Source organism: Anas platyrhynchos, chromosome 2, assembly GCF_047663525.1.
Source record: "Anas platyrhynchos isolate ZD024472 breed Pekin duck chromosome 2, IASCAAS_PekinDuck_T2T, whole genome shotgun sequence".
Lineage (NCBI taxonomy): Eukaryota > Metazoa > Chordata > Aves > Anseriformes > Anatidae > Anas > Anas platyrhynchos.
Genome location: NC_092588.1, coordinates 23,129,365 through 23,273,543, shown reverse-complemented (window position 1 = coordinate 23,273,543; position 144,179 = coordinate 23,129,365). Strand labels below are relative to the sequence as shown.

Below are 144,179 nucleotides of genomic sequence, written 5' to 3'. Positions count from 1 at the left end.
GAAGCATCAACCCTTGGACAAGCATGCTCTGGTACAGGTCTAGGGAAAACCCAGACACAGTCAGGGCACCTGGGGTGGAAATGCAGAGCAGCTGAGCTCTGCCAAGTCCCTTAGGCTTTCCCTCGCAGCTCTTTCAAATAAAGAGGCCTGAAAGTGTGGTTATTGGGCAACCCCAATAAACTGAGTAACCCAAGTTTGGGGCTGATAGATGCTTCTGAAAGGGTGCCTCATCCTGCTGCCTCATCCTGCTGCTATGAACATCAACATCATGCAAGTCCCTAGAGCTTAGCCACTACAATGATCCTATTGCTCTTCATATTTTCATTTTTGGTAGGAACATTTTGTTGTCTTTTCTTCTTTGTCTTGCCAAGAAAGAGCACACCAACTGTAACAAACCAGGCAGGTCCTCACTCAGCTTGCTCCCATTGCCCAAGTAAAAGGCAATCACCAGCTACTGCTGTTCCCAGCTCTGCTCTCCTAAACCTTCCTTGCATAAGGCATAAATGCCACTTTATATTTGAGGTTTGGCAATAGTGTTAGTATTTCCTGTCAGGGAAAAAAAAAGAAGCAGCATGCTCCCACAGCTCCCAAATCTGTCATGTTTTGAAATGAGAGCTCACCTCTGGAAAGACAACTGCCTCCACTGGTGTTCAAGTGCAAACTTCACAACATGTTAACACAGAAAAAATACAATCATTCTGTTCCAAAACGGGATAGTTGGTGCTTCACTCACTGGGCCATTGAGTATTGTGGGCAAGTGAGAAATCCCTCAGGTTTTGGAGGAATCCCTGTGACTGCAGCTCATGTAGGTGTGCTTGAGGTCAATTGTGGCTGCTAAAAATGCTGTTAATGCTGATACATAATGTAATTGTGATGATAAAAATTACCCAGTGTTTGTCTGTCTTCAATCTACACCTACCTGGTGACCTTGCTGCTACCCTAGCACAGCTTGGCTTTAGTTTTGGTGGTGGAAGGGACTGTTCTGTCCCAGGCCAGGGGGAGAGCTGGAGGCAGCTCTGGTCTGGAGTTTCTAATTGCAGCCCAGTGCCAGCAGCCCTCCATAGCTCCTCATCACAATGGTACAGATGGTTTTGCTAAGCTATTTCCTTTTTCCTTTTTCACTTCTGTAAAACTGCTAAATCATTAACATGTTAATGATTTTGTAAATTGGCAAGCACGTTTTAATTGAATTTGCTCCTCAAGTGGATGTGGAGAAGGGGAGCAGCATTAGAGCAGTTAGGAATGGGAGAAGTCTATTAGATCTTGCTTTTCCCTCTGGGACACTCACTAAATATAAAATTGGATTCCACTTGCCAGTAGATTGGTGGCCATAGAGAAGAAGTGGTTTTGAGAAGACAGTTGTTTTCACTTGCCTTCAGAGGCCACTAATTTATTTTTATTTTTTTTATTATTTTTTTTAAGTGGAGATCTAAGACACCCTCTGGACAAATTCGGGGGGAGTCAGTGGTAGGTAAAAAAAAAATGATCTCCACATCTGATGGTCCTGGAGGCCTCTGTCTGGGAACTGTTGGCCTTGTGCCCCTGGTCCTTTCAAGAGCAGGCAGTGGTGGTCTCCTCTCCATGGCAATGAGGCTTGAAACTGAATTAGGGCTGAGCTGGGGCATAGGTCTCAGAGCAGCAGTTGTCCCCTGCTCTGCAGCTCCGGGCTTTGGTGGGAGGCTTGGTGTGTGCTCCTATGTCCTGGCTTTGAGATGTCCCTGTCCTCATGGCCTCCCCACGTGGCTGGCCTGAGTGCTGAGCTGATGGAAAGGAGCTGACAATTTACTTTATGATTTTCATGAGCAACTATTAATCATCCTATTTCTCCTCATTCTGTTATTTTCAGAGACTCAAAAGGAGCATTAAACAAATAATAAACTTATGACTAAGGAGGATTAGAGTCAAATGCTCAAACAAAGGACAGCAGGGACTTAAGCAAAATTATATTTTCCATTTGTCTTTCTACACCAAACCCCAGGGCAACAATCTCAGACTGCACATTTTGTAACTTTAAAGGCGCCTCAGCAGTTTTATTTCATCTCAAGCATGGTGGAAGCAAAACTTGTGAAAAGGGACCCAGACAAAGCTATTGAAGTTCAGTTCAATCACGTGCTTTGGAGGAAAGTTGTGTGATACAAAAAGAAACGTTCTCAAAATCATCCAAAAAGGGACTCAGGAGTCCAACACCATGCTGGGGACCTGTCCTTTACAGCTGTTTTGGAGCTTTTGGAAATGTTAACCATCCAATTTTGTGTGCATATTTCTCTATCACTCAGGACTAGGAGATGTTAAAGGAAAAGTGAGAAGATTGTCTTCACAAAGCTCTCCCAAAGATGATCTCAGACTCAGAAGCAGGAAGTAGCCAGGGATATACCTTTCACCTAGAGAGGAGGAAGGTATCATCCCAAGCTGAAGCCTCCAGGCTGCCTGCAAGCATGTGCTTTCTGCAAAAGTCCACCTGAACCTTATTCTCAAAGGAATTCAGCTGCTATCAGAAATGCCACACCAGCCCAGGAAGGACATTCCTAAATAATCAATTTTTTAAGAACTTCCTGCTTCATCAATTTATTGGTGGTGGATTGATATAATAACATGCCTGCATAGCTGAAGAGCTTTCAATTACCATAATATATGCCAACAGAAAGAGTGAAAACTATGAATTGTATGTGGGAAGGCTGAACTGGGATGAGTCAACAATGAGTTGACAAAATGGGAGTTTGTAACAGGGATTCACACACCTCTGTTTACTACTGCTGGGTCTGCTTGTTGCCATTCCTCACACCACCCCTGTCTTTTCCTTGCATGTTCCTGCCTGGCCAAGAGAAGTTCAAGGGCAACTGCTTAATGGTACAAAAGGGAATGAAGGAAGTGGAGAAGGAGTTTGAATGTGGTTGATCCTGCCAAAAGGATGAGCTCCATTCTGGAAACAAAAAAGGTGCAGAGTCACCAGCCAAAGGAAGAGATGGAGGAGATGTCTTCTTCATCCTTTTGGCATACAGGCTGGCTTAATGCTTTCCTGCCTTCCTTTGCATAATGGCACCGGAAACCTATAATGTATTTATTGCCATTGGAAGTGCTGAGCCTGAGCACTGGGGATGTGTGGGACAATGGGGACACCACGGAGCTGAAGCTGTGAATGCTGACACTGAATGAGTTGCCAAAGCTTGCCATGAATAATGTAAGAATAGCTCCAACCCTTTTCCTGCCCGAGCGGGTAGGTTTGAATGAATTCAGTGCTAATGTGCTCTCTGACAGCATATGCTGCCAACTGTATTTTCATGGGGTATAGTGGGAAAACTTAAAATCAGCCATCAGAGCTAAACTGCTCCCCATTTCTCTGCAAGATTGTTACTGCTGAGCATAAATATGCATATGATAAAAATGGTCATTTTTTTTCTGGGCAGAATGACTGTAGGTAGCTTACAATCAGTGCTGGATGCTGATAGTGCAGTGAGAACTTTCCCTGCATCTCCCCTGCTGGCATCTCCCAATAGAAACTGCATTCAAACCCACTTTTGCAAACAAATTGCTGTCGCTCTGTGAGCAGCACTTTTGCTGGTGCTTTCAGAGCGTGCTGTGCCATGCTGTCATCTCTGTGGAAATATACAGAAAGGGGCTGGTGTGCCTTTATCACACTCCGCCCTTTTTCACTGGAAAGAAGTGGAAAGTGGAGAAAAAATATGGAGAAATCAAGATTAAGGAAGGTACTCCAGGTGTCATGGTTTGGCAGAACAGTGCTTTGGGTAATTGATGTCTCTAGAATTGGCCAGCTGCTCCCAGACCAGAGGAATATCATTCTGGCCATGCAGGGGGTCAGCTGTATTCATGCAGTGAAATCCAGGCATGCTGCTTTCAGGGGGGCATACAATGAAGGATTAGCACTGGAGGGAAGAAGTGGTGCTGATCCTCATGGGAAGCTCCCATTTCTCAGTGTTTTCCAGACAGATTGAAGAGGGTTGGACAGAATTCAGTTCCTTGCTCTTCTTGATGGCTGAGCATTATTGTAAAACCTGATTGGTTCATACAGTTCAAACCAAATCAAGGTTGGAGTGGTGTATTTATTTATTAATGGTACATAATGAACTGGAAATCACTGAACCACACGTTCAGGACTGGTATGAGCAGTACAACAGATAACCACAGTGCCAGCCACTGATAAGGTGCAACTACATGCAACAACAAATTTCCAACCCTCCTTCTGCAACTGATCGCAACACGCCCTAGGTACACACAAAGACCTGTGATGGCGGAGGTAACGTCACTTTTTGGCATGACATCTTGCAGACTGATTTCCTAGCTAGCACAGTACACCACAAAGAAGACCCAGGACCACTTTAGGTTCGGATTCTTGAACATTGCACTAGAAGTGGAAAGGTTGAATAAATGACCTGCCAAGGAAAACTTCAAGGGCTGCTTCATGCACTTGCAATAACTCCTCCAGGCCTTGAAGGGGAAGCCCCCTCCTCTTTGTTCTTGTGTTTTTTGTTGTTGTTTTGGCCCTACTCTTAAAGCAGGTGCTCCCTCCCAGAGAAACGTGTTACACCAACCCACTGCTGAAGTTTAAAAAGCGTCTATGTCTGCCTGACCCTCCAACCCCATTACTGCAATATGACAACTTGGAAGGGGTTTGCTCATCAAGAAGACAGCGCAGGGCAGTAGACAGTCATGTGTCAGAACGTGCTGTGACACTTTTGCTGTGTGTTGGTATAACAGGCTTCTGGGAAATCACCTTTTTAATGATCTGTAACAGGCTTAGGAAAGCATCGGGTTTCTCTGAGGGGGTGAAGAAGCAAAGAGCTCTGACCTGCACACAAAGTCAAGAACATTGCTGTTTGAGAGACTATGAACTGATCTGACCCACATAAATAAAATACCTTTCATCATTCATATGTCATCTTTAGGGATCCCTCCTTTCTGCTAATAAGTGTGTTTTCAGATGCTGAGTTACGGATTACCAACTTTTAAGCTCTGAAACCAAGATATATTTTAACAGGTTTTAAGCTGTGATATTTGATTCTTCAGGGGGCCCAGAGTCAGAAAGTCAAACAAACCGGAGCACAGTTCTTTCTGCGGAGACCTTGGGTTGTGGTTAATGGAAACAGCAGAGCTTGCAATACGTACGTACTGCCCTGGCCAAATTCTACATTTTGTTAACGTCGGTGGTGATGGGGAAAAATCATCTGATCTCCAGAAAGCTTCAGCTCTTCTCTGCTTTTGGAAACACTCGCAGAAGTTATCATAGTACTATTAAGTATCAAGGTCTCAGTCTTATTCCTTAAATGAAGAATAAGAGCACAGTGAATTTTGGAACAAAACTAAATTTTACAGCACATGAACTCATGTTGGAATAAGAGCTTGGATAAACATCCCCTTTTCCATGAGCTCTGTCATTTTTCAGAAGGGAGAAGGGACAATAAATGCTGTCTACTTCTTTATGCAGACCACGTTTTATGAGAACAGGTAATTCATTAAATTTAATTTTAAATTTGTAGTTCATTAAATCCTAGTTCTACTCACAAGAAGGCAGGGGAGAGAAAACTCATTTTGTTTGTCTTTTCACTTCAGCTCCCGTGGGCTAATTGCATTGGAGAGTCTGAAGTAATTCAAGTATTACCAGGAGCACAGTGGGTGAAGAGCATCGTATTTCACAGACAAGAAGGAAGAAATTCACCCTAGGCTTGAGCCTTGAGGATGGAAAACCAGGAGAAACACACAGTAGCCGTTCCACTGCAAACACCCTGACATTTCAGTGCCATGATAGATGTTACAGCTTTTATAAATAGATACCAAAACTGAAAACGTCTTTCCTTGTGTGAAGAGTACTTGTTCTCTAATTCAAACAAACTAAAACAAACACAAAACATGTTTCAATGGAAAGCTAAGTCAGCAGTGCTATTAAGCTGTTTGGGATTTGCACCTAGCCCTAGCCTGGGATTTAAGTGAATAATGTGGTCCAAAGGAGTTGTTAATCTGAAGTAAAAATGTGTGAAAATGAAACATTGCATTACTTTTTAAGGAAAAGGCCATGTATTATAAAAGATCTGTTGACACTTATTTGAATACTTTTCTCAAAATATCCTGGAAGAAATTGGCTGTCCTAGTGTCTAAAACAAGCAGTGTCTTAGTATCAGATGTTGTTGGATTTATAATAAAACCAAGTTTTAATAATATAATGAAAATAACAACTTTTAAAGCATAACACTTGCTGCTTGCTTTTTATTCCACATGGAGCAACAAAATCACATTTAACATACCTCCTGCTTGGAAGCCAGTATTGCTGACTGTCCTAAAAGATAATCAGATTGTGTGATTAAAAATCTCATGCCTTGTTTCTGCACCAAAACTTGATCAGGAACTGTATTTAGTCAAACTTTCTAACATCTCAACAAGTCAATAGCTGTCTAATCAGAAACACTTTATAAAAAAAGTATGTAGTTCAGGTCACCTTTGTGGTCTTCCGTGGAATAAAAATTGAGACTTCCAGGTGATGTTAAACATACATCACTGCAGCTGAGTTTATTGGCAAGTAGCAAAAGCTTTTGAAATGTTTTGTCTGTATCAAATACAATTTATGTGACCTCTTCAGGATGAAGTTGGCCCTGACCCCAAATCTTATCTGAGCTTTTCTGAAGCCTTTACCTTCAGGCTTAAGCTTCTTTCAGGTCTTCCTCATAGTTCTTCCTAGGACAGCTAACATCTGTCTGTATTAGTTCTATACATCTTCTATAGACTGAAATGTTGCCAAGCAAGAAAAATAACCCTGCTTTATCACTCTTGCTTCCCTTCACTATGAGGCCCTTGAGTGATGCTTGGCTTCTGGTTGAGAAGAAAGAAGCTCAAAATGCGTTTATGAGGCATGTGGAAGGATGCTCTTGTGACTGCTCAGTCTGCTGACGTTAGTCTTGCTAAACAGGCATCTTAATGCATAGACGTGAACCCTGGAAATTATGGGTCTGGTATTCATTCCAAAATTCAAACTGGAACTTCTAACAAAAGGATTTCTAGTATGGACTCATTTCAAGGTGGGCAGGCTGATGAGTGTAAATAGCTTAATGGTACACGGCTGATCAATGGCCAAACAAACACACAGTGGTCTTTGTATTTACAAGGAAAACTCAGCACTCTACCTTCTGATTGCATGAAGAGCAGCCCTACACCTCAGCATCACACTATGTAATCACACACCTCACCCAAGGGAAGAGCTGACAGAGGGCTGAATCTCTCAATGATCCAAATGTCCTAATTCTCAAATGCTCCAAATATCTTCCTTCCTCCAGGGCTTCGCTAATACTAGGATTTGTTTGCAAACAGAATCCTAGTAATAAGCCTCACCACCAAATTCTATTTGCAGTGAAGCAAATATCTGTATAAAATGCAAAGAACTAAACAAAACGTAAAATAGAATAAAACTTATTTCAGAAGTTAAAAATAGCTACTTTACAGGGTTCAGACTTATCCAGTGATGTAAATCAATTTAATTTAGTAGGATTATGTAACAGTAATCTAGACTAATACACTACAGTGATAATACTTACCAAACCCTTAATCTTCTGTTAATTTTCCTGATTTGTATTCATGTAATTTTGTATTTTTGTTAGCTATTTCTGGTATACTGTCTATGTAGTATATCAGCTTTCTATGTAGTACATCCATTTTCTGTTGAGCTAGCTACTTATTTCTGCAGAACACAACAGCAATAAAGATAGATAGTGACATATTTGTCTAAATCTTGAAAACCAAAATGTGTCATTCAGAGCAAAGAAAAACCTCAGTTTATGGCCTTTCCTTATTAAAAACCATCAAAGTGTTAGCTTTATTGATGTTTTCCCCAGAAAGAGAACAGTTTGAAAGGGCACATCTGGAAAGCTCGGTGATGTTCAGTGACAGCAGGTTCTCAAGGGATTCCCTGTGAAGAAGCGGTGCCCACGCTGGGATCATCCTGCCAACATCCACCACTTTGCTACAAAACCTGTGTGGCATTTCCAGGAACGGCAAATTGCATGTGTCCACCTGAGTGTTCGTGCCCCACATCAGTGACTAAAGGAAATGAACATTTGCTGTTATCCAACCTAACTGAAGGAGTTGTTCAAAGGAGCCCGTGGGTTCTGCCCAGGCTGAAAGGTAGCCGATGAAGTAGCTGGACATGGTGGCTGAGCAAGAGGAGGAATAATGTGCTCTCCCCAAGGGATGTGAGCACCACTGTAACCCGCACAGAAAGCTGTGATAGGATTTTAGAAAAGTGATATTTCTTTTGATTAAGAGCAGAATCAGAGAGTTTAGAGACTACAGAGGGACTGAACAGACTTGATTTTTGTCTGTTTCAGTTATGAAGAACAGCTTAATCAAGTGTCATGGGTAAAGCTGACAGGGATCCAAGACTCCTGCAGTTATAAACCTGACTCCACCTCTGAGCTGGGCAACTCAGGCAGACTCTTGACTCTGCCAGATAATCTCAAGGTTGAAGTAGGAGCAGCAATATAGACAGGACTTGGACAAATGTATTCACAGTGATTAAGCAGCCCATCATTTGCATTCCCTCGTGTGTCCTTTGGCAGCTATTTGCTCTGGAGTCTGTCAGTGGAGATGAGATGAGGTGAGACCCGTCAGCAGCTTCTAGATGCTATCGGTGACAGTGAGGCCTAACCCAACCCACATCAGGGTTGAAGAGTACTCAGCGAGGTGGTGATGGACTCCAGAGCAAGCTTGCACTTCCCTGGCTGGCACACAGCTTGATCATCACTGCCATCCCTTTCTCCCCGGGTCAGTGCTGCCTTCGAGACATCATCCTAGAGATACCATACAGGAGAGGGCCCTCCCTTGTCGGGTTTGACCCCTCCAGGCATTTTCTCAGTCCTAAATAGCAGTCTGTGCTACTTGGTCAGGCTTTGATTCTGCACTGATACGGGCAATAAGCCGCAGAAGAGTTGCTCTGCAGTTGTAATCTTTCCTCTCTTATCTTCTCCCAGAAAAAAAATAATTTGCAAATCTTTGCTCAGCTGATTTCCCCAAACTTACCTCAGTCTTATCTGTATTGAGTCAATACATAACCATGCAAAAATCTAAACAGAAAGCCGCCTTCTTTGCTGTGTAATTTGAGGAAGGGGAAAGGAGGGTTAATAGGTAATTTGCAGGACCCAGATTGGAGGGCAAATCAATTCTTGGTAGAACTCCATGGTTCAGCAGCCATGGATGAGATCTGACTTGTGACAGGCAAAAATGGTGATAAAGCTGAAAAGCCAGCAGGAGGCAAGTGATGGGTTTCAAGGCACAAGGGGAAATCAGCATCCAGTTGCTAGGTGATACACATCAAGCAGGCCACGCTTTCTTCTGAAGGGATGAACATGTTTGTTTTTTTTTTCTTTGTTTTGTTTTAACAAATATGATTACTTCTAGCAAATCACAGTACATGCACGTACACACAGCCCTTTCTGCTCTTGTGCTTCTCCTGGCTGACGGATTGATATTTTTTTTATAACCCAAGCTTCTCTTTCTGAGCTGTTCTCTACAGTTAATGAAATCTAAGTGATACCCTTGTAGTGGCTGAAGAGGAAGTTTTGTGTCAGCGACGGAGACAAGTCCACAAAGTTAGTCCAAATCTTCCCACTCAGCCAGGCTCTGAAGAAGCCTCCGTGCTTTCTCTCTCAAGAATACCCAGTAATAGCAATTTGGTAGGAGCTGTAGCTGACCTGGCTTTCTTCCTGTTGCTGGAAATCAGAGCCAACCTTCAGCACAGTGTAGATATATTTACACTTTGTCTACATGCTTCTACTTCCCTCAGTTGCAGGTAGGATAGAACATCAGTCCTGCATTTTTTGAGTTGATACCAATAGGCGAAGTTAAGTTAAAACCCAAATATTTCACCAACTGTTGGTTTAACTTAAAATATCCAAAATTTACTCTTTTATTCAAAGTATTGTCTTAACTGTGGGGCTGCTCAACATTAATTAGTGTAGTTGTAATAATTCAAAACTTCTGATAGGAAGAGAGGATTATGAACAAAAACACAGCTCCAGTTTCTTATCAGCATGCTTGGCTTTCTTTGTGTGGTCGCAGTACACAGCGCAGTGTATCTGTCTCTTCCCAAGGGTGTGCTTTAGGAGATAATGTCTGTGAGGGCTGTTTTTGGCAGAAAACTCCAGACGTCTCCTCGATTTGCCTGGGAATTAACCCAGAACTGAAGCAAGCCTAGGCTCTTCCTGAAAAGGAGATGTCTTCCTTCATCTCTCATATGGTTATCCATTTTTTCAGGCTTCCTTGGTTGCGTAGTGCTTATTATAATCTAAGTCTCACTAACCAAGTCTGTCTAGGTCCCACCAGCCCCATAAAATGAGCCTAAAATTCATCCACCGAGTTGGTTTAGGTGTGCTGTGCCCCCTGGCTCCATGAAGAGCCTGGGAGAGCTGGGTGCTTGCAGGCTCACCACGGCCACCAACATGCTGTGTGAGGCTACACAATGTCTTTCTGGCTTGGCTCATGTTGACTTGTGTGCCTTTGTCCATACCAACACAGTGCCCGCTTTCCCCATCATAAATAGTTCTAAATCTGCGTTTCCCTTTGTTCTCTTGCTTTAAATTCCTTAAGGAATGGGGCACTGAGCCCTTTATAAAGAGGCAGCCCACTGCAAGGTTCAGAAGATGGCAGTGCCACGCTTGTATCCAGCAATTCATGTGATTTTCCTCCCAGGTCAGGCAACAGGGATTTCAGCAGAGGCTCGCTGGCACCTTCTTGAGATTTAATCCAAAAGCACTATTTGACTTTTTAAACTACCAAATGTGATTATCTCTCCTTACTAAAAGGCAGTTTTCTCTGTTCATGCTCATAGTTTAATGCGGAAAATGTGACATGACAAAGAGCAGTAATATGCCAAGAGCTCTCCTCAGGACAGAATACAGCTTAAAATTCCTTTTATGTTTTTTGAAAGTTAGAGTGTGCCTTGATATTTCTATGATATTGAACCTACTTCTGGCTTTTTGTTCTGGAGCCCATCCCTGTAAATAGCCTCCTTCTGTTTCAGGTTAAGGTTCACAGCGTCACTGGAAACATCCTGATAATAGGGTACAGCACCATCCATCAGGGCTGAAAAGCATTGTGTCACTCCTCATGCAGCAGCTGTGGCAAACCCTGCTGTGAAAGTGCATGTTTGCCAAGGACATGCAAGCATCCACACAGTGTGACCACATGGGACATCAGCTCATGGGGCTGTGGGTGCTGTGGAGTTTGAGTCAGCAGCTTGGATGGCTGCTGGATTTCCCAAGTTTTACCTTCAGGGCCAGCAGCAAGTCTGAAGGATAAAGCCTGGTGAAGGGCAGAGGTATCAGGAAAGGGAATGATGGATGGTCCCACAAGCTGCTGTGGCCACCATGACCAATGGTTGTCACACAGAGCAAGTGATCAGCAGATCTGGACAACTTGTTGCAACCATTCCACTTGGTTTACTTTAACAAATCCTGGTTCTTGTTAATGTGATCCTCTCCTGCATCTGCCCCCATGCCCCAGACCACAGCCAGCTGCCCAAAGAACTTCAGGGACAGCAAAATTGGGCCCAGGCAGTGCACACACCACCGTGAAACAACAGAGCACCCCACATCCACTGAGGAGGATGCACAGCCTGCGTGATGTTTGATTGCCCATACCCCAGGGGATCAGCAAGGAAAACTCTCTTCATAGGAAAGAGACTGTGTTAGAGGCTTAAGGGGGCATTTTCACAAAAGAAAGCTTATTTAAACGGCTTTCACCATAGAAAAATGACAGGTATATTTTCAGTACCCTTTCTTGTCTGATAGCATCTTTTCTCCCTGCAGTCCTCTGGCTCATATAGGCTGTGTCTGTTCTGAACAGAGCCACCTGGGGACCATTTGGTAGCCCTGTGGCACAAGTGAGCTTGCCCCCCTCTGCCCCGTGACAGGGAGATTTTGGCAGTGGTCCTTGGCACACACCATCCCCTTGAGTCATGGCTGGGCAGGATCCAGAAAAGTGCTCATTGGCATGGCCAAAACTAGTGCTGGGGAACGTGCTTGGAGTTTAACAGTAGGGGAGACAATGGGAGAATGCCCAGCCCAGGCTCTCCACCTGTTTTATGTGTTAATTTAAGTACAGCCACACCAACCAGCTCTGTCCTTCATTGCATCTGCCATGGCTTCCAGATAGAGATGGCTGGAATTTCTTTCAGAGATGTTTTTTCTAAAAAATATATCCTGCATATTCCACCACCACCACCACCACGTTTAATTTTGAACACAATAGTTTAATTTTGAACATTTACATCATTGGGCATTTCTACTAGCTTAGGAAAAAAAAAAAAAAAAAAAAGATGAAGCCCCTGTAGCTGAAGTATTTTTTCCCCATTTTGAATTCATTCTTAACTTTCTGAAGAAAAAGAGATGCTTCATTTGACATTTTCGCTTCACATTTCTACTGAGAGAATCTGTTTTCTGAGTAGCTTTAGTTGTGTTTTTTCTTTTTTTCTTTTTTTTTTCTTCCTGAGGAATTGTCAGATATAACTTACAACTTACATTAAACTCTCATCTTCAACAGACGTGATATAAGCTCCTTTAGCTGTGAAAATGGAATTGGTTTTGCCTGAATTACAAATATATTAAAAACACTTCTCCATTGCCTGTGAATCAAATACTTTATTTCCTATTCAAGCAAAAAATATCCCACTCACATCACACAAGCAGGGCTGGGATAGCAGTATCATTATTTAGACTTGAGATCACCAAATGGGATCAATTTTAAGTAGTCAGTGTCAGGAGCTGATAACTCCAGGAGCTACTGAAACTGCTTCTAACAACTTACAAATTCAGAATTTTTATTGTTTTTTATGCAAAAAGGTATGTGACTGTTTCAGCTCAAAGACTTCTTTCCCTGAAAGTCCTGTCTATAGCAAAACCAACAAACCTTTAGTGTGAATTGTGTATGCCTTAGGTTACCTTGTTCTTAGTCTGTGCTTTTCTATTTCCACTCCAGCTGAAGCCATAATCAATGGTTGTAGGGACCAAGACTTTCATTAGCATAAATTAGACTGGCATATTGCTTTGTTGTCTGTTTTATTTTGTTTTGTTTTGTTTAATTTTATTTTATTGTATTTGTCAACATATTGACAAACTTTTCCTCAATTCTTTTTTCCGCTAATGAGCTCAGAGCAGCAGGAAAAAAACAACAAAAGCAAAAACAAACAATAACAACAGAGGAACAAAAAAAAAAAAAAAAAAAAAAAAAAAGGATTATGGACACCAGCCACAGTCCTGGCACTCACACATACTCCAGGATCTAGAATTGCCAATCTATCAAGGCCAGCAATGTTTTAACCATCTACTGTGCTGGAACCAGCTTCACCCTCCTGTAATTCCCTCTACCCCAGTGTAATTACTCCAGGGATACATTTGGCTCCTTATGCTATGTGCAAAACAAGCTGGCTGGGTTCTAACGTGTACAGACTCTGGAAAAAATAATAATCACAGAATCACAGTACCCTCAGGTGGATCCCATCCGGCCCCATCGACTTGTGCACATCCAAGTGCCGTAGCAGGTCACCAACCAGTCCTTCACAGATAGTGAGGGCCACCTCCCGCTCCCCATCCCCTTCCACCAGCTCAGGGTACTGGGTATCCAGAGAATAACCGTTATTGCCGCTAAAGACTGAGGTGAAGAAGGCATTGAGCACCTCCACCTTTTCCTCATCTCTTGTAACTAAGTTTCCCCCCGCATCCAGTAAAGGATGGAGATTCTCCTTAGTCCTCCTTTTTGTGTTGATGTATTTATAAAAACGTGTTTTGTTATCTTTAACGGCAGTAGCCAGATTGAGCTCCAGATGAGCTTTGGCCTTCCTAATTTTGTCCCTGCACTGCCTCGCAACATCCTTATAGTCCTCCCTAGTGGCCTGTCCACTTTTCCGAAGATTATAAACCCTCTTTTTTCTCCTTATCTCAAGCCACAATTCTCTGTTGAGCCAGGCTGGTCTTCTTCCCCGCCAGCTCGTCTTTGGGCACATGGGGACAGACTGTTCCTGCGCCATTAAGATTTCCCTCTTGAAGAGTGCCCAGCCTTCCTGGACTCCTCTGCCCTTCAGAACCGCCTCCCAAGGGACTCCACCAACCAGTGTCCTGAGTAGCACAAAGTCAGCCCTCTGGAAGTCCAATACAGCGGTTTTACTGGTCCCCTTCCTGGCCTCGCCAAGAATAGTGAACTCCACCATTTCGTGGTCACTCTGCCCAAGACAGTTTCCGACCACCACATCCTCCACCAGTCCTTCTCTGTTTGTGAAGAGAAGGTCTAGCAGGGCGCCACCCCTGGTAGGTTCACTAATCAGCTGCGTCAGGAAGCTATCTTCCACGCTCTCCAGAAACCTCCTAGACTGCTTTCTCTGGGCTGCGTTGTGCTTCCAGGATATGTCAGGGAAGTTGAAGTCCCCCACAAGAACAAGCGCTGAAGATTTTGCAATTCTGTCAGCTGCCTGTAGAACTCCTCATCCGTCTCCTCATCCTGGTTCGGCGGTCTATAGCAGACCCCGACCAGGACACTAGCCTTGTTGTCCCTGCCGATCCTAACCCAAAGGGACTCGATCTTGTCATTCCTAGCCTCGAGTTCTACAACCTCGAAAGACTCTAATATAGAGAGCCACACCACCACCCCTTCCATGCTGCCTGTCCCTTCTGAAGAGCCTATAGCCAGGCATCGCAGCACTCCAGTCATGAGACTGGTCCCACCACGTCTCTGTGATGGCAACCAAGTCGTAGCCTGCCTGCTGCACGATGGCTTCCAGCTCCTCCTGTTTGTTACCCATGCTGCGTGCATTGGTGTAGATGCACTTCAGTTGGGCCATTGCCCTATCTCCCGGCCTTGCCATTGTTCCCCCTGGCACAGCCCCAACAATCCTTGCTTCAGCCCCATCCCCCTTCTTACCTAGTTTAAAGCCCTCTCAATGAACCCTGCCAGCACCTGGCCCAGGATCCTTTTTCCCCTAAAAGATAGGGACCCGTCTGCGGCCATCAGGCCAGGTGCTGAGTAAAGTGCCCCATGGTCGAAAAAAACAAGATTTCTGCATTGGCACCAGCCCCAGAGCCACGTGTTTAACAGGTGGGCTTTCCGTGTCCTCTCTGTACCCCTCCCTGCCACCGTAGGGATAGACGAAGACACCACCTGCACCCCTGCTCCATCCACTAATGGTCTCAGTCCCCTAAAGTCCCGTTTAATGGTCTTCAGGCTTCTCTCTTCAATGTCATCACTACCTGCCTGGACTATCAAGAGAGGATAATAGTCGGAGGGGCGAACCAGGTTGGGAAGCTTCCTGGCAACGTCCCTGACCCTGGCCCCAGGGAGGCAGCAGACCTTCCCTACGGGTAGGGTCAGGCCAACAAATAGGTCCCTCTGTTCCCCTAAGAAGAGAGTCTCCCACAACAATAACCCTCCTGTCTTTCTTGATGGAGGCAGTCCTGAGGCGTGGAGTTGACTTCCTCACCCTAGACATCCTCCTGGGTAGACTTTCTACCTCTTCCTCACCCACCGGTCTCTCGAGCTCCAGGGCCTCAAACCTGTTGCGTAAGGGCACCTGGGAAGGCGGGGCTGGAAGGGGAAGGCATCGCCTGCGATGTCGAGCAGGGACCTGTTTCCATTCCTCCTCAAATAATAATTAAAAAAAAAAGACCTTGGAGGAAGATGACCTATATTGTAGCAGCTACTCTGGCTCAGGAAAAATACAAGAATTTATCAAAAGTAATGAGTTTATTCAAGATTACTGTATCCTAACATTCTAGAATGAGAATTACCTAATTATTTTTAAAATAACACCACTGATTTATGGAAAAGTCCATGTGGCCTCTAAGAGTATAGTTCCGTTCTGGATGGGGGAGAGAGGATGTAGCTATAAGGCCAACACATGCAATTAAAAAAGAAAAATTACAAAAACATGCTTTCAGGAAGGGGAAGGAGTGCTTCTGTGCACGGGACATTTGAGATATAAGGCAATAAAAGGGAAATTAAGAGTCTACCGCAGCAGAGGCACCGCTCCCCCACTTGCCCAAGAGGAAAGGGCAGGTTTCCTGAGACAGACACCAAACAGGCTAAAAGAGACCTCATGAATGGTCTGTGGTCTAGGGGACATTTTCCTGCTGGAAATGCACATCTCTCTGCCCAAGGGTACCAGACAGCATTTCCCCTGCAGCAGAGCAGGCAGTGCTGACATCCCAGAAGGTCTGCGAAAAGGCAGTGGCATTGCTGGGCAGCTTGGGCTTACTGAAATCTCTGCTTGGTGGGGTTTTTAAAGCCTCTCTCTTTTCCCTGCTGGCATCAGAAGGGTCCTTCTCTACGGACAATGCTGACACAGGTTCCCCAATAAGCCAAGGTATTCAGGGATATGTTAGCTGGATGCAGCCTCCTGGAAGAGCAGGAGTTATGGGTACCTTCAACCCACCACGCCAGTATCTCTGACCCAACCCATCTGCAGGCAGATTTTCAGCTGCTGGGGCTCTTATTCATGCCTGTAGCACTATATTGCAGAGCTGAACCCAGCCAGGGGCCAAGGCTCTCGTGGTTTAATGTAATGAGACATTACCCTTTTGGCTACAGCAGAGAGATGACCTTGAATGATAGCAGGAGTGCTGATCCACAGAGCGGTTATGTACAGTACTGAATCAGATTAACATTTACTTGTATTGGGTTGTTTGGTAAGGATCTATCTGTCCCCTTTCCAAAAGGGAGCTGTAATGGCCTGGGTGATTTTCTAAAGAACACGCAAAGTGATAAACCCAGAGATGGAGCAGGATGCTTGCAGAAAACCTGCCGCCCCAGAGACCGTGTACTTATCTTTCACATCCGCTGAAAGCAGGCTTCAAAGCTTTTGGTGGGTTAGCTGTATTGCAAAGACAGCGGACTCAGTCTGCAACATACAATTCATGGTATAAAACTGCCAGCCTGATGAAGAACTGACATCTTGGTCATGAATAGCAATTATTGTGCTGAATTATTTAGGTTAAAAAAACCTTCATCCTGACTCTATCTCTTAAGTTTTGTGTTTTTTTTTGTTGTTTTTTTTGTTTGTTTGTTTGTTTGTTTGTTTGTTTTTTCTCAAGGCTTGGAAAGACCAGTCATTGTGTTGTGCTGCTTGTAATGTGATGCGGTCTACCATTGTATGCAGCGATATATCAGTGTGAAAGGACACCCAGATAGCTGCTGTCCATTAGCAGTAAGAGGCCACATAGAGCTGTCCCATAAGTGATACTTCCATTTCCCACGGGAATAGAGCAGGCAGTTTGATAAGCTGTCCTGCAAAGCACCCTAACGCTTTCAGACAACAAGGAAAGGACATGTTTAATTTTTTTGCAGCAATTTCGTGATCTCAGGAAGCGATAGCCAGAGCGAGCAGAGGTGATGGGGAGCTTTAATCCCACTGCTGTGTAAACAGTGCAGGGACATGCTATGAGGAGCTCTGGTAGTCACTGCCACCGTCGGGGTGGCACCAGGGTGCGTTGGTTTGGAAGTGATGACACCACATTTGAGTTAAGGACACAGTGGAGACCTCCAGGAGGTCACTGTGCAAGCCAATGGCTGCCTGAAAATGGCACCTTCAAGGAAACTTTCTGCCCAGACCTCTGTGTCTGCCCAGCAGGAACATCTGGATTTGCTTCTTCATGTCTCGTGAGTTAGGCGCTGCTCAAAAGGCTCTTGATGCTGCTGCAGGATTTTTTAAATCAAAAAACATGTGTGGGATCAGACAAAACTGCCTGTGCCTCTGTCCTGCATTTGGTCTCGTACGATCAGTAGTGGCTCGGCCCTTTGCTTTTTTTCCCTCTGCCTTGTACCTTGTCTCTCTTACATACCCTTTGAGTGATGGCAATTTTCTGCTACATTCTAGTACCAAATTTGCTACCCAAGAGTTTTGTGACAGGAAGATCTGAAGATGAAAATCTCACATTTTTAAAGTGAGATTTCTAAAATCTCACATTTCCATTTTTAAAAATTATAAAAACATATCATATGATTTTATTTTTTTAAAACCATATTCCAGCAGCTCTTGACAGGACTGCTGCAGTTCGTGTGAATTTTTATTCTGTTGCCTACCTTATTGCCTAAACGAATGGTAAACAGAACACAGAGAAATGAATGACCTGAGGAAGACAGATTTCTGTGCTGCAGGAAGGACACACATACCCCTCCTTTACTCTCATGCTCTTGTGAGAGTGGGATGGACATGAAGAGAGGACAGACTTGGAGCTGTTTCTTCTTGCCACATGACATGGGTCACATACTGCTTTCCTCTAACATGAAGCAAGGAAGATCATTAGCTTAGGGAAAACACTCTGCCAACCCATTTTCCTGCATTTCCTCCTGTTTCCATGCAAGACTCCTAGTTTTATTTTCATTTTTCCTGCCTTTCCTACCACTTCAGTTTCAAAGGGGGAACATACACATCCTGCTGGCTCTGAGATGTAAATGACAGGCTGGTGGCTCACACAGAACACAGGGCAGCAAAGGTACTGCAGTAGCAGAGAAACCCCTACACTTCTGGGTGATCAAATATTTTCACAATTAAACTCAAGCTAGGCAACATTTTGCTCTCACAGAGCCATTTATTTCTCCCACACTGCCTTTAACAGCCTTTGGTCTCTTCAGCTTTTCACGTGTGACTCCGACTCTCTCCAAACAATTGCTGACACCTGCTTCAACAACAGGATCTCCTGGGCCACCTAAAGACTTAAAGCTCGCTAACCCTGCAGCAAATTCAGATTCTTGGCTTGAAGGTAGTGCTAAATGCAAGTGAAGGAGCCCAGTTGTAACTGAGGTGCCGCAGCCTCGCTGGCTCTGTTCCTATCACACCACAGTCTTGCAGATCTCCTTTCAGAGCATGCTTGCCTCTCCCCTCATACTTCACATTTAAAGCAAACCCAGAGGTTTGTTGTTACAGCGTGATAGGGATATTTTCTCAGGCATAAAAGTCAAATGGAAAATAGCATTGGTGGGTCCTTCCAGTGCAGGGAAATTCAAAGGCACACTTAAAATAACTTCTGCAGTTTATTCTAGCCTCTGTGGTCATTTCTGTGGGTTTTTAGAAGAATGCATGAGCGTCCATAGGACTTGCAGCATCATGCCAGAGCTTGAAATGGAGCACATCGAGCTCTTCAGAGAATCCATCCCAGGAGAGGGTGTTTAATGTCCAGCCTGCTTCTGTCGGGCTTCAGTGTCTTTATGGCTCTGTTTACAAAAGAGCGAAATCCCCAGCCTCCAATTTGAATGCCACTAGTCATTTGTAACCTTAGAAAGCACAGAGCAGCAAAACATGAAATTTGCTCCTTTTTCATTTCCACTCCGCCACCCCCCTCTTCCTCTCTCCTTTGAAATGCACTCACCGCTTGCCAGTATGGTACAGCCTGTTAACTGGCTGCCACTCTGATTTTTCACAAGTTTGCCACGTCGCAGTGACAAGACCATGTCGGGGCCCAGATGCTTCAGAGTAAATAAATAGCACATCTGGGATTTGGAAATGGGCCGCCGCTATATTGTGGAAAAAGCTGGGGTGGAATCACATCCAAAGAATACACAGCTGGAAACCGTTAAGTCTGGAAGGAAAGAGAGAGAGAAAAAAAAAAAAAAAAAAAAGGAGGCGAAAACTCAGGGATTACTACCGCTTGAGATCTTGTGCATTATAATTGCTGAGAAACAGAAACTCAGTTTACACAGCAGTTAAATTAATGGCATTCCTGAAAAATTGATAGTTTATAATAATTGACCTCAAGGAACATAAAGGCAGCACAGGGTGGGAGGCTCGACTCCTCGCTGTCTGGCTCTCCCTGGCGTGTTTGGGAACATCGCAGCTCTGTGGATCCGGGAACGAGCTGGTGGGAGCGTGGTGCTGCTGGAGGGAAGCGAGTGCCCCACGGAGCCGTGCTGCTGAGCATCGCTGCCTCCCAGCCCTGAGCATCCCGCGGCTCTCAGGCTGTGCCCGAAGGCAGGGGACCGCCACCGGGATGGGGATGGTCGCGCTCCCCACATCGCAGCCACAGCCGGAGGAGCAGCGTCCCGTGGATGATTCACGAGGGTGAATCAGCAGCCGCTGCTCCCACCCACTCCCCGAGCCAAAACCGTGCGCTGCTTCCACCAAGGGCAAGGTAAAACCAGGACAGGGGAAGCAAGGAGGAACCCGAAATAGAACGAAACTCTATCTCTGGGCTTCTTTTTTTTGTTGTTGGACAAGCTTCCTCACATTAGAAAAAAAAAAAAAAAAGCCAAAGAAACAAAGCCCTCAGACAGTAAAGCAACTGTTAGCAATTATTTTAAGCACTGCTCCAAGGGAGGCACACATCATGCAGAAAAGCTCCTACGTCTCATGTGGGCACCAGTCCTAGTGTAGAGCTGCCGATGGAGCGCCAGGCGCTGCCACTGCCCCCATGCTCAGAGTGCCTCTTCCTCCAGTAACTCTTTAATAGCTCTGAGTGATGCTGTTTTCCTCGGATGATATAACCACTGACTGCAGCTCAGAGCCAGCCAGGCTATGGCACCAGATATCCTCTGTCCAAAGACAATGCAGCAGCATCTGCTTGTGCAATAGGTTCATCGCACATCAGAGAGGGGAAAATATTTTTTCACTTACTTTTGTCCTCTCTCGTCTGCCAGGCTCCCTCTCCCTGATAGGCATTAACACACATTTGTCATTGCATAAATTTAAAATGTGCTAACAGAGCAAAACCCAAATTCTAAATCAAAATAATCCCACTTGGGCAGCTTTGGGTCTGTATCCTATGCATAAAATAAGGTTAATCTGCAGTGGAGGTAGGTGGTGCTACAGATGCTTCACTGTAGTCTTGTATGTTTAAGAAGCCCTTTATTTTGCCAGGACAGATGTCATTTCATTTTCTTCATGCCTCACAATGAGGCTTGAGTATTTCCTAGCATTTATTTTATTTACCCTAACATAGTTTCTGTGTTATGGTTAAGAAGTAGGATATTTTGGCAAAACCCTTGAAAGTCTTTAGGCAGATGAACCTAAAAACTGTCTCTAAATGATTCTGGTGCTGCAGTTGTAGGGGTATGAAGTGAAAAGCCCCATGTTTGGTGCCTCTGTCCCTAACATGGAGCACAGGAGGGATGGACACTGAAATGTGAGTGTGCAGCCTGCAGGGCATGGTGCTGCCCATGGCTGGCTATGGAGGATTTGGGGATCAGGCAAGTCCTCAGTGCTGCCCCTTCCATGGGTAAACACCTGAGTCGGTAGAGGGGTTGCCTTCCAACTGAGGATGATAAAATTGGTTTTCCTGTCTCCAGGAATTTCCCCTTCCCACTCAGACTATCATGCCAGCCACTGAGGCAGTCCCCTTGAACACACCCTCACCTGCATTTCTGCTGTGCCCTCATTTATCCCTTACTTAACCCTAAACCCTTATTACATTAAGGTTAGGCTGAAGGCAAATGCTGGGCTGCATGCACAGAGAAGAAACCAAAAGCCCGAGGCTAAGAGCGTGATATTTTGGGAGAGCCAGAGTTAGATCAAGCAGACTTTGTTGTGTGTGCCCATGTCAGAAAACCAGAAGTGTTTGCTCACTCTGCCACAGCGTGCTCTGTGTTTCATCTGCGTACTGCAGTTACACTTTTACTATAGTTATGTCTTGAAGCCCCAGGGAGGATTGGACATGAGCTGCTCTACAGGCTTAGCGGGTTATATGCCAGGTTATTGGGTTCAGTTGTGTTATTAAAAATTAACTGAAAGAAATCGCATGGCCTGGGCAACGCAGGAAATACATACCATAAAACAAATCTGCAGGAATTTCTGAGGCTGCGTTAATCCAAACTAAACAAACTATCCCACAGAAGTCTGGAGGCTCCCCAGCCACTCAGTGTCCTCTCCCCCCAAAAGCTCTTTTGAAAGTGACCCTGTTCACCTCCCCCAAAAAAGGCCTGGAGAGCCCACTCTCAGGAGCGGATGCAGATGTACAACTGCAGCAGGACCATGCCTTCCATGCCATGTGTGCACAGCTCTGTACTGCTACTACAGGCCATAGGAGAGAAGGGCCTGGTTGTCACTGGTTAGCACCATCACAGCCCCACTGCACCCACTGACATGCACGATCCCCTCACACTCACCCTGCAGCTGTGAGGCCTTAGCTCCTCCCTGCACACGCAGGTTTGTTGAAGACCCCTTTGAGGGGCCTACAAACTGAGTCTTCTCCAAGTTGTCTGAAGAAGGCCTCGTCTACTTCTTCCTCATCAGGTGGTCTGTAGCAGACCCACCACACTCACCCACACTGGTCTGCCTTCCAATCCAGCCCCATGAGCGCCCAGCAGGTCACTGTCCCAGCTGCTGGTCAGTGGCCCAAGCCCTGCTGTCAGAGAAGAGGAGCTTGCTCACACCGTGTCCTGGTTCAGTGCCAAGCACCCAGAACATTTCTTGTCCTACAGATCCTGCAATGTCAGCTCCTCGGACTGGGAAGATCAGCCCACAAGGTGCCCTCTCTGCAGCCCGGAGGAGACCAGCCTAAAGATGAGCACCATAGGAGCTTGGGGTCCAAGCAATAGCTGGATCAAGGGCACAGTGGAAGGGAACATGTTGTCGCAGAGAGCACCAGGCATGCTTCAGACATGAATGGAGTTTGTATGGACCAGATGAGTGCTAGAAATGCCCATGGCTGCAAAAGGTCATGTAGAGCAGCTGTGGCACACTGTGTGCTCCGAAGTATCTGCTCTGTCACAGGGTCCTAACCTTGACTGTTGTGTACGGCAGTTCACAAAAGATCTCAGCAGGATTCAGTGCTGTCATCACAAAAGCCAAGACTGGTTTTGATTTGCCAAGCAATTAATTTTAGCAAGTGGAACTTTCTCTTCAATCAAATCCTAAATATTTTTGTGTAAAATACTCCTAGACATTAGAAGACTCGGTTATTTTTACTCTGCGAATCCCTACACAGTGATAGTAAAAATAGTCTTACTTAATATAGATTAGTATAAACAAATAAATAAAAGCTCAGAAACAAACAACAACAACAACAAAATGTGACTTTGATAGTGCTAGAATCATCTCAGAGCCACCTAGAAAAGTCAGGGCTGGTTTTGCACTGGTCATGCATCTTCCAGATGCTGAGTGTTTGCAGTGGTGGGTCACATTGACACACTGCATGGGCTTCACATTGACACGTTGCATTCATCTCTCATTCATCTCGCAAGCTGAGCTATTACTTTCTAATGAACATTTAGGTTTTAGAGCACTGTTTTCAGCTAGTTAAACTATTGGAGAAGAGTAAAAAGCTGAAGTCCCTCTGAAACGTGCCAGTGCCACTCAGTCTGAATTTGTTTGTGCTTATTTGAAAATATGCTTTTGGCCCATCTGGCTTTGTTTGTTTGTTTCTTTCTTGGGTTTTAATTGTTGTTGTTGCTGCCCGTTTGTTGCTTTTTAAGGATGATGTGGCTTTAGAATTAGTACAAAATGGAAAATTTTATGTCAAGCATTTCATTATGCTTTCAGTTTAATCTGTTAAAGATGGCATTGATACCCTGATTGTTTTTATTAAAAAGGGAGAGGCCCCTATTTCTAAATTTCTCTAGAATTCTATTTTGTTTATTTACAAAGTCCATTATAATAATGAGGGCTGAGCAGACTCTCAAAGTATCATTCTCTTTTTAAAGCATATTGTTTTTCATTTTAAATCAGGTAGATAAGAAAGAAATGAGGGATCAGCAGAGCGCTCAGGCTGTTGCCCACGCTACAGGAGCTGCTGAGAGTCTCTGGGTTGGTGCAGGACAAGATGGGTTCTTCACAGGCTGATAGCGTCCTGCAAATGTGCAGACTTGCAGAATCAGAGCACGTGTCAGAAGCACTGAGCATTTCAGACCCACAGCTTTGGGAAGATTTTCGCATGACCGTTTTGACAGGTCATGTCAATCTGTCTCTCTGGCACACTCAAACAGGCAGGACTATGTCTGTCCCCAGAGGTTGACCAGACATTCTCTTGGCCAAATAAAATGGTCATCCTTGCCAGGTTTCGAGTGCATCATACGGCTGTATTATTCCCATCCACAGTCCCCTATTCATTAGCATATGCTGAGTGCCAGTGTTAATTACTTTCTCATCCCATGTCTGTGTGGTGGGAGAGCTCATCCCTCACTGCGTGGTGGTCTGCAGCTTTTGTCTGGGTTTCTACCAGGGTGTTTTTTCTTTTTTGGTTTGGGGAATATTAATTTCCCAGAGAGGATCTCTTAGCTTCTTGTAAAGCCTTGCAAGGTTGTGTAGGTCAGGATAGTACAAGAGTTTCCTCAGTAGGGTAATTAATTTCTGTATTTAGGATTAATCTTTTCTCTTGTTACTCTCATGTCCCTTTTTTCTACTATTAGACTTCTGAAAGTGTCTTATCAACACAAGACTCTTATTAGCTTTGTATGTAAATTTACAGTGATATATCTGTACCTGTATCTTCTACTAATCTATTATATTTAATTCTCACCTTGCCTTTTGTAGCTTTTACTGTACATTTTTCCCCTGTTGACAGCCTAACCCTACTACTTGAACTGAATCAAAACAGAGTATTTGGGGGGAGGATTGGTAAAGCTGATGGAAGTTTTTGCTTATGTTACCAAATTTTCTGGTTTTGCTTAATCTTTTAACTCAGGTTAATTTCTTTTCATATTTCATAATACAAACTGAAAAGTTTCATTAGAAAAACAGATGTGTTAAACATTATAGCAGTTCCAAAAGTAAACATTTCATGTCAAAATGGTTCTGCATTGACAGCTTTATTCCCTACTCAATTCTTCTTGACCTAAAAACCTTTCACCAAACTCAACCCAAGATCACAGTCACTGTAAGTTCCATTGATATTCTATTTTTAGTATATTCACCAGTAATTAATAAATAAATAAATATATATATATATATATATGTTCCGTCTCTGTTTCACACATCTTGCATTCAGACACTCTTTTCCTGTAAGCTTTTTTCTGCATCCGCTGGTCTTAATTCCTTGGCAGGTGTTAGAAACCTTTATTCCAATGCTGAAATCTTGCACTGAGCCCATGATGTTTGCCCACCAAGTATTCAGCGTACTGCTCGTTGTGACTAGCACTGTTTTTCGTGTACATTTCTCAGAGTGCTAACCAAAACAAATGGAATACTAGACAAAAGCACTGCCATGAAAGAGCAGAAAAAATAGCTCATACAAGTCTCCCATTCTGCATGGGACCAAAATTGTGTTTTAAGCAGTAACTGGCTGTTGGTTCAGCAGGCAGCTCTCCATCACCACCAGAACACTGGCAGGCACGTCTTGAACACCATTTCCATTCCTTCTGATGTTTCTTTTCAAAGGGAATACTTGTCTCTGGGCATTGTATTTTATTTACTGTGTCTTAACTGTCTTCTTTTTAATGTTATTGGTCCATGCTTACTTTACTTCAAAAAACATCTTTTTTGATCTTCCTTTTTTTTTTTTTTTTTTTTTTTTTTTTTTTAGTAAGATATTCCGATCTGAACTGGAATGGACAACCTTATGCAGTTATATATCAGTGATACACTTTTCGAAAGCTACTGATGAGAAAGTGGTTAAGAAAATATTTCTGGAGGCTACAGGATTCCTTTCAAGAGAAGAAGAGTCCTTTCTTCTTCATAAAAACTAGAAAAAGCAGAGAAGAAAGAAGGAAAATATTCTCTTTCTTGCTAAGCCAAACATATATAGATAGGTATTAAAATATATCTGGCTGATATTAAAATATATTTGACTATTCCACTGAGTGGAAGAGGGGAGACATAACCCCCATATCTAAAAAGGTAAAAAAAGGAAGACAGGGAACTACAGACCAGTCGGTCTCACCTCTGTGCCCAGAAAAATAACGGAGCAAATCCTCCTGGAAACTGTGCTAGAGCTTATGGAAAATAAGAAAGCGATTGGTGACAGCCAGCATGGCTTCACTAAGGGCAGATCGTGCCTGACGAATCTGATGGCCTTCTACGATGGGGTTACAGCATTGGTGGGTAGGGGAAAAGCGACTGACATCATTTACCTTGACTTGTGCAAAGCACTTGACACTGTCCCCCATGATATCCTCATCTCTAAAGAGACATGGATGTGATGGATGGACCACTCTGTGGTAAGGAACTGGCTGGATGGTCGCACTCCAAGAGTTGCGATCAGCAGCTCAGTGTCCAGGTGGAGATCAGTGACAAGTGGTGTTCCTCTGGGGTCAGTATTGGGACTGGCAATATCTAACATGTGTGTTGGTGTCCATTCACCCCAGTACACCCCCAGAAAGTTTGCTGATGACACCAAGCTGTGTGGTGAGGTTGACACGCTGGAGGGAAGGGATGCTATCCAGAGGGACCTGGGCAGGCCTGAGAGGTGGGCCTGTGTGGATCTCACAGAGGGCAGATTTAGATTAGGCATTAGGAAGAAATTCCTCACTCTGAGGGTGGTGAGGCCCTGGCACAGGCTGCCCAGAGAAGCTGTGGATGCCCCATCCCTGGAGGTGCTCAAGGCCAGGCTGGATGGGGCTTTGGGCAACCTGGGCTGGGGGGAGGTGTCCCTGCCCATGGCAGGGGGCTGGGACTGGGTGGGCTTTAAGGTCCCTTCCAACCCAAACCATCCTGTGGTTCTTTGATGCTATGATACTTTTCAAAGATTTCTCTACTCTTGGAAAAGTGTCTAGTAAAAACATTTTCCCAAGTTGGTGTCCTTTCAAGATGTATTGAATCCTCTGTGTTATAACTCCCTGTCTGAAGGACAAACCAGCTATGTGTTGAGATGCAAACTCAGTCACCAGGCTCTCATTTCCATATCGGGCGGTGACAATACCTTATTTTCCTCTCCCTGATACACTGATAAATAGTCAAGATAAACAGAATTATATTCTGGAGAGTCATTGCCTGACAAAAAACACAGTGTTTTGGATCCCAAACCACTCCCTACTTAAATCCTTTCTCCCCTTTTAATTTATCTGTATCCTCAAGCCCTGAAAATTTAATTAAAATACTTCGGTACTCTGAACCTTTCACTGGTTTTCCTGTACCACAGAAGGGGATGCTGGGTGTTTAAAGAAATACTGGTCTGCCTTACCACAGGTAGTGATATTAACTGAAAACAATGAATAATATATTTATTGAAAATGTAGACTTTTTTTTTCCTCTGTTGCTAGTATTAATTAATATATTTACCTCCCAACACCTTATAAAAAATAATGTATAATAGGCTGTATGAGCACCAGTCTTCTTTTCCTCTTGCAAAGACTGGCAGTATGGGCCAGGGTAGTTACGTGCACTTCTGCCATCCTCGCCAGTTACCTCCCCAGGGTCCCCTGAAACCATGGTCACATTATGGGAGTAGGAGAGGATTCCCACAATGCTTACATAGCAGAAATTGTGCATCTGATGAGCACAAATTTCAGTCTCTGCAGAGCAAGATCAGTTCAAGTTTACAAACAGAGATTTGAGTCACTGAATAAGAAAAACATCACAGTCAAAAGTATCTTGAAATGCATTTTTTCTTCCGCCCACTAGTTTTCTTGTTCCTCGGCACAAGGGCTAGGTAGAATTCAGTCATTCAGTGGGTGATGCCGGGCAGGAGCCACGCATCCATCTGTCCATGGCTTCACAGCTTGCTGTGGAAATGTCTCCTTTCAAGGCACACCTTCCCCAAATCAAGCTACCCTTCCCACACAATGCACCAAGGCATTCTGGCTGCAAGGAAAAGCCTTCAGAACATGTACTGATACACAGCAATGTGCCACACCCCACAGGGATTCTAAAACAATAACTTCCAGACTTGGGAACTGCCTTATAGTGTCATGAGACTTTAGGTCAAAGAGCTTCATTGAGATCATGACTAAGATCTTACTGGAAAAGGAAAACAATGTGAGAGGCAAAAATTAATATGACAAAAAGAAATTCTAGGAGTTGCCCTAAGGTAATTGCACATTGTCATAGTTAAATCATTAAAAGCTATTCTTGCTATAGCTTGCTTTACTGAAATAGTGAAATGCACACTCATGCACAACCTTGTATTTTTATAGCATTTTGAATCTTTTTCCTGCAGTCAGAGATAGCTATAAAAAAAAATGTAATGAGTAAGAAGCTATTCCCAAACCATTCAGCCTGTCATTCATGAAGTTACTTGTACACTTTCAGCCAAGAAAGAAGCTACATCCTGCTCTGCCAGATCAAAAAGTCTAGAGCTTTCAAAGTAAGGGAAGATGGGAGTTGGCATATAGGACATTTGATTTCTCACCTGTAAAACACTGTTGCTATTACTAAATTGGTTACTCATAAGATTGAAATAGGGGGTTTTGACAGGTCGACTTTCTTACATAGCTTTCTGCTTTTCTGGAGATGGAAGCATAAGCAGACTTAATCTGCATTTGTTACAAAGAAAAGCATTTATGCTTGTCAGAAAAGTCAGAGAAAAGAAGACCTGAAGAAATATTGAAGTTGTAAAAAGGTTTGATCAACTGAAATAAGATGATAAACTCTTCAGTCTGATGAGAAGTCTGGAAAAGCAAGAGACTCAGTCTAAAAACTAGGAAATTAAGAGTGAAAGGGGAATTCAGGCACAGCTATTTCAATCAAAAAGTAATAAGCATGTGGAATAAATTATTGCTAGGTGAAGCTATTGAAGCAAATAACAGTAATGAATTTAAAAGACAGCTAGACATCTTTATGGAGAGAGCAGAAACTTCACATTTTTCCTACTTACATACTTTGGGTTAGATCCAATAAAGGACTTAGGTGTATAAAGAGGGACTTAGGATGACTTTAACTGCTTAAATGCAGAAATACACTCAAAAAAAAAAAAAAAAAAAAAAAAGAACAGCTGACTCCTGCAGATGCTGGAAGCACACAGGTTATGCACCCCTTCCCCCATCTGACCCCCCCAAATACAGTAGTAGCAGCTGCTGCTTTAACTTTACAAATATGAGAAGCATAGCACCAGTAGCAACAGTGATTTGATAATAACAGCGGGGAAGTGGAGGACCCTGCTACTTTTCTGCTGTGGAGGACTGAAATCTCCATGTCCCATGCAGTAGGAAAGGGTGAGTCCCCTTTCCTGAGGGAGTTTAATTTTGCAGAAGGGCATTTCAGGCTTACTGAATCAGAAAAGAAAGAAAAAAATAATAAAAAAAATGTGAGGGTTGGATGAGTACATCCCACTGCCTGGAAAGATGGGGGAAATCCCAAGAACTGGTTGCTCTTTCCCAGGACTGTTGCTGTTGTTTGTATCACACTGCCTTTTTATTATTGGTGAATAGCCTTGATGGCTACAAAATTCTTATTATGATTCTGGGGCACTCCTACCATGGCTTATAAAAGACTTTTATTGGACTTGCAGGCCTTAGAAAAACACTCATTTCTGTATTTGCTGAGCAGCTTGAAGCTGCCAGGGGAGGGCACCACTGGAAGCCCACGAGGTAGTTATGGTTCCCGATCTGGAAGGCATGAGTCAACTGGGCAACGTAAGCCTCAGATCATAAATACATGCTGAGCTCTGACTAACATTTACACAAGCCAAAGAGAGGCCGTGGGCCCAAATTCAGAAACTTTCGGGACATTTCAAGCTGTCTGCAAGATGTCCCCTTCCCTCTCCCCAGCTTCCCACCCACCTAAATTACGATCATATGTTATCGGAGTGACTCCGACCCGGCTACAAAGAGAAACCATGTTGTTTCTCACTCAGGCTGAATCACGCACTGCTGAGCTGTTGGGATGGGTGATCCTTGGGGTGCTGCCTGCAGGGGAGATGTGCTGTGTTCAGGGACTGGGGGCTTCAGGCAGCCCCGAGGAGGTGGCACCCCCATTGTGCCAGGTCAGAGCTTCCTAAGGACTTGCTGTAACTCACACTGTGCCCTGTAATCTCTGCAAACCCACACAACTAGTGCACAACCGGGGCTATTTTTGCAAACCATCCCATCTGCCAAGGGAGTTAAACCTCTCTAAGGTTTGCACTGATTTACACCCCTTCCCCTCTTGCTTTAACACCCTAAAAAAGAAAATCCACCTTGACAAGATTTGAGCTGATAAGGAAGTATCCTGTTAAAATTTGTAGTGATAAGCACACCGCACTGATTTTCTGAATTAACTCCCTGCACAGCCCAAACAAAACGTGCTCAGTGATATAATTATACTGTGCATGGATCGCTGGTAAAACTTTCTTTACAGCTGGTTTGGGGGTGACAAGTGAAGGGAAAAATGTTGGGGGGGTTATGCTGGAGTTGGGAAGGTGACTTGGTTACTTGGATGTAGACCTAGGGATGGCCTGATTGAAGGAAAAGGCGGAGGCTGTCACGAAGCAAAGGGACTGGTCTTGAAAAGCAGATGGGCAAGCATTCCTGACAAACCGTGAAACACGGCAGGCTACAATTTTTAAAGCAAGAGGGCAGTTATAATTTACAGGAAAGGTGAGAAATTACTTCTGAAACAGCCAATTTTTTTCCCCTTAAAGAATTTGTTTTGCTCCTGTATCTGCATTTCTGTGGAGGTGCAGCAAGTGGTTGCGCAAGTGAAGATCATGGGTTAAGCTGAGAATGAAGAGGCAAAAGTCTGCTCCTATCTAATCCTGTCTCTGAGACTGATTCAGGCTTTGACCTTGAGAACATCACTTAACCTCAAAGGAATAACTTGCAGATTCATTAGCTGGTCCTGGAGGAGTGCTTTGAAGATGAAAAGGGCTTTATAAGTGGCAAATATTATTATGTGTTCTGGGACCTGGAAATTTTCAATGTTTGTATATATAATCATTTTTACAGAGGATTTGCTACATAAAAGAAACCATAAATTTTGCTGGAAATTGCAAGATTGCAGATAAGCACTGTGTTTTCCAGCTGAAAGGATTTTTCATTGAAATGGTTCTCTTCCCTTCCATAAACCCTTTACAACACGAGCCAGGATGACCACTTTGCTCAGCTGTTTGCCTGTGTTTTTTTTTCTAAGAGGACCAACTGCCTGGTTCAATGAGAGCAAGACCAAGGAAGCCATTTACGGGGATGATGCTCTTGAGCTCCTCGGCGTGGGCTCATCTCCAGCCGTGGGTTGGATGGGCTGTTCCCTCCCCAGTGCATGAGGAGCAGAGACCCTGTGCAAGAGGAAGGCAGACCCACAGTTGGTAAAGCTTTAGCACCCTGTTGGCAGCAGAAAAGAAAGCGAGAGCACAGATACACTGACTGCAAAGAGGTGGTTTGCTCCGTAGGCTTCAAAGGAAGATTTTGCATTACTGTCATGTTAGGATTTCTCCTTTGAATCAGCTTTCAAAGAAGGCGGCAGCTGCACAGAGCTGTTCCACGTCCTGTACTATAAGATAGATTTTGATACATTTATGAACAGGATTAGGTGGCATGATGCCTTCGACAAGATGGGATTGAACTGCAGTCCAGGAGGTCCCTCACCTTCACGTGTCCCATCTTGCCATGCACAACTGAATCTGTGATAGTGCTATTGACAGCAGCAGCATGAAGCTTGTGTGCTGATGAAAGGGAAGAATTATCCCGAAAGGGCTGGCTCTTTAGGGGTATCCCAGCCCTGCAGAGAGCTGCCAGAAGCGTGGTATTGATCACCCAGCTGAGCCCACATCACGCTGCCAAGGAAGACTGCAGTGCTCTCAGAGGCAGAACTTCTTTGCACAGCTTTTAGGAGATCTGTCAAAGACAAGACGGCTTCTTGCCCATGCAGTGTTATCAAATTTTTATTAGTGTTGATACAGCACACATCATACATACAGGTTGTATATGAATGCACAATGGGCATGAGCTTGCAACTTCCATGTCAATCAATTTCAGGCATGTTATCCCCTTAATCTGGATGAAATTGGCTGACTCAAATCCTACAGTCTCCACTTAATCAAATTGCTTATTGAAATCAATGGAGATTCTGCCTGAGCCAGCACTGCCACTTTGTCCTATTGCCTCTGCAATGGCCATGCACATTTGTATATGTGAAACAGAGACGGGTGTAGTGTAAAGATGTACACTGCTTTAGAAATCATACAGAGACCCTTAAGGGATAAATATAACTGAAACTGGTTGTCCTGAAGGTGAGGGCACTGAACATCAGCTCTCGATGAGACCTTTTCACTTTTTTTTTTTTTTTTTTTTGCTTGGCTGACAGTATTTAATTTGCTATCAGCTTCAGAAAACAGTGATTTTGGGATCATGCTGGAAATGCAAAGCTGCCAATAAGACAAATTAGAGATCCCTGAAGTCACAAAGCAGGTCAGAAATGTGAAGGTACCAAGCTTTAAGCCTTTTCCTCTGGAATAACCACAGTGACCTGAATATCCCCTAAGGGAATACAGTGCTGTGGGGGAAAATGAAGGTGGAAGACATTACCCTTCAACCACGTCTTGGTCTTCACATGGAAAACCAGTCACTTCACTGCAGCAAGGAGGTTGGTTTAATCCTATCCCCTAACATGAAGAAATCTCCAGCAGATCAGACCATGTGTTTAATGCTCAAGTATGAATATTAAGCAAGACTGAATTCCTGGACAAAATGGAAAAAAAAAAAGTCTGGAAACTCCTCCTGAAGTTGTCCTGCCCTCTCTCATCTCACGGAGTTTTCTCACTGGCCAGCACCTGGGATAACATCTGAGTGCAAAAGTGTCTTCTGCTCCCCTTGCTATCTGGAAGTAAGACGTGCTTGTTTCACAGTAGGCAGAATTACTGGCACCAGTATGAGTGCTTGGACTCTGTACATACTATTTTCCCATTCTCACTCCTCAAATATCCCCAGTCACTCTGCTGCAGGATGCTCTGAGCAGGTGCCTGCTCCTCGCTTGCACAGCACCCACCACGGTGGGGCTCTGCCTCTCACCAAGGGATACATCTTACTGAGTGAAACCCACTGAGACACTCACAGCAGCTCTGCAGTTACCTCAGCTTACCACTAAATGAAAGGGAATTTGTTGGAGAATCACATTGTGAACAGCAGGATGCAGGAGTAATCCAGCATCTGGCACAAGCAAGCATTAATTACCTGATCTGGTTGGAGAGAGAACCGAAGCATGGAGAACATTTAATTACCCGCACTATCTTTAGCATGTCCAGAGTATTTTTGTACTTCCTATTACCTCTGTAGCAGAGATTTCATTTTTTCCACGTAAAAGATTTTAATTACATAAAATGCTCAATTAGAACGTTAATTTCCATTTAAAACAATAAATACACCATTCAAATCACTGACTCGCTCTTAATTTCTCTAACAGGCCTTTCAAACTTTTCAATAGATGCTCCCAGTTCTCTTCCCATTAACAGAGTCTGTGGGGATCCTGAGCATCAGACTTATTATGGCCGCTCTCTGCAGCTTTATTTAAAGGAGAGAAATCTGGATCCTGTGCCAGGCCGTCCTTCCCTCAGCTTCCCCCTCCAATATCTGTCCTGCAGACAGCCTGGAGGACAGCCAGACTACTGGTTGGAAAGGTCTGTGCTATAGGAACTGATTTTGGCAGCCAGTAATTGGACATGTTGCAGTGAAGTTTGTGTTACAGCAAATCTGGTTTCAGAGGAAACCATATTGCCACAGGCACCGGACAAAGGTGGGATTGTACGAATCCCTCCCAGCCCTGAGGCCCTCTCCCCTCACAGCAGTGTAAGGGATGCCTCCTGCTGCTCCCTCTCACCAGCATCCGTGCCCACCAGAGGAAAAGCCTAAAGATGACAGCCTGCTCTGAAACTGATGCTATAGGTCTCTTTGAAAATTGTGTAGTAGAAAATAATGAACGAGGAGAAAGAATGGAGGACAGCCATCAGAGGTTCCTATTGAGGAGAAAAGGACACCTTTTGGTTTCCCTGGTTCCCACAGTGGTTCCTGCCTTTGGGATCTGGTCCAGGAGACCTCTCCACATTATTTCTTAGTGTGGGATCAAAAGTACTACTATCAGGAGGGTTTGGGGCAGAAGATGGGGCAGGAGGGACCCTGGGGACTCCCAGCCTGGAGAGGGGTGCAGGGAGGGAGAGGGGCCAGGGGGGTTGTGCTTGTGAGTGTGCTTGGAGGTTGAGGCTACAGCTCCTTCTCATGGGATAGAGAAATCTCTCCATTTTCCTGAGAGGGGACTGAAGCTAAATGACTTGGTGAGAGGATCCAGCATCCACTGGCATATTTTTTAAATAGAAAGCTGTGGTTTGACCACACAGATGTTGGCTTTCTTCAGCAGACCTGGAATTTTGATTTTTCAAGGCTGTTCTCGGTCTCCCAGTCTCTGACATTTTTGGCTGAAAATTTTAATTGGAAAAAAAAAAAAAAAAAGTCATTGAAAACCCTTCTTCCACCATCTTCCTTCCAGCTCTCGCAGGGTGGCTATAGTCACTCTGGAAATCTGTGGCCATGCTGGAACAACATCCCAGATTAATGTCCTCTTCCATGACTTGCTCCAGCAGGAGCAGAAACCTATCGCTGAGCTCCAGCAGAAAGAAGAGCCCCAGCACTTTGTGCCTGTCCATACAACATCATGCAACACCAGGCCCAGAAACCTGACCAAGCACTGAGCCATCTTGCAGAGGTTCTTTGGGCAATGCTGCCCTTTTAACAGCACCTTTGTCTTGGCTTCAGGTATCCCACCCGTCTGCAGGGCTGATTAGCTTGGGCAGAGGCTTATCAAAGGCATGAAACCTTGCATTATGCTATTGCAAACCTCCTGCTACTGCTCAGAGATCAGCAGACATCAATCTGTTTGGGGATGAAATTATAAATAAGCAGATAAACAGTACATGAATAAAACAAAGTGAAAGCAACTGGCATATCACAGAAGTACGTGACAAGTGGCACTCTTTCCCATGGATGATTGAAAATGGGAAAAAGAAAAATGAGAGGTGAAGATGAAGTACAAATGAATGAGCAAACTAGTGGGAAAAGAAAAAAAAAAAGAAAAAAGAAACCAGATGAGGTTATTTCAAACTAGACATTAGGCAAGCTAAAGAGGTGACTGCAGTAGGATAAAACTTTTCCTTGATGCAATATCACTGCCTACCCAGGATTTGCATCAGGGACTGGCATGGCCCTCTTATTTAATTACATGCTGATACACCATCATGAGACCTCATGGGAAATCTTGCAAGGTCTTGTGACAGGTATTAAATTAGTATTTGCCTTCACCATAAATATAATCTGATCAAAAAACACTTCATGTGTGCAAGGAAGCCAAGTCTGAAAAAGAATGAGCCAGCTGTAAAAAGAAATAGCATCTATAAAAACACCCATTGTGGAAGAGAAGTTGCAGATGATCAGATCATTTTCTTTCCCTTTTTTTTTTTCTTTTTTTTCTTTTTTTTTCTTTGAATATGCAGCACAGAAGGAGTCATGTGCACCATTTCAGATGTAGACAATCCCTACACTGTGCACAGTCGGAGTGAAATGGGGCTACTGTTCCCCAGCTATGCTAAATGTGACCTGCCACCCAAAGAAGTCAGTGATGTTGTCCATCAAGGACTGAAGTGAGGACCAGCCAGCCAGATGTTTCCACCTCCTCCCCTGTACCTGTGCTAGGGTCTGCACAGCTGAAGCATATCTATCTCAGAGCACATCTTCTTTCTCAAGAGTTTCTGTAGTGGGATCAGTTCCCAGAGCTCTCTGCATGAAGGCAAGGCAAGGCCAGGCATGGCAAGGCATGGCAAGGCAAGGCCAGGCATGGCAAGGCATGGCAAGGTGGCCGGGGTTGCTCAAGGCTGTGCATTTTCAGAGCTGCAGACAAACACGTCCAAGTCCAGCCCTGAGTCCTAATGAGATCCCTCTCAACGCCCTCACCTCTGCAGAGGTAAAAAGCCAGGACACAGAGGAGCGTGTGCTCTGTGGTGATGTTACTGGTGAATCCCATGAGTAGTAGCAGAAGGACAGATAATATTTCCCTTTAGATGCTTCTCTTCATTTTCATCATTTTCTGGAAGGTTAATATTGGACAAATGTCTGAACATGTAGCTGTTTGTTCAAACTACACATTCAGCCCTTTCAAGGTTTTCTCATTTTTGGGGGGATAGAATTTACATAGCTTCACCAAGAACAAATGCATACAAATGCATATAAAGGTTCTGGTAAGCTTCTGTTAAGGTCTGGCCAGTTTTTGCCAGGAGGGGAGTCAAGCTTTTCCACTGAGTGATCAGTGAATCAAAGCAACACTGTTTTGTTGCTGTTGTTTTGTTTGTGTGGTGTTTTTTTTTTCTCTGATGCATCATATGACTTAATAAATGCATTCATTTTTTATTGGAACTGTTTGCAAACAGAAGAAAAATAAACAGGAAGAAAAATAAACAGGAAAAAATGGACTGTTAAAAGTCAGTGACCTTGAAAAATAGATGGTAAATACTTTTAAGACAGAAAAGAAAGGAGCAGTACTGAAAACTTTATTAAACAAGCAGTGTCATACTCTAACATCTAGCTTCTTTAAACTAGCCTGCCATTTTTATTGCATTTCACATTGTGATGATTCTTCTCATGCTGTATTTGTTATGGAGGAAGTTTAATTAGATTTCCTAAAGACAGTGATTACGTTCCCTCTCTCGGTGGTACCAGAAGCTGTACCCTGTGAGAAACAAGTTCCTTATGACCTCCTACACCATGCAACCCTCACATTGCTTCCAGATGGAACAAGAAGTGAGGGCTCCAAGAATTGGGTAAAAGTTTGGAAGAAAGCTAAGTGTTTCTCTTCTCTGCATTTACAGCAACAACACAATTTTTTTTTTCCAGGATTTTGTCCTTTCAAAATACAATGTTGCCCATAACCCCCATTTTCTTATAAATTGGAGAGGAGACACCAGAAATCTAGGATGATTGCTGTGTCTGGTAAAAGAAGTGTCCTACAGCAGCTCAGTCGCTCCAATGAAATGTAAATAAGGTGTTTTTATTGATAGCACGTATGTTGCCTTTGTGTTATAAATCACTGCACTGGGACCGACTGCCCTGATTTGGAATTCTGTGGGCAAGAGTCTGAGCTGCAAGTCCAGAATAACTGATGGGATGCAGAAAACATCTTTCCCTTAAATCAACTTAATATCTACATACTCCTTGAGTTAATGCTGACGTTTGACACATCTTTGAGAAACCTCTGGGCTTTTCTAAATTCCTTTCAGTTTTGTATGATCCCAGAGGTCATGCCAGGCAGAGGATCTCTGAGGTGTGGGGACATCCAGGTCATGCTTCTTCTCTCCAGCATGGGAATGAGGAAGGGCACAGTTCAAAGCTCCCAAGCTTTGCACAGCACCTGGAAATCTCTCTGCCACGACTTTGCTTTCAAATACAGATCTCAACATACACATCTCATGTTCTCTCTTCTAGGATGAAGGACACCACAAGGACAAACAAAGGGCAGCCAGATGCCAGATTCCTGGTGTTTGTCCTCCAAGAATTATAGGTGTTGTTTTTTTTTTTTTCTCTGTTACGTGACGCTTGAGGTGTGGCTTAGCTAATACTACAAATAGTATTGCAATGATCCTATTGGAAACAGGAAGCTGAATTCACTTTCAGTAGCATGTGTCAGCTTCTTCATGAGCTGTGCTGCATGGTTTATCTCCCACTGCACAGAGAGGGACATGTTTGGCTACTTGGGAAAGGGAAGTTGAACCAGGGAGAAGTGTTTTAGAAGGAAATGAAGACTTCATTGTTCAGTTTTAAGACATGACCAAGCACTTCAGAAAGTATTGACCACAGCTCCGTGCAGTTCTCAAGACAAGGTGATGGGCCAGCAGACCACCACTGTTGGGAAAGAGAAGCTGTCTTTGTGAAGAGGTCCAAGTTGATCAGAGCATGTACCACATGCCTCCCCTCTCCTTACTGCAGGTCTGTACAATCACCCCAGAGCTGTCCCCAAAGCTGCTTCCACGCCTGCACACACCAGGTAAGGTCTCAGCATGGGGCATACGGTGTCCCCCAGAGCCCGGGATGCTACACACCAAAAATGCAGACTTAGCGAGGAAGGAGTCAGATGAAAAGTACATTCATGTGATGTCTTTCGTGGCTCTCACAGGTGTTTTCTTGGCTGTGAGTGTGAGGAAACATGTGGGAGGTAAGGTAGTGTCCAGGGAACTTTCTTCATTCCTGAAAAAAGACACCAGACAAACAATTTGGTAGTCTTTTTAAACGGTCTTTCATACTTGTTTCCTGCATTTTGCCTTTGAAATTAATTTTCCTGATACAGTTCTCATTGCCGTGGTTTGTGTACTCACTTATGGCTTTGCCATCTGCAAACAGTTTTGCTATCCAAATCTTTCTACACCTTTTGGCCACACATACTCTCATTGCATAAGCAGTAATTTGCTCTATGCTTTTTGAGGCCTTGACCTGTTATTAATAGCTTTGTTTTATAAGTGCAACTTAAAAATCAGGACATTCTTTGTGTGCTTACTCACCACACAGGCTCCTAGCCCTCAGATCCTTGCACAGGAAAAATGCCAGTGAGTTTGGAAGTGTCATTTTCTTTAACAAAACATGTAGATGGATCTTTCAGTATCTCTGCTTTGAGAGGGGTTTGCTTTGAAACCCTTGATATATATTAAGACAGGATTGAAATCTGCTATGCTGTTTTCAAGCTCTGCAAATATATTGTATATTCAAGTAATTAAATACTTATTTTTTAATTTTTTTATTTTTTTTATTTTTTAGTTTGAGAGGGAATATAAAGATAGAATATTAAAATTTTAGATATGATTTTTAGCTTTTTTTTTTTTTGGAGAAGAAGAATTAAGAAGCTGACAAAGAAATTTCTAGGGCAATAAGTCATTGTAAATTATGTGTGTGAGCATTAGCACTGCTGACAGAGTGCAACATGTATGTCCTCGTCTCATGTCATGTGTCAGATTAGGACTGCACCCTCTCTGCTCTGTGCATGCTAAGGGTTAATCAGGAAAGGCAAAAATCTATCTAGGCTAATTGAAAAAGAAGCAAGAAGATTAATGACCAATGACATCCATCAAAAGAGAGAATACACTGTTGAATAATTAAATTAAGAGTATCCATAATGCCATTAATTATAAAAAACACTGAACAAATTCAGCTTTGAAAAATTGCTTTGGCAAATGACATGACTACTTTTTGTAATAATACATGCTACAAAATAGTATATTCTAGAAAAATTGCTATCAAACATAGCAATACACACATTGTATGAATTTCACTCCCACCCAGAAGACCTCCGAAAGGTCAGTGTGCCATTTAAACCCTCTGAGTGAAATCTCAGCCCCATTGCAGTAATAGGAATTTTAACACTGACTTCAATGGAAACATGCTTTCCCCCAGATATTTTGAGAGGTAATTGAGCCTAACATGATGAATAGACCATCTGTACAGTCATGAATCTTAGCCACAGAAAACATTCAGAGCTAATGGAGGAGGAAGATGTAGGACCTCTTTGAACCAGGCTCCAAAGGGCTGGTGTTTCACTGTCACAGGTAATAAGAGAGGACTTGTGTTATCTAGAAAAAAAAAATACACGTTTAATAAAAAAGTTGAAAAATGCTTCATTATTCCTAGAAAATTTCAAAAAAAGTGCTGAAAAAGAACTTGATTTTATCCCGGTGAAATGCTCTTAAACATGTGTGTTTGTGTCTGTGTAGTTCAGCATGAATTACTGCACTTCTTTTCCCAACCAAATTCTGTATCTGGAGAAGAACCTCAAGTTTTTACAATTCTGAATCAAGACATGCAATTTAATCACATAAATAAAAGTGATTCAACAGAATATCAAGATGAAGATATTTGCACTTTTTCTTCTATCTTTTGCATTTCTAAATTTTATCTTCCTGATTATAAGCAAAATATTTAAACCTTTACTTTGGGTTTTTACAATATCTTCCTCCTGTGAGGTGCTTATATTTCTATAGGCCTTGCTTTAGACCAGAATTTGGCTTGTGCCCATTTTATGGAGGAATGTGTAATAAGGCTATTTTTCAGCCATGTTAAATATTAATCCAACCAGCAGATAGTTTATGTTATCCCAAAATAGAGCTTCCTGATGAGAACTACTACACTTTCTTCTGAGAGCATGTTTTTGTTGTGTTTTGTTTTGGTTTGGTTTGTTGTTTTTTTTTCCCCAACTTCTTCCAGTTAGGAAGAAATTTCCATATGAGCACATTTTTTTCTAAAGCTGCCCATATCCATAAACTTTTCTTTTCCCTTGGTTTTCCCTGTGTTTTTGTCCACACAGAAAAGCTATTAAACTATTTAATAACATTGTTCCCATTTTTTGCTTCTCTATTCATGCAGATGAGCTGGTTGTGGTTAGTAGGAAAACATGAGTCTGGTCCTCATTCATGTCAAGACGCTTGGTGCCATTCTGGTGGGGTAAGGAGCGTTTCTGGAGGAAAGCAAGAAGAGTGCCCAAGCAGTCCCTGAAGAAGGCATCTCCAGTGCAGGGGCAGCATGGAGGTGGCCATGGGGTTTATAAACCTCCCTGACAAGAAGGGAATTATCTCAGCAGTTGGAGAACATCTGCTGGGGAATGCAGCTGCAGAAGACAAAAAAGACTGAAAAGGCAACAGGAAGGAATCTGTAATCTTATGATAATGCATTAGGAAGGGTTAAGGGGTAAACAGCATGACAGGAAGCATGACAGAAAGACCTAGAAATGTCCCAAAAGTACTGGAGGACCTTGAAGGGCCTGGTGTGGGAGGGCTAGGAGCTTGGGAGCAGCAGTGGGGCCTGAGGGCACCTGGCTCCTCCTTCTGCAGCTGGGAAAGAGACCCAACCTTGCCTTCACCATCCAGGCAGGGAAGAGGTGTCCCTGCGCAGTGCCATCTCTGCAAAAAACACCTTCTATTGCAAATCCACAACTTTGTTTCTCACACTGGGCAGATGTGTGGGGACATAGGGCTGATCAGCCAAGCACTGAGGCTGGTCATGCTGCTTGTATATGGCCTGCCATACGGTGCTGCTGTGTGACATGTACTCACAGCCCCCTCGTGAAGGATGTCTGTAGGGTCTTCTCAGAGCAGGCAATGAACCTGCCCATGGGCCTGGGCACCTGCTCTGGGTGTCCCTGCTTGAGCAAGGGTGGCACCAGGTGGCCTCCAGAGGGCCCTGCCAGCCTCAGCCACTCTGGGATTTTGTGGTTTTGTGATTAAAATGTGTGTATTTCATTTCCAGGCTTGCGTAGAGATGAGTACTGAAGCATTGGCACTGCCTAGGGGCAACACCTAGCATGGGGCTCAGCATCTGCTCCTTCCCCTTCTGCTGCCAAATGCCCTGTCCATCAAACCACGGCTGCATGCAGCTCCGCACTGTACTGTGGGAAGCTGTAAATATTTACTTCCTCACAGCTTCTGCCTCACACGTGCCCCAAGAAAAACAAAATAAAATCACCATAAAACCCATCCTGCTATAATGGACCCTGCCTCCTAGCAGGGGCCCACCTATCCTGCTGGAGAAGGCAGTTACAATATGTTTACTAGCCCTAAAGTGGATAATATTAGGAGGATATAGTACCCCGTAGTTTTGCAACCTTATTTTTTAGTAGATTAAATCTGAATTATGTCAGTTTCAGTGTATTTTTCTGCATGCATGCTATGTTAGTACATGGAGCTAGCAATTTAGAGAGCGGGGAATATGTTTAGCAGTGCAGGGAAGCATGCACATAACTGACACCTGTTTTATACAAACCTCACCCTCTGTATACAGGCAAAGTTACAAGGGAGGCATTTGTTGGGATCTCTGTTATTATTACATAAACACTCTTGACAGCAGAAAAACCTGCTTTGATAGGCTGATTTGGAAATATTTTTAAATATCCTGCAGGCATATAAATTTTGGAAACTCCACAGCAAATAGCAGCTTCCGTATTAAGCAGACAGGAATTGCTCTGTTTAAAAAACTCAAAGGCCATGATACAAATCCATGTGTGTCAGGAAGGCAGAAGCTAAGATGGTGATAAAGCATCCCTCTTAGCTTCGGTCTTGGTTGCTCAACACAAAGCGCAGCACAACCCTGATTACATCAGTGATGGCAGCCCAAACACGGATTTCCCCTCTGTGTATCTTTCTACCAAGTTTGTCCCACAACTTCCAAGTTATATGAGCTGCCATCTCTGTGTTTATGACTGTAAGCTTTATCCTAATATTTAAGAGGAGGCAATATCTGGTGGCAACATGTAGGGATGTATGTCCTAGAAAGGTGGTATATTTATTACTTCTTGCAGTAGCCAATTCAGCCTCTTTGAACTTCTTGTAAACAGATGCTTGAGTGCACCATCTAGCTGCTGTGGCTGAAATCCTACTGTAAATATTGTTTTCTCAGTGCAGAATATTGCTAGGTTCATAGTCACTGCTAAGATTTTCCTTGGCAGTAGAAGCATCATCTGAATTACAATCGGATGTCATTATATCATCTGCAACATCTGTAGTCAGGATATATTTGGCATGTCAAGGTTGGGGGGAAGGAGAAAGCATCCTCAGTAACACAGCAGTGCCGGAACTTGGGAAGAGAGCCACGGGGGAATTAGGTTGTGTCCAAACACAATGCTGCTTTCAAACACTTACTGTGTGGTGGGGAATGGCCTCTGGAAACTATTATTTTAGAAGCAACAACAAGAAACATCACTGTTTTGGGGAAACTTAGGACAGTCAACTGTTAACTGCAGGCTCCATTGTAACAGCGATACTGCGGGGAAGGGAGCAATGGTTTCAGGTCGTGCACTCCAAGCAGACAGGGCTTCAAAGACCATTCAGGGCAGAAATTGGATCATCTGGGCAGGAAGGTGACTGTATCAGAAGAGGCTGTGTCTGTTATACAGATTAAAAGGCCCAGCTGATTCATCTTTTGGTCTCCTGCTTCTGCACCATCCATGTACTCCCATCCTATGGCTGAATCAAAGGAAGTAATGAAGAGCCTGGTCCTGCTCCTCTGGATTTATTGCTGCAGCGGGATTTCTTCCTCCTGCAGTCAGAGATAAGATTTTATTTTTGCTTGAGGCTCTTCGATCATAAGTCTGGCTTTGTGCTCATCTTTCTGTGTCATTCATGCCTGTTGCTTTCTCTATCCTAATAAATAACAAGGGAAAGAGAGTGACTTGTAAGCCTAAATCTGCCCCTGTGACCATTCATGGTTAGTGATTGCCATTAAGGTATATTGAGCTTCTCTCTCGAATAGATGCAAACAATTATTATCATGCTGTTTTCTTCATTTTCTTGATGTCTGTTTTGAGTGGCAACTGCAATATATATTTTATAAGGCTCACTTCATTTCTAACCAGTATTAGTAAAAGCAGGATAGGAGAGCATGTGAGGAGAACGGGGGGAGGAATGAACTGTCAAGGAGTGAAGATGAGAGGCTCTCCCAGACACTCAGCCTTGCTGCTGTCAGGCAACAACCTGGTATATCGCAGATTTTTTCAGGAAGTCTTCTATAACCCTTAGGGTAGAACATCCCTGCAAATAGCTCGAGTCACCTAATCTACTTGTGTTATGCTCTTAGTTTTCCAGACATACCAGAATTAAAAACATATTTTATATTCTTTTTTTTTCTACTGAGCCCTTTCTTTTTCCTTATGATGCTGCTTGGAAGACCCAAGCCTTCCAAATCTGAAATATTCCCTCAAAACTTACCTACAGAGTTCCAAGGATGTTACAAAATGAAGCAGAGAAAATGAAGGTTTGACATAACGGGGGGTGGGGGTGGGGACATAATGAAGATGTTTCTTTCAATTAAGCATGTTTATCAAGGAATATTTAATGATTTGCTGCTGGGTAAGATAGCTTAATTATTTCTGATGCTTGTTAACAGCAGCAGAAGTTCATGAATGGAAACATTCTGCTTTCTCAAAGGTGCTCAAGTAAAAAGAAGGATAAGAAACAGTGATAACTCCATGCTTTGGAAACATATTTTTTAGCTGAAACATCAGGCTCTGCAGGATATAGCAAAACTAACCCTCTTATTTATGAAAAAGTAACTAAGTCTTTTGCCGCCAAATTTCTTTCAATGAAGAGCCACTAAGGCTCAGTTCCACACCAGACATGAAGCTCTGAGGACCTCACCTGCCCCAGTTACTTAAAACAGGTCCCTTCCCCTAGAGTGCAGATGTTCAATGTTCTGTCCTACTTGGTAAGTAAGAGTTAGAGCAAAACTCCCAAGCAATTAAAATATTAAATGGGCAAAAAAGCATACGCTTGGGAAGAACCCCGAGGGGATTCATTTCTAAAGCAGAACCACCTTTATCTGTATTATTTCTAGTGTGTGTTTCTCTAGATGCTCTGTAAGAGGTGGAGACTCCATGACTGGCTTATTGCAAAGCAAATTTTCCTAAGTCACCTCTGTGGTAACTCAGTCACATTACTCTTTTTCCAGTCCCACTTAACTCTATCACTCTTCAAATCGGCTTTTTATTTATTTGCAGACTAATACCAGACATCCCTCATGCTTCTCTTTTTTAGACTAATTTTTTTCCATTATGTCTTGTGGTGAATAGAGAGATCAGAGAGATCAGCTGGTCAAGAGAGGTGATTGTCCCACTGCATTTAGCATTGGTGTGGCCTAACCTTGAATGGCCAGGCAGTTGTACTCAATGATCTTTGTATCTGAACTATTCTATTCTATTCTATTCTATTCTATTCTATTCTATTCTATTCTATTCTATTCTATTCTATTCTATTCTATTCTATTCTATTCTATTCTATTCTATTCTATTCTATTCTATTCCATTCTATTCCATTCTATTCTATTCCATTCCATTCCATTCCATTCCATTCCATTCCATTCCATTCCATTCCATTCCATTCCATTCTACCCTACCCTACCCTACCCTACCCTACCCTACCCTACCCTACCCTACCCTACCCTACCCTACCCTACCCTACCCTACCCTACCCTACTCTCTGGGAGCCATTACTCTGCTCTGTTCTTTGTCCTTCTGCAATGAGGAAAGTGGATGCTTACTCCAGTAAGGCAGAATTTCCAGTAACAAAAGCAAGACCCAAACTAAATTAATAGAGGCAAATAATTAGTTTAACCCTCATACAGTGAGATAAAGCACCTCCCCTCCCAGAGAGAGCACTCCCAAGAGAAAGTGCTGGACTGCCAGCTTTAGGCTCAGTAGCAAGGCTGGTCTGCAGCTCAGGCACTAATGTGGGATTTAGCAGGCAATCTTAGGTGTGAGGTTAGGTGTAACACCACCACCAGTCACTGTCCCAGCACAGAAGGGGCTCTGCGCCATTTCCTCAATAATGGAGTAACACAGCCTCGACAGCCATATGAATTTTTATGAAGTCACAGAAACCACAGAACTAAAATATACATGGATATGATTTTATATGTCTATACAGTATTTGCATGTTTATTTCAATTAAGGGAGCTTAATTTCTCAAATAGTGCTAACTCTACTCTCAATGTGATATTTTCTTAAACAGCTACTGTGCATTTTAACACAAAGTTCCTTTCCACATATCATACTCCCTTGCTCTGATACCATAGCAAAGAAAAAATAAGGAGGAAAGATGGAAGTAGATATTTGAAATGCATTACCCTGAGTATAGCTTTTTGTCTGTGCAATTTTTCACGAGTATAACTGTGAAGCTACACAGGGGAGCTTTTGTTGAATACAAAAGCAAAGGTTTTACAAAGTCCCTTTTCAGGCTGGGTTTGCTTTAAGTAGGCTTTGATGTTTATGGGATTGTCAGAAGTAGGCAGTGGTTCCTAATGAGAAGACTCAGATTTTGAACTGTGTTACATTTCTGGGACTGCTCAGCCTGGAGAAGAGGGAGAAGAGGAGGCCCAGGGGATCTCATCACTGTCCGTAAATCCCTGAGGGGAAGGAGCAGGGAGGACAGAGCCAGGCTGTGTGCAGTGGTGCCCAGTGCCAGGACAGGAGGCCCTGGGCACAACCTGGCCCCCAGGAGGCTCCCCCTGAGCACCAGGAGCCCTTCTGTGCTGTGCGGGTGACGGAGCCCTGGCACAGGCTGCCCAGAGGCTGTGGGGTCTCCTCCTTGGAGCCCTTCAGCAGCCGCCTGGACATGGTGCTGGGCACCCTGCTCTGGGTGTCCCTGCTTGGCCACGGGTGGCACCGGCTGGCTCCAGAGGGCCCTGCCGGCCTCAGCCACCCTGGGATCCTGTGATACAGACATGTGAATGGCCTCAATTTAAAAACAGTGCTGTGAAGCTTTGCAATGTTGAGGGTGGCTTAACTTCAATATTTGTATAGTCTATTATTATGATATATTTTTAAGACTAGCTACAGTAACAATGTATGCAATGATGTGGTATCATTTCATCATCATGCATCCATATAAATGAATTAAATTTGGATTTCTATTTGATATATGTATTATATATATTTAAAATTCTAGTAACCACAAGAGCTCAGTAATTTCACAATTAATATCTTTAGTGAACACAATATTTCTTTTAACAGGATTTAATTTTCTCAAATTCATTCAGTGTCTCCAAGCATTCAGTTTGTGCCTTTTGTTATGCTTTAATTCTACAAATGGACTGCTTTTCTCTCAACATGCACAATATTTTTAATTTTCAATTAAGACAGATGAATCATATTGTTCTGAAGCCTTCTTCCGCTAATATAAGTACGTAAGTATTTCTGCATGAAGATGTTTTGGAGAGATTTCATCCTTGGTGTACATTCTTAGTTGAGCCTTTGAAATCCTTTTCCTCCGTGCACATACCAAAATGCAGATATAATAGTTATACATGCATAAAAAATTGAGCTATTTCCTACATATATGTAGGAAACACTGCACACTCAAAGGCATGTTGAACTTCAGAGTCATTTACAGCACCTTTTTTTTTTATTATAACCCTATCAATCTTGAAAGCTTTTGCTGATGAAGAGTGGGCAGGAAGCAGTAGATCAGCATGCGCTTGTTTCTCTTTGTGCTTTGGTGAGTCACTGGCAGGTGGGATGTTGGCAGATATTGGGGTCAGGGACAGACAAAGCCAGCACCAGGCTGGGAAAAGGCTCCCTCGGCCTCTCTGCCCTGTTTCTGTGACAAATGGGCCAGGGCAAGCACTAGTGATGGCGCTACAGGGTCAGCAAGAGCAAGTCCATCTCTGCTAACTCAGTAAATTTTCATGACCACTTAAGCTGGACTTTTCACAACCACCCTGAAATTTTCAGTCCTTTCTTCTGTAGCCATTCATTTAAATGGCAGAAGGTTAATTCCCCAGTACCAGCAGAAGGTGACTTGCTCATAGAGCTATGACAGTAGGACCTCCATCAAGAAAATTTTTGAGCAGCTCCATGTTACACCATCCATTTTTGCTCCTGAGCTTTAATCACTCCTAGAGTTCACCTGTTTTTTCACCTCTAAATGTTTCCTGTAAAATATAAGTATCCTTTTCTTGATGCCATACTGATTTGAAATCAGTAGCCCAAGCTCACCCCATGACACCTGGGCTCTATTACAGGTGGATCTGAGTGAGGAGCCTATCTCTTAAGGTTACCTGCGGTGAGAGTAGAGCAGCAGGAGGTCCTGCACACCTCTGAGCTCAATGACTTTGTGCAACTCCCTGTGTCTGCACTGGCTGCAGAGGCAGCCCCCAGGAGTTCAGCTCTGAAATCAGTGAAGTCATCAAATGAACCTCTTGAATTCAGGCCTATTAATGGTCTCAGGTTGCACCAGGGGAGGTTTAGATTGGACATTAGGAAGTGGCGAAGTCCCCATCCCTGTAGGTGTTCAAGAGATGCAGGCACAGCACTAAGGGGCATGATTTAGTGATGGAATTCAGTAGGTCAGGTTGGTGATTGGACTTCACAATCCTGAAGGTGTTTTCCAAGGTAGATGATTCTATTGTGTTGTGTCTTTGCACCTTGCACATTGTGTTCAGTTTTGGCCCCCTCACTACAAGAAGGATATTGAATTGCTCAAACGTCTGCAGAGAAGGGCAACGATGCTGGTGAAGGGACAGGAAAACATGAGGAACAGCTGATGGAACTGGGGCTATTTAGTCTGGAGCTGAGGACACTCAGGGGAGACTGCATCGCTCTACAACTACCTGCAAGGAGGTTGTAGTGAGGAGGGGGTCAGTCTCTTTTCTCAGGTGACAAGTGATACGACACAAGGAAATTGTCTCAAGTTGTGCCAGTGGAAGTTTAGGTTGGATATTAGGAAGAATTTCATTATGGAGAGGGTGGTCAAGCATTGGAAGTGGTGGAGTCCCCACCCCTGGAGGTATTTAAGACACATGTGGATATGACACCGAGGGACATGGTTTAGTGCTTGGACTTGGTAGGTCACCAAATATGATACTACCAAGTACTGGAGTCTCAACATTGTGCCAGAGCTGAGAGACAAGAGTGTATTATTTTGGGCTCAGCAATATATACAGCTATACTGCTGTAGAAAGCTGAAATTGCATTTTCTTTGCAGTTCATGCTGTGGTGTACTTTGTGTCTGTACAAGGTTTGGGGTTCTGTGAGGTACCACTTGTAAATATATCCTAAAGAAGTGAATGTGCATCCCTATTTCCTTTACAAATGTTTTTCTGAGCCTTTCTCCTGTCAGCCTGTCAGACAGAGCTACCAAACGCCCAGCTTTACCATCTCATTTAATTGTATTCATTAGTTTGTGAAGACATCCATGCATTCACAGATATCAGCTAGTCAAGGCTGGTAAATTACGGACAACTGGTGGATCTGGATCAGCCTCTTCCAGGTTCCTGGGATGCCGGAGGTAAGCAGGAGCCTGCAGTGGGCTTTCTGGAGGTAGCCTGCAGAGCCTGGAGGAGGCAGGATTTGTATCAAATGGGCTTTATCCTGGCTCACTTGAGTACAGGCATTGCAGAAAAGGACACAAAACAGCAATGAGGAGGATCAAGCAAGACATATCAACACTACCAACTTCACAGCAAATTTATGCTCTTTGGAGGTTCCTGCTCTGGCAGACAGCTGTTGAGGAGTGCAAATGCCATCAGAAGCAGCACTGCTCTGTTTCCAGCATCCCTTGCCTGGTGCATCTGTGATGACTGTATTCTCCAGCATGAGGGGTATCGGATGCCTTCACCTTACTCCAGAAGTGGTGGGAGCTGGAGACAGGAGGCTGTATTACCAAGGACCTGCTGACTCTGACGAAGCAGATAATCAAGAGGATCTGGAACCCCATGTACGCTGTAAAATTTCAAATAGAAATAATACGTTGTAAGAAAATATCACAGAAAATCCCTCCCTTGAAGAAACTAACACATGAATGACCCCTGCCCCTTGGGACCCACCCAGATCTCCACCCCAGAGAGGAGCACAGCTGTCTGCCAAAACTCCTCCTGCACGGTTATTCATCCTCCTGGTTTTCTTCCATGGACACGTCACCCCCTGGTAGCCTCCCTTCAGCAGATTCCCAGCGTTCCTGCAGGCATCTTTCCTTAGCTCGGCATCCTTTTTCCAGGCTCTTTGGGAACATTCTCCTGACTGCTTTTCTGTGATTTTCTGTGGCAGTAGCAAACCCATTAGTGCTTCTTGTGTACTTTCTGTCCTTTGCCTGGGAGCTCTGAGGTGAGAATTGGCACTGCTGACCACAACAGAGCTGGCACCCATGGACCTTACTGCATCTAAACATTTATTTCAGATTGCTCACATCCATTGTTTTGCAGTGTCAGAGAAGTCTGAATGCAAAATGTGGAAATGGTGCCTAGTCGCTGTCACGTTTTCCTGCCTGCCCTCTGAGTCACAGCACTCTGGTTAAAGCGAAATAAAAAGCACAGGTAAAAGTCAAGCTGGCAGAAGCAGGGTGCTGCAGTAAAGCATGCTGTGTTTGGTACTGCCTCCTGTATCAACAGGATCACCAGGAGAGCTCCAGTTCCACGTGTCCCTCATTTCAATGCAGTACAATGCAAGGAGCACTCTGCCTGATTTTCCAGGTGCAGGGGTGAATAGCAAAGTGCTCTGCCTTGTCCGATGGAGTACCAGAGATCTGGAGAGTATGGAAAAGGAATAAACGTAAAACAACACTTATTTTTGATGGGGTCACTTTCCTGACCACAGCCACACAGGATCCTCTATGGGTGACTGTCAGCTTGGCAGGGCTAACACATTCTGCTCTCCCACAGCCTCCCTCTGCCTCATCCCTCCTGCTAAGCATCTGGTGCAGACAGCGAACCGTAAACTATCCTGTGTCTGCTGGAATTTGGATGCTTCAGCCTAGCGACTGGTGCAGAAAATGAAATGAGCACCTTGGAGCTAGCAGACATTCGGGGTCAGCAAACTGCCCGCCGGCTGCCTTTGGAAAGCAGAGCGCTGTCGTTGCCTGGTGGGGAAGAGCAGGAGTAATTGCAGGAAGTCAACTAATTCATGCACAACAAAGCTAATCATTAACAGGGGGCTACACAGCCCTTCTTCTGCAGTGCTGACCAATTACTTCCAAGTCATGTTTTAAGGCTAATGTGTAACAAGTGCTGCTCGGTAGCTGGAGCAGAAGGCATCTCCCTGGGTGTGTGGATGTCTGCTCCCTCCCTCATCCTTGAGCTGGAGCAAGTCCCACTCCTCGGGCTGCCAGTGCAATGTTATTGATTACTGAGGGATATATTGTTATTAAAAGCAGAAAGTCAAAGGGGCAGGCCTGGCTGGGATTTCTGTTCACTAGAACTTATTGTGGTTCAAATCCTTTGTTCCCATGTTCCTGGAGAGAGAGAAACCTGTAGACCTGGCCTTAAACAGGGATGTGCTCACACAGATCACAGCTGCAGTCAATCTCTGGCCCTATTACCAGTGGCAAAGATGCAGAGAAAGAGCACACCTGAAAGCTGGGGGGAGGGAGGGGGTAATCCAGACAATGATCTAGTTTTGCCCCACAGCTCTTCAGTTCTGATTTATCTCCTCCTTCACATCTTCAGGTAAAGTGTTGTAGGTGCAGTTCAGTGCTGGTTGCTGCTGGATGGGAAAGAAATTTTTCCTTCTGGCTAATTCCTATTTGAGCAGCCAGTGGTAAGAAGAATGACGGTGTTAACAAGATGAGCTTGGCAGGGGATTTGAGTAGAGAACAAAACAGCACTGGCTAAAGCAGGTGCCATCAGTGAATAGCAGGGAGACACTGGAATATAAAAGGGATAAGTTTTACAAAGAGGTGAAAACTTTGAATCTGGTCTCAGTGTCCCAACATGCCACCCACTTCTATAAATGACTGGGTTCGACATATGTTTTTGTGTGTGTGTATGAAGCTGCAGTCACCAGGAAGCAAAACAGTAACTGCGTGGGCTTTAATGGGTTTTCAGTCTTCTTCCATGAGGAAAACAAATCCTAAAATTAAGCCTCCACTTGGCACTTAAAGCTGCAATTTTTATGTTGCATTAGCAGGCACCTGGCACTAACACGGTGGATGTGCTGGGGGACACTGCTATTTAAGCCACGAGCAGGTACGACGTGACAGTGCCTTTCTGCTGGGTGCCTTGCTTATACAACCATGCAAATACTTCCTGGAGAATAAATTACCCAGCCAATTTCCTCTGTTTTCCTGTTTGTAAATTGCCTCTGAGTAGCTCCTGTTTTTCTTGAATGTGCTTTTAGTAAATACATCAGGCTATGGACAAGCAGCTTATTGTGAATGCTCAGTGTTTAAGAGTCAAGTTGGTTTCGTGCATTTTAATTTTACACAAAAGTGATTTCTATTTTCTGGATGGATGAAAGTTAAGTCCCACAGAGTCTGGTTTCTGGTGTGAACACTCATTCTTAGAAGTCAACATTGCATTTGTGTGTGCCTATTTGATGTTTTTCATTTTAAATTATTTCTTTGACAAAATAGCTCTGTCTGGGAGCTCAGTGATCCCATCAGAAAGGCTGTGCAAGCTGCAGTAAGAAGAGATGCAGCTCCCTGGGGGGTTCAGAAATGGCTGTTTACCACCAAATATTTGTGTTGGTCTTCACAGCATCTTTGGTGGTGCTTTGGTGCTCTGTGTAGCTCTTAGGAGCAAAACTTGAATGACACCAGCTGGGCACAGACCAGATGCTGGGACAGAGACCACACATCTGTGAGTGCAGAAAAAGATCAGGTGAGGGGTAATTCAGGTCGAGATTGCTACACCAGATCTTACCTATTCACAGATTACTCTGGAGGGGAGAACTGCAGATATGAATGCTACCACGGTTGTCTTTGCTGACTTGGATCATCTTTAACATTGTAGACTACCGTTAGTGCCAGTCCTGTGCCTAAACCCTTGTGTGTGTTATCCAGTGATGTGCCTACTCCCCTTTCCTATGGGAGTCACTCATTACAGTGCTGCAAAAGGGAGTTTTGGACTTTAAACCAGTCCCGTGGCGTAGGACACGGTTTTCTGTTTCACTTACATGAGAGGAGGTATACCCATTGCAGCGGGATTTAAGCTGATCTGATTTAAACTAGAAAAGTCCCCAGCACCACTGGTGGCATTTTGCCAACGAGTGTGTGAAATGTTGACATCTTTGATGTCTCATATAACCGTTTGAAAAACATTTCTTATTTTTTTTTAATTCTGGGAAAAGGTACAAATTCGAACTATTTCTAATATTTTCCCCAAAAGCTCTTACATACAGCAACCAATGTTCAGGAATATTTTAACAAGAATATAAGAAGACTATCCCTTTGAATAAAAACTGAAGACTGGTTTTATTGCTATTCGTTACGCCACTCAGCTGCATTCCACAAACACTTGTGTTTACCAGAATGCTTGTAAAAAGAAGAAATGTTGTAAACATTCGAGTGAATGTGGATTTATACAAAAACTTTTGCCCCAGAACATTAAAGTAGCTGCCTTAAAAAGTCACTTTTGATTTGGGAAGGATCTGGTGAGAGAGTAGAAATCCTGTATAACACTGATTGTTAGTAGTAAAAAAATCTAAATAATTCCATTGCATTTGGTGTACTTATTTTGAATTTATAGACATATGATGAAACCAGATCCAAGCTTTTATTTTTACAGACTTTTTTTTTTTAATCTAATATGGCTTTCAGAGGAAGTATTTTGAATCAAGTTCTGTTGTGTTTGTTTGTTCTGTGCTTCATAAAATAGTTTAAAGTGATTTAATCTCTGTCTGATCGTGGGACTGAAGATAATGTAATAATAAGGCTTAGTAAAATCGCATCAGAGAAAATTAGGCTACTTTGTAAGGTCAGAGAAATGTTACTTTATCTGTGAAGATGTCTAATTTCCAATGAAGTCTGCCAGAAAAACAGCAGGTATAGGCTGCTGCTGTGTGGGGGCTTTCCTTATCTGCAGCCTTGGCACACATCCCTGCACTTCCTCTGGGTGTCCCCACACCAAAGATCTCTGTGCATCCAACAGCCACAGGTCTCTGTGTCACCCCACTTCTGTCAACTGCCTTAGGTCATCCAGGACCTGCAGGACATCGCAGCATTGCTGACTTGTTAAAAAAAAAAAAATAGAGATGTATTTCCTAGGCTGTAAGGTTTGAAATGGAAATGGCCAAATCTCTACAAACCATAGCTCAGGCAGGGACACAAAGATATAGCTCAAGAGATCAGGGAGACACAGAAATTAATGCACCTCCTATGTAGTGTCTCGTCATCCTTGGGACAAGGAATCAGCAGTCCAAAAAGCTCTGAGAGAACAACCTCTGGCTGCCAGTGATGGACCTGGATTTGATGGGACTTCCTCAACCAACCCAAACACCTGGGAAAAGGCAGAAGATGCTTGGAAATGGGGACACAGGCCAGGAATCTTTCAGATGAAGGTACATTCTTTATTTCCTTAATGAAAAATGGATCAAATGTTTTCAGAACAATGAGCATTTGAAACCCTTTTGCTAATTTAGAAGTTTCTCATGATTTTTTTTTCCTGAGTTGGAAACAAGGATTTTTTCATTCTAGCAGAATTACCTATCCAACATGGATATCTGAGTTTGAATCAAAGTATTCCTTTAACAATTCTAAAAGACAAACTGCCCTCTCTTCTTTCTCCCAAATTTGTTTTTCCCCACTGCTCCACTAGTAATTTTGCTGTGTCTCTTTGCGATGATGATGCATCGTGATGGGGAAAAGGGAACTTGTAGCAGGTTTGCAGACTTTGGCATGAGAGATTTTTACCTGGCTTTACAGTACCTTCAGGAAAGTAGCATATGAGCATTACTACAAAGAGTAGATTTTGTTCAGGTGACACATGATGGATTCCAGCTTTCTCCATGAGAACAGAGAGCATTTGATTCTGAAGAGTACAGAATTTCCTCAGCTGTTAAATCTGCTTCATTTTATAGGCCAGGATGTTTGCCCACAGGCTCAGGTGTAACACCTACCCCTCGATCACCTTTGTGAGTGGCAAAGAACTGTAAAGCCTGAAGAGGAGCTGTGGCAAGAAATCCAAAAGGATTTTCTTGTCTGAACACTGGGAGCAAAGGGGTTGATCAAATCGGTCAAGTTTTGAGGACTGCAACACTTGCCCAAGTTGTTGCTGCTCTGCTGTACTGTCTGGTCCATGAAGATGCTAAGTTTGTTTTCTACATTTAGGTGTGTGGACCTTCAAGGGAGATACTGGAGGGATGGATTTTCTGATCTTGAGGATCAGGAGCTGCAGTATTTCACTGCACTTTATTTTCATTCTGACCACTAGAAGAACAGCCTGGCATGAGTTGGACTTAAATTATCTACTTTATTACCTACACCGATCATTGACTTTGCTGCTGAAAAGATGATAACTATTGAGATTCACTAACCACAACATGAGAAAGCTATAAACAGGATTCTGCAAGAAATCCTTCCCAAATTTCCACACTTTCAATTTCTTTATCAAAGCATTTGCAATTCTCATTTCAAAGTCATGGAAATAATACCCAATATTGAGTAAAAATGATGATAGATATTTAATCAAAAGTTAGAAAATGTGATGAATAGCCACCGGCAATGACATTTCTGATTACCTGACTGTGCCAGAACAAACAATTCACAAAACAAATCTACTACTCCAGAGATTGCATATTCCCTGGTGAAAACTGAGGCAAATCAAAAATGGGTCAGTGAATAGTAGATTATTTAATTTCTTTGGATTAATTTTAAGTAAACCCACATGTGCCATGTGACTGTATCTATATGCATTATTCAGTGGCAGGGATGTGCAGTCAGGGTGGTAAGTAAAGAAATCTAATCCTAACCTCAAGCCATTAACAGTTGGTTGATGAACTGAATCGCAAGAGCTTGTTGTGCTTCAACGAGCCGAACACAAAACCCCCTGTGTAAATATTCACTCAGATAAGTGAATTCACTCTGGCTGCATTTCTGCCATTTCCTGTCACTCATGCATGTGCTCTAGCTGCTGCGTTTTAGCCACACCTAGTAAGAGGATAAAACTTGAAAATAAGAGTAGTCACACAGACAACAAGCAGTCATCCAAGCTTCAGATAGAAGGAACCATTCTATATGGCCATAGGTTGTGAAAACTGATCAGCAGACCTGGTATGTTGTGATATGGGAACATCAGTAAATTCTGTGTATGACAACTAATGGGGAACTTGTCTGCCTGGAACAGACAAAACAATCCTAACTGTATCACCACTATATTTGTCCATGCATATCACCTCAACACACAAACCATGATGGGGAGACTAAGCAAGAAGACCATCAAAGCAACAGAAAATGCTACTGATGAGAGAATTGAAACGATCTTTTGTTTTCCTGGTATTTATCTATTTCTGATAGAAATCCTGGTAAAACAAAAGATTCTCTAAAGAATTGGCTAGAGAGAGGGGAAGATTCTTCTTACCCTCTCTGAGAAGGAGTAATCTGCATGGAAGGAACCACAGAGGTGGGTATAAGATCTCATACATTAAAAACATTAACTTCAGCAGAGCTTTATATTCTCTTCCATACTATAGCTATAAGAATGTATGAGAATGACCATCATCACAGGGGAGAGCAGAGCATCCCACCCTGGCTCTTTTTGGCCACACATTGTGTGTGTTAGGAGAAATACTTTAGGATCAAGAGCTATTGGATTCCTCCTGCTCCTCCTATACGTTCAAAACATTGATTTGCTAATTGGGTTTGGAAGGCCACATCTGTCAGCTAAGATGTGGGTTTTAATCTTTGAATTTCCCATCTACTCCTTTTTAATTGTATCTTGAACTATTCTTGTTTTCAACGGGCAAAAAAAAAAAAGTTATATGTCAAAATAAAGAAGCAAGATTGACAGTTTGGAGAAAAAAAATAAGGAAGAAAGAGAGAAAAAGAAAAAAGAAAGAAAGAAACCTCATGTATATATTTTTACCAGTTATTTGCATTATTCTAACCTAAAATGAGAGAAAAAGAAATGGAAGAAATGGCCGGCTTAATCTAGGCTCCCCACTTACATCATAGCAAGGTTAATCAAAAGATCTCGGTAGGGACTCCTTTCACAGTCTGCTCGTGTTACCATTTTAGGGTTACTCTGCAGGAGCTTTGCTATGTTTTTTATCTCTGCTCAGAGGCAGCAGGTTTTTTCCATCTCTGTGTACGGTACCACTCAATAGACTGAGGATGTAAGAAATTTCCTGGCATGTAAACAGAATGCTATAGTGAAGATAGTAGATTTTGACTTTTAACACATTTCCACTAAATGTTCTGAATCTCAGTTCTTATAGCATTTTTATTTTACTCACAATTTTCAGTCTGCTAATTCCTGATGGGCTTCTTTCCCATTTCATTATCACCTATTTCTTTCACTTTTCTTTTGACCCTTCGTTCCCCCTTGACTCCTTTGTCTTTCACTTGTATGCCCTAATTTTCTTCTGCCTCTAGTTCCTTTCATTCCATTCTCTTGTATTAGCTTTTACTTCCATCTCTTTCTTTGTGTTGTCCTCTTCCTTGCCCTCACATCCTTCATTTTCTAGAAAATTGCCACATTGGCATGAATTACTGAGGAAAGGTTGGAGATATGAGTCTTTGGGGATAGAGGAATTTATCAACAATCAAGTTTGTGAACAAAAGCCAGCTTCTGCTTCAGACAAAGCTAAGCCATTAGGAGAGAAGGAATTATTTTTGAAGACTGCAGAAGGAAGTCAGCCTAGGAGTCAAGGTGATAGGCTCCACGTTGGATATACTGCAGGCTTGCTGTGTGACCTTGAGTAAATTGCCCAGCCTTCATGTGCCAGGATGAGCAATTTACCTACCTGTTAAAATTACCATAACAATATTTCTGTCTTAGGAGTGCTGCAAAGTTTAATTAAGCTTGGTAAGCACTCGAACATTCTTCATTTAGTATAATTATCGTCATTATGTATTAACCCACTACGACATTCTAGAGGCAGTAGATGTTTTAACTACTCCCTTTCAGTCTTAAATAAGACAGTATCCTTCCACTACATTTAGCCAATAATTAAATTGGTCTGGAATATATATTAATTATGTCTGGAATTACAGTGATCGGTTGAAATCTCTAGAAGGTCTCTGAATACCACAAAAGCCCTGAACAAATACACAGATGCTGAACTCACCCAACTCTTCTGTGTACCAGAGGCCCAAAGCCCCAGCTGCCCGAGGAAGGCTGCCTTCGTGTGCCTTCACCAACCTTTACTTTTAACATAGGATATGCCTTCTACAGTGGCTCAGATGTTTCTTGATTGTTTACCCTCAATGAATTTAGTGACTCCTTGTGGACAAGGCTCCTTTTCAGCAAAATTCTCTCCCCAAACCACTCCAGAATACTTCCAAATGTGAGGAGATGCTTCAGCATCTATAGCTGGCCAGTGCTGTCTGCCACTTTCTCATGGTTGCTGGAGAATGCACAGGGGAGGAGATTCATGCCAAGAATGAGATGGCAGATGCCAGCCTGCTGCACCCAGCTGGGATAGATTTATGTCAATGAGGGTAGTGGGGAACACCCAGGTCTCTCTGGACAGCTCTTTCATGAGTAAAGCACATCCTTTGACTTCATGGGAGAGTCAGGAGAGTGGAGTGCTTTGAAATTAGGCTAGCTATCTGTTCTCTGTCCTGTATAAGCACCTGTTCACCTTAATTCATTTATACAAATCTAAGAGAGAATGAGATTTCAACATAGCTTTGCACACGAATTTTGCACAAATGAAATCCAATTCTTTTTATCAAAAGTGGATAAACCTCTTTTGATTTATTCTTGCTAAAAATGCAGGCTGACATTTTGCTCATAACTCTAAACCACTCCCTTTAAGATATTTCCAAGTCACTTCTTTCCACAAAGACATGGATAAGATCTCATTTGCGAGGCTCTCAGCTGACATGGCTTTCATATGAAATCCTCCCCCCCTGACAAGGGAAGCTAAAGTCTACTTCTCCCATGCATCTCAAAGTGAAATTCAGTACCTTTTTGTCTGACTGTTTATCATTTCTTGCAAATACTCAAATCCATTTCCTTTGGAAAAGGTTTGTCTTTGTATGACAGGCATACAAATAGGTTTTATTATAGTGCTCTATTCATTGGTGCAGCTTAGCCTGGAGATAAAAAGGAATTCATTTTCTAGATTTTCCCTGAATGTCATCTCTGCATTATCAGAGTTCTTAACTCAAGAAGAATAAGCTAAAGAAAAAAATATGAACCGACATATTGTATCTGACTTCACGTTAGTGACCAAGAGCCCAAGCTTCCCACCAGTGAATTAAATCAAAGTAGAATCAAGAGCGAGAGATTAGGCAGAAAAGCACCAAGTCATCTGAATTTCAATAATGGTAACTTAGAGTAAGACAGTGTAATCTTTTAAATATTAATAGTGAACTCTGCTTACTTATCCATAATGTTGTATATGCCCTAAAGGTCAGAAAAATTGTATTTCCTTTTCACTTTTCTTTTTATTTTTTTCCTGACAGACTTTGACATGTATATCTACGTTTCTCCATAAAAACAAAAAAATTACCATATTATCATACTAGAGCCCTTGCTGGTAAAGCAAAGCAGCCTATCATGACTGTGAAGAATCTGTGGATAATAATCTCTCGATTATTATCTTGCCCTTTTTTTTTTTTTTTTTTTTCTTCTGCTGAGACTTGAAGAAAACCAGAGCAGGGGTCCCTGCAGGCACATTTGCTGTAACTGTTCATGGCCATTAACCGTCAATGTGAGTTGGTCTTGTAGAGCTATTTTTTGGTGCTGTACAACCTGCGCCAGATGGCCAAAGGTACATATGAACATAACTCACTCACCTTCTGCAGAGCATAAATCAGGGCTCTGAAATCCCAGCTGATGGCAGCTGATGGCTGTGGTAGCTGCAGTGTCCCCTCATGCTCATCAGTGGGTATGCCTGCCATGGGAAACATTCACACTTTCAAAAACCCTCCTTGCAGCACTCTGTCCAATGCTCAAAACACTTCTGCAAGTTGTGCTGACTGGGAGGTAGTCCAACAGTATGATTTGTGGCACATCGAGGGATTTAGATATGTATCAGCAACTGCAGAGGTTGTGCTGATTATAAGAGAAAGACAGAGGATGGGCTGAAAGCTTCATTCTATCAAAGTCAAGGAAAATATGTTTAGAAACAGAGTAGAAAAAAATAAAATAAAAAAGCATTACTTGGAGAAGATTCATACTGCCTATCCCCACCAAGTTTATCCTCTTCAGGAGCTGAGCTGATGAAATGAAGAGTGACTGCCATTAACAGATATCAAGAAGCCCATGGGGCAGCCAGTATGTCCATCAAGGCATGGGCTCCTGGCATGGTTATATGGGCTGGGCAGGTCACAAGCCCCATGTTCTAAAGGAAGACTCTCTCATCTTGTGGAACCAATATATGCTTTGCTGCCCTGTTTCCACAAAGGAGATACAAAGAGCTGCTCCTTGGAATTTGTCCCTTCTTCTCATTTCACTACTGAACGCCAGAGAAATTCCTTGAATGACAAGTGTAAGCTTAATTAATGATAGCTGAGTTGCAAGCAAGACTCAAAAATCTTGATACGCTTATCAAAATGTGAAGCAAATTAAACAGTGTGGCTCTGAATAGTTAGGGTACTGCCCGTCATGCTGCTTCTCTCTCTCTTGTTGCTTCCTAAATTCACTTATTGTCTGATTCAGTCTCACCAGCAGCCTTGCTTTATAAATTATATAAAATAATTTAAGAAATGAAAATTAAGACGAGCTTCATCAAAGGACAAGCATTAGCATGACGATAACATCTAAACATCGATCATGAGGGGCAAGCATGATATTAGAAAGGGGTTGATCAGAGTGCCGCAATTTCCAGGCTGGTCCCTTTGCTAGGACTAAGATCTGTAGTAAAGGCAATCAGTCTGTGGCCTGATCTGATTTTGTAATGTATCCATTTAGGACAGCCAGTAGAGCGTCTTTACTCAAACTAAGGATAAAGCTAAATACAAAGAGAATATTTGTTTGTTTTTTAAATTGAAGTCTGTCTGTTTCCATGTTTAGTGAGCCAGAAGCAGTTTTATCAAATGTTCTATGTTTTCTGACAAAAATTACCCAGAAATTTGCTTTAAAATGCATCACGTAGTGTGGGCTCTGGTTCTTCTGTTAATGTATAATTGAGCTGGAGTTATTTTGCTTTCCTTGTGAGGAAGCAATGTTGTCTTATATGCTCTTTAAGACTTGTGTCCCTTAGTATTTCGTTCCTCTAAGGATCAAGCAGGAATTAGGAAGCACTGATCTCAGGGCCCCATGGGGCTGGGTGGAAGCCCATCCCACAGCCACTCAAAGATCTCCTGCTTTTCAAGATCCTGATGACATGGTGGTCCTGGAAAGAGGGCAGGCAGTGCTTCCACATGTTTAAATATACATCCCTAAGCTGGATGGAAGAACCTCAAACCTCTCAGGGCTGCCCCAAAGGAACGTGAAATAGACAACCTGGGACTTTGGTGATAGTGGTGGACTTTGATTTCTTGAGCAGTACTGAAGCTGATGAATAAGACAGTGTTGTTAATGATTTAGGTAGGTTAAGACTGGCACTGCCTTTTGAGTTTCTTTCTTCTATAAACATTACTGAATGAGTCTGAAAAATGATAATGTTTCAGACACATGGTAACACTGGCAGAAGATTTTCAAGCAAAACTTTGAATATAGATAGCAGTGTGTGTATATGCACATGTAGATAAAGGAGGCAGAGAAAAAGACTGTTAAATATATTCTCTGTCATTCTGTCTCTTCTTTTTATAAAATCTAATTTGTAAAGGATCATTGAACTCCAAGTCATTGCTATAACAAAGTAGAAAGTTTGATCTAGAACAGCTGATCCATGAATATCTTAAAGACTAATTTGTGGCTTTGAATTTTTCCTGACCATTAAAATCAGGTAAAACTTTTTTTTTCCTTAAAAAAAAAAAAAATCTCCGAGAAGTTTTACCACATTATCAGACCTATTTCTAAGGAAAAGTAAATGTCTCCACTACTTATTCTTGAGGCAGTGCTTGTAATCCAAACGTAAACATGTGGTCCTAGATTCTGCAGTAAATGTAAAGCTCCAGAAGACCAAAAGAAAGGTATGATCTTGAAGGCTCTATGGATCCTATTAGACATTTAATTCTGCCTTGAACTGTACAGGAACCCTAAGAACTAACCTGAACTGTGCATTTCAGTAGATTACAGTGTTGAAAAGTGCCCAAAGTCCTGTTGTGAATTCATCCAGCTAAGTATAGAGAAGCTTTGAGAAAGCTCTTCATTGCATATGATAGAATCTATTTGCCTCATAATTGTAGTACTGGTTCCATAAAGAGACCCCCAGCAGTTGCTAATTGCATCCAGAAAACTCATTACATTATACCAATTGGATTTTTAATTAGAAATGCAGATGGCAAGTCATTTATTACTGTTGTAAGATCCAACTGGGAGAGAAATCTCAATTCTGTTTTGGATTCATTCACCTTTTGGATGCTGGAAAAGAACGAGGAATGAGAATGGTGAAATTGTGACTAATTGTATGCCTTCCAATAAAGATGCATTATTGCATGGAGGTTGAAGGTCACAAGAAATAAAAGGAAGAAGCATCTAGGAAGGCAGTTTCAGAAAAATAAGGAGCTCTACAAAGAGCTCTGTTGGGACAGCAAGCTGAGAAGTTGAGAAGCGAAAAATTAACCAGACTGATTTTGCCGAGTTACTGACACACCCTTCTCAGTGGAGAGAATGGAGGTGAGCATCTCTACCTATGATTAAAATTCCCTTGTCTGTAAGTCCTTTTCTCACTGTGTAGAAGAAATGTGCCCCATGCTGGCAACGGTATGCAGCCTGTTAAGGCAGCAGTGCTGTGTGCTGAAGTGCTCGGAGCCGTTTGAGATCCTGCTCCTGGTGGTGGCCACTGCAGGACCAGCTGTCTCTTGACTACACAACAGCCAAGGTCATGCCCTTGCACCCTTGAGGACTGATAAAAACCAAGACTGACATTTTTCTCTGTTTGCCTTGTCCTTTTGGGCTGTGAATTCTTTGGGAAAGCAGCTCACAATTATACATTTCTGCAGCCTGGAGCAATGCAGTCCTTGACTCAGCATGAACAGACAGCAAGCTCAGTGCTGCCCTACTCTTTCCTCTGGTAGTGTAAAAGGTGTGTGGGAGCCTATATGTCGTATTTCTGCACTCAGTTCAGCTGAGTCTTCTCATTTTCTCCTTTTTGTTTAGAAACACTGTGCTCTGTCTCTTCCACTCGTATGCCATCAGGAAAAAAGACAAGTGTTTCTCTTCCACTGTAATAAAATCACTTGAAGATAAAATACTGTTAGCCCAAGTCAACCTGAAGAGGTGAATGCTATCAACTTGTTGGCTACTGTTTCCTCTATACACACCTTCTTTTTTGTGAATCTCTGTCAAGTGGACAAAACAACATGTCTTCTTACCTGCAAATCCTGTGAACGCTGGGCTATTGTCTTGGGGCATGAAAGAGTAGCACAGCAACAAGGACATGGATTCTCTCCTATAGTCTTCTGTTGCCCGTCAGAAAACTGCAACATTGCTACAATTTGTAATGAGAACTTGGGGGTAAAAAATACTTGGAAGCTTTTATTGCAATTTTTAATTTGTGACTTATTAGAACTACATATTCTAATTCTACTAATATTAGAATATTATTATTCTGAAAGTCGTGTTTCAGAAATACTTTTAATCCTTTATGAGTACATGTCAGAGCCTGCTACTTGTTGCTCTGGATAAGTGAACAATTGCTGGGCTTGCTTTCTGTCATGCCAGAAAATCAAATGAAGGCACCAACCAAGAAAGCAATCCTGCTACAGCCTGAAAAGGTGCTTGCTTTTTCCTTTAACTCAGAGGGCAGCAGGAACAGCCTCACTGGCTGCACAGGGCCACCTTCTTTCATTCATAGTTGCTCATGCTATTTCATTCCAGGAAAAGATCAAAGTTCCAAATATAATTTAGCTCACCTGGTGCATCCCATTTTAAGTTCCTGAGTTCATTTGCTTTAACGAGGACAAATTTAAGCCATTCAGGCTGTCTTTTTGCATTACATTCTTCCTGACTTCTTTCTTTAGTTAAAAAACACCTGCTTGCTGTAAGGTCTCACGCCAGCACCGTATTTGAACTTTACCAAAAGCAGCCCTACTGTTAGCAATCCATTTTGCTGTTCTGATAGAAAAAGGTATCCTAAATAAAGCCAGATGATGAACTTCTGCAATAAAGTTGTTTAGCATGGTCATGGTGGCCATGCTAAATTTTGGCAGCTATTTCTACCATGCTCTTTGTCGGTAGTAGGGCTGTAATGATAAAACTAGTATAAAGTTACTAGTTCTGCATTTTAAGAAATTTGTTTAAGAATCCTGATAAACAGTAAAACACATTTTTCTTACATGTCTCATGACTTGGTATGTGTTTTCCAAAGAAAATAAATGACCTTGATCAATGAGATTGTTACAAGCCTCTCTGATGGGAATAATCCAAGTGGGAACTATGCACCTTGGACCTAGAGGCTGCAGTAACAAGTTGACAAGAAAGCCAAGGAGTGGGGTTAAGTGTGTATATTTACAGAACTGTCTTGTCCATTGTCTTGATTTCCCAAAAGGTCACTGGTACAAAACATGCTATTTGTCTATGTGCTATTCCAGGTAAATACCTAATTGTCACAAATATCATCCTGCATCAGCGAAGTCCATCCACCAGGTAATAGCTCTCTTTTTCTCTGAAAACCTTTGTGAGTAAAAACAAGAAAATATAAAGCATAGATATTGGTATTGAGTATGTATGTATAAGTGTTAGCATGGTGGCTTGGGTTTGTTTATTAGGGTAATTTTGGAGCTGTAGCATGCTGTGGTACAGTTTAGAAGCTCACTGATGCAGCATGAATTGATTTACTGACAATAACTGGGGAAATGGGCTTAGCCCTGTTGATACTCTACTATTTCAACTACAAAAAATCAGAACAAAGTGAATGGATATCTTTTTCGGGTATAGGAGGCAGATAGCTGCAGGTAGGCAATTATATATGGTCTTCTTCTCTACAAGTTTCAACACTGGAACGGGATTATTTTTAACTTTGGAGGAAAGGATCACCATGGAAACATAATGAAGCATGAGAGTGATCTGACTGATTGACAATGTTAGAGCAAAGGAAGATTGACATGAAAGGCAGAGATAAAATTCGCACTGTTCTAAGATACAGTTCCCGTAGTAGCTGAATCATCAGGTCTCGTTTTCCAGACAGTGATATTACGTGAGATTTTCTTGTGCTTATACAAGAGGAACATGTTGTAGAGGTCACATTTTCTCTCTGACACATTGTCAGTCACAGAGATGGTAACAACACTGAAGACTTCTTTATTTATGTAACAAAAGGTTAACTCCTGGAAGAAAAGGTCTAAGCAGTACCTTACTATAAATCCATAGATTAGTTTGGGCTTCTCTGTAATAAAGTTATGAAGCTTTGCTCACATTTCTTTATGCAAAAATATGAGATACTTGTAACCTTAAAATGTTTTGCAAATTCATTTTAGTTTTATCAAATTTTTCAATGTATGGAAAGGGCAAGAATGGAAAATGCTCTTGCAGAATAATTATTTCAACCTCTCAATTTGAAATTAACTTTTGTTTTGGAATGACAAATCATTTTATTCTTACTTATAAAACACTCCCATGACTGAAATAAAATATTCTGAATCATAGTAAATAAAATATTTAATTCCACTTGAAAGTATGCTTTCAACTTATTTGTTCACATTAAAACAAATCCAAAAACTTATGACTATTTTAAATTTAGGTTGATCTGTCTTGAACTGCCTATGCAGAGAAAAAAAAAAAAAGATATTTCCAAGTCCTGAATTCACTATTTCAAGTGCAAACCTTCATTTTCTCCCCTTTCTATAAAGTAAATTTTATAATCTTCTGTAGGAGTATTTTAATATCTCATGGTAGTTGTAATATCAGGAGATGCCTTCATTTCCAAGAACAACTGAGCAGGGGACAAATGCAATCAACCTAGTCTGTGATCTGCAGTCTTGCAAAGAGTGTTTTCACTTGTTTGTTCTGTGCTGCTTGCTCAGCCTAGCTCAGTTTGTCCCATGGCTCCCTCTAGCTCATGCCCTTCTGCTCGATAACTGACTCCCTCATTCACAGGCAATTTTAAAAGTACATTGTGTGTATTTTTCTTTATTCTATAGTATATTGAGTGTATTTTTCTTTATTCTATACTGTTTCTTTATATATTTATTTACTGACCTATTTTTACTCAGTCTACTCTTTGTTCTGGAGGATTTTTCAGCCCTAAATCCCAAAGCTCTGGATACATGCTAAGTCTTTAAATTGGCCGAGAGCCACAGTTGGCAGAGTCAGAAAGAGTTCAGGAACCCTATTTTCAGTCATCCTCCACTATTTAAGGATGAAGCATCTGATCTAGAGTGGTCACAGGAAAGCAGCATAATCACTTTTAAGATAGTTCAAGGATGACATTGATGCAGATGTTAAAATAAGCCCTGACCACAGTGACCCTTCATGGCCATTTCTGTTTTTCACTTCAGCACGAAGCAAAGAATAAACTCCCATTACCTCATTGAAAAGCCCAAAGGGAGCCAAGCCTGATGATACATCAACTGCAGACATTTGGTGGTTTATTGTGGTATGGAGACCTATGCGATAGTCCACATTCTTCCTGCAACAACGCCTTTGTCTCATGCTTGGTGCCAAGTCCATCATGGGGTGACTAACAGCGGATTGCCTTGTGGGGGAAAAGCTTTCTGCTATTTTGTATCTGAGCTATGTCGATTCTGTCAGGAGAACCAGCCAAAGTGCACCCTTTGGACTTTGCAATGTGGCACTTTGGGAACACGAGCAGATTTTCTGCTCTATTAGCAATTACTGTACAAAAAAAGAGCCTGGAGTGGGAATCCTGGGGTCAGAATTTGTCACAGGTGCAGTGGGAGCACAGTGGGAGGAACTGCAGGGCTTCTGAAAGAAACCCACAGGACAGCAGGAAAAGGAGAGAAGAAAGAAAGGAAAAGTAAGAGAGGAAACAGAGCAGGAAAAAAATAATAATTGTACAGTCAAAAAGCATTCAGTGGGAAATATTTATTTACAAAGTCAGAAGGAGAAGATTGTTCTTAATTATAATGACTACTTTGATAATTAGCAAACTCTGCAAGCTGCTGGCTACTGTAATACACGTGGAGTAGCTAGGGGTGGAAAACATCTTCTGGTCATGCCACTACCCATGGGTCTCATCTCTCCTCTTTCCCAGACTTTCTACAAGCAAACCTTTCAGGAACAGATTTTAAAATGTATTTGGATAACTATAAGCTGAGAACTTGGTGTTTAAATACACTTGGTGTTTAAATAAAGATCTGAGCTTTAGAGACAGACATTTAAAGTCTTTCTGGAAGCTGAAGACTCAACAGCACCAAGTTACTGAGTTGCCGTTGAAATCAATGGGAGTCCTTGGCTTTTATCTTTAAAATGAGGAAAATAATAGTTTAATGAACACGGTTGCCAGGGCAGCTAGAGATACCAAGTTCTGCCTTTTTGTAGAGAAGCAGGCACATTCGATTACATGTCTGTCCTGCTAATGCTCTCTGCCCTGCTAAGAGCTGGCAGGTTTTCCTTTGCCCTTCAGGGCTGGTGCCTGTATTGCTGGGGCAGAGGGTGCCAGGTGCCCTTTCCTCCTCCTCCATCAGTTCAGAGGGGCCAGATGTGTGGCATGGCAGCAATCATCCTGCAGTGGGTACCTGCGGATACTTTCAGAAAACAGTGGCGTTGTGATGGCCCAGTTTATTCACGTCTATCAGGCACGTTGATAACCAGTATTATAACACCATTCAGAGACTTGAGATTAGCTTTTTTTGTTCCCAGTGCCTGGCTTCACTGGTATTGATGAATAGATCAAAAGTAATCATATGGACTGACAGTTATTGAACTGTGAAAGATCTGGTGAGTTGCTTAAAGAAGGATCCTAAGGGTATTTCCCAGACGTTTCCAGGCATGAAATCGCCTTGCACTCTCACCATGTATCAGGGGTAAAATGTCCTGAAGAGATTTCTTGTTACAGCTGTGCTGTGGCCCAGTAGGTTTGTATCTCCTTGTATTTTGAACAGTGGTGCTGCATTCTTCTGAATCAATGTCACCTAAGAAGCCTCCAACTGACATTTATGAAAAACAGTGCTTTACAGATTTATGGGAGAAGTTCCCTTCAGATGAAAATGATTAGTGTGAAGTTTAGTTAGAATCTTGGTAATTTATATAGATAAATCTAGGTCTTTAAGCAGCTTGCCTGCTGCCAGAATGAAAGAAGAAATGTGCATTAAAGCTGCTAACACTCTTTGATAACCCAAATCCATAATTCTTCCTGAGGGAATATTTTCAGTCTGTAAACAGAAAATCTACTGTAAATGCCACACTGATGTTAGCTCAGTATGGCACTGAATCACTGAGTAGAGTACTGCAGAAATTAAATGGCTATTATGTTATGAATTAATTATATATCCTTGGTTGATTTTTTTTATGATTGTGATGGGTAATAATAATTACACAACTGCACACTGTGTTCAGGTATATAATGCTAAGTAATTGCTTTATTTTCCTTGTGTGTCTGTGTTTCCAAATCCTAATCTTTTTAATGGAAATAGCTGGTGACATCTCTGATGGATGGTGTTTCGTGTTTAATAGAAATGAGAGATGAAGAGAAAGAGCAGTGGCACTAAGACCTGACTGAGGAAGCAAGTGTGGAGCATGTAGAAGCCAGCAGGGGCAATATTCTTAACAGAGGATATGTGGCACAAGGTGAGGCAAAGAGGTTTTGAATGTTTTACGTTATCACCGATATCAGAGTATTTAATTAGGTGACAATGAATAAAAAGAAATGTAACTATCGAGATCATCTTTCTATGAACCAGAAATCAGCAGAGGGAATGGCTGCTGATTGTCAGGATGTTTCATCATCCCGTATTAATGTACCTGGCTATACATAACAGAAGAATATTAACAAAGAAAAGCTTTGAGCTGAAAAGTTGAATGAAACACCCAAATACATAATGCAGTGAAGAGCAATCACCTTTTCTTGATACAATGACTTTAGCTTGATTTTTTCCTTTAAGCTGACGTAAGAGGACAAATTAGCTCTCGATCTTATCTCTGAATCAACAAGACTGTGGTTTCATACAGTTTGTCCTGGGATACTAGGAAGACTCACAAAATTGCCTTCCCTCCACTCCCACACTGCTGGGAAGGAAATAAGATTGAAACTCCAGTGATCTAGCGCACCCTCCAAATAGGTACAGGCTTCATAGATATTCTCCACATCTGGTGGATTATTTATCTAAGATGATCTTGCTACCAAAAGAAGTTAAGGAACCATGATGTTCCATCCTGCTCTCTGAGTTAAATTTATGGCCTGTGGGCTAACTAATTGGGAAAATCTAGGGGAGGTAGAGAAAAGCATCCTTCTGGTCTGACTTGTGCATCGTCTGCAGCAGGAGAGAAACCCTTGTGCAGGGCTGCATTAAGCATACCAAACTACAGAACCTGGTGGTTTCTCCAGGACCTCTCAGTTCTGGATATATTTTTTCTTTCACCTTTTCATTCATATCCATCTGTAGTGGTTTTACTCAGTTGGGCAGCTGAGCTCCACCACAACAGCTCTCATTCCCCCTCCTCAAATAGAAAGGGGAAGAAAATACAATGGAAAGGTCTCAAGGGTTGAGATACAGACAGGGAGATCACTTAAAAACTATCATCACAAGCAAAACAGACTCAGCACAGGGAGACTAATAAAATTTATTGCATATTGGTAACAGACTAGAGTGGTGAGAACTATAAGCAAACCAAAATCACCTTCTCCCCCAACTACCTTCTTCTACCTCCTCCTCTTGAGAGGCACAGGGGAATGGGGAATGGGGGTTGCAGTCAGTCCCTGATGCTTCATCTCCACAGCTTCTTTATGGTCCCTCTCTGCCCCTCACAGAGGCACAAACAACATTGTTTACTGGCTCCACTCTGGGCAGTCCCTTTGGAGCTGGCTGAAACTGGCCCTGATCTTCTGGTTTCTTCTCACAGAGGCCACCCATGCAGCACCCCACTACCAAAACCTTGCCACATAAAACCCAATACACCATCCCACCAAGACCTCACTGTGTCACGTACTCTTTTTGTTATTTTCCTTTTGGGACTGTCCAAGCTGTTCCTTCACAGAGGGTTCACTGGAGATCCTGGTGAAGCAGTTGGAAATTTGTCCTCAGCCTGTTGCGTTGCTAGATAGAGCTTCTTGGTCACATTCTTTGAATAGCTGGCATTCTCAGGAGTATTCTGTTTGGTGTGTGACCTTCTATGTTTTTGATCCTTTAAAACACTTGAAACACTGCTCCCCTCCCCTTTTTCATTCATTATTTATTCTTAGAATATTTTTTCCCAGCTCCCTTTTTCTCTCACCCCTGCATTCTGAAGAATAACCCATATTTTGTTAGGGACAGGCTGAGGCTTATCTTTAAAAAGAAAAAGTAACAGAAACACAATTCTTAAGCAAATGCTTTGCTAAGGTTAAGAGCAGGGCAAAAACATACACCTACCCATAAATAATTTCCTTACTGGTGAAAAAATTCAGCTCATAAGATTTCCTTTAATTTTGTAGTTAGAAACACACAGATAGTCCCTATACCTTTAAAATATTTGTCAAGTCTTCCCTTTATTGTACGGAGATTTCTTGCATCCACATTACCTAGCAAGGAGTTCCACAGATCTACTTCTACTTGCTGTGTGAATAACCAGGTCCTATTTTTTACTCAGACCCTGGCTCCCAGAAGCAGCATTTTTTGAGCCTTACTTTCTAGCATGTGAAGGGATGGTGAACAGTAAAATTACACATTTCCCTGTGATGATTCTGTAGACCTTAAATATATCTGCCCTGTAAGTTGACATCTCTTCATGTTGAACTTTCAGCCAATTCAACTGTTGCTTTTTCAGGAGTTTTCCATAGCTTTGATTATTTCTTTTGCCTTCTTCTTACCCTTTCCAGTTCCTTATATTCTTTCTTTGAACATGAGTGCTTGATTTGTGTTTCCTTAAGTACTATAAAACAATGAACTGATGTTTTCATGGAACTGTCAATAATGACACCAAAATGTAGCTGCTCATGAAAAGTGATGGTTAGTTTAGAGCCCTTGCATGAAACTAGAATTATTTTCTTTCCCATGTAAATCACATATTGTATGCATGTTGAGTTTTAGCTGACATTTTATTGCTCAGTTTCCTTAGGCTGTAGGCCTTTCTGCAGCTCACCTGGCTGTGCTCATCTGTACTGTCCTAAATAACTGTGCATTACCAGCAAGCTTTGTCACCTTGCTGTTCACCACCTTTCCAAATCACTTGTGAAAAAGTTAAACAGCAGAGATTCAAGTACAGACCCTTCTATTGATGACTTCCCTTTATCTTAAGAGCTGGACATTTATTGCTCCCTTCCATCTCCTATGTTTTAGCAAATTATTTATCCATTCTATAACCTATCCTTTTATCCCAAATGGCAACAAAAATAGAGTGAAGGAATAGCAGAGTTAAGTAAAAAAATATACATCTCTGGAGGAAAAATACATGAGGGAAAAATAGAAAGAAAGAAGTGCCAGGAAAGAAGAAAGCTCTTTAAACAGCCTATGAAAGTTGCTGTTTGTCTTCTTCCACTTAAACACATAAAACAAAAAACCTTCCTTTGTCTAAACTGCTTGTATCCAATTCAGTTCAATTGGGAATAAAATGTTACTGTTCTGAGGATGTGGAGAGAAATTGAGTACAACAGAGAACACATTATTTTCTTTGAAGACTGTCTTCATCATCCCTTACTTGAAAAAATAAAGGAGAAAACCATAGAGAATAAACAAGCAGCCTAGAAAAATCTATATATTAAAGAAACGAGTACTTCTCAAGAGGTTCTTCCAATATTAAAATCTCTTCTCCCAAGAGCCATGAAGAATCTTTCATTTCCAAGACTGACACTGACTCTGAGTGAGCAGCCAATACACAATAAAATGGGAAAAGACACACTTGTCAGCTTCCCAGAAGCTGACATCAAGAACAGTGTTTCTGAATCATAGTCCACAGAGCCTGAAATTCAAGGAGCAATTAAAGAGTTTAAAGATGTAGCAGAAGAACTAGCAGACCAAAAGCAGAATATTGCACTGCTGAAATAAATAGAGGGTGCTGGTTTTTTTTGTTTGTTTGTTTCTTTCTTTCTTTCTTTGTTCATTTTTTTCTCTAGAATTGTAGAAAAGTTCTTCTTGACTTCCAGTCACTGCCATAGAAACAAACTGGAATGAACTTAAGAAGGTCATATTATAGAAACCGGGTATAACAGATTAAATTCAAATAGCTTTAGAACAGTGGGACAAAAATAAAAAATAATAAATAAATAAATAAATAAATAAATAAACTGTCCAGAAAGGATAGATGGGAAGAGGAATGTCTGTAGTACCTATGGGATGATGGGTTGCATACTGCAGCAGAGGTGAAATAATCCCCTCTGACAGACAGTTTGTGTCTATACAGTCAAGACTATAGTAATTATATGTCCAGTTTTTCATAAGTATCTATGTATAATCATCTTTCCTTTGTTTCCTGTATGAGATGTAATGGTTAGTTGTGGATGAGATTTTTCTCAGACCCTCCAGCAGGTCTATCAAGGTCTATTCAGTTCTTCACAGGATATGGAACTGTGACGATTGCTACAGAGATACTGCAGGTCAGAGACAAAGGATGCACAACTAAGCTCAGGAAAATAAATCCCTACTCTTATAACTCATTCAAAATCTGTAGTCTAGTCACTCTCCCATCCAAACCTGGCGTACTTGCAGACTGAATGCCAGTCCACAGTCTGTTAGCAACTGATACACACCAGCTACTTAATGTAACCATTTCTGAATTATTGTCATCTGATATGGTCGGTGTAGAGATGAGAATAAAGTGAGCAACTATTACTCAAAATTTCCCTAAACTGAGGTTAAAGGAAACCAAGTCATACAAATTCAGTAATAAGAAGTGTACACAGTCTTGGAGTCATGCACATATTCGTACTGAGTAACTAATTACCAAGCTTGATATCTACATTAATAATGTCTTGCATATGCTGTCCCCACTTGTAACATGCCAGAAGCTTTGTAGAATGTGTATATAACCAATAATGTATATATTTAATGTGAGTGTACTCCTACTGCCAAAGGGCTGTGATCTTCTTGGCAGAACAAAGTAGTTTTTGTGTCTGCCTTAAGGACAAGCCAGCAGTATCTCATAAAACATTCAAATACCACTAGAATAAGCAAGAAAAGAGGGGGATCACCACAAGTTTCTACACATAAAATCATCATTTATATCTGAATCCCAAAACCTAACTCCTAGAAGTATCAAGAATGAGGACAGCAAATAAAATGAAATTCAGAATGTGTCAGGGCTTCCTAGGAAGTCATGGCCCCATCCTGGTGGACAGGATCCCAGGTAAGGTTTACATTTCAAATCAAGGGTAGCTCAAAATGTAAGCAAATACTTCTCTGAACACTGAATGCTTACATGTGAAAACAGGTCAAAATCTCAGGTTTCTAAGTAAAAGATAATGAGTAAATAGTATTTGATACATTTAAATTGTGTTGTTCTCTGCGTGTGACCTTTGTATCCAATTTTACAACTAAAATCTGATTTTGTGTCTACCTAGTACAGCTTATCTTTGCTTTACTATTGTGCTTATCTAGTGACAAAAGCAAGAAGATAGAAAAAAAAAATGCCTCATCTCCCTGGAGGCAGTGGATGCAAAGAAGTGTATATAAACAGCCTCACTAACTTGTACCAAGAAATATGCTGAGGAAAGAGGTAGAATGGAGTGTTTTCTACAAGGCTGTACTGCCAGGTGCTGAGCTGTGGGAAGACAGAAGCTAGTGATCATTATACAAGGCAGAGATGTTGATGGGTACTCCATGGCTCAAGGCTATCTATAATCCCAGAGTAGCACAAAACCTGCAAGTTATCTGAAACGAACAAAATTGGTAGTCCCTCCGGTATCATTGACTGCAGAGTATGCAAGGCAGTCATAAGAAGTCTCTTAGATGTGCTTCTGAAAAGGAATACTGAGAAAAAAAAATGAAAGAAATTTGTGCCAAGAAAAATAATTTCTTTATATCATAGAAACATAATCCAAGGCATGCCATGAAAGAAATTCTCTCTGGCTAGAAGGCAACTAAACATTATCTTCTGTGGTCGAACAGAATTATTGTAGACTAAATAGTGAAGCTGATGTTTGAAGAGTTTGAATTGAAAGAAGCAACAAACTTCCCCTCACCCCCCGCCTCCCGGGGTTTGTTTGCTTTTAAAATCAGAGATAGATTTGATAGAATCTGATGGTATTAAAGAACTGTTTAGCAGTAGGATAGCTTTTTCTCTCTAGCTACAAAGAGGCATATCTTACAAGAGAATTTGTATATTCTAGGCATGCACGTATTAACGAACAAATATGCAGACTCAGAACCTCCAGATACCTTTTTGCAATTTAATCTTGCTGACTTGGAATGGTTCAAAGAAAGAAAAAGTTTTCTTTTGTAACCATTACTTTGTACTTGCACAGAATAAACAGGTGCAATATTGACATGACAAACTAGAAAGCAGGTGTTTTAATTAAAGCAGCTATAGGAAAGATCATTTGCAACATCTCTACAACCACAATTAAGTGATCTCAGTGTCTTGGTGTTAATGGAGCTCATTTAGGAGGCATCAGAACATTTAGAAAGTACTGCAAGTCAATTGTTTTCTATCTCCTAGCTTGCAGGGCTACCACAGAATATTCATTCCACCTCCAGCATAGCTTGAGTCAACATTAGAAAGTCCCCTGCATTGTAGCTACAGAGTTAATTGGCTTCATTCGCATTCAGTAATTATTTATTATGCAAAGATGTGAACATTAAGAAGACTTCACCATGGCAGTTAGGCAGTGTATAAGCTTCACAGAGGCTCCTTACACACTGAAGAAGTTCACCCTTAAGATGCAGGTCCCTGGAGGCATTCCAGCCCCATGTCAGGGATGCTGTCCACAAACCAGCATGATGTTCACAGCAGGTCTTCTGGAAGACCCCTCAATGACAGTCTTAGGTTGTCAGGGCATGGTAGCGATAGACATGGTAGCAATAGGAAGAGAGGACAACCTGGTTGTGAGGACCTCACAGAAGGATTTCAGCTGCTCCTTACAACTCCAAGCATGGCTAAAGGTGGTGTGAGGAGCTGGACTTCTGTCTGCCAGAAAACAGGCAAGCAGGTGAGCTGTTCTGTAAAGACTGGACCAGAGATGGATATAAACCTACAACCAAAAAGAAAAATGGTTGTTATTCTAAGGTTTTGTTTCAAAGAGCAAGAGACTTTCGCCAACTGCATTTTTTCTCAAGTATTCACTCTTTTTGTTGGTCCCAATCCAAGCTGTAGTAAACAGGCTTCTGTGCCACAAAACCACCATCACTAATAAAACTCCACTGAAAAATCTCGGCATGGACAAGCTTTGAATTAGCACAAAGACTGAAATAACACATTCTGAACATTGCATTTCTATTAAGTAACCAATTCTGACAATACCAGTGAAAGAGAAATGACTATGGAAGAAGTCTTGTAAGATTTACTCAAAAACAGAAAGCTGTCCACCATGAGAATCAAGACAATGAGTTCAGATTCCCGAGTTACTTGGTTTGGGATGCTGTGGTGATTCTGCCACGAGCTTTCCTGCTGACCCATCTCTTAGGGACTCATCTCAGTGAAAGGGCAGGTCTTGGTGAAGTGGCAGCAGAACTCCAGTTCTTACAATATGCTGTCTTAATATAAATCAGCGTTAAAATTTGATTTTATTTAATGTGTCAGAGTAGTGGTGGCAACAGTCCAGTAACTATTACATGAGGTGGAGATTCACCCGTGGAGTGAGGCGGGACAGCACCACCATAGCTGTCCCCAGGAAAGCCACTCTTGTAGCAGAAGGGACTTTCTGAGCCAGGTTTTCAGCGCTGGCATATCACTCTTTGGGCGGGAAGGAATAACAGGGAAAGTCATCATTTGCCATCTCAGGGTACTTTGCGGGTTGCGGGTGCTGTTGCCTGGAAGGTTATTCTCATTAGCTAACCACCAGGGGTTCAGCCCTCCCTGAGCTTTTAGTGGGAGACCAGCTGGGAACAGGAACCTCATCATGGTCGTGGCCAGCTCTGCAGTCCTCCTTTGTCAATTAAACATCCTAGTAAACATGTAGCATGTTGTAGCCATTTAGGATCTGATTTTTTGGCATGGCTGTCACCTGCACTTCCCTTGAGTTTCAGCATAGGAATGATTAAATATTCTTCCTACGGAAAAGTGGTGTTTCAACTTAAGTTAAAATGTTTGGAGATGGAACCTTTTTCTTTGAAAAAAAAAAAATCATTATTTTTGCTGGGAAAGCAGTAACATTCAGCTGTAAGCCTTTTTATCCAGGTTATTTGATTTTCTGACAAAAACTCAAAGCTCTCTGTGGGGCAAGTTCTCTCCATTTTATAACCAGATCTGATTATTTGATGCCTGTCTTCTCTGGAAATGTAGTATATTCTTTAAACCCTTTTGTCCCACAAGTATTTTTTTTGCACTTTAAATTATCTTCCTTTTGACTGCCTTTTACTATAGGAGTTCTCAGTGCTGTGATGCCCATCTCACCGTTCTCATTCCAGGGTTGAGATCCATATTAGAAACTTCCATAACAAGAACCTTTTATGTAGCTCAAACATTTGTTACCCTCTGAATCTCACTTTTCTGCTTTTTGCAGACCAGTGCTGCTTCATTGTCCCTTTCAGTTGTACACCTCCACAAGGATCTCCCTGCTATTATAGCTGTGCCACCTGGGTTACTTCATCCTCCAAAATCAAATGGTGTGATTTCTCTCATGTTTTTCCTTCATTAATATTTATTGGTGATCACCAGTATGTGAAGTGACATACAACATAGAAATTCATTCAGTTTAAGGTGGTAATCTTATAGACAAGTCTGTATTTATCCTTTCATAATGTGTTGGTATCTTGAATTGAATGGGACTACTCATGTGTAGTTGCTCACCTGTATAAGAGTTTGCAAGATTCCAGCCAAAATAAAGGAAATAATTATTCAGACTATTTGCAACAGAAACACGACATAAAAATCTCCTGAAGCCAACACTTTCTCGTTCTGTGTTTCTTCCTTCATCAGCTGCCACCTTCCCATTGCATTGACTTTTAATTAGGGCTTTCTGCCTTTGCAGGTTAGCTTACCAGTTTTGTAGAACTTCTTGTATGAGTTACTCTGCTGTGTTTCCAGGATAAGGGGATACGTCTTCATTAGGTTGGGGCCATCTTTCCTTTTTTGTCCTCTAATATGTTTGAGAAGTCTCAGAACACTGCTAAAACATTCATGAAGAGACAAGACCAGGGTATAAACCATACAATTTACACATATTTTCAGAACAGACTTGCATAAATCTGTGTCCCGCATATCTGACACTATCAGAAAATATTTCTTTGTTTAAAAATTGTGTGATAAATGACAATACCCAGCTGGGAAACACCAGGCAAAGTATATTGCTATCACCATCCAGGGGTACAATCAACCACATGCGGAAAAATGAGAGGGAAACAGAGGGTGTTGTGTTCGTGTGAAAGCAAATGTGTGTGTCTGTTTATCCACCAGCATACCTCTGACTGCACTTCAAATCATCAAATAAGTAACATGACCCAAAAGGTAAATTAGTAAATAAAATATATCTTCAAGTGTGCTATTATTTTTTTTTCAAATGTACAAAGAATGAAAACCAAGCACCATCTCACTAGGACAAGAAGAGCTCAAAGCAAGATTTTCCTATCTTTAAGAGGGTAAATTGTGACAATCTGTGAGAAAATGTTTTTTTAAAGCATCCTTGACACAGCTGTCCTTGTCACAGTGGTGTTTTTTTTGTTGTTTCTCTTTTTGTCCAGAACTTCCCTGCATGTAAAGCAAAACATCTGCTTATGGATGTTTCATCACTGATGACACCTATAACTATTGGCAATTACTCTTTTCCTGTTCATAACTGTTTGGCATTTATTTTAAAGGTGGCAACCTTACAAAAGACAAAAATGACTGATCTCTTGAGCAGGCTCCAAATGTCACATTGTGAAAGATGTTGTTTTATCATCAGCATATGGCATCTGTCTGGGCTCCTTAAAGAAGTCTCTAGCTGGAAAAGAAATGCTCTCTTAGCAGGATCTTTGTGTCTCCAGCTTTTAGGCAGCCTTGACTGAAACACCATTCTGAACATTATTTACCTTCAACTTAATTTGATCCTCAGGAATTTACACATAGTTTAAAGTTTCAGAATAAATTCCTCAACTAACTCCTCATTAAATTTACTTGAAGGGTTCTTTTATGATTAAAACAAGCTGGTTCCCAGAAGACTGTATCTGCATAAATGTACACATTAGTCTTTAAGGCTACCCACATCCTGGTACTGTGGTTGCCTGTGCTTTTTAATGAAGAGTGAACTCCACAGTATATTTGCTGTGCCAGGAATCAAGATATTTTCAGTATGCTGCCAGATAAGGAATTTATTTGAACCTTTATTAGGGCCTTCTTATTTTGTATTCTGTGTTTCGTTCAAAACTACTTTTTTTTTTTTTCCTCAAAAAATTTATGGTTATAGTTGATAATGAAATAGGGGCAGAAGAGTTGCAGGACTGTGCAGTGATGGATGCTATGGCAACTAGAACAGGTCTGAAAAATGCTTTCATGCAGAGTATTTAAGTCAGAAAAATTATAACAAGAGAAAGCTAATTAGCAATTTAAGCAGGCACCTTTGACTTGAGAAGTTAAGGGCTCTGGAATGCTAGCAGCTGATATTGTTACAGCTTATTTGAAACTGCTTTTAATTTGTTGTGGGTTGTTTCACTGCATTTCAAGGAATACAAATTGAAATTCATGCTAGCTTTTTGCCAGTTTCTTCCAGGGTAAATCCAGGCACCTACAGCAAAAAGTCTGCCAGGAAAAGAGGCTGTGGTGATGGAAAAAAACAGCCAGCTATGGCCACACCATCACTGGTGAGCCAACTAATGAATAAAAGTTGTAGTTCGTTCAGGAAAGAGCCATGGGCAGGAGAGTTGAACGAATCATGGCTTTAATGTGTTCATCTAACAAATGTAGCCCAAAGATTTTCTAGCTTCTTTAGCTTCAAAAAATCCAGTTTAGTGTAGCAGCCTGACTCATTTGCTTTTCATGTTTTCTCCAAGCACAAGTGACCAGGTTAATCTGCAGAAGTACGCCTGAATCTTCCTGATATGACTTGGTCTCCTGTATTTTTCTAAGAAATGATCTGTTTGCTTCTGGGGAGCAGCAAATTCTGTCTCTCCATTGGACACATACACATATGTGCCATTGTGAGTTTGGATTCCGTCACTACTTGATTTTCAAGATGTGTAGGGCAGCTATCCTGAGCTGATACCCAGTTTAGCTTCCTTCCAAATAAAACAACTCTTCTTTCTTCTTTCTTCCCCTTACAATAGCACTCTTGACTGATAGACTTTAATGCCTTGGCTGAGCTACTGGAGACACCCTCCAAGCATGGCCACCTTGGTGTGGTGACAGTTCTCTTTGCAGACCAAGGCACGGCTTGCAAGGGTGGTTACAGGTGATGAAAATGGCCTGAAAGCGAAGGGCTAGTCAGAGAAACATACACCTCTACTTCCTGTTGATTTTGTGTGATGAGGGTCTGGGATGCTCTGTGTAACAGAAAACCTCAGAAATGGTTAAAAATGTTGCTGTCGATCCTGAGCTTTTTCCCTGAACGTGCCAGGACGCAGGATGCAATGCTGTAGGAATTAGAGCAGGCAGCCAGGGATCGGTGCTGTCTCTGAGATGGGGAGTCCTCCAGGAACCTGCCCAGAGGAGAAGCCTGGTGCAGAGCCACTGTGTGGTCCTTAATGAGACAACTCACTGAAAAGGGTAGAGCTGACTTCTGGAGGAACACTATCCTCTAGCTTAAGTAGACTGAGTCTGCAGTGGAAGAGGAGGAATTGATTCCAGGACTTGGAATGTCTTTGTACCTTTGCTATACGGCTCTAAGACCTCTTTTATTACCCCCAGATTACAGTGAATTGGTTCTCAGTGGTCCTGCAGATTTTTAATAATCACATCCCATAACATGCGGCAGCACAACACAGATCAGGTGAGCCTTACACAGAGGGTTTGCTGTGCTGGCTGAAATATTTGCTGGTTCGTGTCAAAGTCACAAGGAACTGTTCTATAGTCAGTATCTCAACAACAACAAATTACAAGAGTGTTTCTGCAGAGTCCTTGTAACTGCATCAAATTTGGCCTAATATAAAAGACTATGGAACAGAGACAGGATTCTATATAGATCACAAGCCCCTCTAAATTAGATGTTGACCTTTTGCTTCCAGAACTTCAGAGACTATTTTCTTTAAAGTTGCCTCAGCGGCTACTCCTTCTAAAGAAAATAAATGTTGTTTTAGTTCAGCTCCTGGGGGCTGCACACCGCTGAGGTGGTAACAGCTAGCTCAGGTGACACTGAGTGAAGGTGAAGAACTAAAGTGCCGTCTTTGGTAAGAAAATGTAGGTGATAGATGAAAACACACTTCTTGATCGTGTCCTGTACTGAAAGTACATGAGAGTTCAGTAAATTGATCCTGGTTTATTAAGAAAGCAATATTATTTTTAGAGGCAAAGGTCTGAAAAACAGCCTCTCAGTCTGGTTCTGCAGTGACTCAGAGGCACGGAACAGAGACCAGCTGGAGACCCTTTGCTGTTTTACCACTGCAGCTGCACAGTCCCATGCTGGTTGAGAGTCATGGTGCACTCAGACGCTGTCCTGAAGATTTGACTTCTTTTGCAGTTCAGCTGGAGCGGTTCAGGCAGTTCATGAGAACAGGAGAACACGCATGGGCTGACTGGTCACCAGCAACTATAAGCTTCCAGCCAGGGAAAACAAGGGCCTAAATGCATCCAGAAGCACACATAGGAAGCCAGACCCAGGATGAGGGACATCAACAGTAATGACAGGGAGAGCATTAGGCAAGGCAGCTTGCAGAGTGGACAGGGCCCTTCCAGAAGCAGAAAGCTGAACCCCACTTTTTCATCCTTCTCCTCACACACTGAGGTCAGTGGTGACCAGGAGACACTACCCTGGAGAAGCTGTTAGCTGATTACCATGCTCCAGCTTTCAAGGGACCAAAAAAATCGGTCAATCCCAAAAGCAGTGAGGCTAGAAAAAAACACAACAGTACACCTTTTTAGCCAGGTATATTTCCCTTTAGCTAGGTGCAGACCAGTTCTTTCCCCACAAAAAAAAGGTACTGACATGTAAGACAACATGTTGTCTCTCACAAGCCATGGTGACTCTTAAGTCCCCCACACCCTGTGGTTCACATGTCTTGATTGCTAGTCTGTGTTATTGAATCCATCTGTCACACCATAACATTGAACTGGAAAGGGTGGCAAATGGCCAAGGAACTTTTCCAGAGCTGTAACACAAGATATTCAGCAGTTCCAGTAAGAAACTCCTAACCCTCATCTAATTGACGTATGAAACCAACGAAAAAAATGTAGGACTCAAACCAAAATATGAAACCACAATTTGTTTGCTTTTGTTTTTATCAATTCACCATACTGATTCCTTTTTCATTTTTATTTTTATTTTATTTTTTCTACATGGAGAGGCAGAGGTTTTACAAGTGTGTGCCCAAGACACCTCCTGGGTCTAGGCAAAATATTTGCCTCCAATCTTGCTGAAACTGAACCTGAAGTTTGCTTTGGGGTGTTTTCCTGAATGTCAGCCTACAGACATGAAAATCTGGCCAATGGATCTGTTGGTTGTAGTTCTGTGCTCTCAGGTTTATGTCTACCCTGTTCCATGGGGTATGATGCCATGTGCCAATGGCAGTGGCCTAGCTTGGAGCCAGGGGCACAATCATGTTAACAAACCAGCACAATTGTAGTGCCACTGACACATCTCCCTTGTTTTTTAGCAACTAAATATCTCTTCATGGCTTTGTGCTGTGCTATGTAGACACAATAGCTTGCTCAAGGCCTTATGGCATTCCTATATTCCTATTATCCTATTCCTATTATTATTCCTACATCATTCCTATTTTCCAGCAACTACTCCTCATTTTCTCTCTGCCTCAAAATATGAAGTGGAAGGAAGAAATGCAAAGGTCTGTTGAAAAACTACTGATTATTTAAGGTTTCTGCTGTACCTCCATCCATTGAGGGAGAGCAGATTTGGCACAATGAGCTTCCATAGACTGTCTCAATTCCATGTTTGCAAGAAATTCTCCTGGGTGTGATCTATTTGTTGCTAGTGTTTAACTACTTTTAGGTTGTTGATGTGTAGTTACTGTTGACATTTGTTTCTTTCCAGGATAATTTAAAGCTAAAATTCCAGCTATGTAGATGGAAGAGGTTACACACTCCTCCATTCCTTACTCAGGTCAGGTTTCTAGTGACAACTGTGGAGATCTGCATGTGCACTGGCTGTTGGGTCGGACCCACTACTACTGGCTTACAACAGAGTCTGTTCTGCAGTGTTTACTGGCTGCTACCTGCTGCTCAGCAGCCAACTGAAAACGTGGAGAACACAAGGCCAAGCTCCATTCCTGGTGGAACCCCAGTAGATTTACGTAAAATGAAGTTGGCTCATATGATGTTGTAAAATCCATGAGATGAATGGCTGCTGTTTCTGCAGAAATACTTCAGCAATGATGATACTTTGTTAGTTCACAGCTGCTACTGCCGTTCCAAGAACCATGAGCACTGTGATTTCTTTAGACTGTGCATTATTGAGGGCTCTTAAGTTCTTTTGAAAAAGCTTTATTGATCAAATCAGTCTACTTAATGCACAGTAGTTAGCAGCTCTGTATTTGGTTTCCACATCTTAATACATTTAAATTACATCTATCATTTGATTAAGATAATGAAGTATTCTCTGGAAGGGACAGATAATAACTTCGGTAAAAAAATATTTTTTATTTATTTTTTTAAAAAAGTCCTGTTATTAAATTTTAATATCAGTCAATCTCTGGGATTAAAATACTGTTGATACCAACATAATACTACAGTAGTCATCTAGCTTGTCAGCTCTCTATGATCCTGTGCTTTAAGATCTGTCTGTGTGTGTCTTTCTGTCATTAATTTGTCAAAAATGCCTTTATTTCTAGGCTTAATAAAGTTGCTTATGGAAAAATCTTTCTCAGAGGAGTAGTTAATTTGATCCTTTATCTTAAGCCAATGTTTTTCATTTAGTTTTCTAAGCAAGTAAAAGGTCAATTAGCACATACATAATAATGGAACAGTGTCCACATATCTTCCTTGAAATCTCTAAGGTATCATTGAATGTGATTATGTAGGAACATTGCTAATTTCATTTGAAGCTCTCCGTTATCCTATTTGAAATGTTCCTTAAAATACATCTCAAACTCCCATGTTTGGCCAATAATATTCTATTTTAACACTAAAGTATAACTCAAAATGATTATCACACACTTACAGTCATAATTAAGTTCTAGCTACAAACTGGTCTGTGCACAGATGTCCTTCTCATTTTACCAGTCAATATAAAACTGGAATGTTATTCCAGTTTTATTTTCAATCAGAATGCCATTACCAAATACTTCAGGAAATAGTGTTTGTTAATTAAAAACAAATACTACCCTTGAATGCTGAAAGTAGTTCTGATTTTCCCTCTTTTTCTCCCCACAGCTTAGTATTAAAAAATAAATATTCTGTAAAAAGAGCAAATATATATTCCTTTAGTGATGTCCACACCCACTCACCTATTACAAAGAGCTCTCTTCAGGTGTCTTAACTATTTACATTTATGACTTACATTGATTTAAATCTTAATTGCCAAAGATTGGAAGGAAAATAGCCTATCTACCAAGAAGGAAAAAAAAATATTGTGCTTATTTTTCTTATATATTCTTTGAAGAACTTTTTTCTGTCTGTCAGGGAAAGATTGCCTAGCTTTAGTCTAACCCATTCTTTATATTTATACCCATAGGTGATGCACAGCTCTAGTGCCAATGAACTAGAGCCAATAGCAGGTAATCAGCGATTGCTTCGCTTTCTTGTACAGGGCTGACTTCATGGTGGTATTACTAAACACAGTCTCTCCAAAGTCTTTCCAGTTTTATTTTTGTGCTGTTCCTTCTTTGTTATATTAAATCTCTGACATCACTGCATTTTCTATCCAGGACAATTGTCTTGCTGAAAACAGTGCTCTGGAATTGACATCTGTGTTGTGCATGGTTAACTGAAAGGCTTCAACTCTTGCAGGAATAGTTTATGTATACAACAAGCAAATGTTGTAAATGAGAAACTGGAACCAAATCAATACTGTAAAAGGAATTTGAAAAGTTTCATCAAGTTGTCTGTCAGCAGTCTCATTCTCTCTAATTCCTTTATTAAAACCAGCATTTTGTAGTTTATTATATGAGATCATTTAGGTTGAAGCACTACCCCCATTCATCCTGTGGCCAGAGAGTCTCCAGGAGTAGCAGAAATTTTACAATTCCACTTTACATAGGGAAGAGCTGAAAAACAACAAGGTAGCATAGAGAAATCCACAGCTTCCTTTTGAATCCTATACCCATGTCACATAAAGGCATTTTCTATAAGCATGTGCTCTGACTATGCTGTAAATCAGTACACAGCTCTTTACTCTTTCTTCTTGAAATAAGATGGATTTCATCCTTAGATGATGATTAGTACTTTATTTATTCATTCCCTGCCATCTGGGAATATAAATCCTTTCACACTGGCATTTGAGTAGCTTTTCAGTGCTTTACATCTTTGAGCACTTAAGAACTAATCACATCCTCAATACGGTTTTGTGCTCTGGATTATCTATGGCAGCAGAAGAGGAACTGCTTCTCTCCTGGCAGGCGGGAACACCATGTTGGTCAGCTTTTATTCCCTGGTAGGAAGGTGAAGCAGAAATATCTTGCAGTTTTGGCCGTTATTAGTTCTGCTATTCCTGATACCCTGAAGAAACTACACTCTGGGTTTGAACTGAAAGAAAGCTTCCCCTCCTCCAGGGCACATCCCAAGACTGGCCAGACTGTCAAACACTGGTTGGGTTTATAATGCTGCCACATCTCCCAGTAGAAACTGTAATATTCCTTCAGCTGCTTTCTGGGTGGTGGCATTGTCTGTTTGTCGTGAATACTGATGGACAAGCATCACGTGCCCAAGAAAAAAAGTACTGAGTTTTAAAAGTGTTGTATACTGGCTGGGGACAACCTCTCTAGGAGGCTCTGGGAAGCCACAGAAATGAAGAGAACATGTAGAGATGGGCCCGAAGACATTCAGGATGTAGTTGATGACAAATCAGATATTGTTACACTTATTTTATGCCAAATCTTTGATGGCTTCTGGAGAGAGGGGACATAGACCATGCTGGCACTCACAACTGCCAGGAACTGGGGCCAGCTTGGGTCAGGAGGTGGTGGGAAAAGGGAAAGCAATGCCCTTGAGCTGGGGACATGAATCAGAAACAAGAAATTAGAAAGTTCAGAAGGCTAGTGGGTTACCCCATTTAGTCCAACAGAGTGAGGAGCATGAGAAGAAAAAAGGAATAAAAATAAAATAAAATTAAAAAAAGGTAAGACTAGCATTTTCAGGTAAAAAAGAGAGAGACTGTTCAAGAGAGGCCTCATGAAGCCAACTTGAACAGGGGAATGTGATCTTCAATGGCCAAGGAAGTGGCATGGTAGTGTGGGAAGGTGCAAGGCTGCTCTAATAGACGTTAACTCCCATTTTGTCTGAAATTATTTTTTCCCAGGAACAAGAACAGGCGGCTCACAGCCATCCTCTCCCCCACCCTCAGCTGGGCTGAGCACAGCCTTAGCACAGCTGACAACGTAGCCCTTAATCTTGTTTCTCCGGACAAATGGATGAAAGCCATGTATCATCCTTCCCTTGTTGACTTTTACTTCTGGCACCATTTGTTTCCATTTCATTTTAAGGTCAGTATGAGTTGTCTTGGGCAAAAATGACTTAATAATGAAATTAATAAAATGAAAGAATGTTAAAGTAATACTATAAACACATACTTTGGCAAACCGTTCAGCAAGAGAGGCCTTAGATCTGATTACTCTGTTATTGTGTTTTGTAAATATACCTAAGCCATTCCTCAGCATAAAGTTTAAGATATCACAGGCAACTAATAGTCCCTTCTAGGCTGCAGATTCATAACTTTTATAAAACTCATCAAGGTTTGCTGCATGCAACCCCCCAGTCTAGAGGCTGTGATATAACTGATTGTTTTAATATAATTTTCTAGCAAAACGTTCCATGAAACACTGTGTCTTGAGTTACCATCTGAAAGTTGTTTGGGAGAAATGTGGCAGGACCAGGAATCAAGACTGTATGGCAACTGACAAAGTAGGGTCCTAAAGTTGTAACAAAAATGATTCCTTGGAATAGGAAGTTCTGTTTGCTCTTTGAAGCTGAGAGTAAGAGAAGCAAAAATTATATTTGATATTTAACCAAACAGAGCAGGTGGGGCTCTTTAGATTCCAGTCAGAGAAAGCAAGTATGTGAATCATCCTGCAAGATAGCAGGTTAAGGCAACAAACAGAAAAGAAAAATAGTCCATGGAAAGAAGAAAATAACATCACCATAAAACATGACTTTTTAGGGATACGTAGGCTTCCTAGACAGAGACACAGCAAAACACAGCATGGACCATGAAGTTACTAGTAACCAGTAACACAGGATCATATGGAGGAAATGAAGGCAACAGGAGACTGGGGACACATCACTTGAAGGAAAAAAAAAAAAAAAAAAAAAAAAAAAGAAAGAAAGAAAGAAAGAAAAAAAAAAAAAACATGGCAACACTTCAGTCAAGGATAACTAAAAATCTGGATCTGGAAGGGATTCATGAATGAACCAAATATGAAATTATTTTCCAGAGCTTTGCAGATTGAGCATGATCTTATGCCTACACTGAAAAGTGCAGAAGGTTTTACACAGATGACTACCTGAGGAGCAAAGCCCTCATCAGGCCTTTCAGCGTGACAGAGGAACAGAAGAGATCTGATGATTTTCTACTAACGCCATGACACGACTTTTTCTTCCACAGAAAAAAATGTTAAATTCACTCTGTCAATTAACTTCTACCCTTCTCGTAATAAACAGTGAAAGACTAATTTAACTAAGCACAGCAGTAAATCAAAGATGTGTGTATACAGAGTAAAATTGCTTCTTTTCTTTTTTCAGTTACGAGACAACCATCTGACTCCAATGATAATCAGCCACTCCACATGATCCCCATTAGCTCAGTCCATGGAACACCTGAACAAAAGCCAAAGGAACTTGGATGTGTTCCTCATTCTGCTTTTTCTTTATTTTATTTTTTTTTCATCTAAACATCTGTTTTCCCATGTTGACACATGAGCTCATAACTTGCAGAACAAAGACAACCCAGGCCTTCATGTAACAGCATGTTTGTGTAGGTAGCATTGGGCTTTCTGATGCTTTCTAGATACCAGTCCTGCCCTTTATCCTGCTGCCCAAATTCACTGGCACTTTGTAAGGAATGAGCAAGAGCCACTGAATACTTCTTGCAAGGGGTATTATTTTCAAAACATAACCAGAAGTTACAGCATAGTTTAATGAGGGGTATTGGTTAAATATAGCATTATAAGGAAAACATGACCGTGATTACTTCACGAATAGCAATGCTGTGACCACTCTCACAGATCACTTCTATTTAACTGCACAGCACCATAGCATTTTCAAAACAAATGGAACACACGTGCCCCAATCTGAAGCTCTTACATTTTAGGGCCACAATCCTGTAAAAATGTGCACTTTTCCAAGACCTCCTGCAACACTCAATGCTAAGTATGTGTGGGTACCATCTCAAAGGATCAGGGCCTCAGCCTCCAGTCTTTCAGTCATGTGTTCTCCATGTGGAGAACTATGAAAAGTGTAAGTGCTTGCAGATCGAATAAGTGAATTTAGAAACGAGATGAAAGATAAAAAGCTAGGGATTACAAAATGGAAATACAAAGTGGAGTTGCTTTGGAGCGTGACGAGTTTTTGTGCTCATCCTGCTGGTGTTGGCTTCTCGTTGTTTACATTACAAACTCTGTGTACCAGAACACAGTTCCACCCCCATACATGTATCCCAAATGAAGGTGGACTCAATGTTAGGCACTGAAACATTTTAAAATGTTTAGCAGTTTACGGTATTAAAGATCTTCTTGCACTAAAGCAATGAGTATTATCTTTTAAAAGAAAGTTTGGATAAAGGCAAATACTTTCATTTCATTGCTTTGTTCTTGGTTGCATACGGAGAAGATGGAGAACTGGAATCAGGAAAGTGAAGGGGACACAGGGTGGGAAAGGACACATCAGTTGTTGCAGGAAGATCTTGGAAATGAATGAAAGAATGAGTGCCATCAGTAGGTTAGGATCAGTAGTGGTATGGTTGTATGGATGGTGGTCTTTTAGGCAACTTAGTTAACTGTGTCAGGGCACCAGCACCAGCTCCAGAGAGCTGGGAGGTTGAAAGCTCCTCCAGATGCTGGTGGCACAGAAGTGGAGATGACCCTTGTACTCTGAGTGGCTCTGTATCCATTGGAAGAAGTCCAAGCTGGGGACCAGCAAATGTGTTTTCAGTGGACTTTGGGTTCATTCTGTTTTCTCTGTGTTGTGATACTTCAGGCACAATTTTATTTCTCTCTTTTCAGCTCACTTCAGGGAGCCTGGACTTGCCACTGTGGATTTCTGGAACTGTCTGTTTCCATCATGTTTATTGTTCAAAGGTTAAAGATGGAGCCACAATGACTACTGTTTCAGCCACAAAAGATAGTCGTAACTTCAAGTATTAGCCACCACCACCCACCAGCTACAGGAATGATCTCACATTTCTTTTCCTTCTAGGAAGAGCGTTCAGATGCCAGTTTTATCTGACTCCAACCCTGTGACAAGCACAAATAACAAGAGTTGTTGATTCTTAGATCCACGTACAGCAGAGGCAAAGGAATGCAGTTTGTGTCTATTCGTGTCAGGATGTGTTGCATCAGAGGTAAAAGCTGCGTGCTGTCTGTACAGCACAGACTGGACAAGAGTTCCTGCTGTCCAGTTTGAGGGGAAGGCTGGGGAGGACAGGGAGTTAAAATGAGGACAAATAGGGTCCCCTGTAGGTTGCTTTAGCTGCTGCACAGGCTCAGTATCTGTGCAGCACATCTGGCCAGCTGCTGCTGAAGAGGGCAAGAAAAACTTCTCGTCTCCCCCAAATTTCTGGAGCTGCTTTTTTTCATACCTTCTCTTGCACTGATTCTCTCTGTTACCCTATAATGAACCAGGCCAGGGAGCTAAACCAGCACCCAACTATTTGTGTTTCTGCTAAATTGGGATCCACCTGATCCAGCTCCCTGTGAGAGGTCAAGGGATGTCCCACTGCAGTGGTGGTGAGCCTCTGCACATCCTGGGGAGACCCTGGGCCACCAAGCTATGCAGAACCCTAAAGAGCTTTCCAACTGGTTTTCCAACCTCTCAATCTGCAAACAGAGACTGGTTTTCATAAGCACATCTCAGACCAGCAGCTGCTTCTGCCCAGGAAGCCCTTGGAGGATCCCCAGTCCACACCAGAAATCCCCATCAGCATGCTACAGAGTCACAGATTTTGGTCATATGCAAATGCCAAGTCCTTCTGCTGTATTTTCATGAAGATCAGGATTTTCATCTCAGTTCTCAACATGGATATGGATATGGAAGTAGGAAGAGGCTGTAGCTTTCTCCTAGGTTATCTGGCAGGGTCAGGAAGGATTTCCCAGCAGCAGTGTCATACCGATTTTCTGCTGTGACAGGAATGCAGAGCCTTGGTGGGTCAAGTGAAGATGAAAGCCACCTCTATGAAGGCCCAGAACCTTCTGACTGACCTTTGGGCTCACTACACCAGCATTTCCACACGATGATAAACTGTCACATCATCAGCTAAGCAGTGTTGCTGTTGTGCCTCTGACTCAGGGCTCTTCTGAAGGACTTCTCTCATCACTGTGCAGGGTGCTGAGATGACTCTTCACTATAAGGTCTTTCAGAGAAAAAGTGTGATGGCAGCAACCAGCCCACACACCAAGATACTTAAGAGGTCTTGAGTCATGTACACACAGCTATAGAAACCTATCAATCTGCTAGTAACAGGCCCTGCAGAAACACAGGGCTGGATGCTGCCCCTGCCCTAAGAGACTTGCAGTCTAATTTGGGAGAAGACCAAATGGAAAAGGAGAAGGAAAAACATTAAATAATAAGAGCAAATGTTTATATAGCTGCTTGCACAACATAGTAACTACAAGCAGCTAAAGTCTTAGAGATTCAAACAAGATTAAACATTAAGAAGAAACACTTTACAACTGCACAGAGAATCTGGGGAAGGTTGCTTGGAGAGATTGCTTGGGCAGAAAGATTGTTTCATGCAATTCCATGATTCTGCTGATTTGTATCATGCTCAGTTGTCCCACAGGTTTCATATCTGAGATCTTCCTTCAAAGAGAAGAGTCATCCTCAGAAATCCAGTTAGAAAAGATATCCCAGCCCTAAGGTGCAGGTGGTAAAACAGGCAACCACGACAGACTGGATGGCTTAAGGAAGAGTAGTGTTACGCTCACAAGAGACTCAGAATTATGAAATGTCTTCATGGGAAATTTGCATGCAATGAAATTCAACAAGAACAAGTTTTACAAATCTGCTTTCATGCTCTGCATTTACATTTAGGGCAGATTTAAGCATGTATTTCAATTATAGCAGTTGCAGTACAAATTCATTCACACAGCTTGGTTCCAACTGCTTTATTTTGATTTATAAAAACAACATCGTAAAGAATTAGGACTATCTTTCTAGGTCCTTTAAATAGCTTTCTGTATTGTAAACTGAGTGCCTCAGAGTTATCCTCACAGTCTTATTAATTAAGAAAATGCTGTTACCCTCAGAACCATGAGAAACCAAGGTGATGATACGGAAGACACAGACCTTTAAAGTTTTCAGGTGCCCACCTCCTATGGGAGCTCCCAATGAAAGGGAATGTGAGTGTTTGATGATCAAAGTGCTTTGCAGCATGGCCAAGAAAATCAAGCCTGCCTCTTTGCAAACTCAGGGACTCTAACAAGAGTGGCATCTTTCCTGCACACAGCATTGTTCATACTATATGCTTGGTCATAAGAGGGTTCAGACTTCCCTTTCCCCACCCTTCCTTCCTCTTATGTACATCTACCTGAGAAATATTGTATATAAAGTGCCAGCAATGCAGGGATAGAGGAACTTTGTGCTTAGGAGATCCTATGCTTAAATAAAGAGTCCAGGACACAACCAAATTCCGAATCACTTTTATAAATCAGATAGTGTAAGCAAATTTATGTAAAGTAATGCTGATTGTAATCCCACGGAGTGGAACTGCCACAGCAGTGCTAAATCATAGTTAAACCTCAATAGTTTCTCTTTCTTACTGTTATTTTTCTGCTGTATTCTTTCATGTCATGGTCTGTATAGATGAATAGAGGTGAAAGGATACATGTGCTACATACAGTTTTATTTATGTCATACCAGGCTTATGCATTTTGATTCTAGAATAAAGAAAAAAACTACTTCTCCTAAGGTCGAGATTCTAAGGAGAGGATTGTTATTTCACTTGATGCATGAAAACATTTATGTTTCAGACTGCCAATACCTACAGCAATGAAGAGGGAAAAAGGTAAGATTAGAAGTGTTTAGTCAGGCTTTATCTTTTCCCCACTTTTGTCTTTCTCTCCTTCCAGATACATGAAAGGGGAGCACACAATTAGCTCTTAACAAACCAGACTAAAACCCAAACAAGTCTCCCAATTCTTATCAGAGCAGTGACACAGCAACAGTGTTGAGAAGAATGAATGAAAATATTTTGCAAATACATATACTTTCTCGTGGGACATCTGCTTACGACCAATTGTCATTTGCTTCCAATTTTTGACAGAAATTTTATCGTACAAGAAATTGTATCATACAAGAAATTATATCATGCAAGAAGACCAACACTGCATTCACTGCCACTTGAGTCACCCATCTGACTGCACAGATGATTTAGAAATACTGTTTGTCTTCTTATCCATCTCTGAAGTCTAGCAGTCCAATGTTACATTCTGATGTAAGTGCTACTAAACACTTCATGCCATATTTCGCATTGGCCTGGAAGCTAGCCTTTGCAAAGTGTTAGATTTTCTCCTAGATATACTTATCCCTTCTAGTTACAAAAGAGGAGACAACAGGACTTGCTACGGGACAATTTCAACACCTAGCCCTTGGCATATGCCTTGTAGGAAATACCTTTAAATCAGAAACAAATTCTGAAAGTCTCATTTAGATTAAATTGCCTTCAGTGTGAATAGCTGGTGTGTCACCAAGGGTTATGCTGGATAACTAATGGAAAAAATGGTCTTATATTTGCTTTATGACACCTTCTGGTGTATGGAATGGCTTCAAAATTAATTGTGGGCAGAACTTCTATCCACATAGTACTAACATCAATAGTAGTAATAGTAAAAATACAAATAAAACATCATCTATTATTATCTAGTTTTGCCAATAGACTAGTTATGAGAATTAAGAACTTCCAGATCTCTTTATTTCCAGGTGTTCATTGAGCACTTGAATATATAGTCACAGAACCATGTCAAACAGCAATGCAATATTTCTGATTAGGAGTGAAGATGCTGCCTAAGAACGATCCCCGCCCTGTCAGAAGCTGATCATTCTCTGAGGAGTGTTTCTTGGAAGAGAAGATCAGAAACAGTAATGAAGAAATTTTAAAATGAAATACTGGAAAGAAATGACCTCCTCAATCACCATGCAATCAAGAGAACCCAGCCAGTAAAGAAAAAAGAAAGACAACTCCCTATCAATAAAGCCACAAAATGTATATAGTTTCCTTAGCATAACAACTTTAGGGTACCAAGCAAGAATAGTTTTAGTCTTCTCAGCTGAACTGCTCTTGAGTGAAAGCCTAGGTGCTGCAGCATCTCCCACATGGGAGCTTAGCAGCTTTGAGTTAGAAAATGCCAAGAAAAAATTAGTATGAAAAGCTAATTTGATATAACTCCTATACTCCTATAGAAGATGGTCTTTGATACCACTGCTCAGATATGGAGAATAATTTAGAGTCTGCAAGAGAAGCCACAGACTTTTGACTGCAGATACCTATCTGTCTCCTGCTATTTCTTTTGCTTTTTCTTTCCCTGGTTGGAACATTTTTTTTTTTTTTCCTTAAGAAATAGGCAAGTAATAATAGAATGAAGCACATGGCACTGAAATTAGAGCTCTCTATCAGCTTCTTATATCATGAGGTGAACTTTACTGTAACTCCTCTGACTATCTGGACTTACAAAAAGGAGAGAGGGAACTAATGAGTACAGTAGGAAGAATGGCAGTAAAAATAGACTCGATTTCAACATTTACTGTGAAGCATGTCAGGATTTGAAATTTGCTGTATGTTGGCCAGACTCTTATGAGGTGCTTCTGTTACAAAATGCCCAGCTGAATTCTGGTATGAAAGAATTCAGACACAGATTTGCATTATAGGTAGCAATTCACGTGATTTAGTAACAGGAAATGTTAGTATTCGGATGCCATAAACGCGGGCCAAATGAGAAAAGTTGGTTTTGAACAGCTAAATCACTTATAGTTGTTTCAGTTAATATACATATACATATACATATACATATACATATACATATACATATACATATACATATACATATACATATACATATACTTTTTTTTTTTTCCCGAAAAGGCTTTAGGAAAGTAATCATAAAGAAAGAGAAGTATATACGTCTAGGAATTGACCTAACACATAAGAAATATGGGAACCTTTAATCAAGCTACTTAATATATTTTTGACACACATGTATCTTGAGGATGTGTTATTCAGGCTTTAGCTCCTGCTTTTATCGATGTTCCAGATCCCATAGCTGACATCCTGAACTGGATGTCAGGGTTACATTGGATAAGCAATATCTGCCATCTGCTGGAAGGACGTTTTCTAGCAGTGATGAGGCTGGCTCGATTTGGTCAGGTGGCCAAACACAGGAAAACTGAACGAATAAGATTCTGGAAGAATCTGTAAAATTAAAACTTAATCTGTGGCACAACAGAGACCTTTAGATGTTATTTACCAGAGCGCAAATGAGCCACAGAAGAGAAACGATTTACAGTGCAATCCGTGAAAGAGGACTGGAGACTCAGTCTAAGCCCTGGCCCATTGCTCTGTGCAGGATCCCACACTGCACTCGTTTTAGCTCATAAACCCCACTAAAAACATGTTTGTATTCATAGTATTTTGACAGAACAATCCTCCTCTATCCATTCTGCAAGTATTTGCCAGAAATAGTGTTAACAGCATACACCAATACTGCACATTCAAAGAGAAAAGGGCCTCAGTCTTCTCTCTCTCTTTTTTTTTTTTTTTTTTTTTTTTTTTTTTAACATGAGAAGCAAGGTATTTAATTTAACCTTGGTGATAAAACATTTTAAAAAGGGAATCATGTTATTAATAATACAGATGGCTGCTGTTACATCTATATTGCACATAGATAGACTTTTGCATTAAATTTCTCGGGGCTTTTGACAGAACACCGTTGTTTGGCTGTGCTTCGTAGTGCATTTGAAACTGTTCCAGTTAGACCTCGAATTCATATTTCCATGATGTGAATGGATGGAGAGAAAGGGTATAACCACCTCTGAGCTAAAAGAAATAGCATGTTGCCTTTGCTGCCCTTTGGTGAGCAGTGGTATACTACCTGGTTAATACACGAGTGGGTTTTATTGAACTGGTAGCACTGACTGCTAGGACAATTACCCAAAATTTCCCAACCCACAGGCTTGTTATCAGTTGCACACACTTTTGCTACGCATTAATTGCTCAGTCTGGAATTTTCCATGCTGGATGGTTGCCTCGGGACAATCTTCTGGAAAACTTCAGTGAAAAGCTTTCAGCTGTTTCTGAAAACACAACTGAGAAAAAAAATACATTGTTTTGACCATGTTAAAAAATTCTGGCAGGCTTTTCTCTGAATAGCTGCAGTGCAGTGATCCTTTGGTACAGGGACTTCCTGTTTGCAAGCTGGGTGGCCTATTTATTGGAGATTAACTTCCTGCTATCCTCATGAAATTTTACCAAAATTTGGCCACATTATAGAACTTGGAGCCTGTGCATAGCAGATGTTTTCAGTAGAGACCCCAGTTTTGAATTAAACTCTCCAAGACCCCATCCACTACAGCAGGCTCCAGTCTCCAGCTGCACACCGGACTTTCCCTGTATTTCTGTTTCTGAGTTCTGTTGTTGTTGCTGGATGAAGTCTGGGCATGCGATCTGAGAGCTAGGATGTACTCTTGTAGTCCCTCAGTCAGTCCTGTAGGCTCTCAGCAGTCAGCACTGGGTCCTGATGGTGATGGGAAAGGTAAAGGGGAGCTGCTGAGGCCGTGGTATGGATGGCATGGCATGGCATGGCAGCTGCAGCATGAGAAAGGAAAGCTGTAAAAGCTGCCAAGGTGCCGTATTCATGGAAGATAAAAGGCTGAAGTGGGCAATTTTTGAGAGAGGATTCAGATAAGGGCCTGGAGGAGTCTGAGACTGAACAATATTTTGTCAGGAAGGAGGTATGAAAAATAGGTGGTTTTTATTAATGGTCAGATACGGTGGAAATAGTGAAAAATATCTAGGAAAAGAGGCACGAACCAGAAGCTGAGATTGCATGAAGAATCTAAAGAAAGAGATTGGAAATCATTGTGAATGGGGAAGCCGAGGAAGAAAAACTAGATGAGGAGCTAGAAGAGAAGAAACATAGATTAATGCTGGCTTGAGAAATCTGCCAGACTGAATGTTCTCAGCCATCATTTATTTCAAGACTCCTTGAGCAATATGGAATGGACTTCTCAGTGGACTATGTATGAGGCACGGGCAGAAGGCTAGGTATCTCCACATTACTTGAACACATATTATCTTTTCTTCCCATTTCATTCACTGATCTGCTCTTTGATGCATTTACTTCTAGTGTAGTAAAGGAAACTTTGTTGTTTGCTGGCCAAGGTGTGCTGCGAAGTGGTGGCTGTGGCATTTCATTTCATTTCATTTCATTTCATTTCATTTCATTTCATTTCATCGTATGTTTTGCCCACTTCCCTCAGGAAGGCTGTGCATTCTCTCTTTTCTTCACAGACTAGGAGGGGAGGTGTGATGGGGAAGACACAGTGCTTCTTTCATTCTTGCAGGCTGCCTTAAAAATAGATCTCAAGTCTTTTCATGCTTCTTCTGGTAAGAAGAGAGCTGAAAAGCACAAGCACATGCCCAGAGTGTCAGCGCATGGGGAACCACCAGCTGGAAAGGCCAAGATGTGCAGGCAGAGCTGCGAGCAGCTGGCAGCAAACACCAACAGGACTTGAAGTTGCTGCAATTCTTGTACTGGGTCTTGTGAATATCCCACGACATCCTTGGTTGTGTGCTAATTTTCCTGAGACATCTAGTCACAGGAATTCCCCACCCGTTTGCTCACAATTTTGACGAACACCACATCGGTCTCAGGAGCACTCCACTGATAGGCAGTTTGCGATCTATTATTTTTGGATTTTCACAGTCATGGTTAGAATACGAATTATTTTGTGACTTCAGCAATAAACAGGGTGGCATCTTTTAATGCAGCTGAAGGGGGAGAAGTACCACAGAGACAAACAGAAGCTGTGTCCCTATCCACTGAAGACTATATTGGAAAAAGCCAATTTCCATGAGAGCAAGTAAAAATATAAAATACATGTCAGAATAGGAGAAACTTAGTCATGTGTATAACAGTATGGATGAGTGGATTTAGAATATGTACTGACTCACTGGTCCCTGAAAAACTGCACATAAAATCTGCAACATCCTGTAAAAACGTGTGTTTTGCTAACTAGCTAAAAAGGATTCAAGTATTTAAAACATTTCATGTATATCTGGGTTACAGTTTTTTGAGAGCCTGACTAAGGCTACCACAACTGATCTTCAGTCTCTTTAGACTGGATTTAGAACAAATATGAAAGAACAGCCCATGTTATTCAGTGATAGACAAGGAAGTCTTTTAAACTAAGTGGGTGATGTGTGTACTTAAAGGCTTCCATTGCTCTCTGGTGGCAAAGGTTCCCAGGCACCAAACCTTTCCTGAGTGGTCAAAAACAGAGGTTTTTTTTCAGCCTCCTCTAAATTCTAAGCTGTTTTCTTTCATCTTTTTTTTCAATCCACCCTTGCTTGTTCCCGTCTTGGGTTCATGCGAGTGCAAAGACAGTTCTGTGGTATTGCTGCCTGGTGCCCAGAAAAAGTAGAGCTGTGCAATAGCTGCTCTGTCTTACGTGCTGCAGCTAATTAGTGTCAGGAGGAACAAAATCAGAAAGAAAACAAAAAATGCATATTCAAAATATACCTTTCTTTTTTTTTTTTTTAAGGATCAGAAATTGATTTTACTGCCCTGGACTGGTGTCAGGAAGACATAACCCAAACCATGCAAATATACTTCAAATATGGGGTGATGTTTTTATTCCTCGTGCACAACATTGATCCCTCCCCCTCTCAGCTGGCAACTCAGAGGCAGAACTAAAAAAAATCTTTTGAGACTCACTTGGAACTTGCTCCTGCCTCTCTGTAGCCTAGTTTCTGGATGTCTGAGCTTCAATTCACAGGCACATGCCAATACAAAGCCCCATATTGAGCTCAATGGGATCATTTGTGACACTTTTCTTCGTGACATGATTTCATGGTTTTGGCAAGTCCTTAAGCCTCTCTGCTAAAGGAGCATTTCAATCCCCTGGTCTCTGGGTAGTTTGTCTTTGTTTAAAATTCCTTCCACTTGCTATCACATAGCCAAGTTTCCAAAGCTGCAGAGGTGCCGAAGTTGGGAGAGAGGCACAAAAGGGCCAAGGGCATGGCAAACATTTCTGAAAGAAAGCACTGAGTACCTGGGGGAGAGGACTGACTCTGTGTGCAAAGGGTCCCAGCTCTCTGCACATTGTGCCTGCAAACCCAGAACCCTTGGATACTGACCAAGGATTACACGGTCAATAAACACTTTCAAACGCTGTAGATGGGATAGGAGATATCTAACAAGACTTATCATAAAGTAAGGTTTCAGTGGCAGGAACTGTCTTGTTGTACACTATTTATCTGAGTGGGTTCCCATGATGGAAACTCACTGCACAGTGCAATTAATAAGCAGGTGAAGAACTTGGACTATCCGAGGATTCTCTAAGCAGTCAAATTCTAGACCAGTTAAATTCCCCTTGCAGTTCTGCACCTTCAGAAAGCAGAAAACCAGTCCTAAGTCCTATTCTTTTGGTGGCTTCTGGCTGAGAATATTAGTGCACAGCATGGAGAGCTACGCTTGTCCAGCCTCAGCATATTTCTCCAGGTGCTGCTCGCCTGTTTTTTCTACTTGGCACTATGGTGAAGAGCTTTCTGGCTGATCTGCATCATTCATCAGTGCTAGATAAAGCTGTTGACATTCTTACAGCAGACAAAATGAAACGAATGCAAGCTTGGGAATCCTGTTTTCTAATACTTTACTGTGGTGTCTTAACAACCACATGCAGTGCTCCTAGTCAGTGGCTTCTCATTAAAATGTCACATAACTAATCAGAATTACAGATAAAACAAGGAAATCAGCCATTTTAAGTGTCATCATTACTATCAATGCAGCTCTCACTTTTCCCTTGTGCCCTAGTGGATTGCAAGTAGTTGCTATCATGGTTGAGGATAATGAAGGGAGCACAGGGACCAAATGAAGATGTTTGTTTGTTTGTTTGTTTGTTTGTTTGTTTAAGTAATCCCAGACAATTTCCTGACACTGTAAGTCCCTGACTATCCTTTTCTCTCCAAATCTGCCCTTCTCCAGCACCACAGCATCTTTTCCTCTTTTCTGAGCATTACATACTCCAGTTCTCACCTTCTTCAGGAGAAGACGGTTCCAAAAGATCATTCAACTTCTGCTGTAATGTCTTTGATGCTTGGAGAGTTATCAGCTTACACAGACATTTCAACCAGGTTGGAAATGGGCCAGGTGCTTCTTAGCAGCCAAGACAGATACAAGATCTCTAAGGAAGAGCCAAAACCAGAGTACACTAAGTCAAATGTTCCTTCTTTATCACAGGATGCTGTTCTTCGCTAACAAGTGGAGCAGATGGAGCTTCTTTCATGCTTTTCCCAGACTGATCCATTCAGGTATTTGGGTCGTTACAGCAGTAACTAAAAGCAACAATGTGCCCCATAGCACATCATCAACAGGACTCCAGTGTACCAGACCCCACAAACAAATGATAATGTTACAGTAAAAAACATGCATTATTTTGCCCTGAAGAGTTTGCACTGCAACACAATCAAGATAAAGCAAGATGCAACACATATATACAGTATCTGTAATAAAGGACAGCAAACCTTTTAACTATATTATATGTTAGTTTTTGTTTCATGTTCAGTTATCTATTGTACTGGGATATGTTTAATGAAAAATAATTAGTGAATGATTTATATGGAGTATGGAATTAGTAAAGGGCAAGAGTTCGGGCATAACTTGGGAATGGAAAACAGGGCAGGATGCAGGGAAACAGGATGGGATAGAGGGCAGATAGATGAGGTCATGGAAAAGACAGTAGAAGGAACAGGTCCATAAAGCTGGGGGGAAAAAAAACTAGTGTCCTGTGTGGAGCACACAGTATATTATGTGTGCCCTGTTGAATAAATGTACCATCTGCTGGCCTATTAAAAAATCCCTTCTCTTCATTGCTCTGAGTGTTACTGCAAGAAATGCAGTGTTTCAGAAGGATCTGTCCCACAGAACTTTGAGAAAAAAAAATACTCCCCATAAACAGAAATACTTTAAAAGATTATCCAGACATCAGCATTAGGAATTGCATGTAACTATTAGAGGCACTTTGGCATCCGCGTAATTGTATCACCTTGGATTTTAATAGGGATCCATTGTCTTGTAAAGATTTTTAAGCATCTGTTAGTTCTTCCCTAATGCACTCAGACTGCTGATATCCTGAGAATATGTTCTTATTATTGTTCAGTATAATTCCCCAAAGAATATCCCACACTTCATGAGAGGATTTGAGTCTGATTTTAATACAGGAAATAGAATATCTATTTTAGACACAATAAAAATGGGGCAGCAATTGTTGAACAGTCTCCATAAATGACATGTAATAAAACTAAGTATCATAAAAGCTAGCCTTTAGGCTAGGCGATTGAATATTTTGTATAATTTCAAAGGGACTTTTAAAATAAAACAGAAGAAAAGAAGACAGGAGGACATGCAGAAGTTTGTTAAAGTCAGAGGCCAGAGGCTGGCAAGATGTGGTGATAGCACAAAGTCAGCACAGCTGCAGGTAGAAAGCTAGGATAGTGCTCGCAAATGTGGTGTGCATCCTGCAGCAGCTCCATCATAGCAGTTCATGATTATGGGGAGGCTAAACACCTGTGATTTCTTAGGTTTTCCTTTTTTTTTTTTTTTAAATGAAACACTTAGGCCAGTTCACCTTTTTGAAGCTATAAAATGCTTCTAAAGTTCAATATATAGAAGAATGAATTAATAGTGAATTTGGTAAAAATAGAACTAAAGGAAAGTGTTCATGAATTTGAATCAAAGTGCTGACTAGCAGTTTTAGCTAGCAGACAGGGTGGAAAATCCATACAGGTTGAAACAGTTCAACTTCTTTGCAATAAAATGCTTTTGTTCAGGAATGCCAAAAACTTTAAAATATGAATTTTTGTTTCAAAAGAATATTTTCTCACATTTTAAAAATAGCCTAAGCTAAAATGAGAAGAAGACTAAGCAAAAGATGAAGACTAAGCAAAAAAAAAAAAGTGCTGATCTCTGCTCTCTGGGGACGGTGACAAGACCTGAGGGGACAGCATGGAGCTGGGACAGGGGAGGGTCAGGCTCGGGGTTAGGGGAAGGTTCTGCACCCAGAGGGTGGTTGGGCACTGGGACAGGCTCCCCAGGGAAGTGGTCATGGCACCAAGCCTGCTGGAGTTCCAAAAGCTTTTGGACAATGCTCTCAGACACATGGTCTGGTTTTTGGTGGTCCTTTGGAGACCCAGGAGTTGGACCCAATGTTCTTCGTGGGTCTATTCCAACTTGGGATATTCTATGGTTCTATGAAAAGAGGTAATTCTAAATGGAACAGGAAAAAAGTCACCTTTCACATTTTGGCCAATATTGTTTCTGCCATTTCTGAACAGAATTTTTGCCATTGTCTCCATTGTTCTGGTTTAGCTTTCATCCCCGCATACCTATTTAATTACCAGCTTTCATTTTATTTACAACACTAATTATTTACTGATTTTCAGGCTCTATAAGTCTATTCCCTCAGTGTAAAATTCACAATTTTCTCAGTACTTAGAAGACTGGAGTGTACGACATGGAAGGAGAGTTGGTTTTGGTAGGCCTGTAGAAGAGATGACTAAGGGGGAATTAAATGATGCCTTCAGCTAACTAAAGAAGAGTTATAAAGAAAACAGAGCCAGACGTTTATCAAATGTGTGCAGCAGAAGGACAGGAGGTAATGGCTGCAAGCTGCATCACAGGAAATTCCAGTGCGATATAAAGATAACATCCTTCACAATGAGTGCGGCCAAGCACTGAAATCCAAAACCAGGGATCCCAAAAAATCTCCATTCTTGGAGATTTTCAAAGCCTGATAGGGCAAGGCTGAGCAACCTGGTCAAACTTCATAATTAGACCTGCTTTGAGCAGGGAATGGGAATAGATGGGGTCAGCTAACCTAACTCACGCTGTAAAGCTAAATGTGAAGGTTCTGCATGGTACCTCTCTGGTTTAGATCCAAACCACACATGGAATGATTAAGTAACAACCACATGGTTCCCAAAAAGTCCCAGTCAGGCTAGGAATCACACTGGGAATCAGGTCTGCATGAAACTTCATAGAAATCTAGATGGCCTCTTTCATGCCCTTCTTCAGATTTCCAGGTTGAGCTTGTCTAATGTCTAAGAGGAAATTTTCAAAAGCAAACACTTCTTCTCATTGTCTGTGTAAGACATTTGAATAGGTTGAGTCCAATAAAAAGAGTAAACATGAATAATTTACTCTGAGTATTCACAGTCCTTAACTATTAGTTTGTGTTGGACTACTGGGTTTGTGTTGGACCACTCCAATCAAATTTCCAATGACAAAAAATTGCTGTAGGTTGCAGCCAGCTCCAGGTTGCCCCACTTCAGCAGTCGTGTTGGACCAGATGACCTCCACAAGTTTCATTTGCTCTGCCCTACAGTTTTCATGATCTAAACGTCTTCACAGAACCTTATGGTGCACAGCAACACACCCCTCAATTTCATTCTATAAAAAATCGGTCTGGCAAGCTGCAACACAGCCTTTGCATTGTTTTTAGAGTTTGACTTTAAAAAATATAATTAAAAAAAAATTAGAAGTTATACCTTAGCATCACATTGTACCCTAATGAAACAGAAGCATGCCCTAGTCAGTGTGGCCACAGCCCACCAGCTATAGGAGAGTCTTGAGCAGTGTGGGTGCAAGTCAGCTCATGCCACCCAAGGGCCAGGAGCTGAAACTATCCCTGGGATTATTTTATTGAGCACTGTAGATATAGCCTTTAGAGTGATCTTTCAGGAAGTCAAGCTCCAGGGAATTTTAAATGAGGCTGTTTTTTAGTAAGGCCTCTCCATAAGAATATTTTCAATCTGAAGTAGATTTTAGGATCAGCTAGATTTTTTTTCCCCTATTTGATTTTCTAAAAAGTCTAATTGGTATGTAAATTCTCACATTAAGAACAACTAAGAATGCCAAATCAAGTACCCAAAAGTTAGGAAATGCCAGACTTAGCATTGACAGTGCAGATTGAATCCACATATGCTCCATGTATTATTCATAGTTTCATGGCTGTTTTTTCTCCTCCCAAGGGCCAGCAGCTTTCACCTACTAGAAAAGGGACTGAAAACCCATGATATCCTAGCGCAAGGAAGGGTTTTCAAGAGTACAGCAGCCCAGAACAGGTCTCCTCTGTGGCAGTCCTTCCTCACAGCCAAGGATGTTCAGGATTCACAGCACCCTGACCCAGACCTGGCTTCCTATGGGAGCCCCAGCTGTGCTACATCAAAAGCTCCCTGAAACAGAGACATTTCCCTTAGTGACTGTCATTTCCTTGAACAGGAGCTTTCTGATAACATATTTTGGGATATTCCCAATGACCTCTAGGTCAGAACTGCAGAAACTAGCCCATGCCTATAACATAGTTATATGGGGTAGAACCTAGAGGAACAACTAAAAGAGCTTGAAGAGGTCTACAACACACTGATGTCCCTGCCTCCTGTTCCTAGCTGCCTCAGGTACTGACAGCATAGGAGACTCCAAACTGTAGACTGTAGTGTGAAAGGTTAATTGCATAAATGAGCCTGCACACTTTGCTTCTGTAATTGCATTGCTAAAAAATGAACCAGGCAGTTTCAAGCCAACTTGGTTCCATCTGTATAAACAGCAACCACCTCTTGATTGAAAGGCTGTATTAGGAAAACTGTCTTGCCTATGAAATGAAGCTGTGAAAACTCTCCAAAGATAAATGTTAGAAGACCTATTACGTGGGATATTTAATGTACACTTCACAAAATACAGAAAACAATTTTGTATTACCACAGATATGAGTTAATAGGCCTATAATTCTGTGTTTGCATTTTGTTAATTCAAACTTTTTTATTCCCAGCTGGGTAGCAAGTCTTTGCATATTTATTTTTCTCAGCGCTTGAGGCTGATAGAAATTTGAATGCGAACAGGCTGCCAAAGTGTTCTTCACCTCCCAAGACACTCATGAGCTCCATCAGTCATAACGACAATTTAGCTTTGATGGCTAAGCACTATTTATGTCAAAAGTTTAATGAGAACAGACTTGCCCTTCATACAGGGAATTAAGATCATGATTTTTATGAGAATGTTTCTACATTTGCATGATATGGTTATATGCAAGAATGTGAGCAATAATAAAAAAAATAATGTAAAATGAATAAATACTTTGAAGACAGTATTCCTTAGCAGTGAATTTTGATTTGGGATTCTGTGTCAGCTCAACAAGCTGAACATATCAATAGGAAAAATAAATAAGGTGAACTTACAAGGTAAAAGCAAAGCATGGATTACTCATCTTTTAACTGAAATGTCCTCTACCTCTCCCCTTAAGTGGGAAAGAAATATTTCCTGAGGCTTTGCAGTAGAAAAACTTAAATTGTCCCAAGACTTGCTGAAATCATTCACTACTGTGAGAAGAGGAGGTCACTGAGTTAGCCCAGGACAGCCAACCACAGCCCAAATGAACAAGTCCTCAGGGCACTATTTTCTTTTTTTTCACCCTATACCTTCCTTCAACAGACCCTCCCTCCAAACGAAATCCTGTGTTTGGTCTCTCTCCCAAACCTAAACCTATATGCTGATTGAGACGTAGCCTAAAATACCCCAGCTATGGCCCAGATCAATACATCCTCAGGGGAGAATTCTGTTTCTATGTCCCTCTTCCCTCTAACAGCCCTTTTCCTGTCCCAATCCATGCCTTCTTCCTTTACAAATAATTCTCTTACCCTAAAACTGTGCTACAGCTGAAGCTTAGCACACCACCCCTAAGCTTTGCCTGTTGGAGCACAGTCTCAGGCACTATATTTTCTGCCACCCAATCCTTACCTTCACTGCCCTTTTTGAAATGTATTCCAGCTGGAGCTCTAGGCTTTGTCTCTCTACCAATCCTAACCCTAACCTAAACCTTAACCTCATTTAGTTGAGTGAGATTTAGCCCAAAATATCCTAGCCTTAGCCCAGATAAATCTGTCTGCATCCCAACTGAGGCTCAGCATAAGATCTCAGCCACAGCCCAGGTAAAAAAGATCTCAGAGGAGAAGCCTTTTGACAACCCACTCTTCCCCTTGGCAGCCCCTTTGCCAGAGAACTACAGCTGGAAATCCCACTCCTTGTATTTCTTCTAACCCTTAATCCAAACCTAGGTGTCAGCTGAGCCCTAGCCTGACATACCCAGATATAGCCCAGGTGAACATCTCTTCAGCAAACAATTCTTTCAACCCCTGCTGTCCTTCAGCGGTCCCTTTCCAATCCCTAAACAAACAGATCTTTAGACTTTCTTCCTTCTCTGAAACCAAAACATAACCAAGTCCCTAAGCACAGTTGTGGACTGAGATTTAGCCTAAGGCCCCTAACCACCACCCACATGAGAAACTTCTCAGAGTAATTCTTTCTGCAGCCCCTTTCCTTCCCTAGTGCAAAAAGAGATACAAACTTTGTCTGTCCCCTGTCCCTAAGCCTAATTTTAGCCTGAACTCTGAAACCCATGACCAAGTTCTCAGAAGAGGAATTCTTCAGCAATCCTTTTTCAAGTTGACTCCAGGTGGAGCTCTAGACTCTGCCCCATTAAAACTCCAGCTTAGTCTGAATGCAAAGCATGGGTTGAGCCTTAGCTCCAAATTGTGTTAATGGCATACTGTGATCACCTTAAAGTAATTTGGGGACATGATGTATGTGAGATAATACAGCAGCCAAATCTTGTCCAAGATTTGTCAATTTCCTGACATGAAATAAACCTTACATTTGTTTTGTTGGGATTCTTTCTATCTTCTCTCTTTAAATGCTGAGAGGCTTAATTTGCTTCTGCTATATCCACCTGGCTTCTAGCCTAAAGAATATCCAGAACTGCAAGGACATACGGCTTCCATGCTCATTTATGATAATCATAAAATTTCGTTGAATTAATATTTTTGAAGCATTCATTCTTCTTTTTCTACATATCATATCAAAGAATAGGTGCTGAGATTTAAATATTTTTGGGCAGCTTCTGTATATTCCTTCATAAAACTCTTCTGACAGCTCAAATTTTGTTGAAATAATTTTCTGTTTAGGCTTAGAGCTGTGGAAAGGTATTATACAGGGTATGCTTAATAATGGTTGTAAAATAAGGAAGGAAGAAGAAAATGAGGAAGAGAGATTACAAAAAAAAAAAAAGTTTTATCTTTATTCTTTCTGGCTCTGTAATTGTATTCTCTTTTGTAATGAGAATAATCAACCTTCTGCTCTGATTCTTTGGAGAATGATATAAGAAACATTTTATATTCCTCACTGCCAGAAAGTGTCCTTAGGATACCTTTGGTCAGATCCATTAAGAGACTTGAAGATTAACATTAAACTGCTGTTTGTATCGAAATTAGTATGAAATAGATTGCTTGCTTTATTTGATGTTTATAGTCTCAGTAGTATGTTCCTGCCATTTTTAATGTTACCAAAACACAATCTTCCTGCTAAATATTTCAGTGACAAATTTTATGTCTCCTTATTGCTATATCACATTAGCTCAGAATAAAAAAATAAATTTCAGATTCATTTGTTTCACCATCCCAAGCAAACTGAAAGAGGCTATGTTCAAGGCAGATCTGCTACCTTTTTTACACAAATCTGTTTCCTACGACTGCGCTGCTATTCACGGTGGTGCCACTCGGTGGTGCCACGGGGCCACAAAAACTTCATCTGATCTTAAATTCAACCGCTTATATTTTGCAACAGAGAGTCATCAAGTTCTTGCAGTGTTTTCTTGCCTATGCAAATTTAGAATTAACAAAATCTATGTTTTGTTTATTTGTTTTTTAAATAAATAAAATAAATAAATCGTAGCCAAACAATGCTGTAAAATTTGCACGTGCTTTTCAGATAACGTATTTTGTACCAAAACTACATGATCACTGTTCTGCCACCCCTATCTGTGTAAGGCAGTATCTAAAGTAAGCAACTACTTACAGAATAAGAATTTATTTGGCATGTTAGGGGGGCTCAGTTGTGCAACTGCCTGCACCATGATAGCTAACACTTCCCAATACATGTGTATAGTCTATGCTAAAGCATAAAAGCACAGAAGACAAAGTATTAGGGCTTTTAATTAAGTTTACCTTCTAAAAATATACAACCATCTATTAGTAAAGTGTTCTGCCATAGAAAGTTGCTACAACTACTTTCAGCAATACCTTTCATTCCAACTTAATTAGACAAGTAGCACTTGACTGCCTGTTTAAAGGTGGCATAATAATAATAAAAAAATCTCAAGGGCTCTTTTGAAATACTTTACAAAGAACTCTATGAACTTTTTAAACATAAATACTTGTGCGTGAAAAATATACTGACATTACAAAATATGGCAAAGTTACCAGTATACAAAAACAGTGTAAGCTATCACTGTGCTATTTAAACAAATGCTATTTTACTACATTTCAGATTTCAAGAATCCCATGCAGGCTTCTTTCTGCCAGACTATGAGAGATGAACACCCCTTGGAAGTAATGTTGCAAACTGAGAGAGTGGGACATGCCGTTAGCTTCCAGCAATGTCCCAATGCAGAAGACTAAAGCTGCAGTCACTGTAAAGCTTCTCGACCGTGTCAGCTCCAGGGGTCCGACATCTAAAATTCCACAGGAACCCTCGATGCTCTGAGACCAAGTTTCTGAAAAATAAAAATAAAATCAGGACATGCATTCGGGATCAAATTTTTGAGAGCTCATTTTTCAAGTGCATGGATAAATTAAGTTTTGGAGTTCCAGTGGTATTTTACATAAAGCTCACTAATTCATTCCACATATTAAGCCAGCTGTGGGAGTTGAGATCTTAGGAAATAAGGCACTTGGAAAGCATCTACGTTGTTACGCTACCTTGGCTAGTATATTTCGAAATTGCACGGATTTTTCACTGTCATGTTTAAAAACCTTCTCTGTGAAAGAGAAGGCCTCTGGAGGTCCACAACGCGGGCCTCTGAAGCGGGACGGGAGGCAGCATCTCCCTGCCCGCCCCAAGAACCTGGAGGTTGCCTCATGGCAGCTTTGGCTGCTCCTTGTACCCGTCACGCAGGTACGTGCCGGTTCGCATGTTCTACGTGGGGTGTGCGAGGCTCAGGACCAGAGGTGCTCGCGCTGGGGCGGCGTTGCACAAGCACCAAGGCCCTGGGGCTTTACGTGGTTTGGGGAGGCTTCTTCAGGAAGGCTTCGCCCTACAAAAGCACAAAACCCCCGCTGACATCTGCAGGCCGAGAAGAAGCGGGGACAGCTGTGGTGTTGCTATGAGCAGAGACAACCCATTAATTACCACACACACTCCTCTTCAGGGGGACTAAAGCAGCATGAAGGTGCTTTAACACCGGTGGAAAGGCTGCTGACGGAGGGCTCGCTGCCTTTCTCCCTGCCTCCCTCCCTCAGCACCACGACCCCCGAGCCCCTCGGAGCCCCCTCGGAGCCCCCTGGGCGCCTCCCCCCCGCCGCCACCGGGCGGCGCCCGGCCCCGCTCGGCGGCTGCCACGTCGAGGCCGCCTCCCCGTGCTGAGGAGGAGGAGGAGGAAGGAGAAAGAAGAGAAGAGGAGGAGGAGGAGGAGGAGGAGGGGGCGGAGATGGCGGCGGGGCGCTGACGTTGCGGGGAGGAGGAGGAGGAAGGAGGAGGAAGAGGAGGAGACCCGGCTGCCTCCGGGGCAGAGGCTGCCGCGTCCCGCGGAGGCTCCGCGTCCCCCTTTTCCTCCTTCTTTCCTTCCTTCCCTCCCCACTCCTCGCCCCTCAGCGGGCAGGCGGCGGCCGCGATGCGCTCGGCGTGAGCGCCCGCCTCGGCTCCGTGTTACCCCCCCCCCTCCCTCCTTCCCCTCCCTCCCTCCACGTCTCCGTGCCCGTGAGGGGCGGCGATGGCCGCGGGCAGCTGGCAGCAGGCGGCGGCCCAGCAGGCCGAGGAGACGGCGGCCCGGGTGCGGGAGGCGCTGGCGGGAGGCCTGGGCTTGCTGCGAGCCGAGCTGGGCCTGGAGCTGGGCCTGGACCCGCACGGCCTCCCCACCTGGCTGGCCCTGGGGCTGCCGGCCGCGCTGGGGCTGGGGCTGCTGGGGCTGCTGCTGGCCCTGGTGTGCGGCAGCGGCCTCCGCAGGAAGGCAGCGGGCGGCCGGGCTGAGAGGAAAGGCGACGAGGCGGCGGCCCTGACAGGCAGCGGTGGTGGTGGCGGTGGTAGTGGTGGTGCTGGGGGGCCGGGCAAGGCGGCGGGGCAGCTGGGGCTGAAAGGAGACGAGCAGAAGAAGAGGAGCAAGAAGAAGCTGCCCGAGAAAGCGGCGAGGGTGAGAGGGGGAGCCGGGGAGTTGGGGAGGGTGAGGGCTGAGGGGGGGGGGTGCAGGCGGGGGGTGTCTGCTGGGATCCTCTCGGCTGCCAGAGGGGGGTTGGAACACCAAAGAAACAGCATTTAGGTGAAAATGAGGCTTTTTTTCCTCCTGGAGAAGGAAGAGAGGTCTCCCTGCTTCTCCCTGCTTCTTTTCATGAAGCTGTGGGTTATGTCTGCACACCGTACTGTTGCATTTTTACTCTCAATATTGTCTTTTTACTGCCAGTCAAAACCTTACCAGATCAGGAACTGGTAGCAGAGACCTTACCGTGGTTCAGCTTCTCAAGGCAGGAGTCTCAGCCCAGGCAGGTACAGGCGGTTCGAAGCCTCGTAAAGGCTGCGATGATTCAAACTTGAGTAAGGCTTGCTGCTGCGCCTTTTCGGCAGGACACGTTAACACCAGGCGTGTGGTGAATTTGCCTCCCTAGGAACACGCCTGGGTTGTTACAGTAAGGATCATCTCCTTTAATAAGGAAATCTGTCTCTCAGCAGCCCCTTCAAAACAGACCGTGGCTGTCTTTTGTTTTAATCCTCGGTCTGTGATGTAGGAATCGTGTGTCTTTGACAGTGTTTTCATGAGAAAATCAATTGAATGCAGAAATTATCAGCTGTCCTTTTCAAGCTTCCATTATCATAGTTTTGGGACTTGAAGGGATTGCTTCAATAGCTTTTATGTTGTTGGTATGTTTGTAATCCTATTTACGTCCAAATGGATTATAGGAATGAAAGTGCAGCAGATGTCCCCTGCCTTTTACAACTATGTCTTTTAATTATATAGTGCGAAATTTAATATGAATTGTTTGCCTAATGACCAGAAAAAGGAGGTACAGAAAGGGGTTGTACCTTCGTTTGGTTCTGTGGCAATACTGAGACTTGAGAAGTTTTGTTTAAGATATTTTAGCCTTCTCTCCATTAAAAAATACAAAAGTCTGTATATAGCACCAAACTGTCTTTGAGCAGTGAACTCCTGAAACTCAGTGGAGCTGATTCTGCAAGTTGCAGTAGGCTAATAACTAGGCACCAAGAAGAGGAAGCACTGTGATTCAGAATTTTTCAAATGTTGCTAGGTCTCCATTTTGAAGAAGACACGTTAAAGATGCAGTGTTTTGTTGCTGTCCAGAAAGGGACATCCTCCAAGGCCTAATAGATCTGTTATGCTTTCTAGAAAACAGGCTAATCCCAGAAATAATCCAGATTTTTTCATATTTTATTTAAACTCCAGGATAAAAACAAAACACAAACTCTTGCAAGTCATCTTTGGAGACACTGAAAAATGCCTGAACAGAAGAGAGAGTGAAGAAATAGATACATTATTGACAACGTTCTGCAATGTAGGGCTTTATAAAAGCAAGCTTTGTGTTGTGTATAAACTTAACTAGCTGACATTTTCAGTGAATATAAATACTTGTATTGTTTCCAGCTTGGTTTACTCAGGCACAAAATAGCAGAAGTGAAGGCTATGGAAAAGCAAATAGTTTCATAGTCAAAAAAGAGTAAAAGAGTTTTTCAGCTGTCAAGATATCATTCTGTATTCTTAAGATTTGGAAAGTTATTTTCGTATTACTTTGTATCCATTATTTCAATGCAGAGATAAGATTAAAAAAAAAAAAAAACTTTACAGGAAAGAAAATGAAAAAACTGAATCATTAACTACAGTGCAAATAAGTTTGTATCAGCAGTGAAGTTAAATAGGCCTGCCTCGTGCTCGTTATCCAACATAAGTTCACAGGGACCTGTATTAGCACATTCCAAGATTTTCTGACTTGTTTCACCATGAAAAACATTTAAAATCACATTGGAAATTGAGAGAAGCAGCAAAAAGTCCTACCGAAGGCTGTGTAGTGGTTTCATCTTGTATTTTTGTACGCTCGTGCTAATAATGAGGTCTGTGAGGGAAAAAGAGTAAGCCTATTATCAGTAGATTTACCAGAGGGTTTGCTATGCCAGGGTCTAGATTTCCATTACAGGCATTACAGAAAGCTTAGAGCAACTGGTCTGGAGCATTAAAAAGCACACTGCAGATGTCTAATTAAAAGCCGTAGGGTTACTTTAATGTAGGGTTACTGAGCTCATTGTGGGGCGGGTGATGTACGCTCTCATCAGTCAGGATCAGAAATGTTCTCCACTGTACCAAGAGTATTATTGCTTTGTTTCTTGTCTTTGGGTTTATTTGGTTCCTTCGTAAGTACGGTACAATTTAACTGAGGTTTTTAGTACGATGTGGAGTTGAGTAGCAGGGAGTTGCCTGGATGCTGTAGTATCTGTGGTGTTCTGTTTATTGACTTGCTGTGGGTAGACTGAGATCAAATGAATGATTTAGCGTTCATGAGCACTAAGTTCAGAGAGCCAGTCCTGGCTTCCTCCAGCAGCTTGGAGCAAGGTAGCGTCATGGTAGCCTCACTTCAGATTCTCTCTGTAGATGTGCAGTAAACCTCAAGCCCTCTTTCCTTAGCTCCTGGCAGGGGAGAGAGCGCTTTGTCTTCCATCTCAGAGCTCTTTAGCCCCTATTAAGATTTTTTTCCTTTCCAAAAATCTCTTGATCTTTGATTTTAGTTCCTTTCCCTTATGAATAATTCCTGCGCCTCTCTTCTGCTTTTTAAATCTTCAGAAGAAAAAGGTGAAACTAATCTTAACATGGTTTCTGTACAATCTGGAAAACATCATCGAAACTTAAGAGTAAAATTCTTCTGTATTCAGCTACAGCTTATAGAAAGCCATTCATCCCTCTATTTATAGATGCAGAAAATACCAACCTGACAATATATTTCCTATTGTTTGAAGTACCCCCGACCAGTATAGGCCACGCACTGAAGTTTAATTTTGGTACAAGCTTTGGCATTCATTTGAGAACGTGTCTTACTTGGCCTCCTCCTTCAAAGAACTTTTCAGGCTATGCTTATTATGCTTAGAAATAGACTGCATAAAGACTTTTTCATACTTCTAACTGATACTCACGTGTTGTACCTGTCAAACTGCAGCAGTTAGAAGGCTGTAGGCTTGTCCAGGGCTTGCAGAGAAAATTGCTTAGTTTCTGTCTTAAGAAAAGCTTGCAGAAAATAGTAGTAAATGGATTCTTTCATTGGCCAAAAAAAAATGTAAGTAGGTGTAGCTTTGTAATGTGTAACCAAGGACTTTGGCTAATATGGCCTTGTAAAAATGTTTGATAGCAATTTCATTACTGCTTTTTGCAATGTGAAACTGAGGTATCCGTAGCATTGTACTGTATTTAAAGAACAATAAGTTTCATTTCAGCACTTAATGTCAGCACAACCTCTATTCTGCTTCTGGATTACCTTAACTCCCTCAAAGAGGAATGTGTGTGGAAAAAGGGTTGTTTAAACATTGGAGTTTTAAGATCAGGCAAGTCCAGGAGTGTGTTCAGAAATGAATATTGTTATTGACAGCAGTATTTCTGCTGTCACATCTTCCCTATTTCTGTTAGGACAAAGGGAAAAAAAAAAAAAAAGATGGCATATAATAACTTGCCCAATCTGAGTGGTTTAATACCATTGGTGGAAGTTTAGTATATTACTGCAAAGTTTTAAACTTTGTCTTTTTAGCTGTAGTTGTCTTTTAAAAGAAACACTTCTCAGTACTCTGGAAAAGCTTTTTTCTTTCCCGCTTCTGTTGCTATCTTCGTTATACCCAAAAATGGTCACATGAATTTTGGTTAAAGTCTGTGATTCATCTGCGGGTAGAAATCAAATGTGGAAAGCTTCCACCAAAGAGGCAAATATTGCAAATATTCAGGGAGAAATGTATGACGGTTCAGGCTTTTAACCTGATTTCTAATGGTCATGGTCTACACGATCAGATGATCAGACAGTGTTTTAAGCAGTCATGTGGATGAATTTTTCCAGAGGGTTCTTAATGGGTATGAATTAGTTTATTACTTAAGAGAAACGGATGAAGGTTTTACAAATTCCATGTGTTAAACGTTTTGTGTTGAAATTTTGAGAGGGATAAAGACTGCTGTTCAAACTTCAGGTATATATGTTATACCAAAGAAGCAAAGCAATGTATAGAATTAAAAGAAGTTAGCTGGCTGTTAACATTTCTGACAAAGTCCGATAGCAATACTAGAATACTGCAGCAGATCTGTTATTTAGACTTACCAGTAAATAACGTAGAGATTCTTTTTCTACCTTACAATCTTAAAGATCATGGGTTTTAAAACGACGTTGCACCACTAACAACGTAGCTGTCTGTATGGCATCTGGAAAAATAGGTCTGAGAACTGATTTTTGGCGGCGGGTTATTGTCAAGATTGAACATCAGATCTTTGGTGTCCCTGTGGAGTCTTGCACTGTGAGCTCTGTTGAGAGGAACTTCTGGACAGGGTTTGGCGAGACAGATCTATAAGACGATTTTTCAGAAAGCCAAGGGAAGGAGTGTAGCATGCTAGATATAAAAGGTCTAGTTCAAAGCCAGCTGTTGCAGGAGGAGAGGGGTTAGGTGATCTGATCTTTCAATTTCTATTAATAGCTACAAATAACAAGTTGGCATGCTAGCTAACTACAGTAAGCAATACTATGCTACACACTGGTGCCAGGGGTGCTCTGTAAGCATAATATAAAATGGCAAGAAAAAATTCCCTTCCCAGTTAAGCAGAGGAGCTGGTATTCATTACTTAGGTCACACCAAGTTTGTAATGTAGCCTTTTGCTTCAGAGCAATCAGGTTGGTTTAATGTGAACTTAAGGTAGCTCATGTTTTTTAATAAACAGAATAACTAAGAACAATGTATCTGGTGGTTTAAACTTTATTTAACTAGATGTCTTGTACAGGAAATACATTTGACCCAGACATAAAAGCAAATATGAAGTAGAGTGGTTACTTATGCTTAACACCCTAAATTAGAGTGAAAATTAAATACCTGAATCATTATGAATAACAAGAAGCTTGTTGTGTGGACCTAGTATCAATTAATACCTGTGGCAGTTGCATTTCTCTCAGTGAGAGTAATTGCTAACAGCAGTATAAAACTTCAGGTAGCTTAATCCTGTTCAACACAACAACTTCACTCTTCATCTTTTGGGAACATTAAAGAAATTATTGTATATTTGCATTGGGAATGTGCAAGCTGAGGCATATGCCTCTGCTGTCAAAGTGACAATAAGACTTAGGACTGTCCAGATTTTTTAACTTCATTATCATAGAAACTTTTGGAAAGTAATACATGCTAATTTCCTTCCTTTAATTACTCTGGAAGGGAAAATAGTGGGCTGATGTGATGACTACCCTCGAGTCTGACCATCTGAAAAGAACAACAGGATGTTCTTTGTTCATGCTGCATGTTTAACTTGTAATTTCTGTTCTACTATGGAAGTTTAACTTGTCGAGCAAGTGAGCTGTGAGGGTTACGCACGGGTACTTGGGGAATAAAGTGAAGAAATTTATTCCAGATCGGAATGATTTGAAAAATTCAAGCTGCCACAAAGTGCTAAATGTGTTCATTTAATTAGATAACTTATGGCGTGTACAGATGTAGCTGGTCTCAAGGCTGGTAACTTACAGAAATTTATTTCAATAAGTAATTCCTATATTGAATAAGATTCAGATGAAATGAGGGGAATTCTATTTTCTTTTCATTCTCATTCATACATGTGGTAAATAGAGAACTGCAGTTGATATTTCGAGTGCTTATGCAAAATTCTGTGGGTTTTACTCAATCTTGAAGGCATTTTTCCGTCAAGTAGTTGCATTTCAGTCATTGTGTAGGCTAAGCTTTGCTTCATCTGCTTTCTCCAGTTTTTTTATTATTTATACTTACTGTTTACACAGCCTAATGGACGGTCTTTCCTTGATGTATCTGAGGATGAAATAATACAGCCTGTCTGTAAAGAAAATACAAAGCAACCTTTGGATGCAGAAAAGAAGAATGAAAAGGTCAGTTATGCACTTGAAAATGGTGAAGTTTAATGCATGTTACTTCAATATCTAATAACTCTATTTGTGGTAGGAAATCCAGTTATTTATCTGAGTTGGGGGGGGGCGTGTTTTTAATATGAAGAGTATTAATCTAATGCTCTGTTGGAAAGAGCTAATGTATTTTCTCAGCTTCTGAGATCATGCCTTATCGTGGAGTGTTTGCATCAAGCAAAACAAACCCCCCTGCTAAACACTGATGCATTGTTTGCAGTTTGAAGATGTTAAACCTACAGAAATCAAGTTTGTGTTTAATCTTTGTGGGTTTCTGTGGAGATGCGGCATAATGATAGTATTGTTAAGTGGCTTGTAAATGGCCCAACAATCGAGGGACTACCATTGAAAGGATTAAGAGCATGTGCATACTTATTTCTTTTGTCAGATGTATCCATTAGTGATTAGAGATCTTAATTTCTGATGACAAACACAGGCTTTGAAGTCTGGTGTGAGCTTTCTTGTTGTGCAAATTGAACAGCTGCATTAGAACATCTTTTTAGAGCTTGATCTGAAGCTGTATGTACTAGGTAGCCATACTAAAGACAATGTTATTTTTTTTTCCTCTGTGAGGACTGATCTCTTCTAGCTTTGCCATAAATGCTCTCTCTTCTAGGCAACATAGGTGTATTTATGATAGGCCCCTGAGCAAAACTTTATTTTGTTTCTTTTGCTAACGTTGTGCACGAAACTTTCTGACTGGCATGGATTTCTGAGAATATTTAATATATTTCCTGGCTTATGCTACAGTGAAGACTAGCTACCAGTTTTGTTCTGGTCTGGTAAACATCGCATTTTTTGTTTTAATTTTTTTACTATTAGGAATGATAAAAACTCACTCTTAAAAACCTTTAAATATGTACATACATGTATTTTGACAAAGTAAATTGACTCAAATCATTTGATATATTTGAGGATTAACTAATAAAATTTCCTTCACAAAGTGCTTTTGCTCTAACTATAATGAGGAGTTCACGAGAAAGAAAACACTACTTCATTACTGGAATTTGTTTAGCTCAGTCAAGCTCTAATTAACTTACTTGACTACCCTTTTTTATAGTTTGTTGGTGAAAAGAAAACTATCAGAAAGTTAATTGTATCATGTCAGTTGGCTATAGTACTCTGCAAGCTTTCATCATTGACAAATAGGCTTATAAGGTGAAGCCATTTTACAGAAAATTTCATGCTGCACGCTTCTTTATCTTCTCCATGAGTCACATATCAGACTGTTCTTTTCAAGAACGGAACAAAATGTGATCCTGAAGGAACAACCACATTTTTATTCTTAACTTTCACTTTACCTTAAGCATGTTTCCAGGCAGGTAAGGTGTTTCAATACTCAACCTGAGCTTTACCTTAAAACTGAATGTTGAAATGTTAAATGAAAGCTGCAGGAGGCTGGTACCACCACATGGATTTCTGATGCTCGTTCAACAGATTGTTTTCCTATCACTTTGGGGAAGCGTGTTTGCCTCTGGAGTTGATTGTTACCCTTCAATTAAAAACAGCCCCAAGTACTTGCTTTAAGCTGTGGGTAACTCTGCAGACATCTAATTATTTGGTTAAGCCTCTCGGGGCAGCTGTTGTGTTTGTAACGTTATAAGCCTGCTAAGAAGAACGTTAGGGGTCCTGTGTAGGTGTTCGTTCTTTGTATGGCTTGAGGTGGGCGGTAGGAGGTGATGGGTAGGATTTAAGTAGTGCGTGCATGTATACAGATATATAAATACATATAATCTGTGACCTGAAGGGTATGATTTTTTTTGTTGTGCTTAAATATTTGCTTTTGATGAAAAACAGAATTCCATTCGTGTTTCTGTATTTCTTAGCTCCTTCAGCCTTGTGAGTTTCATGCATGTTTTTTTTCAGGGTAGTCATTTAGGTTTTGTCCTCTTGTTCTGCTTTGTGTGGAAAGGAAGCTTTGGGCAATGTCTAGGTTGTGGCTGATTCATACAGTTCATCATTCTCTTGACACAGAACAGTTCCTTCCCTTTTTTCAATTTCAGTGACTTGCGCAGTACAGGGTTTTTAGTCATTTAGTATATGGGATTCTATTTAAAAAAAAAAAACTTCTCTGGATGAGACTGTAGAATCTTAAAACTTTATTGCCAGTTCTTTTTTTAAAAAATACACAAAACTGCCTTGTCCTGGATACTAGAAATAAACAGACCATTAAGAATGCAGAAGAAAGGCTTATTTCTCTATAGTTTGTTCTTGCATGGGGGACCATGTATCTTACAGACATAAATTTTGGCAAGCCTGCCAAGTTCCTCATGTGCTCCTTGGCTGGTGACAGACCCAACACTGGCAGCTTTCTGCGTTGCAGAAGCTGACACTTTGAATGAATAGGGCTTCTGCAAAATGGTTGGCTAGGTTGCTTGAGACACTTTAACATCTTTAACCTTTAGCAGTCAGTTTGTTACCAGGATAATGATGGGTACAGAACTTGGTTTGGCAGGTGTTGAATAAGCTAGATACCTAATTATAGTTCCAGTAACTCAGGTTAGGAAAGCAAATGTATTTTCAGTATTTGTATTCTCAGTTGTTGTTACTAACAAGGACTGTTTTTAAAATCTTAACTTTCAAAACTGTTAAGCTTTGATGTTTTTATCAGAAACGTAATGCTTGATGTCATTATCTCTGTAAAAGTGAATTTCTTAAGAAACTGCAGTTATAACCTGGAGAAGCAGTCATCTTAAACTGCTATCTGAAAGACTTGTGAAGTGTTCTGACGTGTTCTCTTCATGTCAAAGACCAGATGAGTGATGATGTCTTTGTGGATGTGAGATTCTAAGACCTCAGTTTCCGTTCTCAGTGTAGGTGAGACTGGAGGATGAAGGTGCACGATCACTAACCTTGCCTTTGCTTAACTGGCAAGAAGCAAATCATAATCATCTTTTCATGCTGTCTGCTGTCATGCTTAATCCTTTACTTGGAAGGTGCTCTGAGAAATGATTTGGCTTGTTCATGTTCTTGGAACCAATTCTTCCCAGGTAGCTTTTGAAACAGGCCCTTTTCTTTTAGAGACTGTTCTGAAGTTACCCAGCCAGTATGTGGGTAAAGGTAGTTTCCTGAGCGAGTCTGTGAAATAATTCTGTTTGGATGCTTGCATATTGTGGGTCCCCTAGTACAGCAAGTGGTGAATTAACTGCTCTAGTCAGTTCTGTGTTACAGGTGTGCTGGCACAGCACTGCATACAAGCAGTGGCATTTTTATTAGCTGCACTAACAAGCTATGCTGCTTTCAGGACCTATGTGGAAGCTATGAGATACTTTGGGGGCATGCTAACTCAAAGACACGTACACTGCATACTGTAGTGGACCCATAGGATTTCTGCTATAACAGTGGTGATAACTTATTTGTTACCAGTCCTAGAGAGATTGGTGTATGGTTCTTAGCCATCTAAGACTTGCAAATCATAGTCTGAACTCAGGTAAAAAGCTGGTAATTAACTATTACCCAGTTGCTAGTCTTGCTCTAGACATCAAGAAAGACATTCAGTATACTTGAAATACCCCTGTTAGAGTATTCACATACAGAAACACTGAATCGGTGGAAGTTGTGATTTAAAGTGAGTAGATAGCCTTCTTTCTTTAAAAACTTAAATATTTTTTTTCATTTAGGTTTATCTAGTGGTTCTTAGACACCTCTTCACTGGATCAAAAAGCTTTTTAGTACTGTATTTTCTTTGGAAAAAGGCAGGCAAGTCATTTTGCTATCGCTTTGGCTTATCAAAAGGCTAAACTCAAAGGTTTTTCTGCAATATACTCCCTCCAAATATCTAGGGTCATTTTTCTTTTTTTTTTTTTTATAGTATCTTTTTAACATTTTATATTATTACCTGTTGCACCAAAACTGCTTGCAGGGGTAGTCATCTATGTTCCTATTCATTTATCTTTGCCTGTATAGCCATGGAACAATGACAGGTGGAATCATTTAAAATAAATAAAAATGCATATTGCTCTAAGCCCAGTTCCTGCTTTGAAGTAATTTTCCGTGCTGGAATTCTTACCAACTTGTTTTTTGTTTGTTTTGTTCCTGTTTGCTTGTAATTTAAGGTATCACTGTCATTCTTTGTTGCTCCATGTACATGTATAACTATACAGATTTTACCAGTGGGATCTGTCTGTCAACCAGTTCATATTTCTCTGTGGTTGTGATGCTATCAGCATTGCTTCTTCCACAAGGATTTGTGTTCTGTAGCATAAATACTTCTTCCCTCCATCTGCCATTTGTGTCCTGCACAAGGTTTTCATGCCCTTTAACAGTCTTAATTTATGCTTAGGAATAAGTATTGGTTAGTAGGCCTTTAATTTTCAAGGGACTGTCCATACAGAGGGTTGTTAAGAAAAAATCTGTTTTAAGTTTGCTCCTGTTCCTTTGGTTTTGTTTTTAAAATTCTAAGTACATAATGAGTAATCACCAAATAATTAATAAGATAATGTTTTATTTTTATTCTAGTCAAAGAAAAAAAAGAAATCAAAGGGAGATGCTAGAACGGTTCAAGATGCATCACGTGTAGATGGAAAGGAAGTTGATGAAGGTACTGAACACAAACAAAAAAAATCAATTAGATGTACTTTGATTTAAATGCTATTACTTGTTTGTGACTCATAAACAGAAAACTCATTTTGTCCTAACTCGAGTTGTATATTAGATCTGGAAATCTGATCTGTGAAATAACATTTAATGATTTTAACTGTATTTCTTACAGTTAAACTTACAGAAACTGAGAATAGTCATGTATAATATAATAACTTATGTTATTCATGTTTGCTTTGGGAAGCAAAGTGCTATTGTATTGCATCCAGGAAAAAACTTACATTCTGCCAGTTGTTCATTTTCTCCAGCTAATGTTGAAGTTGCCTGCTGGGTCTAATTTTTAAACTGAAGCTTTTTTCAGACTTCAGCTTGATATGAGACAAGGTAAAGCTCTTTCCTGTTTGCACTCTAACTTAATCATGTTTTCATTTTGGGGAACGTATTAGGAACCTGGGAAACTAAAATCAGTAACAGAGAAAAGCGACAGCAGCGGAAGCGAGACAAGGTGTTGACTGATGGTGGCTCGGGAGAATCAAATCCCCAAGGGTCAGAAAACACAGCTACTGTTTCCATCGAACAGCTGATGCCTACACCATCACTTCCCGTTGGTCTCAGAAAAAATAAAGGTATGATAGTCAAGAGGTCTGTGAAAGAATTCTAGAAAGATGATGTCTTTTGAATACTTCCAAAACAGTCACTATTTAGGCATAACGGATATATTTGGAGTAGTAACTCTTGAGGAAATTATTTCAAACCTCAAAGATAATTTTCCTTGTGCAAAACTCCCCCTCTTTTTGAGCCACGGTTTTGGGAGAGCTCAGAAGAGGACGTCCTGGAGCAAATGGCTGAGGCAATGTCCTCCACCTCAGAGCTGTGTCAACACCAGTATGGTATGTCAGTAGCTGCACAGTTGTGTGGCTGTGTGTCTCCATTCCTGCCTTCATGCTCTGCTGATTCTGCCCATTATGTTCCCTGGAAACTTCAAACTCACCCCACAGCACTCTTGCAGGCAGTACCAACTCAATTTTTTGAGTGCTTCCTTGTAGGAAGGTTACACCTACAAGTTCTCTACGCTGATTATGTTCATTGCTTAACATACAGACTTTTTTCACTGTCTGGTTTATTAGTACATGCGCTAACGCAGTTCATGATGGTGGGACACATCTGGCTGAAGTTTGGTAATCAATTATAGCAGCTGAGGTTTCAATAAGGAAATAGGCTTTAGCTCCAACGGCTGCTGCTGTTTCAGGTAGTCTCATGGGTTTAAGCAGTGTGTAGGCATAGGAATTCATATTTGGCTGGAGATGAGAAGTGATTTAGGAAGCTAAAAGAATCTAAACACACAGTTTAGTTTTCTGGAGTATTTCTAACCTGTTGATATACTCATCTCTTTAATGAAATGATATTCTAGCTAAACAGCAAAAAGACTGAGCCTAGCTACTATCTGGTACCTTGTGACAACATATTGAAACTTGCAGAACTTAACAATTTTATTTATTTTTTTTTTAAATTGACTCTTGTTTGAATCTTGACTGAGTGCTTTGAAATTGGATAAATTGTTTCCCGTTTTCTTTTTTTTCCTACTGTTTGTATGCAAACAGCTTCAAGGAACAGTAATTCCCGCTGTCTGTATACTCTGTGGCTATCCATGACTATTGTAAACTCTCTAGGCAAAGTTCCTTACGCAGCATATGTTTTGATGTATCACCTAATATAAGATTAAATTGAAAAGAATCAGCTGTTTCTAATGTTTTCATGGGAAGGTGAAAGTCAGAAATATCTCTAATCATTTCAGAAATGTATAGCTACCCTTAGCTGGAAAAGGACAGCCTCTGTTTTAGATGTCTGCTTGCCATTCTTGGGAAACTAGCTAGAATTCTTCGGAATCTGCAGCTACTCAGTTTGTAGGCTGTAAATTATCTTTGAGTTCAATTTGTCTATAAGAATCAACATAATGAAAGATAGAGTATTCATTTTACTCTTAAGTTTCCTGGAGATGGCTTAATTTACTTTGAGGTACTGATTAATGTTAGTGTGTGTGTGATTTTTGTTTTTAAGTACCAGTATTGAATATTCTTAAAGGAATCTTACAGGTGTTGCTGTCTGCAGAAATTTACTCTAGCTCTGTCTCCTCCTACCTCTTCACCAGGTGATACGCTTCTGAATGTGCAAGTTAGCAGCTCCAAACCTTCCAAAGGGGAGTCATCAATTCCACAAGGTAAAAGGCTTTCATGAGTAGGAATCCTAATTAACTGGAAAAGTGTTCTACAGAAGCGAAAGCACATTGTCAGTGCAGGGTGTTATGTGGTTACTAATCTGGAACTCTATTATGCAGCTGGCTCTTTTTGCTATGCAAATGTTATACTTCTAAGTTGCAGTTACTACTCAACAGGTTGAAAACAGTCTCTATTACATCTGTTGGGATGTATAAAATACAAAAAAAAGGATCTAGTGTCTAAAATTTTCAGGCAGATTGCTTGCTGTACAGATCATTACTTGCAGAATGCTAAAGCTTATTCTCAAGCTCCAGTTAAAAATCCCTCAGGCAAGCTTTTCAAATTTACTTTTTTTTGTTAATAAGTTTATTTGCTCAAAGAAAAACAAATACAGATAATTGATTTCAAAGACAGTTGATTATTGTGAAGTTTGCACGCATTGCAGGTTGTGTACCTGTGGGTTATTCAGTTCTTTCAATGCTCCTCTGAGGGGTTTACTGTAAAGGCATTCATTTTGAGGACATTATTTGTCATATAATTGTTAAACTATTTGGCTATTTTTAGACTATGCTTGACTGATGAATTGATATCTTTTTGATAAGAGATGGTGATAGAGCAGTGCTTGAAGTGAATTAGTTTGGCATAGTGATATGCAGGTGGTGGTTTCTTATAGCCAGCATTAATGGCATTTCTTTAAACAAGAGTAGTCACTGCATTTAAACAAGTCAACAAATGAGTTATTAAAAGCACCCAGGTCCAGAAAATGCATCACTGCCAGTTTTTGAGAGCTTTGATTCACACGCTAACTTTCTGGACCACAGCATAGAGAGAAGGAGCCATGTACTTCAGAGATGCATAATGATAGGATAGGAGGCAGTGATTAAGTTGCACTAAGGGAAATCCTGTTTGGGCGTCACCAAGGAAGCTCTTTACACGGTTGCCCAGAGAGTCTTTGAACTCTCAAGTTCTGGTAATCATAAAGACTGAGTAATGTGACACAATTTTTAAGTAAGCTGTGTGGAAGTTAGCAGAAGGTGGAAGTAGGTTGCTTCCAGAGATCCACTGCAACCTTAAGTTTTCAGCCCTTTCTATGAAAAGTTTCTGGAAGAGTGGTTTATTAAACAGAATAATCAAGCTTTTGCTCCAGGACTTCAGCTGTCTTCTTGCAAGATTTCCAAAGAGTTGTTCTACCAGCTACACTAACAGTTTCTGTGTTTGCTGGTTTTGTTGTTGCCATCCCCTAAGAGGACATGTTACCCACAGAGGACAGAAATTGACGCAGTGTAGCATCTCTAGAGTTGTGAGAGAAAGGAGGGTGTTTTTAGGTACAGGGGTTGTTACATTACAGCTGGCTGTGTTTGGAAATAGGATTAATCTAGGAACATGTAGGCGTATCTCAGCAAATCATTTCTCTGCAAGTGAGGCTGCCTTGAATTTGGTATGTTCATGCTGCCTGAGTGGAATTCATTTATGAAATAACAACATTTCATCTGTAGTTTTTGTGGACATATGATTCTGACTTAATTATGTGTCATTTTTTAGCTGAGTATTTATTTAAGTGTAACACTCATGATAGGTAGATACTTAATCATTTGTCAAATGCAGCTTTTTTGTTGTTTACAATGTATTAAAAGAAAAAAAAGATTTGATATGCAGGGCCCTTTGAGAAAGGCGTGTCATATATAGGTCACGTTGGGTGTGCCAGGGGATCGTTAGCCTTTGTTTTATGGGGACGTTAAAAGAAAAGAAAATTTATAATGGTCTTTGTCTTGGTGGAGTACTGAGTCCTTTGAAAGTGTGTATTAAACTTGCTCTGACTAGTAGTTCCTCAGCAATGTAGACTACAGATAAAGATTTGTGGTCTCTTACCGTAGTATAATGTAAAATACATTGCTTATGAATTATTTTGAGAGCTTGCCATGGGGTTTTTTGTTTGTTCCTCCCCCCCCCCCCTTCCCAAGTTTGGTCTCTGTAGTTAATGATAGCTGTGTGCCTAGTAAATTCCATGTAGCACTTGGGAAGCATTTTCTACATGTCATTTCTTCTACTTAGTGCTTAGAGGACTATTGTATGCCACCATAGTTACAAAACAGAAATTGTTCTCCATTCAATACATCGGGCTCTCCACAAGCCATTGCATCACCATAGACTGACAGAGAAATTGCCTTGTTTTTTAATCTAGAGGCACCGATGAAGCAAGATAAAAGTCTTATAAAGAAAGGGACACAGGAAGAAGGGTGCAGTTTGGTGCTGTTTTTTCCCCTCACTCTTCAAGTTAGTTGACAGATGGTGTGTATCATCTGAACTGGAAAATCAGCTGAGACAGAGCAGCAGCTCTTCTATATCACCCTGGTGTAGCAAAGCTGTTGTTCATTTGTTCTTTTTTTATTGCTAAGTGTATGCGCGTGTAAGATTTTAATTCTTCATCCAATTAGTATTTTATGTAACGTTTCATTATTCTTATGTTCAAGTTTCTACAGGATTGAGTGAAAGCCATACAGTAAATGGTGGAAGCTGGAATGAGAAGTCTGTAAAAATCTCCTCACAGATTGGTGTAGGGGAGGAGAAATGGACGTCTGTTTCCTCAGCTACAGCTGGGAAGAGGAAGACTGAGACATCGGCTTGGGGCCAAGACGCTGGAGATGCTAATGGGAATGGAAAGGACTGGGGCGTAACCCTGGTGGGCAGGCCCTGGAAAGAGCGTTCTTTGTTCACTCCTATTGGTAAGCTATTTTGAGAAAAATTTGCTTCACTTAAGCATTTCTACATAATTTTTGGTACTGAATCTCTGGAATAGCTTTGTTTATGTGTTCAAAAAAAAATCTTGGAATGGTCTAGTGAAATGTGAACTAAGCATTTTCTGTTTATTGCAAGTTCTGATGGCTTATCGTCTATGTTTCTCATTAGTTTAATGGGGTTTTCAGTTTTCATCTGAAATAAAATGATTTCTGTAAGGGAACCAATTTTTTTTTATCACTTTTCTAAAATTCTGAAGGTGTATGTTAAGTCACTGAAGTATATATATATTTTTTTTTCTTTTTTGACATATTTCTTAGAACCCAGGTTATAAGTCTGTTCGGTTGATACATGATCAAATCAGCTGTGTTGTATTGACAGACATCTGTTTAGGCTTCAGGAATGAAGACTGCTCGGCTCTTGTGACAGTCTCTTTTTACTGTTTTTACTCTTTTTAGCGTTTTTACTGTTTTTTTTCTCATAAGAATTTTTTTTAGTTTTTGCCAGTACAATTTTTAGCTTTTTTTGCTTATATTGTCCAGATAAATGATGAAATTTTCATTTGTCTGTGCAACAACCTTATTAGTAGATACTGTAATATTGCCCTTTCCATTGCTCAGTCTAAATGATCATGGTCTTTTGTGGAAAGCAATGTTCTGCTATAGTCAGAAATGCTGCTTTTGTCTAGACTTGTTTAATTTGTCCCACTTTTCTTGGATTGTGGTGCCAGAAACTGGACCTGGTATTCCATTGAAAGCTTTTTATTACTGAGAAGAAGCAAGTGTTTTTGTTGTTGTTTCTGTTTTTTTATTTTTCCATATTCTCTGCTTTATATTCTGATGTGGTATTTCTTAGCAACTAAACAGCTTGCTCTTGTTTTGTTGCTGAGAACAAGTCACGCATGACCAGACTGATCAGCTTCTGGTTAAGTGACCAGATTGTGGATGAGCAGAGGGTATATTTTTACCATCCATAACTTCAGTAATGTTTTCAATGCTGTCTCTCTTAGCATTTTTCTATCAAAATTAGGATGGTTTGTATCAAAGTTAGGCTAGCTGGAGAGGAGCTCTGTGGGAAGGGCATCCTGGTGGAAACTGAGGTGGACATGAGCCAGCCAAAGGCCCTGGCAGCAGAGGACACCAACAATGTTCTGGGCTGCATTAACAGGAGTCAGTGGATTGTGGCAGTGATTATGCACTCTACTAAGCACTTCTTGGACTGTATCTGGAGTACTATGCCCAGTTTTGGGGCACCCTATACAGAAAGGATGTTGATCAGCTGGAGCAAATTCAGCAAAGAGCCTTAGAAATGGTCAGTTGTTGGAGCCCTGGAAGGAGAGGCTAAGGGAATGGGGTCTGTCAAGCTTGGGGAACAGAAGACTTCAGGAGAACCTGACAGCTCCCTGCCAGAACCTGTGAGGTGTTCCTGGGAAGGCAGAGACAGGCTCTTCACAGTGGTGTGTGGTAGGAAGACAACAGACATAAATTGAAACAGGAGGTTCAGACTGGGTATAAACAGAAACTTTTTCTTCACAAGGACAGTCAGGCATCGCAAACTCACAACCTTTGTGGGTAACCAGTCTTCATCCTAGGAGACTTCTAAGATTCAACTGGATAAAAAACACTGTGCAGCCTGGTCTGACCTCAGAGCTGACTGTGAGTTGAGGAGAGGAGGATGTATTAGGGACCTCCTGAGGTTCTCTTTGTAGCTCATTATAACTCCTAGTAGTTTCTCCTTCTAATCATATAATTGCATTCTAACCAGCTGCTTCTTTTTGACACATTTATGCCACTGGTTATTTTGTCTTGTTTTCTACTTTCCACTTCACAGAGTTAAGTATGTTGTAACTCTTAATCAGCATCTCCTATTTGTCAAAAATTGTTCAGAACTCAGTTCTGTTCTTAACATAAAAGCAATTTGCTTGAAGCTAGGTGTCATCTACAGAGCTAACAAATAGGCTTTTTCATAACTCCAGTCTTGTTAATAGGGGGGAAAATACACTAATATGGGTGTCAAAACTCAATGTACTCACAAAGGAAAAGTTTATATATAGAAGAAAATCTAATATTCCGTATAGAAATAGTGGTAGAGGGAGAAAGATCGTAGTCTGAAAATGATTTCAAGCTAAATGTTCAGACATTCACACCTTTGTCAGTGCTGATTGTCTCATGTAATAAGGCAAACACTGCTCTCAGCTGTATGGAATGTTAACATGGCTGGAACTTCCTCTGTTTTACTGACCCTATTCGTCATTAAATAGCTAACTTTTTCAACATTGCCAGCAGTCTGAAGCTTTGCTTTTTCTTTCTTTTTTTCCCTTCCCCCACAGCTGCTTGGAATGTGGATGCACGGATTAATACCTCTGAACCAAATTCTACTTCTTTTTCTTCTTTTGGATTAACTCCTGGAGTTTCTGGTATGTATGCCCTTCCAAAGATTTTTGGCTCTTTTCTCCTATAACAGGTAGAAACAGACTTGCCAGGTGTTATTTCCATCATTTGTCCTTTGAAAATAGTAGTGGTAACTGTAAACAAGTAGAAGAGCTGTTTTGTGAAAGTCTGCCAAGCTTTTTGCTGTTGTGCTAAAATAATGCAATAAGGTAACTTTGAAATTGATAATCAAAAGCTAAATCAATGAGGTATTTCTGCTTGTTTCTGTGTTTAATCTAAACGATTGGCATAGGAAAACAGTTTTTACCCTGAACTTTCAGGGGTTTTGTTGTTTGTTGATTGGAGTTCTTTTTTCCCTTCAAGGATCTGAAGCACTACTTTCAAAATGTGTTATGTAGGCAGGAGTTGAAGTCCTGAGGTTTTCTAGGATGGGTAGGAAAGCTGAACTCCAGGGTCATCTTGTTTTGAAGGGTGAAATTGCTGTAGAACACAAACCTGGCTTCCTAACAGATCTTGTATGTTAAACTACTGACATAAGTGCTACAGTGATTATTTAATAAAGGGGTCAGGTTTTCTTCTCTTGCTTATTTGCTCCCCATCTAAAGATCTTGGCATGTCTATTTTCTTCTAGCAAGTAGCTAGCCAAGTGCTTATGCATTAAGCTATGTTTACTGGTATTGCAGTTTGTGGTCTTCCAACTGTGAAACTAGCATTCATTGTCCTATAGCTCACAAGCGCTTCATTCTCTGTGCGCATCTGTGCCAGTATAACAAAGAAGTTATAAATGCCAAGGTCTAATTCACCAGGCTCTCCAAAGAATAGCTCACTTAATGACAACTTATCTTAAGGAAAAAAAAAAAGGTAATTGTACAAAAAATGTTAATGAAATTGGATTTCCCGGAGGGATCCACTTGAATTTAAGTTCAGTTGCCAGACTGAAACTTAAGAAAACTTAGTTAATAAAGTGGGAAAGATTGATCTGAGATTCAATGTGCAATACCATCATTCCAACTTGAATTCAGAGAGAAGCATGAAGACAGTGAAGTATATTTATAGTCTTTGATGCACAAAAGCCACATTAGTAAATATTTACTGCTTACTATAATGGCTAGTTAGTAAAAGATTGAGAATGTGTTAATATTCCTGTCATTTGAGAGATTTTTTTGCAGAGGCATTTATAAATTAGGGAGAACCAGTTAGCTATCTATGGTCTTAGTTAAACTTCTTTTCAGAAATGTCTCATAAAGCAGTATGTTAATTTCTTTCAGTCCCACAAATGAGCTTTTTGGAGTTTTTTTCTGAAATTTTCTTTGCTGATTCCTTATTTTTCTTAAAATAATGATGTTAGATGTCTAACACTTTTTACTATCATAGCTGGAATTAGGCTTTACTGTTGTTCATCATGCTGCTTTTATGTTCCTGGAACTTTTTACTTAAACTGGTTGTTGTTATGCTCAAATAATGCAACAAAGTAACTTTTAAGATGATAATCAAAAGCTAAATCAATAAGATTTCTGCTTGATTGTGTGCTGAGTCCAAATGACGAGCATAAAATTCACTTAGTAGTAAATAATTTAATTGTTATATCTGTGATATAATCAAGTTTCTTTCTAGTAGTCTTCTAAGCTGATAAGTATAAGAGTTTTTACTTACACATGGTGAATAATTTTATCACCCATAAATTTTCATTGTTTTCCAGTTAGAGGAGACTGCTGTAAGTCTTGTGGAATGTTGTTAATCTGCATTACCTTTATTTTTTCATTTTCTACTGTTAACTTTGTCTTCCTTTTTCAGTTCCCTTATTTTCTGAATAAACCTCACTTTGAAGAGCTTGTTAGTTTTGCTGTACTGTGCAGTCTTTAGAACCAGACTTTTTTTTTTTCCTTGGGCCATTGCTATTTTGCTTTGAATTTATTACTTAAGAAAACTGAGGAAGCTTGTAACTTACAAGTACAATTTCATTTATTCCCTTGCAGGATCCAATAGTGAGCCAGTTTCTCAGGCTGGTACTTCCGATTTTCAGTGGGATTTAAGTCACGCTCAACCCCCTGTTGATGACGAATGGTCTGGGTTAAGTATGTTCCTCTAAAATGTTCATTAACAAAAATTGCAATTAACATCACTTTAAAGCATAATTATTTGAGCTATTTGCATTAACCAGTTGTGAGCATATGAAGACAAAAACTGAAATGTTTCGCTTCTGTAAAGATAAGTATCAGTTTGAGGAAAGCAGGAAAAAGTATTTTTGGTGAATGATAACAACTGTTTCTTAGGCAAAATACTTGATATTGAAACACAGAAGTGAAAGCTCATGCATTTTAGTGTAGTTCTGACTGTTTTAATTATCATGTGTTTTATTTAGCAACAGTCTTAATTTACTACAAATGATAAAAAATCTACTGCAAATCTGCAGAAGTTATGTTGGTATTAGCAGATTGTATCTAACTGAGTTTGCCTTTACATGCTTGTATCTTACTGAAAACATCACATTAAGACTCCTGCATTCAGTCTTACTTCCTTGTTTAGCAAGTACTAGGGAATTTGGTGTATATGAAAAGCATATGCAGGCTAGAGATCAATGAAGTTACTTGGGAGTTGTAGTAATCTTGGTGTTTATTTTCCCCTTTCCCCTACTTGCTGATTTCAGAATATATTTGTTCTTAGCAGAGTCAAAAATCTAAACAAGGGCTGTTAGTACTGTAGTGATGTTACAGACTTACCTAAATACCTACCAGGGAAACTGTACCTGTGAAGAAAGCTTACAGCCTTAAGTCCACTTTTTGAATTGCCTTGTGGTTGATATTCGTATATTTGACTGAATAAAGATGTTTTGTTTTGTGGTTTTTTTTTTTCCGAAATAAACAATGTAGTTTCATTAGCTCATTGGCTTAAAAACTTGGTCAACAAAGTGACCGGCAAGGCTGCCGTATACATGTATATTACCTTCTAAGAACTGTGTCTTATTTAATGACTGTAGGATTAGAATGGACTGATACAATCATTGACTCCATCATTTTTTGTCATGATCATTCTAATACCAGTTTATATAAAAATTCTTTTATCTGGCTTAAGAATAAGGGAAGCACATTTTCGGTTAATGGTTTGGAATTGATCAGTTTTCCATTATAAGAGCATAATTTATTCACGTTTCTGAGCATAGAATGTCTGTATCTACAGCTTCTGTTAATCAAGTCATTTTTTTCATTAGTGCACCTCCATTACTTGGTATCTATGAGAAGGGGGAAATAGGCTTGAACTTCCCTTAAGTGATATACAGATATACCTTACTGATATAACAGGTTCAGTGCATGGGAATTAACTGTATGTGCAAATGCTATGAATTTTATATTTAGAAGAGTGGAATTTTCTTAAAGGAACTAGTGACAGGGCAATAGATAATAAGCTTATTGAGTGTTACACAGTAGTAATTTTTTTCAAATCAGCTGATTCTAGTGTATAATGTTCCAAGTATGCAATATGTATGTAATATACCGTGTAAGTTGAGGTAATATTTTTACAAGAAGACAAGATGAAAAAGTTTTCTAGGTAATCTTAAAATTCTTGTGTACTGGCAAACTACAGTGTTTGCTAGTAAATGTAATTAGCTTTATCATTGCTTTTCCTTTGGGTGTAAGTTTTTAAATGTTTAAATTGAATGCTTCCATAGTTGGCAAAGCAAGTTTGCACCTTTGCCATCAATTTGGCATAGGCAAAAGGTAAAAGAAAATATTTTTGGTAGTCTTTCACTTTGTGTTTATATCATCTTTTAAAACCGAACACCTTGTGAAATCAACTTGCTGTAAGTTTCTGCTAAACTGTAGGGCTTCCCTTCTAGCATTTTTAACTTTTATATAATTGACACTGTCATTCCCCATCACAGCATAAACACGTCATTGCAAAAGGACAATACTAGCAAAATAGAGTAGGGACTTAAAAGCTTGGGAAAAATATGGTATTAAAGAATGTCTGTGTTACAAGATGACATCTGGCTCAATGAGATTTATATTTCTCAGATATGACACTTGTAAAGGATCCTTACTAAGCATCAGTATTATTCACAGTTCATCCTAATGTCTTCACAAACCAGGAAAAAGACTTGAGATGAAGAACAACCCTTAACTTTGTTGCTCTTTACATAGTTCATAAAAGTATCCCAAAGCAATTGCATGTGGCTAGCTGCTGCTGTGACTAGTTTGTAATCCTATTGCTTTGTAAAATAATTAAAACTGACTCATTACTTACCAAAGTCTTCATCTTATCATTAAGGTATTTACATTTTTCAGAAATACAGGAAACACCTGTTTGTATCTTGGTATCAAAGGTGGCTTTCTGCATAGTAATTATTTTCATTTTTCAACTGTTAAAGAGTACCTGTAAAGTAAGGTGACATTCCTGAAAATCTCTTCCATTTTTGTAGATGGACTTTCTTCTGCTGATCCTAGCTCTGATTGGAATGCCCCTGCAGAAGAGTGGGGAAACTGGGTAGATGAAGAAAAAGTTGTTTCCGTTCCACAACCTGAAGAGGCATTATCTGATGTTCAGAAGGTAAAAGGTGATATTTTCCCCTTTAGATCCAAGACTTTGCCCTTACCGCTGCCGTTTCTTAAAGTAACTTAAGGGTGACGATTAAGGTAATCTCTCATTGCCTTTATGCTGATAAGAGCAGCAGCATTTTGTTAACGTGTGGTGCTGGATGTTGTTATAGGGGAAAACAGAAGCCTGTTAGCTCCATGTCAGATCTTGTTTCACCATACTGTAAGGTGTTATCTTTTATTGTGTACTAACAGAGGATTTGGATCTCTCCTCATAAACGCTACTCAACAATATTTGTGTGTGCAAAAAGCAACATTTCTGTGTACATTGTCTTGTGTTTTTCATTTCCCAACTCCTGTACTTTGTTTCCAGAGTGTGTGTAAAGAACATAGCCTATCCAAAGTGAACTGAACAGATAAGATTGTGTTCACTTCCTTTTATATGCCATTAAATCCCTGATAGTTAGTATTTTATGTTTAGTTTATAGGAAGCGTGTTTCATTGTCATCTTAAATGTTTAATATCTTTTATTTCCATATTTAAGGCTTCAGATAATGAAAGAGAAAAAGCAGAGCCAATTCTTCAGAGTTCAACAAGTGGGAAGTCCAAGAAAAAGAAGAAGAAAAAGAAGAAGCAGGGTGAAGAAGCTAACTCTCCTTCACAGGTAAATGGAGCAAGATCTGTCTGAAAATAAATTTATGAGGAATTCACAGAATCAACTTACTTTTGTGACTTAAGCAAAATTATTTAGGGGAAATGTAAAATTCATTTCGTTATTGTAAGGTCCACTACTGTTTTTACAAGTTGAGGTAAATGTATGAAGGATTCCCTTATTAATATTTCCTTTAATTTAAATGATTCTCTGATTGATTGGGCGATCGCCAACTGCATGAAGTTCAATAAGAGCAAGTGCCGGGTCCTGCACCTGGGACGGGGAAACCCTGGCTGCATGTACAGACTGGGCGATGAGACGCTGGAGAGCAGCCTAGAAGAGAGGGATCTGGGGGTCGTGGTAGACAACAAGTTGAATATGAGCCAGCAGTGTGCCCTGGCAGCCAGGAGGGCCAACCGTGTCCTGGGGTGCATCAAGCACGGCAACGCTAGTAGGTCAAGGGAGGTGATTGTCCCGCTCTACTCTGCGCTGGTGCGGCCTCACCTCGAGTACTGTGTGCAGTTCTGGGCACCACAGTGTAAAAAGGACATGAAACTGTTGGAGAGTGTCCAGAGGAGGGCTACGAAGATGGTGAAAGGCCTGGAGGGGAAGACGTACGAGGAACGGCTGAGGGCACTGGGCCTGTTCAGCCTGGAGAAGAGGAGGCTGAGGGGAGACCTCATCGCAGTCTACAACTTCCTCGTAAGGGGGTGTCGAGAGGCAGGAGACCTTTTCTCCATTAACACCAGCGACAGGACCCGCGGGAACGGGGTTAAGCTGAGGCAGGGGAAGTTTAGGCTGGACATCAGGAAGGGGTTCTTCACAGAGAGAGTGGTTGCACACTGGAACAGGCTCCCCAGGGAAGTGGTCACTGCACCGAGCCTGACTGAATTTAAGAAGAGATTGGACTGTGCACTTAGTCACATGGTCTGAACTTGGGTAGACCTGTGCGGTGTCAAGAGTTGGACTTGATGATCCTTAAGGGTCCCTTCCAACTCAGGATATTCTATGATTCTATGATTCTATGATTGAATATAGGGTAGTTCTGCTGGATTTCTGGAAAACATGAAATATATAGAAAATACTTAACTTTGAAATATTTTCTTTCAAAGCAAGATTCTGTACCATAGGGATGCTTCTACAGGGACTTTCCTCTGCGTGGGAAGCTCTCTGTTCCTGTTTCGAAAGACAGCTGCCTTGTGTGCATAGCTACCTAGGAGAACAAGAGAAATTGAAACTCCCTTTCTAGGTGTTCTAGAAATGCAGTTCTACTAGGATATAGTGGTTTTCTAAAGTTCTTCTGTAGTTTATGTGAAATATTAAGTACCTACGACTTTAACTCCACAAGTACAGCTATCCTATGTGAGTCAGATTTGAATGAGATGGATACTGTTTGCAAACTGAGGATGGCTGGAGTTGCATGTGATATTTTTAAATTCTTTTTGAAAAATTACATCGAAACACATTTGTTGTAAAAAGGGAAAAAAAAAAAGGCAAAATCAGATTCCACTTGGCAATTGGAACGTATTTGAATAGATGAAAACAAGTACTTTCTAAATAGGAAAAAATCTTTTGACAGCTCATACTCAGAATACATCCTGCTTCTGCCTGTGGTGACAGACATTCATAAAGGAGGAGGAGGAAAGCATTACTTCAGTCGTAATTACTTTGGATTTTCTGCTTTTTTTAATTGTAAAAGATAAAATTACTGTCAAGTAGAGTTGCTTTAATATTGTGTAAGTAGAGATGGTTGATTTGTGTCAATTTGCAACATTTCTTTTGAGGTTAAAAATAAAAAGGATAGTAGGAAGCTTTCCTATGATTTGAAATCTGTGATGTTCTGGTATCTGCAATAACTCTAGACATAAGTCATGATTAGTATGAAATGGTTAACAGCATTTTCATTGTTTTGCATGGATCTTCAAGATAGAATAGTAAGTTTAGTGATTTAACTTGCTAGTTCTTCTTCAAAGTCACTTAAAATTTATATATTTAAACTCTGAAAGTTGAATGTGTTCGTTGATGAGAAGTATAATTTAAACAGTATAGTCTAAGTGTTCACGTCGTGTTTGTTGACTTTAGGCAGCAGAAGCTACCATCAGAGCTAAATGTAAGACAGGATATTTTCTTACCTGGTAGGAGTCAACTGGCTTTGACTGCATTTTTCACAAGGTTTCAGGGAAAAGAAGGAAGGAAGGAATGTTTTGAGAAAGTACTTCCAGTTTAAAACTGGAGATTTGTGTTCTACTTACTGTTCACCTTAGTGCTTTAAATAAATTTGACTACTGTAATTCCTCATGTAAAAGGAAAACTGTTCAACATTAGTGCTTAAGGAGTAAAGGTTGAGGCTTGGAAACTTAGGAATTGTTTTCAGTTTGTACATAGATATGTTTATTTTACAGGCATCACTGCAAACTGCACTGAGTTGCAAAATATTGTTAAAGCATAATACATGAAAGAAAGCTATACAAGTTAATACCTGAAACTTCCATGTGTTAAGCAAATATTAGTCAACTACTTTAATCTTTTTTAGGTTTTCTTAGTTATTGGAGATAATCGTGGCAACTAAACTGATGCGCAGGGAGAAACAGTGGAACTTTACTGCACATACAGGCTCCTAATTTTTTCCCCAATTTTGTAGGACACTGAAGAACTGGATAGAGAAGCTGGAGAGGAATTTCAAGAGGATACCTCAAAAGCTCAACCACAGCAGGAAATAGCTTTTTCTCTGAAGACCATAAGTACTAGTGAACCAGCTAAGGTAGGGTTATAAAGCTGTATTTATTAATTTCCATTTAAAAATGCTCAAGATGTACTGAAACATTAGTTTGTAATGTTACAATAGGGATATACTTCAGGTTATGTTTAATTTGAAGGTGATCAAGAAGTTGAATTTTAAATACAGGTCAGTTTTGAGTTTTTAAAAAGGGCTTCCACTCTTAAAAAAAAAAAAAAAAAAAAAAGCAGCACTTGCTAAATCATTAATCATCTTCATCATGACCAAGTTTGTGGATTTTTTTGTTGTTGTTTGAATATATAAATTCTAAAACTTTGAGATCTGGAAACCTAAGAATAAATAGGTAAGAGTGCAAGACTAATATCTTAGCATATCTTACTGTTTCATTGCAACTGAATGAAGAGTTACTGACTTATTATGTTTTGATGTTATTGAACCAATTCACAATTCACAAACTGACCATTCATTTCAGTTCTCAGTTGAAACAAGTACTATAGAAAATACAGGTTCTCTTTGGTCTTTCTCCAAAATAGGTTCTTTAGATAATGTCCTACAAGTATCACACTTTGAGAAGTAAAATATTAAATATTTCTAATGGTGTTGATTTTGTTCCATAAAGTATGAACAATATCAGTGAGACAGTACCTCAGAATTGAAGAATTTACTTCAATAACTAAACATTTGTTACATAAAGATAGCAAGGTTATAACAAGGTTGCATAAAGAAAAAATTTCAATGAAAATAATAGAATGGAATCTTCTCTGAGAAGCTACAGGTCACCAAAGTACAGAAAGTGTATATTGAGAACATGCTGTGAAAAACAGATTCAGACATGTTTTAGCTTATTATAAATATTCTGCATCGAAGTATAGCTTTTACTATGATTATTCAGTTTAGATTTACTTCAACTTTTATTCGAGGTTGGTATCAACTATTCTGTTTGATTCACCAGCTCAGATGTAGACCTATACTGTGCATTATTATTTTTTAGACTGGAGCAATCCTGTTGCTGTGAGTTCTAAGTTTGTTGTGTTTGTATAGGTTGTGCCTATACGTAGCTGCATTGCAGCCAGTGGCAGTTTTGTGAAACAAGATCAAATATTGTATTAAACTTGTTGTGGAGGCAAAAGAAAAGAAAAGGAGGAAAAAAAAATAACTGTTATTGACATTCCCTGAAAGTTAGTTGAACTTGGTGAACATAAAGGGCAATTTGTGAATAGTTACATCTGACAATGCAGATAGCTTATCAGTTGTTTTTTCAAGCCTCTTTGCTATCGGGTTTGGCTTTACTGTAATTTCACGTGTACAAAATGTTTTCTGATACTGAATTGGCTGTCCCAAAACATTTTAGAAATGGACTGCAACTGATGCCTGAAAGGGATGACCTAAGTTTCCATGCTAGGTAATTGAGTCTTAAGCAAATGTTTCTGAAACATGAAAACAAATATGAGGAAAAAATTAAATTTGAGTGCCTCACCACCCTCTGAGTGAAGACTTTCTTCCGAATCACTAATCTAAATCTGCCCTTTATTTTAGTTTAAAGCCATTCCCCCTTGTCCTGTCACTACAGTGCTGGACAGAGTCCTTCCCCAGCTTTTTTTGTAGCCCCCCTTTAGGTACAGGAATTGTATTTTACAATTGTACTAGAATGTATGTTTAAATCTTAATCAAGTTTTTACATGTGGATGGAGAGTGACCCTGTCCTAAAAAAAACTGTGAGTGATGCCAGTAAACTGAATTGGTTACCTTGCACAACTAAGAACTTTCCTGAGTCCTCTTTCTGTTTGAGGCAACGTCGATTTTTGTTGAGGTTAATGTTCATGTGTAGCTAGTTGTTGCCAACAATTAGACAACATTAGAATTGGCAAAGCCTGGAAGTCCTGCGATACGGGAGTTCATTTTATCAGCATAGACAGTATTAAAAAAAAATGTCATACTTGCAGTGTGATGTTAATTATAATGCCAGTAGTTCTCTTATTAAACTTATTTCAGTTGTGTAAGAACACAGGAAAGTTCTCTACCCACAATAGAGAACTTCTACTTTAATTTTTTTTTTCTAATTAAAACTATTAAAACTGTTTAATTTCTTGCTCAGTATTATATGGCTTTAAAATGTATATTGCCTTATTGTATGTTTTGACTAAATTTTTGTGAGATGCTTACGTTAGTGATGGCAACAGTAGAAGATGGTAACTTATAACCTAGGACCTGTGTACATCTGCATCACGGGATGGATGTAGTCATCACTGTTAGGTTCTGTTAGTTTCGCATCCTTGCCACTGTAGGACAACTACAGCCATGAATTCTAAATAACATCCTAAAGTTTTGGGTTTGTTTCTTGACTGATGCCTTGTTTTTCCAGTGTACTCTTATCTGAAGCCTTTTGTTAGTAGGTTGCCTGCTATGGGATCATACAGTTCTTTTTTTGTTCTGACTTTCCTACTAATTTTTTTTTTTACTTGCATTACAACTTGTGTTTTACTGTACTTTCATTCTAGTAAGTGCTACATAGTAAGCTACAGTTACAGTTCATCTCTGTAGTAGGAATCTTCAAAATAGAACAGATAATTGAAAGATACTAAAACTATCTTTCACCTGGTAGTTCATCCTACAGTAGTTTCCACTGAAATAGTTTTGACTACTCTCACAAATACCTGTTCTAATGTAAGCACAGAATGTGAGCAACTACTAAGTCGAGCACATGGTAGGAACAACTGCAAATGCTTTCTGAACCATATAAAAGCTTTTTTGAGTTGTAGATTTTGACCTAATCAGTTTGCCATTTTACCTTGAAACAAAATACATATGTGTCATTGTCTTCCACCTATTCTAGAGTGCATATTATAGAATCATTTTCAGATTTTAGTGACTTTCAGATTGTATTCTCTTTCTCTGCATGTTATGTGTTAAGGTGAATTAGTTTACGTGGCTACTTTGCTTGTATGCAACTAAAAAGTTTTGGCACTAGATGGCAGTCACAGTCTTGTGGCTTTCAATACAATTTTAGCAGGTTCTTTTGGCTTAATTTTTCAGTGCCATCTTCCCAGCACCTGCTAAGTATGGTTCCAAAATAACTGTATAAGAATGTCTTACTGTTATATGATTTAGTGAACTCTTGGAATTTTTTTCCTATTTTTTTCAAATAGCCTGAGGAGGCTCCTTCACTTGCTGTTTCTACTGAGCCATCTGTAATTGTATCAGAGAGCGATTCCGACAAGATCGCTTCCCAAGTGCCACAGATGCTGCAAGAGACAGATGTTTCTAGTCCCAATATTAAGCAAAACAGTGTGCCTCCTCCACAGAGTAAGTATTTTGGTACAATTTTATCTGAATTCAGCGCGGTGGTTTTTTTTTCCATTGAGCATGTACAGTCAGAATGCTTTGTCATGTGGTTTGAATGCAGAGTAGCACATCAGATGCTTCTGTATTTCATTGAGGGATCTTATTTAAATGAAAGCTAAATGATAGTATTTTGGCAACTGTCCTTTCACTGTGAGGAAAAACAAGCTTCATGTGCTTGAATGACTGAAAACATTTGTCCTTGTCAAGACCTTAACAGACATCTGAATGTACTCTTCCCCATCAGGATGGGAGTTCCATGCCGTAACTATGTACTTAATATATCAATTAACTTTTTTTTGTTCTGGTTCTAAAATAAAAAGGCTTTGGTGACTAATTCCCACCTTGGAAAATGGGAGAATCTCATATTAAACATATAAAATATTTTACCTGACTTACTGCCTTTGGCAGCCAGCACGTTTTAAGGCCAATCCTATTTTTTCAAATAATATAGCGATTCTTTATTCAATTCTGGATGCCATGTAACTACATCTTTATGTAGTTCATTATTTTAAAAATTAATCTTTTTATGTGTAAGTGTAACTCAGTGGTTAAAAATGGTGTAATCTGATACAAGTGAACAAATAATGTAACCTATGTACAAGTATATTATTTTCAGTTATCTGCAATAAGGTCATTATCAGCTGTTGGCTGTTATATTAACAAAAATGAATGACTTTATTTATGGTGTAAGAAAAATAGGTTGAAATTATCAAACTTTGTTTTAGAGGCACTTCAGATTAGTCTATTCGTTACAAACAGGTAAACAGGAGGTCTACAAAAATTGTGCTGGCTGAAGAACAGCTTCATGGTGTTATGGAATGTACTCTTTAGGATTTTAAAAGTCAGTTCTGTGTAAACTTCCTCAGTTGTAACTCTGTAGTTATGCTTTGTTTTTAGCAAAGTCTGAAGAAAGCTGGGAATCCCCCAAACAAGTTAAAAAGAAGAAAAAAGCAAGAAGGGAAACGTGAACTTCCTGAGATGGACATGTGTTGCTGAATACTGTCATGAAGATTATGCTGTTTATGCAATAATTTGTGAACATGTACAGAATTTTATATAAGTTTCAAACAATTTTTAAAAACAGAACTGCTGTGAACACAAACATCTTTAAAAAAGGAATCAAAGGAAAGTAACTTTATGATATAGAAAACAGAACATGCTACATTTGAAAGACATTCTGAAGAGTCTGTTTTTCCAACTTTTGGAGAGAGATCTTAAAATAAAAAAACAAAACTGGTTTTACAACACAGTGCCCTGTTTACAACAGATTATACTCTCATCTACAGCTGCGGATAAAAGGTTGATTTCAAGGAAGGGTTTTCTGTAAAATATTTGTCTGTATAATAATGGGTGTTTCTTGCCTCTCTTTTAAGTGATGCAGTAGAAGCACAGAATGTCAACCATTTGAATTTGTTTCATGCCTAAATCAAAGTGCTTTGATAAAACACGTAATCTGCCATATCTTTACAGTACGTTGGTTAGCAAGTCTGCTAGCTATTACAGGAATCAAGTGCAAATCATTAACCATTTGTACAGTCAGACCTTCATGGTTTATTATATGAAGTTAACACAATAAAACTGCTTTGGGTTAAAAGTTTGAGAATGTGATTTGAAACTTAAGTATGGTTCATGAAGTTATTTTTGATAATGTCTATTACCTTACTTGAATTGCTGAAGATAACAATATATTTTTAAGAATGCAGTAATGTGCATAAAATTGGTTTTTCTGCTTCATTCCCTACAGTTCTTGGTTGATTCAGACTCCCATCTAAAATTGCACCCCTTTAACTTTTAAGCTCATACAGTGAATTGAAATCAAATGTTCCCTTCCCTTAACGCTCTCTAATTTGCCATACCCAATTCTGTTTTGTTCTCTGTCACTAAAACTCCGAAGAAAACAAGGTGAACTTTTTTCACCCAACAAAATATATGGGATTTCAGTGATCTGTTGGAGAACTGGAGTGGCTTCAGACAGCTTTAATTGACATTGTCAAGACCAGTTATCAGGAACACATTTTTTTTACTGCCTTAACCTGTAGTATGTAGAATGTGTCTAGACTTCTGGACAGGAGTTAGTGTTTTTATAAAAAATAAAATAAACATTCATGCAAGTATAGCAGTTGTAAAAAAAAAAAAATAAAAATAAAAATAAAATAAAAAATTAAAGAACATTTCCCGCTTGAAACTGTTAATTAAAATGGTGTTTAAGATGTGTTGTCATTTTCAGGCACTGTGTAATTATGTGGTATCAAACTGACAGATGTGTTTGTCTGTAAGGTGCATGCTCAGCCATGTACACTGTAAATAGTCTTTACAAAAAAATTGTTTGATAAGGATGGTAATTAACATCACCTGGTAAAACTGTTAAAGAGCCAACATGTTTTGTAAATGATCTGGTTTTGTGGCACAAACGGAATTGTTAACAGCTGCGGCACATGGTACTGATCAACAATCTTTCACTGTTTTACTGTACGTAAGTGCAGTTCAACAGGATTACAGGGCAAGAACAGTTAACGCAGCAAGCTGGCTTTAATTGTACTGAAGATGCACCTTGCTAATGGACAACTTTCCTAATAAATGGATACTAATTTGCACAGGTATTAATCCCTGTATATCAGGAACATGTGACGCTCTAAAATGATGTCAAAATAAATTGAGCATATTGACAGTACTGATTTATTTACGGGGAGGGAATGATGCCTGGGACCGATGCCTGTCAGGCAGGATTCACGTGAGCTAAATTTAGAACTGAAGTACAGTTTTCAAGGAGTATGTTAAGGCAGACACTCAAATGGGATGTTACAAAACAGAGTTATAAGCATGTAAATAATATTTTAATTTTACTTATCCTTTTCTTGGCAAAAGTAAAAGAATTTTACTTTCAATTCAGGTTTGTAATGTACGTCCAAAATGTGTTTCTAACCTGTATGTTGAGCTATGGGCCTTTCTTGTAGGGGGGAAAAAAAATGAAGCATTTATGCAATGAGGGTGACTGCCCCCAAGAGTTTTCACTGCATAAATTTATTCTTTTCATCTCTTTGGGATAAAATTGGTGGTATTTTGGGGTTATTAAGCTGTAGCTATTGGAAAGTTTGTCATTCTGGAAAAAAGAAACTAGCTACCAACACAGGAACCCTGCTGATTAACTGCTACTCCCAAGCAGGAGCGTATAAATACATAGCCTTCCTTTCAAAATGTTACCCATTTTAGCAGCACCTCTTACTGTTTTCTTAATGTGCAGTTTCAATGTCTTAGAAAGCAAACCTTGCTTTATTTGACATTTCATTAAAGAGGTAGTATGGCGTGTTGTCTATAAATAGAAACGTGGTTATCTATGTATTGTCATGTTTCTATGAGTCAAGCAATGGTTATTTTTAACGATACACTGAATCCAGACTTTGGTACTTGGGTAGAGAAAAATGCTATTTAAAGAAATTTAACAATCTTTTTTTTTTCTTTTATTTGTTGTTGAATGCATGGAATGGTTTCATAAATCCGATATGTTGTTTTTTTTAAATACTCTGGAATTATTTGTATGCGTAATTTAAACTTGTGATGATGTGTAATTGGGTAGTCATGGCATAGCTTTCTTTTGTGGGGAGGGAAAGATGTACAGAATTCATATGTGCGTGTTACGAAGGTAACAACCTGTGCATTGGTTCGGAGGGGGATGAAAACTGTATTTCTGCTGCCCTTTTAGAAGTCTAAAGAAACAAAGTGCAAGAGAAGAGCACTACTTTAATATTTACTAAGAATGTACATATTAAAAACATTTCAAACTTTATAGAAATACTTCTAGTACTGTTGTGTTGTAACCGAACTGTATCTCGCTGGAAACTGCCTTATTAATGGTTATTAGCCGTGGGATTGGCCTGTGAAATGAGGCTCTTATAACTGCAGATGACATCAGAATACATCATTTGAGCAGACTTTCATCTATTATTAACCATAGTGGTTTTGCTTTTACATGTCTCAAGTTGGTCTCCGGCTAGGATTTGAGTTGTTAAGGTGCAAGTCTTTGCAGTGACCGTAATGATAACCACTTCTCCTTGTGAATTTCTTTCTAGTGAATGCTGCGAACCAGTGAAGGACAGGTTGAGTTTTCCAGGCAGAAAAGCTTTCAGCATAGTTCTGTAGGAAGGAAGAAAACACAACGCAAAATGGAACTACATTTATAAAGATACCGCTAAAATGTTTTACTGTTAAAATGGATTAGTTTGTGGGTTTGGGGCAGGGGGGTGAGGACCAGAAGAGGTTCCATGGCTGATAAGCCATATGTTGTCTTCCCTGTAGGGTAAGACCCTGTAGGGTAAGAGAGCCGCCACTAGTTGAGGTCTCAGGAACCAAGTAGAAAAATGTGTGTCATCAGATGGGTGGAGGGCACTTGGTGTTTTCTGTACTAGCATCTTGCTAGTAAAGTTTCACAGGTCGTTCTTATTGAAGAAAAACAGCTGAATTCCTAAAAATTGTCTAGTATCTTTATAAGGTCCCTTCCTCTGTTAATGAAACTTGACCTTACGTTTCTTAGATACCAAGTTAGTTGTACCAAACTGAAGATTTCCAGTTCATTGAAGATCAGTTTCTTATTGAAACCATGTCGTCTAATTTTGGTGTGTTCTGTGAAGGAACATTTCGCAGAAAATTGCATCTGAAACTCTTAATATGAAACTAATGGTTTCAGGATTTCATACGGTGCTGTTAATGGAGCAAACTGGCAAACACCTGCAGTTTAAGCAAGTAGATTTTCTATCCTTCATTCAGTGACCTCTGAAAGTTGCTCAGTATTTTTAAGACAGTTTTTTTTCCTTAGGAATATCACCTCTTCTGCACACACAGTTTTCACGTAGCTGGTTGATACTGCCTTTGAGCTAAGTGAGTTACTTCAAATGTCTGATGAAGCATAAGCCAAGGACTTTGTCACTGAGAGCTTTTTTTTTTTTTTGAGGCCACTGACTGAAGCTGCCACCAGACCAGTTCACAAACACCTTTTCCTTCCCAATTTTCCTGTTTCATTGACCATCTTTATCTATGTAGCTGACCAGTGAAGTCATGCCTCGATCTATACCCACAATTGAAGCTGCACGTGGGAGATCCCTTTTGATGTTTTTATTTATTTGCAATTTGCAGGTTCTAGAGATTAGTTTAGAGCAGACAGCTTAGAGCCCATGTGATGATTTAAAAAAAATAAAAATAAAAATAAAAATAAAAAAATAATAATAATAAAAAAAAAACTTGGGAGAAGGAAGCTGACTTATTAAAAAGCAAAAGTCGTGTTATTTGAACTTGACCTAGAGATTGATGGTGAACTGGTGTTCAAAATTGTTCGTTTTAGAGTTAAACTGCATTTTTTAATAACTCAGGAAAATGAGTAGCTACAGAGGGGTGTGCAAATTTTGACCAAGTATTGCATTATTACGGTTACCTAATGAAATGTTGCATTACTGATCATGTGGTTAAAGGGAAGGAAAAAAAAAAAAAAGATCGTGAGATTTCTGCCGTTCACATATAGAAAGGGATGTCCAGATAATGAGGCTGGGCAGTTGTGTTACTCCAGCAATGAAGCCACAGATAACGGAGCTGAGCAAGGTCTCTAGGTTCTTCTGGAAAGCTGGTAGTAGCAGGCTGTCAGCCAGGGGTCAGCAGCTTGTATGGGCACTCTGTCCCACTGCTTATATGGGAATTTGGGGGGAGAGGAGCCATGCATGTTCTGTGTTTGCTGATGCTGGTGTCTTCAGATTCCTCATCTCAAATTTTCTCTATGCTATGAAAGGGGCAAGGTTATGGATCTCATACCTTGGCTTCATCTAACCTATTTGCATGACTAAGAATGTTTTTAAGTGTTCTTCTGGAGTGGGCTCAGGATGCTCAGCGCTGGTAGAATGGAGCTGGAAAATCAATACCCTGCTATTTTATGCCCATATATTATAGAGGTGGTGTTCAAAGTCATCCAACTCGTGTAGCCTGCTAACATAGCAACTTCTTTATAGTATTCTTAAAACATTTTAGGGTGTCCTGCATTGAATATAAAAATACTTGGTAGTCTGTGACAGAGATACGTGATTGGAGGCTTCAGAGTCTGGCATGTCTGTGACTGAGAGGGGCAGATTTTTGTGTATCTGGTGATTGCCATTTTGGATTTCCCTAGTAACATCACCTGGGTACTAGATAGGGAAAACTGAGGTCAGAAACAGTGCACATCACATCAGAAAATAGCTTTTTGCTTGTTCACTTCTAGGTAAAATATCTGTCATACAGCACGTGATTAAGACACAGAAGCACGACAGTGAGTGCTTCGCTCTATTAATAATTCCCTTGCTAATAACCTTGGCTTTGTGCTAGCATGCTGCTGGTGTCATCCTTCTGTGCTGCCTCAGAGCATCTTACGGGAGCAGGATTTCTTATGTAAGGACTTAACGTAGTGTTAACAGCTTCAGAAACCACTGTGCCTTTTCTCTCACGCAAAATGTTTTGCTTCTGCTTCATGTTGCTGCTGTGTCGAGAACATGATATACTGCAAGGCTTTCAACACCTTAGATTTTATGGTTCCATGTATTTTTTTTGGCCAGCCCACCTCAAAAACAGTGTTTTGCCAGCTAAACTGGGGGGATAATTGCTACCTGCAGATGATGTTCATTATTTATGGTGAATTGGTGGCTCAAAGGGAGCTGTCAGCAGGTCGTTCCCCCAGCATACTGAGGACATCTTGCTTGGCATGGCCAAAAGTCAGCACCCCGTACTGAGAGGGTATTGAGGTGTCACCCATG

General features: G+C 40.8%; 1 protein-coding gene and 3 long non-coding RNA genes across 5 annotated transcripts; 3 read left to right on the top strand and 1 right to left on the bottom strand.

The window, feature by feature from the left end:
* Positions 1-48,395: 48,395 nt before the first annotated feature.
* LOC110354033 (uncharacterized) lies at positions 48,396-50,505 on the bottom strand. The gene is made up of 3 exons (XR_002405409.4): positions 50,026-50,505; positions 49,072-49,766; positions 48,396-48,967 (listed from the first exon to the last, which is right to left on the bottom strand). It is a non-coding gene; the product is annotated as an uncharacterized lncRNA (long non-coding RNA).
* A 2,808-nt stretch (positions 50,506-53,313) lies between these two features.
* Positions 53,314-54,656, top strand: LOC110354034 (uncharacterized). Its single transcript, XR_003495106.3, has 2 exons — positions 53,314-53,515; positions 54,285-54,656. It is a non-coding gene; the product is annotated as an uncharacterized lncRNA (long non-coding RNA).
* A 7,019-nt stretch (positions 54,657-61,675) lies between these two features.
* On the top strand, positions 61,676-86,334 carry LOC140001694 (uncharacterized). The gene is made up of 5 exons (XR_011807184.1): positions 61,676-61,848; positions 63,765-63,819; positions 67,807-67,920; positions 84,956-85,139; positions 86,088-86,334. It is a non-coding gene; the product is annotated as an uncharacterized lncRNA (long non-coding RNA).
* Positions 86,335-107,759: 21,425 nt separating this feature from the next.
* MTDH (metadherin) lies at positions 107,760-139,586 on the top strand. Of its 2 annotated transcripts, XM_038174334.2 has the most exons (13): positions 107,761-108,309; positions 114,134-114,238; positions 118,730-118,811; positions 119,257-119,436; positions 120,960-121,028; positions 123,498-123,749; positions 126,092-126,178; positions 128,129-128,227; positions 130,570-130,697; positions 131,229-131,348; positions 133,978-134,097; positions 137,220-137,376; positions 138,313-139,586. In XM_038174334.2, the coding sequence occupies exons 1-13, from the start codon at positions 107,893-107,895 to the stop codon at positions 138,381-138,383; spliced, it is 1,887 nt and encodes a 628-aa protein (XP_038030262.2). In that variant the 5' UTR covers positions 107,761-107,892; the 3' UTR covers positions 138,384-139,586. The 2 variants fall into 2 exon arrangements, with proteins under 2 accessions (XP_038030263.2, XP_038030262.2); XM_038174335.2 differs by lacking the exon at positions 126,092-126,178 and having other exon boundaries at positions 107,760-108,309.
* The last annotated feature ends 4,593 nt before the right edge of the window (positions 139,587-144,179 follow it).

Bases quoted from the DNA above. Each gene is read 5' to 3' on its own strand.
- MTDH (XM_038174334.2), top strand. From the start codon at position 107,893: ATGGCCGCGGGCAGCTGGCAGCAGGCGGCGGCCCAGCAGGCCGAGGAG. The intron at 118,812-119,256 runs GTACTGAACACA...GGAACGTATTAG, and splicing joins TGGAAAGGAAGTTGATGAAG to GAACCTGGGAAACTAAAATC. The intron at 130,698-131,228 runs GTAAAAGGTGAT...TCCATATTTAAG, and splicing joins CATTATCTGATGTTCAGAAG to GCTTCAGATAATGAAAGAGA.